General features: G+C 47.7%; 7 protein-coding genes across 10 annotated transcripts in view; 3 read left to right on the top strand and 4 right to left on the bottom strand.

Annotated features, from left to right (window-relative positions):
• The window catches only part of CLIC3 (chloride intracellular channel 3), a 27,552-nt gene extending 16,023 nt beyond the window's left edge, over positions 1–11,529 (top strand). Inside the window, exons 2-6 of the mRNA XM_069747623.1 lie at positions 7,064–7,173; positions 9,463–9,588; positions 9,760–9,866; positions 10,051–10,226; positions 10,489–11,529. Coding sequence (XP_069603724.1) covers positions 7,064–7,173; positions 9,463–9,588; positions 9,760–9,866; positions 10,051–10,226; positions 10,489–10,650 — 681 coding nt within the window. The 3' untranslated portion in view covers positions 10,651–11,529. The remainder of the gene's footprint in view (positions 1–7,063; positions 7,174–9,462; positions 9,589–9,759; positions 9,867–10,050; positions 10,227–10,488) is intronic.
• Positions 11,451–21,420, bottom strand: PAXX (PAXX non-homologous end joining factor). The gene is made up of 7 exons (XM_069747624.1): positions 21,262–21,420; positions 20,396–20,456; positions 20,206–20,252; positions 13,322–13,512; positions 12,998–13,072; positions 12,801–12,894; positions 11,451–12,382 (listed from the first exon to the last, which is right to left on the bottom strand). The coding sequence occupies exons 1-7, from the start codon at positions 21,360–21,362 to the stop codon at positions 12,343–12,345; spliced, it is 609 nt and encodes a 202-aa protein (XP_069603725.1). The 5' UTR covers positions 21,363–21,420; the 3' UTR covers positions 11,451–12,342.
• A 40-nt stretch (positions 21,421–21,460) lies between these two features.
• On the top strand, positions 21,461–44,422 carry LOC138662244 (uncharacterized). The gene is made up of 18 exons (XM_069747622.1): positions 21,461–21,566; positions 22,409–22,634; positions 24,655–24,879; positions 27,117–27,297; positions 32,723–32,954; positions 33,338–33,432; positions 33,626–33,822; positions 34,811–34,889; positions 36,527–36,705; positions 39,225–39,926; positions 41,374–41,550; positions 41,621–41,693; positions 41,868–41,993; positions 42,397–42,599; positions 42,742–42,818; positions 42,915–43,103; positions 43,379–43,490; positions 43,577–44,422. Exons 2-18 carry the CDS (start codon positions 22,426–22,428, stop codon positions 43,701–43,703), a joined length of 3,183 nt encoding a protein of 1,060 aa, XP_069603723.1. The 5' UTR covers positions 21,461–21,566; positions 22,409–22,425; the 3' UTR covers positions 43,704–44,422.
• A 1,925-nt stretch (positions 44,423–46,347) lies between these two features.
• On the bottom strand, positions 46,348–51,177 carry COQ4 (coenzyme Q4). The gene is made up of 7 exons (XM_069747621.1): positions 50,959–51,177; positions 50,428–50,610; positions 48,241–48,337; positions 47,939–48,041; positions 47,657–47,786; positions 47,374–47,467; positions 46,348–46,823 (listed from the first exon to the last, which is right to left on the bottom strand). The coding sequence occupies exons 1-7, from the start codon at positions 51,035–51,037 to the stop codon at positions 46,664–46,666; spliced, it is 846 nt and encodes a 281-aa protein (XP_069603722.1). The 5' UTR covers positions 51,038–51,177; the 3' UTR covers positions 46,348–46,663.
• Positions 51,178–51,646: 469 nt separating this feature from the next.
• EDF1 (endothelial differentiation related factor 1) lies at positions 51,647–66,743 on the top strand. The gene is made up of 5 exons (XM_069747620.1): positions 51,647–51,800; positions 61,621–61,672; positions 61,961–62,121; positions 65,980–66,073; positions 66,268–66,743. The coding sequence occupies exons 1-5, from the start codon at positions 51,723–51,725 to the stop codon at positions 66,327–66,329; spliced, it is 447 nt and encodes a 148-aa protein (XP_069603721.1). The 5' UTR covers positions 51,647–51,722; the 3' UTR covers positions 66,330–66,743.
• Positions 66,744–70,317: 3,574 nt separating this feature from the next.
• On the bottom strand, positions 70,318–105,595 carry MAMDC4 (MAM domain containing 4). 4 transcript variants are annotated; one of them, XR_011318018.1, is made up of 30 exons: positions 105,440–105,595; positions 103,618–103,716; positions 103,166–103,339; positions 102,469–102,594; positions 102,257–102,399; positions 102,096–102,180; positions 100,686–100,805; positions 100,113–100,229; positions 97,498–97,580; positions 96,956–97,123; positions 96,705–96,789; positions 94,969–95,046; positions 94,316–94,387; positions 93,899–94,027; positions 93,339–93,469; positions 78,045–78,144; positions 77,820–77,927; positions 77,608–77,742; positions 75,951–76,075; positions 75,462–75,681; positions 75,248–75,385; positions 74,969–75,102; positions 74,579–74,669; positions 74,245–74,394; positions 74,031–74,165; positions 73,719–73,846; positions 73,251–73,359; positions 72,851–73,118; positions 71,199–71,259; positions 70,318–70,429 (listed from the first exon to the last, which is right to left on the bottom strand). XR_011318018.1 is itself a non-coding variant. In XM_069747616.1 (29 exons), exons 1-28 carry the CDS (start codon positions 105,486–105,488, stop codon positions 72,859–72,861), a joined length of 3,492 nt encoding a protein of 1,163 aa, XP_069603717.1. In that variant the 5' UTR covers positions 105,489–105,595; the 3' UTR covers positions 71,126–71,259; positions 72,851–72,858. The 4 variants fall into 4 exon arrangements, 3 of the variants coding, with proteins under 3 accessions (XP_069603717.1, XP_069603716.1, XP_069603719.1); XM_069747616.1 differs by lacking the exon at positions 70,318–70,429 and having other exon boundaries at positions 71,126–71,259; XM_069747615.1 differs by lacking the exons at positions 70,318–70,429; positions 71,199–71,259 and having other exon boundaries at positions 72,825–73,118.
• A 6,133-nt stretch (positions 105,596–111,728) lies between these two features.
• On the bottom strand, positions 111,729–140,405 carry PHPT1 (phosphohistidine phosphatase 1). The gene is made up of 3 exons (XM_069747619.1): positions 140,203–140,405; positions 137,826–137,953; positions 111,729–112,217 (listed from the first exon to the last, which is right to left on the bottom strand). Exons 1-3 carry the CDS (start codon positions 140,348–140,350, stop codon positions 112,125–112,127), a joined length of 369 nt encoding a protein of 122 aa, XP_069603720.1. The 5' UTR covers positions 140,351–140,405; the 3' UTR covers positions 111,729–112,124.
• Between the last annotated feature and the right edge of the window lie 3,070 nt (positions 140,406–143,475).

Raw genomic sequence — 143,475 nt, 5'->3', positions numbered from 1 at the left:
TTCCAACCCTAACCCTAAGGCTATGTGCCCACGTTGCGGATTCGTGTGAGATTTTTCAGCATCATTTTTGAAAAATCCGCGGGTAAAAGGCACTGCGTTTTACCTGCGGATTTACCGCGGATTTCCAGTGTTTTTTGTGCGGATTTCACATGCAGATTCCTATTGAGGAACAGGTGTAAAACGCTGCGGAATCCGCACAAAGAATTGACATGCTGCGGAAAATACAATGCAGCATTTCCGCGCAGTATTTTCCGTACCATGGTCACAGCGGATTTGGTTTTCCATAGGTTTACTTGGTACTGTAAACCTGATGGAACACTGCTGCGAATCCTCAGCGGCCAATCCGCTGCGGTCCGCCAAATCCGCACCGTGTGCACATAGCTTAATTCTAAAGGTATGTGCACACGCTGTGGAAAATGTTGCGGATCCGCAGCAGTTTCCCATGAGTTAACAGTTCAATGTAAACCTATGGGGAACAAAAATCGCTGTACACATGCTGCAGAAAAACTGCACGGAAACGCAGCGGTTTACATTCCGCAGCACGTCACTTCTTTCTGCGGATTCCGCAGCGGTTTTACAACTGCTCCAATAGAAAATCGCAGTTGTAAAACTGCAGTGAAATGTGCAGAAAAACCGCGGTAAATCCGCCATAAATCCGCAGCGGTTTAGCACTGCGGATTTATGAAATCCGCAGCAGAAAAATCCGCAGAGGACCAGAATACGTGTGCACATATCGAAACCCTAACCCTATTCTAACCTTAGTGGAAAAAAAAAAAATTCTTTTTTTGTTTATTGTCCCTACCTATGGGGGTGACAAAGGGGGGAAGGGGGGGGGTCATTTACTATTTTTTTTTTATTTTGATCACTGTGATAGATTATATCTCAGTGATCAAAATGCACTTTGGAACGAATCTGCGCATGCGCCCGCCATTCTGGAAGATGGCGGCGCCCAGGGAGAAGACGGACGGACCCCGGGAGGATCGGTAAGTATGATGGGGTGGGGGGAATCACGGGGGGGGGGAATCGGAGCACAGGGGGGGTGGATCGGAGTGTGGGGGGGTGGATGGGAGCGCGGGGGGGTGGATCGCAGCACGAGGGGGTGGATCGGAGCACGGGGGGGTGGATCGGAGCGCGGAGGGGTTGGATCGGAGCGCGGGGGGGTTGGATCAGAGCACAGGGGGGTGATTGGGGCACGGGGAGAGCGGACAAGACCACGGGGGGAGCGGAGCACAGGACGGAGGGGAGCCGGAGCAGTGTATAAGGGTATGTGTCCACATTCTGGAAACTCTGTGTGTTTGACGCTGCATAGAGACGCAGCGTCAATCACGCAGCGTCCAGATGTTACAGCATAGTGGAGGGGATTTAATGAAATCCCGTCTCCACTATGCGTGGTAACACGCACCCGGCGGCCCTGCGACTCCGGACATGTGGCACGTCTTTTAAGATCGCAGCATGTCCGTATACCTTGTGGCGGCGCTGCGTCGCCACAAGGTATAACACAGGGCCCTATGTGTGGGGTGCGATGATTCCGGATGTGTGCAATAAACACATCCGGCATCATTGTGTTCCCAGAAGGGGCGGAGCTTTGGGCGGAGCTAGTTCGCTGCTCCGTCAAAACCGCCGGCCATGCTGAAGGTGGACACGTATCCTAAGGATTGGACCATAGAGGACTGGAGTAAGGTAATCTCCTCTGATGAGTCTAATTTTCAGCTTTGCCCAACACCTAGTCATCTAATGGTTAGACGGAGACCTGAAGAGGCGTACAAGCCACAGTGTCTTGCACCCACTGTGAAAGTTGTTAGGAGATCGGTGATGATCTGGGGATGCTTCAGCGAGGCTGGATTTGGGCAGGTTAATCTTTGTGAAGGACGTATGAATCAAGCCACATACAAGGTTATCCTGGAAAAAACAGTTGATTCCTTCTGCTCAGGCAATATTCCCCAAGGCTGAGGACTGTTTTTTTTCCAGCAGGACAATGCGCCATGCCACACAGCTAGGTCAATCAAGGTGTGGATGAAGGACCACCCCATCAAATCCCTGTCCATGGCCAGCCCAATCTCCAGACCTGAACCCCATTGAAAACATTTGGAATGTAATCAAGAGGAAGATGGATAGTCACAAGCCATCAAAGAAGAACTGCTTACGTTTTGGTACCAGGAGTGGCATAAGGTCACCCAAAAGCAGTGTGAAAAACTGGTGGAAAGCATGCCAAGACACATGAAAGCTGTGATTAAAAAAATCATGGTTATTCCACAAAATATTGAGTTCTGAGCTCTTCCTGAGTTAAAAACATTAGTATTGTTGTTTCTAAATGATTATGAACTTGTTTTCTTAGCATTATTTGAGGTCTGCAAGCAATGCATTCTTTTGTTATTTTGACCATTTCTCATTTTCAGAAAATAAATACATTTATTGCTTGGAAATTCAGAGACCTGTTGTCAGAAGTTTATAAAATAAAAGAACAATTTACATTTTACTCAAAAATATCCCTATAAAGAGAAAAATCAGACAAACTGAACATTTTGCAGTGGTCTCTTAATTTTTGCCAGAGCTGTAGATCTAACTCTATGGATCCGCTGCAGAGCTACATTTTTTTCTGATACAAGTCTGCGTAGATACAATTAGAGGGAGAAACGGAGGACTATCTTATCACTGAAATTATTAACTTTATGCAGGGAGCTCCCACTAGTGGTGGCTGCAGACATGATCTTATCATGTACCTCTGTATACAGCTAGCTCCCCCTAGTGGTAGCTTTAGGCAGGATCTTATCATCTAACTGTATACAGGGAGCTCCCCATCGTGGTGGCTGCAGATGGAATAACATCATGTATCTCTGTATACAGGGAGCTCCTCCTTGTGGTGGCTACAGACAGAATCTCATCGTGTATCTCTGTATACAGGGAGCTCCCCCTAGTGGAGGCTGCAGACATAATCTTATCACATATCTCTGTATACAGGAAGCTCCCCCTAGTGGTGGCTGCAGACAGGATCTTAGCATGTATCTCTGTATACAGGGAGCTCCCCCTAGTGTTAGCTTCAGGCAGGATCTTATCATGTAACTGTATGCAGGGAGCTCCCCATCGTGGTGGCTGCAGATGGAATAACATCATGTATCTCTGTATACAGGGAGCTCCTCCTTGTGGTGGCTACAGACAGAATCTCATCATGTATCTCTGTATACAGGGAGCTCCTCCTAGTGGTGGCTGCAGACAGGATCTTATCGTGTATCTCTGTATACAGGGAGCTCCCCCTAGTGGTGGCTGCAGACAGGATCTTATCGTGTATCTCTGTATACAGGGAGCTCCCCCTAGTGGTGGCTGCAGACAGGATCTTATCGTGTATCTCTGTATACAGGGAGCTCCCCCTAGTAGTGGCTGCAGACAGGATCTTATCGTGTATCTCTGTATACAGGGAGCTCCCCCTAGTGGTGGCTGCAGACAGGATCTTATCGTGTATCTCTGTATACAGGGAGCTCTCCCTAGTAGTGGCTGCAGACAGGATCTTATCAGGTATCTCTGTATACAGGGAGCTCCCCCTAGTGGTGGCTGCAGACAGAATCTTATCAGGTATCTCTGTATACAGGGAGCTCCCCCTAGTGGTGGCTGCAGACAGAATCTTATCATGTATCTTTGTATACAGGGAGCTTCCCCTAGTGGTGGCTGCAGACAGAATCTTATGTATTTCTGTATACAGGGAGCTCCCCCTAGTGGTGGCTGCAGACAGGATGTTATGATATATCTCTGTATACAGGGAGCTCCCCCTAGTGGAGGCTGCAGATAGATTCTTACCATGCATCTCTGTATGTAGTGAGTTTAATATACAGAGTTTTGGATTTTAGCTGATCCGTGAAGCTAATCTGCATTAAAATTTGTTGCAGATTTCTGCACATTTTTCTCCAGTTTGCTGAATTTGTCTAAGCAAAATTTCGGCAGTTGAGCAGGTTAGTGAATTCAAGCTGGTATTACTGTGATCTAAGGGTAAAGAAAGAAAAAAGGATCCACATGGCTGTATGGATAAAAAAAAATGTAACTATTTCACATGGTTATAAAAAAAAGTTGTCCAGACAATTTAAAAACATTGCCCATTCTAGAATACGGCCACGTGGATCCTTTTCTTCCTTTTTTTACAAATTTACTCCGATGGTCAACGGTATCGGATCCATGCTGTTTAACAAGGAGCAATGCTGCTTTTATCACATGGGGAGGCTCTTCCCAAATGTTCTTTTTGTGCTTCTTCTATGATCTACGGGTAATGTCTCAGTTTTGGGCCACCTATGCCCCTGGGGCCCAGGAAACCTGAAGATCAGCATCTTTTACTTCCAAAATTTAGTATAAAGAAAATTGGTGGCGCTTGCTACACTATTTCCTTGCAGCAGATATTGTCACAGTACCACTTTACTGCGTCGTGTACTAAAGGTAATATAGATAATAATATATCCGCACTAGGAGCAATACCCTTTCATTAAACAATGGACCAATGAATAGCCTGTCAAGTCTTAATTACCTATCAGCCCCACTTTTATCTATGGTTGTACCTTTCAAGCACCATATAGACCTTCAGTCTTTTTCATTCAGTTTTACCCACTGGGTGTATTTTAATGTAAATTGCCGTCCCAATGGTCTGGGGGCCCTGATTCATTGTCTGATTTTATTATTAATTTAAATAAAAACGAGTATTTTTTAAATTTTACGGGCACCACCAGTTCCGAACTTATTAACTTTTTAACTTTTTAACTTATTAACTTTTTAGATTTGACTATTTTTATCAAAAACGGGAAAATTCACACAAAGACCTTCCATAAACCCACAGACGCTAATAACTATATATCTCTCGACAGCTGCCACCTTCCCAGTTGGCTAACAAACGTTCCAAGAAGCCAATTCATCCGGGCCCATAGGAATTGTTCTAATATACATGATTTCAATCAGGAAGTGGTGACTTTAACATCAAAATTTATTCAAAAGGGTTACTCTCAGGATCACTTATGTAGGACAAAAAAATCAGTGGAAGGAATACCAAGGGACCAACTACTCCAAGAAAAAATAAATAATAAAAATGAGAATAAGATGTCCGAGGTGGTTCCGATAATTACACAATATAATGCCAATACTTATCTGTTCAAAAAAATAGTGAAGAAACACTGGGACATTTTAAAAGATGATAAAATCATAGGAGAAAAAATATTGGAACATCCAGTGTTTGTATACAGAAAAGCGAATAGTTTGGCGAATAATATAGCTCCCACAATCCCGAACCCGAGATCTCTGACCACGCATCCTCCATATCGTACATACCCAGGATTTTTTCCATGTCGTAAATGCAAGTCATGTAAACGACTAAATTGTAAGAAACAATTATCGCTTACAAATGGGCTGACTGAATGGATTATTAAAGACCATATAACATGCGACACGCCAGGAGTCATTTATTCCATAAAATGCCCTTGTAATAAATTGTATATAGGGAGAACCAAAAGACCATTATATAGAAGAATAAATGAACATTTGACTAACATAAAAAAGAAATTTCAAGGTCACCCATTATCAAAGCATTTTGTGGACTATCATGGAGGCGACATGAAAGATACCATTATTACAGGTTTAAAAATAGTAATTAGAAGTTGGAGGAAAGGAGATTACATCAAGCAGATGTCAAGAGAAGAAAGTAGGATGATTTTTGAACTGGACACACTGATGCCGAAAGGTCTGAACAGCGAAATCGAGCTGTTCGCCTTTAATACATGAAGGGGTTAAGCGACTGCGGCTGTGAATAAAAGGGCACACATCTTTACATGGACCATCCCTGAAGAAGGAATACGTTTATTCCGAAACGCGTCGGCTTTTGGTCTATTGTGCTATCCGTAGCCGGTCACGTGTGTGCTCACGTGACTGTGACGTCACGCTAGGTCCTGCACTGTCGGGATACCTAGCGGCTAACTTTCACAGCGCGCAGCTATTTCACGCTGCCTAAACACAAATAGCGGCCGTGTTAGAGCGCTGCTTCCGGCCGGAGCAGCGTTCACCGCCCGCCGAAGCTCCCGAACTCACTTGAAGGTCCGACCATAGGAGGAGGACTTCATTAAGCAACGCAATAGAGAGAAAGTAAACGGATCACAGGAGGTAACGTTGTTCGGGTTAGTTTCTTCGGTGTAACTTTATTGTTCCATATACAGTTCCTTGCGTTTTTCTTTTATATAGATTTCATATATCCTCTTGGTAGGATTTGTTTAGCAAGTGCGCCCTTATAATATTGAAATATTCTTTATATTATAGTATCCATATTGGGACGGCAATTTACATTAAAATACACCCAGTGGGTAAAACTGAATGAAAAAGACTGAAGGTCTATATGGTGCTTGAAAGGTACAACCATAGATAAAAGTGGGGCTGATAGGTAATTAAGACTTGACAGGCTATTCATTGGTCCATTGTTTAATGAAAGGGTATTGCTCCTAGCGCGGATATATTATTATCTATATTATCTTTTACTTCCAGGCTGCAGACTTTTGCACTTCCCTTTAAAGACATCCGTGAGGCCGCTCAGGCAGTTCCAGGACCTGCAGATACCCACCCATCTGGTTTATCCAGTAAATCCTGCCATTGCCCCCATTAGCCTCAGAACTAGGATCAGCACACCCATGGGTGGAACTTGTGGAAAGAAGGCATTCATTTTGTGGGTTAATAATTACACAATGTCTACACCCCAAATACTAAACCGCTCCCCCGGGATATTTCTAGTTCCTCCGCTCTTTGTCATGAAATCATTTGTGGAATTTCAATTTCGCTTCAAACGTGTCAACAAGTAAAAATGTCTGGAATCTGTGAGAGGCGATCTTTATGATTAAGGTTTATTGTAAAGAGCAGAGCATGAAATAAGCTTTATCCTATATCTCCTGTATGTGGGACTGGGCTATGCTATAAGAGACATTACAGGAGTGGGCACAGGATTGGCTTCTTATTCGTAAACGCTCGCATAAAAATCTATCCGACTGTGTTATGTGCGATCAGATGAGTTCCCTCCGATAATTAACATTAATGAGCTCCATGTCTGCTTGTTTTCTAGTCAAGTGAAGATGGCGAAAGTATCGGCGCAAATCCCTTCTCCCAACGTCTGGCCATGATACTGATGTTTAAAGGTTGCACTTTCACACTGAACACTGTGGACATGAAAAGGTGAGGACAGCAAGTTTTATAATCCTGCCCCCTATGTACCAGAATATAATTAGTATAATACTGCCTCCTATGTACAAGAATATAACTACTACTATAATACTGCCCCTATGTACAAGAATATAACTACTATAATGCTGCTCCCCTGTGTACAAGACTATAACTCTTATAATACTGCCCCTATGTACAAGAATATAACTACCATAATACTGACTATTATGTACAAGAATATAACTACTATAATACTGCCCTTATGTACAAGAATATAACTGCTATAATACTGCACCAATGCACAATACTATACCTACTATAATACTGCTCCCTATGTACAAGAATATAACTACTATAATACTGCTCCTATGTACAAGAATATAACTACTATAATACTGCCCCCTATGTACAAGAATATAGCTACAATACTGCCCCTATGTACAAGAATATAACTACTATAATACTGACCCCTATGTACAAGAATATAGCTACAATACTGCCCCTATGTACAAGAATATAACTACTATAATACTGACCCCTATGTACAAGAATATAACTACTATAATACTGCCATGTGTACTAGAATACATTAACTAATACAGTGGGGCAAAAAAGTATTTAGTCAGTCAGCAATAGTGCAAGTTCCACCACTTAAAAAGATGAGAGGCGTCTGTAATTTACATCATAGGTAGACCTCAACTATGGGAGACAAACTGAGAAAAAAAAATCCAGAAAATCACATTGTCTGTTTTTTTTAAACATTTTATTTGCATATTATGGTGGAAAATAAGTATTTGGTCAGAAACAAAATTTCATCTCAATACTTTGTAATATATCCTTTGTTGGCAATGACAGAGGTCAAACGTTTTCTGTAAGTCTTCACAAGGTTGCCACACACTGTTGTTGGTATGTTGGCCCATTCCTCCATGCAGATCTCCTCTAGAGCAGTGATGTTTTTGGCTTTTCGCTTGGCAACACGGACTTTCAACTCCCTCCAAAGGTTTTCTATAGGGTTGAGATCTGGAGACTGGCTAGGCCACTCCAGGACCTTGAAATGCTTCTTACGAAGCCACTCCTTCGTTGCCCTGGCAGTGTGCTTTGGATCATTGTCATGTTGAAAGACCCAGCCACGTTTCATCTTCAATGCCCTTGCTGATGGAAGGAGGTTTGCACTCAAAATCTCACGATACATGGCCCCATTCATTCTTTCATGTACCCAGATCAGTCGTCCTGGCCCCTTTGCAGAGAAACAGCCCCAAAGCATGATGTTTCCATCACCATGCTTTACAGTAGGTATGGTGTTTGATGGATGCAACTCAGTATTCTTTTTCCTCCAAACACGACAAGTTGTGTTTCTACCAAACAGTTCCAGTTTGGTTTCATCAGACCATAGGACATTCTCCCAAAACTCCTCTGGATCATCCAAATGCTCTCTAGCAAACTTCAGACGGGCCCGGACATGTACTGGCTTAAGCAGTGGGACACATCTGGCACTGCAGGATCTGAGTCCATGGTGGCGTAGTGTGTTACTTATGGTAGGCCTTGTTATATTGGTCCCAGCTCTCTGCAGTTCATTCACTAGGTCCCCCCGCATGGTTCTGGGATTTTTGCTCACCGTTCTTGTGACCATTCTGACCCCACGGGGTGGGATTTTGCGTGAAGTCCCAGATCGAGGGAGATTATCAGTGGTCTTGTATGTCTTCCATTTTCTAATTATTGCTCCCACTGTTGATTTCTTCACTCCAAGCTGGTTGACTATTGCAGATTCAGTCTTCCCAGCCTGGTGCAGGGCTACAATTTTGTTTCTGGTGTCATTTGACAGCTCTTTGGTCTTCACCATAGTGGAGTTTGGAGTCAGACTGTTTGAGGGTGTGCACAGGTGTCTTTTTATACTGATAACAAGTTTAAACAGGTGCCATTACTACAGGTAATGAGTGGAGGAAAGAGGAGACTCTTAAAGAAGAAGTTACAGGTCTGTGAGAGCCAGAAATCTTGATTGTTTGCTTCTGACCAAATACTTATTTTCCACCATAATATGCAAATAAATTGTTAAAAAAACAGACAATGTGATTTTCTGGATTTTTATTTCTCAGTTTGTCTCCCATAGTTGAGGTCTACCTATGATGTAAATTACAGACGCCTCTCATCTTTTTAAGTGGTGGAACTTGCACTATTGCTGACTGACTAAATACTTTTTTGCCCCACTGTATAATACCACCCCTATGTACCAGGCTTATAAGTGCTGCTATAATACTGCCTATATTTCACACAGTACAGTAACCCCTATTTTCTTGTTCTCAGGGCCCCAGATGTGCTGAAGGCTTTGGCTCCAGGAACACAACCTCCATTCCTTATTTACAACAATGAAGTAAAAACCGATGTTAACAAGATAGAAGAGTTCCTGGAGGAGAACCTGACACCTACCCGGTAAGATGGGTGTAATAATGGGGCTCGGACATGATGAGATTGGGCTATTATACATGGTGTGATGACCTGTGGGTCTGGGGAGATGTTGTGTATGCTATGCCTTATATCACCACTAGGTGGTGTGCAGTTTATGAAGCCTGTAGATGGCGCTAATGATCTGTCCTCTCCTAGTTATCCGAGCATGACGCCCAAATGCAAGGAGTCGAACACTGCGGGCAATGATGTCTTCCAAAAATTCTCTGGGTACATCAAGAACCAGTGTCCTGCCCACGAAGACAGTAAGTACCACAACAAACAAGAAAAATTGTTTATCCCTTCTTTAAAGGGGTGCGTCTACCGTTGGGGATCACATGCATGTTATATAGCACCTCCCTCATTTACGTGGAAGTGTACGGTGTTCAGACCTCCACTTTGTCATTGAAATATCCCTTTAAGGGTTCATCCACCATTTTTTTTTTCCAGATTTACAGAAGAGTTTGTTACGGTCGCTATTGAAGTTAGACCTGTTCTTACAGAACCCCCTACCTATCGAGCTGACCTGTGACCCTAAAATGACTGTCTCAAAGAGGAAGTACCTGGATGGGGATAACCTGACCCTGCCTGACTGCAACCTGATGCCCAAACTTCACATCATCAATGTAAGGGATCTATCCTGCCACATTTTTAGTTTAGTTTTTTACTGCCGAGATCAGGTAAAACTTGTACTTGCTCTGGGGTTGTCACGGTTACATCAACAGATCTGCTCCGAATGGACTTCCTGTCATGTGATCTCTGCTCTTTCATGTGATTGGCAGTGATATTACCGTAAGTCCATATCGTCGCCTTGGAAACGCCAGAGCAAGCACAAATAATAATAAACTACATGTTGTTTCATCATTACTGAATATGTTCTTTCTTCAGATTGTGTGCAAACACTACCGCAATTTCGAGATCCCCAGAGACCTTAAAGGCATCTCCCGCTATCTCCAAAATGCAGAGGAGCTGAAGGCTTTCAAGTACACCTGCCCCAACCCCCAGGAGATCATCCTCTTCTACCGTGATGTTGTCAAGAAAATGCCCTAAACCTGGATGGACTTCACTTCGACATACACAAAAACTTCCCCCCGGTGCTAAATCGGCACCAAGTAGAACTAGACCGCCATTGAGCCCTCATTATGAGATGAGTGAGAACATTACGACACCCTACAGGACGCAGACGTCACCTGAGGCCATTACAGGTGCTCGCCATCGTGTCATTCCTCTGTCACTCCTCCTGGAAATGTCTGACAATTCAGCGTTATTCTCCTCTTCAGTGTGAGAAGAGAAAACAGAGTATTCTTTACGTGGGAATTAGTAACACCCAGTTGTACGTTTATTCATATGTTTCCAGGTGGAAAAAATAGATGATATTGGAGATTTTTTTTTACAAAGTCAGTCATAAAATACATATTTAAATTTGTATTTCTGTACAATATTCCCGGCAGCCATTTTAGTTCTCTTGTTGTCAGACGTCAACTTCTCAAAAATGGCGGCCAACTCGCGTGTCAAAGAGCCAACTCCCTTATAGAGGGGCCATCTTGAATTTGTTGCTTATGCACAGCAACAGTGGCCTTGTTATGTTGAAGTGAAGTAACAAGATGCAGATATATGGATGGCCGCAATCTGCTGGCCCGAATTACAAAATGGCCGACGTCACTAAACCTCAGCCCCGGCCGTTACATTCCGGAGGTGGAAGTTGTTTAATGGCAGCCCAATATAAGAGAGTAAGATTTCGGGGTAGTTTACAGGAGTCGCAAATACCAAGGTGGGCAAAATTGTCCAAACTCTTCCCTGCTCCGACTGAACTATATCCTTAAAATGGTCAAAAAAAATAAAACTGTGCATTGATGTTAATGGACTTTATTTAAACTTTATGCTTGATAAATTTATCATTGTAAATAAACATTTTACAAAAAGTCACAATTGAGTTGTAAAATGACCAAATGATCAAGAGTAAAGTCCTATTTTCCAATATTGTAGTATCACTGACCCACCTGTAGGTGGTGCTGTTGGTTGTGATTCTGAGTGCACCAGTACAAACTAGGCCCCAGTAAATGTAGTTGCTACGACTGCCCATAGCAACCAATGAGAATGCAGCTAACAGTTTTAAACACGACTTATAAAATGAAAGAAGCAATGTGATTGGAAGCTCTGGGCATCTCTATTTCGTGTGACTGCAGTAGTAGTTTCCTCACAAGAAGGACGACAGCCATTTTGTAGGCCAAAACAGCATCTAACAAAACTCTGAACAAAAAACAGTCACTTGTTCCAGTTTTGTCATTTGTACACATAATTTTGAAGAAAAAAAACATGATTAAAGCCTTTTTATTGCAGCAGCCATAGGAACTGCCTTACATTTATCTGTATGTCATGACAATTATGTGATACCCTCTCAATGTCATGACCAGAAGATTTACAATAGCTGACTAAGTGTTCATACAAAACCTCCATGGCGACTTCTGGTAGCATATAAAGGAAAAAAGGGAATACCACAACCTTAATGCTTCACGACGAGTCATGGGCATCCATCTTGAAGTTCTTGCATTTGACTTGTGTCTTCTCTAATAAAACACAGGTTGCGGCAATGCCACAATTTTCCTGTGAGCCGCTAGCAATCGTCCATCGCCATGCCACATTTTCATTTCCTCGAATTACAGATTATTTGCATTATTCTGCAGCCGTTCACAAAATGGTTGCCGCCAGCCTAACATGGTGTCATCTATCTGCATGAAGTCCTCAGGATTCATCAAAGTCGACCCCCTTGGCTGCCTTTTTCCTACAAAGATATATCACAGTAGTGTTATTCAATATAAGGTGAAGCCCTAATCTGTTTTCACTGAATCCAGCCTGCAGTATAAGGGTATGTGCACACGTTGCGGATCCACAGTGGATTTGGCCCAGCGGATCCACAGCAGCTTTCCATGCGTTGTACAGTTCCATGTAAACCTATGGAAAACCAAATCTGCAGTGCACATGCTGCGGAAAATTCTGCGCGGAAACGCTGCGGTTTATTTTCCGCAGCATGTCAATTCTTTGTGTGGATTCCGCAGCGTTTTACACCTGTTCCATAATAGGAATCCGCACAAAATCTGCAGGTAAAACGCAGGGCGTTTTACCTGCGGATTCTTAAGAGAAATCCGCAATGGAATCCACAACGTGTGTACATACCCTAATGAATAATGAATGGCGGGTACCTTTTACTGCCAGGATTTATGAGCGACTCCCCAGGAAGCCTCTTCTTCACCTGTGATGAGGACCCCCCATAACCTTTCTTTCGAGCATTAAGATCTGTGAACACAAATAAAATAATAATAAAAATGAAAAAAAAAAAAAAACAACTCATCTGCCATTTATCCAACAATATATATATTTTCACCAGATATTCACCCACCTGGAATAAGGAGCTGGTTGTTCTTCTGAGATTGCTTAACTGGGCTGATTGATGTAGCTGCGCTGTCCACTCGCTCTAAATAAAAAATAAAAAAATGGAGTTTACAATTACTAAATGATGTCACAGCTTTTACTCCAGAGCAGCATTCATACTTCTGGTGTAAACAGTGCACCTTAGAGAACACACCATCAAATTAGTCTGTATACAGACTCTGGATCAGCAGGGGGCAAATGCCGACATACCTCAGCTGGGCGGTAAATAAGAACCTAGCAGAATGAGGAACACAGCTCCGGCAATGAATGACGTAGATAGAACTATCTATACCTTTAAGAAGCCCCTCCAAACTTGTCACACGATCTGACAAGTCAAATAACACCTCCTGCACCAGGGCTCGCGCCTCGGAGACCGGAGCCTTTAAGAGGTCCAGAGAAACCTTCCCAGAATCCACCTGGAAGGACATGTTTGCAATGCTGCCCTGCAGGTCCAGAACCGGAGCGCTGCTCTGGAACTTCTCCCTGCATGGAGACACCAAATGTGGGGGAAATACATTATTTTTCACAGGGCAGGATTACTCCTCTGGCAATTTCATATTTAGGGCCACATGATGGAGACCCAGGGTAGGAAATTGTCATACATAAGAAAACTACATGGATCTCTGAATTTCTTCCATATTAAATTATTCTCAGTGTCTGACAGTTAATTCAGAATCCGAATTCACAACACAAGAGATGCCAAACCCATGAAGTTCGGCTCACAAAAACACAGTGCCAGTCACAGAGATCCAAGAGAAAAAGTTACCAGCAACCGACCAAAACTCGGTCAACTACCAAGCACCAAAACAGTATTACCAGCAAATCAGTGTCAACCACCAAGCATCAATGCAGTACTACCACCAAAGCTGTGCCAACCACCAAGCATCGATGCAGTACTACCACCAAGACTGTGCCAACCACCAAGCATCAATGCAGTACTACCAGCAAGACTATGCCAACCACCAAGCATCAATGCAGTACTACCACCAAGACTGTGCCAACCACCAAGCATCAATGCAGTACTACCACCAAGACTGTGCCAACCACCAAGCATCAATGCAGTACTACCACCAAGACTGTGCCAACCACCAAGCATCAATGCAGTACTACCAGCAAGATTGTGCCAAGCATCAGTGCAGTACTACCACCAAGACTGTGCCAACCACCAAGCACCAATACAGTACTACCACCAAATCAGTGCCAACCACCAAGCATCAATGCAGTACTACCACCAAATCTGTGCCAACCACCAAGCATCAATGCAGTACTATCACCAAATCTGTGCCAACCACCAAGAATCAATGCAGTACTACCAGCAAGACTGTGCCAACCACCAAGCATCAATGCAGTACTACCACCAAGACTGTGCCAACCACCAAGCATCAATGCAGTACTACCAGCAAGATTGTGCCAAGCATCAGTGCAGTACTACCACCAAGACTGTGCCAACCACCAAGCACCAATACAGTACTACCACCAAATCAGTGCCAACCACCAAGCATCAATGCAGTACTACCACCAAATCTGTGCCAACCACCAAGCATCAATGCAGTACTATCACCAAATCTGTGCCAACCACCAAGAATCAATGCAGTACTACCAGCAAGACTGTGCCAACCACCAAGCATCAATGCAGTACTACCACCAAATCTGTGCCAAGCACCAATGCAGTTCTATCACCAAATAAGTGCCAACCACCCGCCATCAATACAGTACTACCACCAAATCAGTGCCAACCAAGCATCAATACAGTACTACCAGCAAATCAGTGCCAACCACCAAGCATCAATGCAGTACTACCACCAAGACTGTGCCAACCACCAAGCATCAATGCAGTACTACCACCAAGACAAGCACCAATACAGTACTACCACTAAATCAGTGCCAACCAAGCATCAATGCAGTGCTACCACCAAATCAGTGCAAGCATCAATGCAGTACTACCACCAAATCAGTGCCAACCACCAAGCATCAATGCAGTACTACCAGCAAGACTGTGCCAACCACCAAGCACCAATACAGTACTACCACCAAATCAGTGCCAACCACAAAGCATCAATGCAGTACTACCAGCAAGACTGTGCCAACCACCAAGCATCAATGCAGTACTACCAGCAAGACTTTGCCAAGCACTATTGCGGTTCTATCACCAAATTTGGGCCAACTACCAAGCATCAATGCAGCACTACCACCAAGACTATGCCAAGTACCAAGCATCAATACAGTAATACCACCAAATCTGTGCCAGCCACCAAGCATTAATACAGTACTACCAGCAAATTAGTGCCAACCACCAAGCATCAATACAGTACTACCAGAAAATTAGTGCCAACCACCAAGCATCAATGCAGTACTACCAGCAAATCAGTGTCAACTACCAAGCATCAATGCAGTACTGCCACCAAGCATCAATCCAGTACTATCTGTCTCCCCTTTTCCTCATAGTTTGTAAGCTTGCGAGCAGGGCCCTCATTCCTCTTGGTATCTATTTTGAACTGTGATTTCTGTTATGCTGTGCTTATCTCCGCTGAAGACTTTGCCTCATTTTTCAAGCAGAAGATTGATAGCATTAGAGACAGTTTTGGTCAACAACCCCCAGAGCCCTTCCTCCCGATTTCCCAGCCCTCCACCTCCAAAACCAACTTCTCCACCATTACAGAAGATCGACTCTCCACTCTACTCTCAAGATCGCATCTCACCACCTGTGCACTTGACCCACTCCCATCCCACCTCATCCCAAACCGCACCACAGTCTTCATCCCAACCCTAACCCATCTCTTCAACCTATCACTAACAACTGGTGTTTTCCCCTCAAGCTTTAAACATGCCTCCATCACACCTATCCTCAAAAAGCCCTCTCTTGACCCATCCTCTGTATCTAGCTATCGCCCTATATCACTTCTCCCATATGCCTCCAAACTACTGGAACAACACATTTACCTTGAACTGTCCTCCCATCTCTCTTCTTGCTCCCTCTTTGACCGCCTACAATCTGGCTTCCGGTCACACCACTCCACTGAAACTGCCCTAACTAAAGTCACCAATGACCTCTTAACCGCTAAGAGCAAGCGACACTACTCTATCCTCCTCCTCCTCGACCTGTCGGCTGCCTTTGACACAGTGGACCATTCCCTATTATTACAAACCCTCTCATCCCTTGGCATCGCAGACTTGGCCCTATCCTGGATCTCATCATACCTAACAGACAGGACATTCAGCGTCTCCCACTCACACACCACCTCCTCACCTCGCCCCTTATCTGTCGGAGTCCCACAAGGTTCAGTTCTTGGGCCCTTGCTCTTCCCCATTTACACCTTTGGCCTGGGACAGCTCATAGAATCTCATGGCTTTCAGTATCACCTCTACGCTGACGACACACAGATCTACATCTCTGGACCAGATATCACCTCCCTTCTAACCAGAATCCCTCAATGTCTGTCTGCTATTTCATCCTTCTTCTCCACTAGATTTCTAAAACTTAACATGGACAAAACAGAATTCATCATCTTTCCCCCATCTCACGCGACCCCCCCAACGAACCTATCCATTACAGTAAATGGCTGCCCACTCTCCCCAGTCCCACAAGCTCGCTGCCTCGGGGTAATCCTTGACACTGATCTCTCCTTCAAACCACATATCCAAGCCCTTTCCACTTCCTGCCGCTTTCAACTCAAAAATATTTCACGAATCCGTTCATTCCTCAACCATGAATCTGCAAAAACCCTAGTCCATGCCCTCATTATCTCTCGCCTTGACTACTGCAACCTCCTGCTCTGTGGCCTCCCCTCTAACACTCTCGCACCCCTCCAATCTATTCTAAACTTTGCTGCCCGACTAATCCACCAGTCCCCCCGCTATTCCCCGGCCTCTCCCCTCTGTCAATCCCTTCACTGGCTCCCCATTGCCCAGAGACTCCACTACAAAACCCTTACCATGACGTACAAAGCCATCCACAACCTGTGTCCTCCATACATCTGTGACCTCGTCTCCCGGTACTTACCTATCCGCAACCTCCGATCCTCACAAGATCTCCTTCTCTACTCCCCTCTTATCTCCTCTTCTCACAATCGTATACAAGATTTCTCTCGCGTATCAGCCCTACTCTGGAACCCTCTACCACAACACATCAGACTCTCGCCTACCATCGAAACCTTCAAAAAGAACCTGAAGACCCACCTCTTCAGACAAGCCTACAACCTGCAGTAACCACCGATCGACCAAACCACTGCATGACCAGCTCTACCCTCACCTACTGTATTCTCACCCATCCCTTGTAGATTGTGAGCCTTCGCGGGCAGGGTCCTCATTCCTCCTGTACCAGTTATGACTTGTATTGTTTAAGATTATTGTGCATGTTTTTATTATGTATACCCCTCCTCACATGTAAAGCGCCATGGAATAAATGGCGCTATAACAATAAATAATAATAATAATAATAATGCTGTAATGTCTATTGTCTGTACAAGTCCCCTCTATAATTTGTAAAACGCTGCGGAATATGTTGGCGCTATATAAATAAAATAATAATTATTATTATTATTATTACTACCACCAAATCTGTGCCAAGCATCAATACAGTACTACCAGCAAATCTGTGCCAAGCATCAATACAGTACTGCAAAAAAAAGGGAAGAAGCCAGCACTGCTTATGGTCAGAACGCAATAACTGAAGTGCAATTGCACATAAATTCTAACTGTATTTCAAATATGAGACATTTAGCAAACAATTGATCAATTCTTTGAGCTACCCCGCCACTTCACGGCATTCTCATAATGGGGCAGTCCTAATCTACGTATTTTATTTACGTTGTGCCATTATGGCCTCCTGAATGTATAAAGAGTATAAAAAAAATAAAAAAAAGGACCACATTACATGCGAATGTATAAAGAGTATATATATATAAAAAAAAAAAAAATGGGACCACATTACATGCGAACTGTACCTGGAGCATTTTCAGAATCACTCCCTTGGTGCCAGGAAAGGCAAGCGCAGGTAAAGGCCGATCAGGTCCAGTGCGGACATTTCAGATCTGGCTTCCACACTGCCAAACCCGCACCAAAGATGAAGGGTGAGACAGGCTGAGACACAGGTGCACAATTAACTGGAGCCTGAGGCAGGGCAGGGCTGCTCTGTGTGTGCACAGCAGCCTATCAATCACAGTGAACACAGAAAGAATGGCGCACATAACCCAGCGTGCGCGCCAACAGTGGTGGTCAGCCACATACCAATGCAAAGCAAAAAAAAGGGAAGAAGTCAGCACTGCTTATGGTCAGAACACACACAGCAGCCCTGCCTCAGGCTCCAGGTACAGTTCGCATGTAATGTGGTCCCATTTTTTTTTTTTTATATATATACTCTTTATACATTCAGGAGGCCATAATGGCACAACGTAAATAAAATACGTAGATTAGGACTGCCCCATTATGAGAATGCGGTGAAGTGGCGGGGTAGCTCAAAGAATTGATCAATTAGTGCCAACTACCCAGCATCAATATAGTACTACCACCAAGACTGTGCCAACCACCAAGCATCCATACAGTTCTTCCACCAATTCTGTGCCAACTACCAAGCATCAATATAGTACTACCAGCAAATCAGTGCCAACCACCAAGCATCAATACAGTACTACCACCAAGACTGTGCCAAGCACCAGGCATCAATGCAGTACTACCAGCAAATCAGTGTCAACCACCAAGCATCAATACAGTACTACCAGCAAATCTGTGTTAAGCACCAAGCATCAATACAGTACTGCCAGCAAATCTGTGCCAACCACCAAGCATCAATACAGTACTCCCAGCAAATCTGTGTCAAGCACTAAGCAGCAATACAGTACTGCCAGCAAATTAGTGCCAACCACCAAGCATCAATACAGTACTACCATCAAGACTGTGCCAACCCCCAAGCATCAATGCAGTACTACCACCAAGACTGTGCCAACCACCAACACAGTACTACCACCAAATCAATGCCAACCACCAAGCATCAATGCAGTACTACCACCAAATCTGTGCCAAGCACCAATGCAGGTCTATCACCAAATCTGTGCCAACTTCCAAGCATCAATGCAGCACTACCACCAAGACTATGCCTAGTACCAAGCATCAATACAGTACTACCAGCAAATCTGTACCAAGTACCAAGCATCAATAGAGTACTACCAGCAAATCAGTGCCAACCCCCAAGCATCAATAGAGTACTGCCACCAAGACTGTGCCAACCACCAAGCATCAATGCAGTACTACCAGCAAATCAGTGGCAACCAAGCATCAATACAGTACTACCAGCAAATCAGTGCCAACCACCAAGCATGAATACAGTACTGCCACCAAGACTATGCCAACCAAGCATCAATCCGGTACTACCACCAAATCTGTGCCAACCACCAAGCATCAATACAGTACTCCCAGCAAATCTGTGTCAAGCACTAAGCAGCAATACAGTACTGCCAGCAAATTAGTTCCAACCACCAAGCATCAATACAGTACTACCATCAAGACTGTGCCAACCCCCAAGCATCAATGCAGTACTGCCACCAAGACTGTGCCAACCAACACAGTACTACCACCAAATCAATGCCAACCACCAAGTATCAATGCAGTACTACCACCAAATCTGTGCCAAGCACCAATGCAGTTCTATCACCAAATCTGTGCCAACTTCCAAGCATCAATGCAGCACTACCACCAAGACTATGCCTAGTACCAAGCATCAATACAGTACTACCAGCAAATCTGTGCCAAGTACCAAGCATCAATACAGTACTACCAGCAAATCAGTGCCAACCCCCAAGCATCAATAGAGTACTGCCACCAAGACTGTGCCAACCACCAAGCATCAATGCAGTACTACCAGCAAATCAGTGCCAACCAAGCATCAATGCAGTACTGCCACCAAGACTATGCCAACCAAGCATCAATACAGTACTACCACCAAATCTGTGCCAACTACCAAGTATCAATACAGTACTACCACCAAGACTGTGCCAACCACCAAGAATTAATATAGTACTACCACCAAATCTTTGCCAACAACCAAGAATCAATACAGTACTACCATCAAGTCTGGGCCAACAAAAACCCAAGTGCCATACTACCACCAAGACTGTGCCAACCACCAAGTCTCAAGTACATCCACCATTGTGCCCCATTAGCCAATGGTTACCAAGAACTTACCTCAATTTCTCCACCAGAATGTGAGACGTTACATTACGGACCACGTCCTGGAATACAGAAGTCACATGTGAAGAAAATTGTGATAACACTTGGGTGGTCCACAATGATTTCATTACTGGAGGGCAGGGATGTCACCTCTGCCACGTGACCAACATGGGGTATCAGAATGGGTGAATGACATCCATCTTACCCAGTCCTCCAGAGCCTCCTCTAGGGGGTCCGTCCTCCACACTTCATTGGCGTTAGTCACGCTGTGGAGAGAGGACAAGACGAAATTAATAACGTCTACAGACGCACACTATACATCCAATGGGCGCCCAGCACCGCCACATGGCCATACCGTAACTATGCCCACACACTGGTCAGAGGTTGTACTCTACTATTTTCTATATTTTTTCCTCAGGCGGCACAGACTCCTCACAATAGGCGCTGTACTCCAGACCGTCACATCACAGGCTGTAGGGTCAGCACCAGCGACCAATGCCACCGGCGGGGCATCGGACAGCCTAGGTCGTACCGTACCACTCCTACGCCATCGATTCCTGGCTGTCTAACCCTATGATCAAGAGCGGCCCCTATATGATGACAGGAGACCACCTCGATCCAGTTACCCATTAACACATACACACACAGACATGATAAAGAGCTGGGGTGTCCTTATGCCGTCCATTTTTAACCCCATCATATCCACTTAATTTTCTTCCTCCTTTTCTTCAGTGAGCCATAATTGTTTTAAGTTTTTCCTATTTTTATTATTATTTTATTCTCCTAAAAAAATTTTTTCAGAACTTCGAAAAAAAAATTTTTTGTGTCGCCATTGTCTGAGATCTGTACTTTTTTTTCCATCAATGGGGCTGAGTGAGGTGTTGTTTTGGGCCCAGGACTAGGCCTTATGCACATGGTGTGTGGGTGCGAGGGTGATCCCAGACTTAACTCTTTGTGTTTGTTTTGCAGCTCGACACGGCGAGGACTTGGGTCCGCAATAGTTAACCATCTGCACACCTTCCTCCCCCATTATGGCCGCCCCCCTGCAGCCCTGGCATGGAGGTCACTCACTGGATCCTGGTGCTGGTGCCAGGCTGGATCTTGCTCAGGCACAGGTACCGCTGGCCAGCATGGCTCACACTGCACAGGCAGGACCAGGCCTCTGCGGCCATGGTGACTTACAGGATCACTTCCTGGAGTAGCAGGAGGAGGGAGGGAGGCCATGATGGGAGTGATCAGCCCTGGGAGGAGGCTGCTGCATTAACCCTTCAAACACAAGATTTCATTACAGGAGGAGGGTAGGAAAGTTTTTGTTCCAGGGGGACCCTGACCGTCTCTAGAGGATGGGAGTTGTGGTCAGTGAGGGATCATAGATGGTGAGGTTTCCTGACATTCACTTTATATATAAAGGATGTCATTGAGCTTTCCTAGATTCCTGCACAGCTATCCTGCCTAGTTTTGCTCTAATATATCCCTTGCTTTTACATCTCTAAACTAGATAGGTTTACCATTCAGGAGTCTAGAAAAGTTGTCTGACAACCAGAATAACCAACATTATTGTAATTGAGCTTCCCTGGATTTCCAGAATGGCTATCCTGCCAAGTTTTGCTCTGATAAATAGCTCATATTTATATTTTTCCTGTAACTTAGTAGCCTTGTCATTCACGACTCTGGAAAAGCTGTCTGACAACTAGAATAACTTCACATTTTGCTCCCATATGGGTTGTCATTGAGCTTTCTTAGATTCCACAATGGCTATTCTCCTTAGTTTTACATCTCTTTTTTTCTGTACCACTGTATAATTAGACAGGTTTACCATTCAGGAGTCTAGGAAAGCTGACTGACAACCAGTATAATGTTATTGCTCCCATTAGGGTTGTCAGTGAGTTTTCCTAGATTCCAGCATGGCTATCCTTCCTAATCTTGCTCTGATACTCTTGGTTGTATGTCTCTGTATAACTAGGCAGGAGTCTGGGAAAGCTGGATGTCAACTGGTATAACCTTGTAATATTCCTACCATATGGTAGTCACCCAGCTTTTCTAGATTCCTAGCGTTAGAATTTTGTCCCTACATTATTTTCTAAAATTTCTGTGCATAGTGAGCGTGGATGCAATAAAAATCCAGCCGGTACGGATTGAAGCATCTCATGGGACCATGACTTTGCGATCTTTAAAGTTTCCTAAAACTTATTTCTCTTTTCTTATATTTGTCAATCAGGAGTCTGGGAAAGCTGGATGACAACCCGTCTAGGAGCCATAATGATTGACACCCGGGGTAGTAGATGGAGGTGGCACGAGGAGGGCAGCCCCACTATTTGCTCCCTGCCTCCTGGAGGACGGGCCTCACTGCTGATTGGAGAAACTCAGGGAAAACTCATTGATCTTGGAAGGAAAAGTGCAGCAGAGCCACAAAACGTCTCAGCCCAGGGGCAAGGAGGACACAGGTAAGAAGTCCCTGCAGGCTCACCCATCACACCAGCCGCTTATTACACCTGCACCAGGTATGCGGCAAATAGCAAGAATCCTACTAATCTGGCATCTGATAATCTGCCACTGCTTCCCCATAGAGAAGTGCTATATAGTGCGGAATTTCACCAAACTCAGAAAATAAAGACATCCCTCTACCCCATAATCTGGAATATCTGATGGTCTATTACCATTAATGTCAGATTACCGGAATTCTGGAAGTGTTACTTTAGATATATGACAGCATGGTAGTGAGGACTCATCTGTTCCTGTAGGAATACTGGTAGCAGGTAAATGTACCATTCAGGAGTCTGGGAAAGCTGTCTGACAATTGGTATGACCTCCATTATTGCTCCTATAAGCGTTGCCGGTGAGCTTTCCTAGATTCCTGAACGGCCATTCTTCCTAGTTTTGCTCGGATTCATCCTTTGAATTTTTTTTATATCTTCTATTTCTGACAACCAGTATAACCTCCATGGTTGCTCCTCTATGGGTTGTCACTGAGCATTCCTAGATTCATGAACAGCTATCCTGCCTAATTTTGCAGGTTTGCCATTCAGGAGTCTGGGAAAGCTAGCTGACAACTTGTACAGCTGCCATTCTCACCTCCAGTTTGTCTAGGCGGCAAATTTGTATTAGCGACATTTTAGTTCACTTCTAAAATTGTAACTAATGAGGGGGGCGCCCAAAGACGCTGGATGAGAGGGGCGACCAAAGGCGCTGGATGAGAGGGGCGGCCAAAGATGCTGGAAGAGAGGGGCGCCCAAAGGCGCTGGGTGAGAGGGGCGCCCAAAGATGCTGGGTGAGAGGGGCGCCCAAAGATGCTGGATGAGAGGGGCGCCCAAAGAAGCTGGATGAGAGGGGCGCCCAAAGACGCTGGATGAGAGGGGCGCCCAAAGACGCTGGATGAGAGGGGCGCCCAAAGGCGTTGGATGAGAGGGGAGCCCAAAGGCGCTGGGTGAGAGGGGCGGCCAAAGGCGCTGGATGAGAGGGGCGGCCAAAGGCGCTGGGTGAGAGGGGCGCCCAAAGATGCTGGGTGAGAGGGGCGCCCAAAGATGCTGGGTGAGAGGGGCGCCCAAAGATGCTGGATGAGAGGGGTGCCCAAAGATGCTGGATGAGGGGGGCGCCCAAAGATGCTGGATGAGGGGGGCGCCCAAAGATGCTGGATGAGAGGGGCACCCACATGCCCTCAAATTTTCTTCCATTTCTACTGTCACACCTCATCATCTCTCCGCATGAGTCTGATATGGATGCAAAATGCCGCCGTGAAATCTGCAGCGGCAAAAAATGCACAATGAGAATTGAATTTTTTTTTATATACAAAAATGTGGAATTTCAGCAAATGTTCCCCAATCCACTGCAGAGGGATGACAGCAGTGACAAGTCTGAAATTTAATGTTCATATTTGTATATATATATATATATATATATATATATATATATATATATTTTTTTTTTTATTTTTTTTTAACACATTTTCCATTGCAAAGTGTGAACTCCGCACAAACAATCCGACATGCTGCATTTCAAAAACTCCAGACCACCCAAAAAAATGCCCACAATGGGCAGAATTATTGAAGTCTTATCTCCTTAGCTGCTATTGTGTTACGCTGTGGATCTTCTGCACAGATTCCGCAACGCGGGGCCGGATCCTTGCTCGATGGAAAACGGCAGCCCCTGTCAGACTCCACTGACTCATATTGGGGTCTATCCAGCTCTGCCATGGCAGACCACCATCTTCATGAAATAAATTGTGCTTCTTGCAGTAGTTTGTTTACACTGTCAGAACCAACGGAAACTGAGGGAAAGTCTTAAAGGAGATGTGAACTTGGCCCCTTAAGTGGGCAAACTTCTCAAGATGTTTCAACCCCCGACTTATAATATGTTGCCCACCGAAGTCTATGGGGCTTTAAGCAACCTTGCTGATTTTTACATGTGGGGGCATAGTTGTGGAGTTACCCTTTAAAATCCAAACATATTGTCTGCTTGTTCTGGCAGGCCCCTCATGGTGACAGAAGAGCTAGCGGTTAAGACACTAGTCATGGACAGGCTCTTGCCGCGGCTCCTCTCCCCGTTGCCGGACGAGGTGCAGGAATGCGTCGCCCTGTTGATGGGTGAAGTTCAGACTCAATGTGAAGAATTGGTGGAGGCTTTGATTAAGGATCCTCAGTGTGATCGGTACCTGGCTGCCCTGTGCCGATTCCTGCACACCGCTAATATTCGGTAAGTTTTATCCACTCCATATATTACGGGTGGAGCGTAGTAATGCCAACATACATAATGTGCACTAATAATACCGCCATGTGGTACTGACATGAATGTGCCATACAGTGATAATAATGATTGGCATGGAGCTGGACCAAAGTAAATTTACAGTTTTGGAGTACTCTGTCCAGGGTTTCCTAGATGAATGGGGGGTTCCCAGTGGATGTAACGGGCACAATAAGAGATAACATCTTCCTAACCGGAATAACCCCTTACTTAACCACCCCCTTTTATACTACACCATTGGGTCATATTAGGATAAGTGAAGGCGATCTCCTTCTATAGTGCGATCATAACAGGATGGTATTAGACTTTTCCACTCAATGTCAGTTAGCTGCCTTTCAGCCCATACATTTATGTATTATTCCAGGGTGAAGGTAACGTGACAGCACTCCGATCCCGTACACTTGGCCCCATTAGACGAGTCGTAGAGAGGACATTAGTGGCTTTAACACAGATTGTCCTCCAGATACAAACATCAAACAAGCTGCCGATGAAGTGTACTCAGGGTGGGGGTGACTCTGCTGCGGCCTGGACCTTTCGCTGGGGATCATAGCATAATAGCGAGGCTGAACATAATATATCCGCAGGGTAAACACATCCCTTAAGAAGCATGACAGATCCTCGGCAACCGAGCCTAAAATACATTGTAGATTAAATAACAATCGCGGTCGAGCAAACACGTGCGACCAATGGGGAAAATGTCAACGAGGTCGTGTTCACCCGCTGCTAACTGCTGGCCTTAGTGTTGGGAGGGAGGACGGCTCATCTCTAGCTTTCCATTACTGCAAACAACTACAATTGCAGAATTTAATAGCAAATTGGAAGAAAATCTGAACTCCAATTTCTCCTTCATTCTTATCGCTCCCTAGTGTATAACGTCCGGTTCCATCACCCCACCCCCAGTGTATAACGTCTGGCCGCTTTGACCTCTCTGGTGTGTATTGTACAGCCCCATCGCCCTGTCTGGTTTATAACATCCAGCCCCATTGCCCCCACCCCCTCCCCCCAGTGTATAACGTCTGACCCCCATTGACCCCTCCGGTGTATAATGTTCGGCCTCATCGCCCCTTCTGGTGTGTAACGTCCGGTCCCATCACCCCCCCCCATCCCCTGGGGTGTATAACGTCTGGCCACCATTGACCCCTCCGGTGTGTAACGTCTGGCCCCACCACCCCTCTGGTGTATTACGTCTGGGCCCATTGTCCCCACTGGTGTATAACGTCTGACCACTCCGGTGTGTACCGTCAGGCCCCAACGCCCCCTCCGGTGTGTACTGTCCTCCCCATCGCCCCTCCGGTGTATACTGTTTGGCCCCACCGCCCCCTCTGGTGTATACTGTCCTCCCCATCGCCCCTCCGGTGTGTAAGGTCCGGCCCCTCCGGTGTGTACTGTCCTCCCCATCGCCCCTCCGGTGTGTAAGGTCCGGCCCCTCCGGTGTGTACTGTCCTCCCCATCACCCCTCCAGTGTGTAAGGTCCTGCCCCTCCGGTGTATACTGTTTGGCCCCACCGCCGCCTCCGGTGTATACTGTCCTCTCCATCGCCCCTCCGGTGTGTAAGGTCCGGCCCCTCCGCTGTATAACATCAGGGACGGTGATTTGCAGATCGCACCCTCATTACAGTCAGGGTTACCCTGTCTCGGTCTTTTCCTGTGTGACCAGTCAGGGATTAGTGAGGGCACTCTCTACGTTCCCAGTGAATGTGCTGGAGAATCCCCCTGGTCTGCTTGTTTACATGCCCAGCCCCATGGCCGCCTGTGTGTAATCCTCCTGCCTTTCAGATCCGCTGGCACCTTTCCATTCCTGGCTCCACACGTCTCCGCTTGCTTACAAAGTGTTACCCCAGTAACTGGCGAGCAGAGCTGGCTTCATGTTGTTTACCAAGAGCCTCTCCTCCCTTCGCCCGCCGTGGATAGGTGAAAGAGGCCATCTACCTGCCTACATGCCCTAATAGTGGCACCCCTCCACTGACCATGAGGTGATATAATCGGGTGATGCCAGTATCCCAGGGCTGAGTGATCAATACACACAAGTATCTCTGTGTCCATCCCAACATTGCACCACAGAAGCAGCTCCAGTGTATGATCTGTTATGTGCTCACTGCATGGCAGTATTATACGGGCATTGTACTGCACTGTATGGGGGTTCTATTTAGTATTTCAGATTCTCATATTATATGGCTCTTATTGTTGCAGCCTCTGCAGTAATGTTGCCTACATTCTTGGCATGGTGGCAGAAGATCCCGAAGTTGCAGTCATGTTGGTGAACCTGGCAGAAATAGCGACAGACTGGGACCTGCTGGGGGGACTGGGAGCGATGCTGCTATGGGATGATGCAGAATCTGTAATGAACGCAGCTGGTGCCCTGGGAACACTGGTGAGAGATCAGCCGGTCCACTGAGAGTGGATGTCCACACTGGCCATAGGAGTGTGGGCCCATAAAGTATCATTATATATGGGGCCTCTGGTATTACACTCCAGAGCTGCACTCCCTATTCTGCTGCTGCAGTCACTGTGTACATACATTACATTACTTATCTTGCACTGATCCTGAGTTACATCCTGTATTATACCCCAGAGCTGCACTCACTATTCTGCTGCTGCAGTCACTGTGTACATACATTACTGATCCTGAGTTACACCCTGTGTTATACTCCACAGCTGCACTCACTATTCTGCTGGTGCAGTCACTGTGTACATACATTACTGATCCTGAGTTACATCCTGTATTATACCCCAGAGCTGCACTCACTATTCTGCTGGTGCAGTCACTGTGTACATACATTACTGATCCTGAGTTACATCCTGTATTATACCCCAGAGCTGCACTCACTATTCTGCAATTTCTGAGCTGACACCTTGTTGATCAACACCAGTGCCAGGTGCTCTTTGCTGCAGTGACTTTGTCAGGTTGTAGTTTTTCCGATGTCACATCAGAAAGGTGCAGTTACTGGTGCATTGTGTGTCAGCTAACTCCGATCAGTCACTGATATGTTGTGGATGCGTACATGACTTTGCGTCATATGTACAAGCGCTTCTCACCAAATTAGCATATCATCAAAACGTTAATTTATTTCAGTTCCTCAATACAAAAAGTGAAACATATACCGTATTATATAGAGTCATTACAAACAGAGTGATCTATTTCACGTGTTTATTTCTGTTAATGTTGATGATTATGGCTTACAGCCAATGAAAACCCAAAAGTAATTATCTCAGAAAATTAGAATACTTTATAACACCAGCTTGAAAACTTATTTTTAAAATCCGAAATGTTGACCTACTGAAATGTATGTTCAGTAAATGCACTCAATACTTGGTCGGGGCTCCTTTTGCATCAATTACCTCTCGCCCCAGCAACAAACGTGGTGGAGGGGTTGGCTTGCTCTTGTCCGATACCTGCTCCTTTAACCCAATTCCACTACCACCCTCTGCTACTCTTCCCTCGTTCGAGGTGCACTCCGCCCGCATCTACTCCCCCTCCAATCTCCAGCTGGCTGTCATCTACCGCCCCCCAGAACTAGCCATCTCCACCTTTCTTGACCACTTCACCACCTGGCTACTTCATTTCCTCTCAGCCGACATCCCCACTATCATCATGGGTGACTTCAATATACCCATTGACACTTCCATCACAGCCGCCTCTAAACTTTTATCGCTCACTGTCTCCTTTGGTCTCACTCAATGGTCATCTGCAGCCACCCATAAAGATGGCCACACATTGGACCTCATCTTCACCCGCCTCTGTTCCCTTACTAATCTCACTAACTCACCTCTCCCCCTGTCTGACCACAACCTACTGACATTTTCTTCTCTCCCCTCCTAGCGCGCAACCTCCACTCCACTCACTCACCCTCGCAGAAATCTCAAACACCTCAATTTACAATCACTCTCTGAGTCCCTTCTCCCTCTTACAGACATAGCTTCTTTCCATGACACAGATGCTGCTGCCTCTTTTTATAACACCACAATAACAGCAACACTCGATTCGGCCGCCGCACTCATGCATAGCAAAACTCGTAGAATCAACAGGCAGCCCTGGCTAAGCAGCCTGGCCAAAGAACTGAGACGGGCTTCCAGGATCGCTGAACGGCGATGGAAGAGATCTCGTTCTGCTGAGCACTTCACTGAATACAAGCAGTCCCTTGCCAGCTTCAAGTCCGCGCTCACTGCGGCAAAACAAACTTACTTCTCATCTCTCCTATCCTCCCTGACTCACAACCCTAAACAGCTCTTCAACACTTTCAATTCTCTACTCCGTCCCCCAGCATCTCCTCCCTCCCCTCTCATTTCAGCTGAAGAATTTGCCTTTTTCTTTAAGCAAAAGATAGATAACATCAGACAAAGCTTTGGCCCACAGCACCCAATGCCCCTCCTCTTGACTTCTCAGCCCTGTTCCAAAGCCAGCTGCTCCACCATGACAGACGATCAGCTCTCCATCCTTCTATCAAGATCACATCTCACCACTTGCACTCTTGACCCGCTCCCGTCCCACCTCATCCCTAACCTCGCAAAAGTCTTCATCCCAACCCTAACACAACTCTTCAACCTGTCACTTACAAACTATGTCTTCCCCTCATCCATCAAACACACATCAATCACACCTATCCTCAAAAAACCCTCCCTCGACCCATCCTCTGTGTCCAGCTATCGACGGATATCCCTTCTCCCTTATGCCTCAAAACTACTGGAACAGCATGTCCATCTTGAACTGTCCTCCCACCTCTCCTCCTGCTCCCTCTTTGACCGGTTACAATCTGGCTTCTGAACACATCACTCAACTGGAACTGCCCTAACTAAGGTCATCAATGACCTACTAACCGCCAAGAGCAAGCGACACTACTCTGTCCTCCTCCTCCTGGACCTGTCTTCTGCCTTCGACACTGTGGACCACTCCCTTCTGTTACAGATTCTCTCATCTCTTGGCATCACAGACTTGGCCCTATCCTGGATCTCATCATATCTAACAGACCGGACATTCAGTGTCTCCCTCTCCCACACCACCTCATCTCGCCCCCTGTTTGTCGGTGTTCCCCAAGGCTCAGTTATAGGACCCCTACTCTTCTTCATCTACACCTTCGGCCTGGGACAGCTCATAGAATCCCACGGTTTACAATATCATCTCTACGCTGATGACACGCAGATCTACCTATCTGGACCCGACCTCACTTCTTTAGGCTAGGGTCACATTGCGTTATGTGACCCCGTTTAACGGACTACGTTACACCGCGGCATAACGCGGTGTAACGTATTCCGTTCACGCCTCCAATGATTGTAATGGCGAACGCATCGCTAGCGCACGCCCACATTGCTCGTGCGCTAGCGATGTGCCGTCATCTGAGTGATGGACCGCGAACGCTGCTTGCTAGCGCAGATCGGGATCGGCTAACGCGATCCCTTTTGGGACATTGCATTAGCGCAGTCCGTAGCGCTATGCGCTAAACGGACTGCCCTAACGCAATGTGACCCTAGCCTTACTGACCAAAATCCCACAATGTCTGTCTGCTATTTCATCCTTCTTTTCTGCTCGTTTTCTAAAACTGAACATGGACAAAACAGAATTCATCATCTTTCCCCCCACCTCACTCTACCCCTCCACCCGACCTATCCATCAATGTCAATGGCTGCTCACTTTCCCCGATCCCGCACCCTCGGTGCCTCGGGGTGATCCTTGACTCTACCCTCTCTTTCAAGCCACATATCCAAGCCCTTGCCTCCTCTTGCCGATTCCAACTCAAAAACATTTCCCGGATCCGTGCATTCCTTGACCATGAAACCACAAAAACACTAGTTCATGCCCTTGTCTCCCGCCTTGACTACTGCAACCTCCTACTCTCTGGCCTCCCCTCTAGCAACACTCCAATCCATCCTAAACTCTGCTGCCCGACTAATCCACCTGTCTCCCCGTTACTCCCCAGCCTCTCCTCTCTGCCAGGCCCTTCACTGGCTTCCTATTGCCCAGAGGCTACAGTTCAAAACACTAACAATGACATACAAAACCATTCACAATCGGACTCCTCCATACATCTGGACATGGTCTCCCGCTACACGCAACCTTCGATTATCTGATGATCTCCTTCTCTACTCCTCTCTCATCTCTTCCTCCCACAACCGCATCCAAGACTTCTCCCGTGCTTCCCCTATACTCTGGAACTCTCTACCCCAACACATCAGGCTCTCACCTACCACGGAAACCTTCAAAAGGAACCTGAAGACCCACCTCTTCCGACAAGCCTACAACCTGCAGTGATCCCCAGTATACTTAACCGCCACATGACCAGCTCTAGCCTCACCTAGTGTATCCTCACCCATCCCCTGTAGACTGTGAGCCCTCGCGGGCAGGGTCCTCTCTCCTCCTGTACTTGTGTGTGCCTTGTTTTACTCATGTGTATTGTACTTGTCTATATTTGCCCCGTTCACATGTAAAGCGCCATGGAATAAGTGGGGCTATAAAAATTAATAATAATAATAATAATTACTGCATCAATGCGGCACTGCATGGAGGCGATCAGCCTGTGGCACTGCTGAAGTGTTATGGAAGCCCAGGTTGCTTTGATAACAGCCTTCAGCTCATCTGCATTGTTGGGTCTGGTGTCTCTCATCTTCCTCTTGACAATACCCCATAGATTCTCTTTGAGGTTAAGGTTAGGCGAGTTTGCTGCCAATCAAGCTCAGTGATACTGTTGTTTGTGAACCAGGTATTTGTACTTTTGGCAGTGTGGACAGGTGCCAAGTCCTGCTGGAGAATGACATTTCCATCTCCAAAAAGCTTGTCGGCAGAGGGAAGCATGAAGTGCTCTAAAATTTCCTGGTAGACGGCTGCGCTGACTTTGGTCTTGATAAAACACAGTGGACCTACACTAGCAGATGACATGGCTCCCAAACCATCACTGATTGTAGAAGCTTCACACTAGACCTCAAGCAGCTTGGATTGTGGCCTCTCCACTCTTCCGCCAGACTCTGGGACCTTGATTTCCAAATGAAATGCAAAATGTACTTTCATCTGAAAACAATACCTTGGACCTCTGAGTAACAGTCCAGTTTTTCTCATTGGCCCAGGTAAGACGCTTCTGGCGTTTGTCTATTGGTCATGAGTGGCTTGACACAAGGAATGTGACACTTGTAGCCCATGTCCTGGATACGTCTGTGTGTGGTGGCTCTTGAACCAATGACTCCAGCAGCAGTCCACTCCTTGTGAATCTCCCCCAAATTTTTGAATGGCCTTTTCTTAACAATCCTTTCAATGCTGCGGTTATCCCGCTTGCTTGTGCACCTTTTTCTGCCAAACTTTATCCTTCCACTCAACTTTCCATTAATATGCTTGGATACAGCACTGTGAACACCCGGCTTCTTTAGCAATGACCTTTTGTGGCTTACCCTCCTAGTGGAGTGTGTCAATGACTTCCTTCTGGACATGTGACAAGTCAGCAGTCTTCCCCATGATTGTGGAGCTACTGAACAGACTAAATGACCTTTTTACATGCTTAGGAACCTTTGCAGGTTTTTTTTTGTTAATTATTCTAATTTAGTTAGATAATGACTTTTGGGTTTTCATTGGCTGTAAGCCATAATCATCAACATTGACAGAAATAAATACGTGAAATAGATCACTATGTAATGACTCTATATAATATACGAGTTTCACTTTTTGTATTGAAGAACTAAATTAACTTTTTGATGATATTCTAATTTAGTGAGAAGCACTTGTATTTGTGAATACCGATCCAATCGTGAGCCATGTGGCGGATGTAGGGACGAAGTTCAGACATTGATGACTGAGCTGCTGACATTTCTTCCTACAGGCGGAGAACAGCCATGGCAGACATTGGCTCCTCTCCTCCGTAGAATCTGACTTCATCATTGAGAACATCACAAAACTCCTGGATTCTCCAAATGACTGGACAGCCAGCAACTGTGCCCTGGTGCTCGCCCGCATCTCAATGTGCCAGGAGGGGTGCACACGGCTTCTGGAGCATCCAAAATCTGACATGATATTACAGAAGATAATGGCATCCCTCCATGTGGATGAGGCAGGTAAGCAAAATCAAGAGTCCAAGCATTAATACTACCTACATCAAAGGCACCGCTGTGCCCAAAAAATGCTAACTAAGTGGCACTGTATACTCACAAAATAATACTGAAAACAATGGAAATGCTGTGACTCTACAGAAGACGATGGAAATGCTGTGACTCTACTGAAGACGATGGAAATGTTGTGACTCTGCTGAAGATAATGGAAAATGCTGTGACTCTGCAGCTTGGGCTCTTGTTTGATGTCCATTGACTTCTGTGGCATACAGGACTTGCTGCAGCTGTCACATTGGGCCACACTTGCCATCAGCTGCCACCTCTGGTGCCACGTTGTGTCAGCAATCTGTAGTTGTGGCTTCCAGTTTAATGCATCTCCTCTCTCTTAGGCTGTGGTCTGAATGCGGCTTTCACACTCGGACGTCTGTGCGACACAGACAAAGGCAGGAGAAGGGTGCTGGCTCTGCAGGAAGCCGACAACATGGTGAGTGCAATAACCACACATCCCCAAAATTGCATTTACTTTGATTGGCCACCGAGGGTCAGAGCGCCGCTCCCCGGCTGGACCCCTAGAGTCAGGGCACCACTCCCGGAGGTCTGCATGCTCTCTGTCCCATCAGAAGTAGATTGGCCGCTGTCACCTCAGGTAAAATCATGTCTTCCCCTGATAAGTCTAGATCTGCAATCTGGAGGCGATGATGTCCGGAGGAGATGCCGGTGGAAGCAGAAACGCTTGCTTTGCCCTCACGTGCCTTGTGACTAGCCCAGCCGGCCACCAGCATGTCCTAAAGAGCCCACAGTTCCCACAGGTCCTGGAGACGCTCTGCCACCTCCTGCAGTCCAGCGAGCAGGACTCCTGCTGGTTCGCTGCCATGTAAGTTCTTCAGTTTCCCTTTGTTTTGCAGGCAGCACTTGAGTTTCACTTCACAAAGACACTGACTCCCAGACGTGGCCCTGGCACCAGCGCTGCCGCCAAAGTCACGCCACCATTCTGCAAATGTTGAAACCTATAATTGCTGACCTTTAAGGTTTCCGTCAGATCAGATCATTAGATGGTTGCAATGCCACATTTATAATAGCGCACCCTCAGTATCAGGGCCACATTTATAATAGCGCACCCTCAGTATCAGCGCCACATTTATAATAGCGCACCCTCAGTATCAGCTCCACATTTATAATAGCGCACCCTCAGTATCAGGGCCACATTTATAATAGTGCACCCTCATTATCAGCTCCACATTTATAATAGCGCACCCTCAGTATCAGAGCCATATTTATAATAGCGCACCCTCAGTATCAGGGCCACATTTATAATAGCACACCCTCAGTATCAGCTCCACATTTATAATAGCGCACCCTCAGTATCAGCTCCACATTTATAATAGCGCACCCTCATTATCAGCTCCACATTTATAATAACGCACCCTCAGTATCAGCGCCACATTTATAATAGCGCACCCTCAGTATCAGCGCCACATTTATAATAGCGCACCCTCAGTATCAGCTCCACATTTATAATAGCACACCCTCAGTATCAGCTCCACATTTATAATAGCGCACCCTCAGTATCAGCTCCACATTTATAATAGCGCACCCTCAGTATCAGCTCCACATTTATAATAGCGCACCTGCAGTATCAGGGCCACATTTATAATAGCGCACCCTCAGTATCAGGGCCACATTTATAATAGCGCACCCTCAGTATCAGCTCCACATTTATAATAGCGCACCCTCAGTATCAGGGCCACATTTATAATAGCGCACCCTCAGTATCAGGGCCACATTTATAATAGCGCACCCTCAGTATCAGGGCCACATGCTCATCTTGGTGATGATGCTTACACACCACTTTTTCTTTCTAGAACTGTCAAGGGATTATCCAAGTTCCCTTCAGGAGTTGTGATACTGCGGCAGCACCCAACACTCGAAGCGATTTTAAAAGTAAGTGTCCCAGACCTGTGGTTAGGGGATGTCTGTGATCGGAGAAACATGGTGGCACCACACCTGTCCATTTATTACATGGAACACTCGCCAGCTCCCAGGGAATATCCAGGAGGCTCGTGGAAAGAGGATGAATCTTCAGGACACCACAGAAGCCTTCTGTAAATTGGCGCTTTCTGAAGGTTTCCGGTGTGTGACGCCAGACTGAGCCCCAGCATCCAGACCCACATTTACGGTTGGGAAATTGGAGTGTAGAGGGAGGGGTTCATGGCAATGAAAAAAAAGAAGTGCAAGACCACATCCTGAGATCTTCATTATGTCATATGGGAACTAACGAGGCCTCACCATTAATCTAGCACATCTGCCCCTTCCCCCTCTCACTGCGGTCTCTCCCAAGAGTCTCTGTATCTGTCGTCTCTATGGAAACCCCCCATAAATACTTTACTGGTAACGGTGCTGTCAGAAATGAGTTTAATGGTGAACTAGTTACCATGGAGACCATTGTCATGGATATTTCTGGAGAATAGACAATGATATTGGCGGAGGACGCAGAAGGCCGCTGATAGCGCTGAGGATGAATCCTACACACATCATACTTTGGTTATTGGAACGAGAATTTCCTCACTGTAGTAGAAATTTTCCATATGCCTAATAAATTGGCAGCGAGTGAGCCAGGATGGGGGTCTTGGGGTCCACATGTGTATGAGGGAATGGCATGAACATCAATCTCATAATGTAATTGTACATACTGCAATCAGCTGGAAAGCTCAGCTCAGCATCTTGTACAACGGAAAGTAGAAAACAGGCTCAGACAAATCTCAAAACGGCGGGTGTTCACAGTACATGGTGGGTCTTGCGGGGTGAATCTGGTACACAGCGGGTCTTACGGGGTGTTCCCAGTACATGGTGGGTCTTGCGGGGCGAATCTGGTACGCAGCGGGTCTTATGGGGTGTTCCCAGTACATGGCGGGTCTTGCGGGGTGAATCTGGTGCGCAGCGGGTCTTGCGGGGTGATCACAGTACACAGCAGGTCTTACGTGGTGTTTGTGGTACACTGCGGGGGCTTGTGCGGTGTTCCAAGTACATGGCAGATCTTGTGGGGTGAATCTGGTACACAGCGGGTCTTGCGGGGTGATCCCGGTACATGTCGGGTCTTGCGGGGTGATCACAGTACACAGCAGGTCTTACGTGGTGTTTGTGGTACACTGCGGGGCGATTTTGTTACACATCAGGTCTTGCCTGGTGCTCCCAGTATATGGTGCGTTTTACGTGTTGTTCATTGTGCACAGCGGGTCTTGAGGGGTGATTTTGTTAGATGTCAGGTCTTGTGGGGTGATCCCGGTACATGGCGGGTCTTGTGAGGTGATCCCGGTACATGGCGGGTCTTGCGGGGTGATCCCGGTACATGGCGGGTCTTGTGGGATGATTTTGTTACACTTCAGGTCTTGCGGGGTACATGGCGGATCTTGTGGTGTGTTCCCAGTATGCAGTGTGAGGTGGCATCATGTGGATGTGGCACACACCAGCTATGTAACATTTTATGGTCCTCCTTCGCCTCTTTCAGCAGGGTAATTTTCAGTCACTCATCTCACATTTATGTTACTTCTATGTATTTTTTTTTCTTATCTACACAATAGAAAATTGCAGCATTGCATGTGGCTGGAGAGGAGCTGCTACAAGAGGTGGAGGTCACATTAAGGAACCTCCAGCGTCTCCCCCAGCCTGGGCCTCCTACAGCAAAGATCCTGGAGTCCGGCTCCGTCGTGGTGGCCTGGAAGGAATATAGACCCCACAGTGGCCTGACTGTTACTTACAGGTCAGCAAGAAACTCATTAGTTCTACATGCTGAGAAACATTGGAAACATTTTGCTTTTCTTATCTTGATATGTTATGCTCCAATCACATCCAAAGCTGCATTCACATGTCCCTTTTTTCACATTGTGGACAGTCATGGGTTCAAACCAAGACACAAAGTCCAGACATACTGCAGACCAGAGGTGTATCTAGGTTTTGTGGCACCCAGGGCAAGAATTCAGTTTGGCGCCCCCCAAGCACATATGTGATTTGCACTTAGTCACGTACCGACGAGCTGCTTTTCCTAATTCTCTTGATGTTCAGTGAAAAACTCAGAGACTGAGAGAAGAAAAGCTCGATGTCACATATGAATGAAGTGGCCATGTGAGGTCTGCTGGAACCTGCAAGCAGAGCTGAATCCTGACAGTGAGGATATTACACACTGTTAGGATTGGCATGCTACAGTTCTTTACTTTTTAATTAAATTGCTCGTCCAGGTTTGAGATGAAAGGCGTCTGAATTCTCACAGCGCATGCACTGCACACTTTTAGGATTCTCCCATGCACAAGTATGTGATTTGTACTGTATACTCTTGGTCACCTTCCGACTAGACATGTCTGGCCTCAATTAATTTTTATTGAGTGAGGCCACGCATGTCTAGTCAGCGCATGACCACATGAAGGCAAATTGCTAGTACGAGAGATTCCTGACAACGTGCAATGCGCACTGTGAGAATTCAGAAGTCTGCAGTCACATAGAATCACTGCACACTCATCACAAACCTGCACAACCCCTTTAATGTTCCTAACATAAATAAAAACATGAGAAATAGTATCACAAAATAACGTACATCCAGGTGCCTGATAGATGACCTCATCTCTGGAGTTGTGGTCTCTCTTTTCTTCTTCATCTTGTCCAGGTGCCAAGATGACTTTTCAGGGCCACAGCTCGTCTCTGCAGACTTCCATATTCTTCTGTCTTCTGCAGCATATCCCCACACGATAACCTTAAAGATAGCATTGTCTTTAGCAGCATATCCCCACACGATAACCTTAAAGATAGCATTGTCTTTAGAATGCGCCTGAATAAAAATATCTCTAGTAAGCTGAGCTCATGAATAAATAATTGACCCTCACTCTATTCCCTGCACAAAATATGACCCCCACACTGTCCCTCTTATGGTACATGACCTCTCCTTTCAATACTGGGTCCCCGCTTCACACTGTCCTGTCACAGTGTTCCCCTTATACTGCCCAGTCTCCATACGATGCCCCCCTCACCATACTCCTCCTCCTTGGCCTACCATCTTTTCCTGGCGGCGACCTTACACTGTTACTCCATGCTACCCCCTCCCCCCCCACACACACATACTACTCAGTCTTTATTATGTGCCCATTCACACTATTTTCCACCATACTGTGTCCTTGTACAATTCCCTTCCATTATCTCCGTACACATTTACCGTTTCACTCATCCCCCTCAAATCCCCATACTGTGTCCTCACTTATCCCATCATCCTCACTCCCCATACTGTGCCCACATACATTTTCCCCTTGCTCCTCATACATTTTCCCCCTTGCTCCTCATACTGTGTCTGCACCCATCCCCTCATACTGATTCCTCATACATGCCCCCATCTCAACCCTTGCTTCTCATATTGTGTCTTCAAACTTTTCCCGCTCCCCATATTGTGTCTGCACCTGTCCCTTCCTCGCTATCCCAAACTGTGTCCTCAAATCATCTCTCACTGTTATTCTAAATCTCCCCCACCACAGTAAATCTCCCCAGATCTGTTACACTAAATCTCCCACACAGTAAATACCCCAACACACAGTAAATCTCCCCCAGCCCTGTTACACAGTAAATACCCCCATACAGAGTAAATACCCCCATACACAGTCCTGTTACACTAAATCTCCCCCCACACACATGGTAAATACCCCCACACAATCCACATACAGTACATACTCCCACATTAAATCACCTCCCCTTCCTCCAATTATTCAATCTTCAGGCCACAGATGTCGCTCTGACGCAGATGCGCGTACACTTGATCACTGGGAGCCGACACACTGCATCTTCTCTGAGCCAGCTTAAAGAATGGCCGACTCCCAGTCCTGGGGGCAGCAAAATGCAGCCGCCGGGGCACACTCTTCGGACTACTGCATTAGGCAGGCCTGCAGGCTGCGCCGGGGGTACATGCCCCGGCTGTCCCCTAGATACACCTCTGTTGCAGACTTGGTCAGGGCAGCTGCTGTCCAGATCTTTATATTTGGCTGTAGCTAGAGAACAAAATACTTAGAATCAATAACGTTGTCTCATTTTTATATCATTTTTACACTCCAGTCACATTTCCAAGACAAAGTTCAAGTTTGAATGCAGCTTTGGGTGTGACTCGAGTATATTCCAATATTAGTAAGTATAACTCTTACAAAGTTTCCTGAGCTCATAAACTATGTAGAGGGAGAGAAGAGCCCCCCTGCCCTGTCCCCCACACATGCTGCTCTTTCCCTAAATTACATGTTCCCCTTCTGTCCGCAGCCTGTATGATGGTGACCGGCTCCTTTACCGAGGACCTTCCTTCTCATATGTCATACCTCGCTGCTCCCCTGGCCACCATCCTCTGAAAGTTGTCCTGGAAACTGAAGGAGACCGTAGTCTGGCCAGCCCAGTCACCCTGGTGACAGTGGAAGAGCCGCTGCCTGGATGCCCCACAGACTTCCAAGTCGCTGGACGCACGGCCACAAAAGTGAGGTTATCCTGGAACCCGCCAGCCGGCTCTGGCCCAGGGATTAAATATGCAGTGTATAGAGAGGACCTCCTTGTGGAGACCACCTCCGATGTGACCTGTATTGTGGCCGGCCTGACCCCTGCCACCGCGTACACTTTCAGCGTATGTTCCTGCAACTCCAGGGGCCACAGCCCAAGAGTCCCTGTGGTCACCCGGACACTGGACGGGGGAGACCACGCTCCGGACAGACTCACGGTCTACGTCGTCGGGCGCAGTGAAATGTTCATCACCTGGGAGGGGCCCAAGGACCCCGTTGGCAGGTTTTTCAATTACGAACTGAGCCTGAATGGGAAGTCTGTGTATCTAGGGACGGAGCGCTCGTACACCGCCCGGCGCCTGACACCCAGCACCGAATACACCTGCACTGTATGCGCCATCACCAGCGAAGGCCGCCACGAGAGCCGCCCCGTCACCAAGAGGACCGCCAGGGATGAGTACACCAACCTAAACAAGTACGTAGCGACCACCTGCCCTGGTAAGATCCATACACTCGGCTCCGCAGCTATGTCAGCGGCATGATCAGGATGGAAAGAAAAGAAACAACAAAACTCTCCATTCACCCACAGCAAGCAGAGATATTGTAGTGTAAGGAAGTAAAGTAGAAAGTTGAAAAACATTTTTTTAGACCCAGTAACCCCTTAATGACTGGTATTAACCCTTGATATGACGGTCATTAAAAGTTGCTAATTTCCCGATTGGTGGGCTCTGAAATGCCACGTCTGAATGAAGGGGTGGCCACGTCTGCTGCACGTCTCTTTGCTCATTGATGCTCGGGGGAAAAAAAACGAGCGCTTTACTCGGCTGTCTCCGGCAATGAATGTAACACTGCTCCATTACATCGGGCATTTCAGAGCCTTGTTCTTGAGATTAGCGAGGGTCCCTGTGGTCGGACCGTCCACAGTAGCATTCTAACTTGCGAATACCCCTTTAAGGCGCCTTATTGCACAGCACCCTGTTTTTACCATGCTGCGGGAATAATCCCTGCGCGGAGCATGTGCTCGGGTCTCTGGGACAGCCGAGATTGGAGGAACTTCCAATCCCTGCTGTTTAACCCCTTCATTGCCAAGCTTGACTATGGCATGATTAAAAAGGTCTGTTTCCCTTCCCTCCCGATCACACTAATGAGGACCTAAGAAAGGACGCACAGCTGAAAAAAGCAAAACCGTAACGAGAAAAAAAAAAATAGTATCCCATCATTAAGTGGTTAATGCCCGGTCATATTTCCCCTCCCCCCATATTCTCATATCAATTAGAATTAATCCCAGTAGTGGTTTCCAATAAGAAATCTGATTGCGTATAATCCCCTCACATCCACTTTAAGAATAAGCCTCCATCCATAAAGCAGGCGAGGATTAATCCGTCATCTGGATCAGGCTGTGAAAATGATCCCGATTCTACCAGATGGACGATATTACAGGCCCGCACTCCACGTCAGGCTGCCTTTACTGGCTTCCTACAAAAATAAACTATACTCTGGAAACTGTCAGCAAGCAGGACTGTTAACAAAGAAGAAGTTTTAGGAAAGTTTACTAAGTACCAGAAATGGTATAAAACAATCCTCCGTCCTGTCTGTCTCTGTGCCAACCACGTGGCTGCACGTGTCCTAAACGAGGCCCGTCACGGCTCCACACACCCTTACATCTACCCCAGAATCGTGGCTGCACATTGAATAATAAATAAATCTTAGCTGCAAAAGAGAGCGCAAACTCAGTCCTTCCACACTTGCTGATCGTTTCCATTTCTCTCTAGTGCAAAGGTAAAAAAAAAACAACAAAAAAAACTAAACACAACATGAAAAAGACAAAAAAAGAATCATGACAGATGCATCTTTCTAATTTAGTGATTGTAGAGGCAGATTTACCAAGGAATCGACCTGATCGGATATTTTTTTCTGGATAGAAACCAAACCGGGGGCTCTCGCCACATATCCGGCTCTCCTCCTGCAGAGGCGACCGATCAGAGCGACAAACCATCCAGGAGAAGCTCTCTCACCAAAAACCATGGCGTGCGGCCGCTGACGAGCAAGCAGGCGAGCAGAACCAAACGAGACAACAAAGCCGTCTCCACCAGATCACGGTACGTGATCATCGCGGTGCAGCGCTGGGATAACGCTATTGGGGGGTGACGTATTCTCCGCTCTGTCTAGGAGAGACTCCGATGTATCCTGGACGGCAGACCCCAACAACAGCCCCACCGCCGCTCAATCGCTTGTGATCAAGGTAAAAGTGTGGAATTGTACAGATTGTATTCCTATGGGAAGAAAATAATCTGCAGCACAAGTGCTGGAGAATCCAGCCTTAAAGGGGTTGTTCTATGCCTGCCATATTCGGGTATAATATGGAAGCATAGAGGGGGTTACTATCTCGTGCCCTTTTTTTCTTTGCTTGGACCAGCCCCCTTCACCGAGTGATATAACGCCGGGACAGTCGAGCAAAAAAGAAAACAAGAAATGCCTCGAACAGACAGAAAACGGATACGACAAGTCAGAGAGGAATCCTGCTGCCATCGCCGGCCCAAAGGTACAACGTAAAGTCGTAATCATTTATACCAGGCATCTGTCATCTGCATATTATATGTGAGCAACTCTGGAAAACTTACTCTAGTCACATCCAGAGCTGCACTCAAAATTCTGCTCGCATGGTCACAGTCTGTGGACTGGGAGGTGCTGTCAATGACATCTCACAAAATGCTCTGCCCTGCTTCAAAGGAACTTTGCTCAGCTGTTTTGGATGCAGCTTTGGAAGTGACTGGAGGTGAAAACCTTTTATTATATGAAATAAGTACATTTCTAGAAGGAAATATGTAGATTAAAACTGGATATTTGCAATTTTAGGACTGGAATAAAACAGGATTGACACATATTTTTGAAGTGGACATTGTTGGATTTTGGTCATCACCATTACAATTTTTACTGTTTTGCAGCCTTCAAAGCAGAAGACCCCGGACATCAGCCAAGTCCAGACCACCACAGCCGACACCAAAAAGCCACAAAGCGCGTTTGGCTTTAGACTGACGCCTGTCGCCTCTCTCTGCAGCCTGGAGCCCCAATATTTACTGAGCAGCAGGGCCAAGACCGAGAGTGATCTGATCAGGCCGGACCACCAGGACGGGCCCGTCCCACCTAAGTGGGTCTGCAGTATACATATATAAAATGTATCCACTCCAGGGTCTGGAGGGGGGACTACTCCTGAGTGTGGCCCTGGAGTGGGCTTCATCGAGCACCCAGCATGCACTGATGAGTTGTACTACTATTTTTTTCTTCTCCAGCCTCTCCCAGGATTGTTCCAGGGCGTCAGATAAAGACAGATGTATCACACAGAAGAAGGCGCTGCAGCCGGTGCGAGGTGAGGCGTCCGCACTTAACCCCCTAAAATCTGTCCAAAATATTCCGCAAAACTGGTTGAATTAATAGTCGTCTCTCTGGCTGCGATTCCCGGCAGATCCCATCGTGCGGTACAGACACCGGAGCCTGAAAGTCAACGCCTGGGACTTCGCGGACGCTTTAACCAGCGCAGAGAAAAAACTGTGCAAGTTTTCTGCCACTTGTCCCCTGACTCCTACCGAGGAAGCCATAGCCAACGTGTCCAAGGGCCTGGTGCACAGAGGCAGCCTCTTATCACGCGGTGTCGGTGAGACACCATGTTTGTTTTGTGCGCACAGCAAAAAATGTTTTCCATCTGTTATGATGGCGCCCTGCGAGAGGTGTATGTCTGGAGTTCTTCCCACCGAGGTCCGATCACATAATGTTATAGGCCCGAGGCTGCACTACCGGGGGATTCTGGTAACATTTTGCCTTTCCGTCCACTACAGTGTTGTCATCGAGACCCCAAATCAACACTGTCTTCAGAGATCAGTAGGGGATGCGTTCTGAATCGTTCTAACGTCTCCATGTTTTCCTCCCCAGGTCTCAGTGACGGCAGACGTCATTCCTGGTCTCATCTCCGTTCAGAGCTGTCGTCTCTCCGCGGTCTGAAGAGCAATGAAGCTAAATCAGTGGAAACGCTGCGAGGCCTGAGGTAGGAGAAATGAGCTCCGCTGGCACCTGCAAAAAAGTCACCAGACCCCCAATTTAAAAAAAAAAACTTTTATTTTTGTTTCCCAGGAGCAATCCATCTGTATCCGGAACTTTCCAAAAGGATATTCATGTCCTAATTGCAGACTCAGGAGTGACCTTCCGCCTACCACCTGCACCAGTCCGCCTGCCTCAGAGGGTCCGTCCCCACCACTGACTGCAGCAGCGACGTCACTAACCTCCCCTTTAATTTTACGATAATGCAACACCTATACCTCCCATGATCAGGGATCCATGCACTCCGCTGTTGCCAGCTGCTGTAACCTGTCATTACAGTAACAAAGCGACTCACAGGCGGCGGCAGGTGACAGCTGCAATAGCATGAACCATAGCTGGAGCGATGCCAAAAGCAAGAAGGGGCTTCTAAAGGAACCTGCACAACTTAATGTCCCTCTGCCACCCCAATATAAATCCTGGGTAACAACATGGCTGTCACCCAACTTTCCCAGGCTCCTGAAATGTTTATATGATTGAACGTATCTCAAATAATTCCGGGCACCCTGCACTACCATAATATGGCATCCGCTCAGCTTGACCGAATATAAGGTTCCCCATCCAGCACCTGAACGCTTGTCAGGGTGGAGGGACAATGGGACATTTGGCCGAGGAGCCCAGGATTACACCACAGCAACTTTGACCTCCGGCTGAGAAGACAGAAGGTGCTGTGCTCTGGTGCTGCCACCAGACGGCGCTGCGGAGGCACAATCCCCCGATAACGGCCTCTTATCCGCGGGCGGCATCATTACGGTCATATTGGACGTTCCCGCTTTGGAGACGATTATATTACAAATGCACCAAAGTAAAAGGAACTTTAATACCAAAAATATTTATTTTCTTTAATGTAGAAACTTCAATAAAAATCACAGATTATCTATTAACAGATTATCTATAAATGTGAGGACTCCTCACATTATCAGGAGGCTGAGGTCTCCGAGTCCGCTGTGTGAACGGAAAGGTAGTGAGCATGTGCGACCACGGTGTATTGGAGTGGTGGTCACACAGATTACTCTGGGGGTCGCAGCGATCGGACCTCCATACAATCATTCTATGCAGCAATAGGACCCCCCACATTATATATGTGACGCCCCAGGGTCCTGGTTGTCACAGTGGCATTGCTTTCCTCACGGAGAGAGTGATGTCACGCTTGGAAGCGATGGAAGATTCCTTTTAACATGTAATTAGCACATACAACACCGTTCTGACTCCAGGCCAGAAGGGGGAACTCTACACCCGACGTCAGGGGAGCTGCTCTCTCTGGTCAGGAGGAGTTAGTTGCTAGGCAGTTGGTGAGAGTTAGACAGTTGGTGTCAGACAGCAGACTGGAGCAGTCTGAGGCAGAAGGATGGGTGAGGGGCCGTACAGCCTTAAGGCCCCTTCACATTAAGCGACGCTGCAGCGATACCGACAACGATCCAGATCACTGCAGCGTCGCTGTTTGGTCGCTGGAGAGCTGTCACACAGACAGCTCTCCAGCGACCAACGATGCCGGTAACCAGGGTAAACATCGGGTAACTAAGCGCAGGGCCGCGCTTAGTAACCTGATGTTTACCCTGGTTACCATCCTAAAAGTAAAAAAAAACAAACACTACATACTTACCTACAGCCGTCTGTCCTCCAGCGCTGTGCTCTGCTCTCCTCCTGTACTGTCTGTGTGAGCACAGCGGCCGGAAAGCAGAGCGGTGACGTCACCGCTCTGCTTTCCGGCTGACCGACGCTCACAGCCAGAGCAGGAGGAGAGCAGAGCACAGCGCTGGAGGACAGACGGCTGTAGGTAAGTATGTAGTGTTTGTTTTTTTTACTTTTAGCATGGTAACCAGGGTAAACATCGGGTTACTAAGCGCGGCCCTGCACTTAGTTACCCGATGTTTACCCTGGTTACCAGTGAAGACATCGCTGGATCGGTGTCACACACGCCGATCCAGCGATGTCAGCAGGAGTCCAGCGACGAAATAAAGTTCTGGACTTTATTCAGCGACCAACGATCTCCCAGCAGGGGCCTGATCGTTGGTCGCTGTCACACATAACGATTTCATTAACGATATCGTTGCTACGTCACAAAAAGCAACGATATCGTTAACAATATCGTTATGTGTGAAGGTACCTCTAGGTTCTGTAGCTCCTAGATAGCGAGATACAGAAGGAAGAACAGCCTTTAGTTAACGTGCCGGAGAGCAAAGCACAGGAGAGAGACAACAAGGGAGAATAGCTGCGACTGGGCTACCTCCCTGATAGAGCGCAGATACCAGTAACCGGAAGACCGAGGTTGTGTCATACTCTAGGAGGCACAGCAGAAACCGGTAGGACAGCTAGACTACATGTAACCTGTCCGCCCTAATTCCCAGGAGACACAGTGACATATAGAGCCCGGGTCATGATAGAGACCCTGTAAAAAGGCTCGAGTCACCTGTTATACGGGTCTGTGTTCCACTTCAATAAAGGACAGAGATAACAGAGGACCTTGCTAAGAAGCCATAGGCAGTAAGGGACTATAACAACACAGCGCTAGGAGGAAGGTTTTTAACTCCACCTGATAAAGCTGGACTCTGAACTCGCTTCCAAGCCGGCCGGACCCTGCCTGTACCTGTGATCTGGTGCCCTGGACTGTGGCTGCCTGCTACCATCAGTAAACCAGGTAAAAAGACTGCACAACTGCATCCTTCACTGCACCACTCACCATCTATTCATTAGGAGCCCTAGGGACCTACTTCACCTGTGGGAAGCCATACCATCTGGCTGCCATAACATCACCCCAGAGGACCCCTTTAAGCAGCGTTGGTCATCCCTGACCGAATACCACAGGTGGCGTCACGAAATTCTTTATTTCAAAAACCCCTTTAAAGACCTTCACTTTTACTTGGGCGCCCAGGGCCATGGACCGGGTCGCCACCGCCGTGACACATCCCCTTAAGTACCGGAACCGGTACCGAGTACCCGGCGGGCGTTTCATATAGGCACCATATTGGGAGAAATCTGCAGTGAAAAAAGTCAGTAGACTGCCGCGGCTCGATCTGCGTTATCTCTTGGCAGCGTGTGGATGACATCTTTGCTCTCGTCATTTTCCATTGCAAATTCTTGATAGAATATCTAGGTGAGGACGAGCCTGAGCGATGGGCATGGTCAGACCCTGATCGGGGGAGGGGGCAGGATCCCGATCTCTTCTCTCAAGGAGGCCACCGTCTGCTCCCATCGATTCTCATAGTAAAAGCTAAGAAAGCAGCGCGCGTCGCGGCCACTCTGCACGGCCCAGGGGACCAGCTCAAGCAATTTCTTCTTCCTCCTGAAAAGAAAAAAGTCATACAGAAGGAGCACCAGATACCATTAAAGCTGAGCACTACTGGTGTGAATAAAGCCCGACCCACACATGTATGATTGTGGGGGGCCCTGGATCCCACTACCCCATTCATCATCTTTGAGAGTGGTGGTACAGACCTCCTGCTTCTCACAGCTGAAGGTTTGCTACAGTTGCATCCAGTCTAGACAATCTTCCCAGTAGTATCAGAGGACTCTAGTGAGAAGTGATTAACCATTTACAGGGCAGGTGATAACCACTAGATGAGTGTGGGTCCGACCACCCAAACCCCCACTGATGACAGACTTCATTCCCCTGGGTGAAGGGACCCACTGCCTGATGATCTTCTGTATGGAATCAAGACTATTCCCATCCACTGACAGCAAGCAGAGTCTATTAGAAAGATGCAAAACTTTTTTTCATAATTAGCCCCCAAAAAACCATCGTGATTGGGCATCGAGATAAGGAACAAGTTACACGAGGGTTTGGGTACAAGAGCTGTGCCCATGTGGTGGGCGACATGCCACTGTGCCCCTACCTGGTGCTGAGGCGTAGAGGTCCAAACACAGCTCCCAGCATGCACATGGGCAGCCCAGTCTGCACGGCTTCAAACCACTTCACTACGACTTCCCCTGAAGAGAGAACAGAACGTGATCAGCGACGCCACGTCTTTTTTTTCCCCTCAGGACTGCTCAGGGCGCCCCCCGGGACTGTTCAGGGTGCCCCCTCCCCCCAGGGACTGCTCAGGGTGCCCCCCCCAGGGACTGCTCAGGGTGCCCCCCCAGGGACTGCTCAGGGTGCCCCCCCCCGGGACTGCTCACCAAGCATGTTGGTGGGCATCCCCAGCAGGGTGTGCAGGAGGTCGTGGACTTCTCGGTATCGCTGAGCCACATACGCCAGCTCCTCGTCATCCACAAACTTCACTGGCATGCGGGTGTCGGGGGTGACACGCTGCAGCGAGACGCGACATTTATTCATTAGAGGTGGCACAAATAAAGGAATCTGCAGGCTGCACACTCTGTGGATATGACTGGAGTAGAAGACATGACAAGTCGATCGTCATCATCCTCTACATCACATTGTTAACGTGACGGCGCACTTACATTGACATCCAGGAATCTGGCGTATTCTCTGCCGAACGTCCCATCAGGCAGCGCTCTGAACCGCTCCATATCCAGGTTAGACATGCGGATACGGGGGCGCTCCCTGAGGGGAAAAGGTACAGTCAGCGGAAAAAGAATCTAGGCGGCTGACTTCTAATTCTCCTGTCACATCCAGAGCTGCAATCACAATGCTGCTGAACAACTCCTAGGGAACAAGCAGCAGAGCAGCACTTTGCACGCAGCTCTGGATGTAATTGGTGCACAAGATGAAATGTGACTCTTCAGACGATGGGATAACGCACTGTAAGATCTGCATCCCCTCTGGGTCTTTGCTCATTTTTTCGTACAGGTTCTGCAGAGCCAGGGTGCCGGTGGTTTCTCCGAGAACGGCGATCATATCTGCAGATTTCAGAGAGAACGGTAAGAATTATTGTCAGCGATGTGTGAAAGCAGAAGTGAAGCAGCAACTATGGATCAAACAGCTCTGTACTCCGCTATATACTGTGCGATGCCGTGCTCCTGTCTACGCTGTACGATGCCGTGCTCCTGTCTACGCTGTGCGATGCCGTGCTCCTGTCTACGCTGTGCGATGCCGTGCTCCTGTCTACGCTGTGCGATGCCGTGCTCCTGTCTACGCTGTGCGATGCCGTGCTCCTGTCTACGCTGTGCGATGCCGTGCTCCTGTCTACGCTGTGCGATGCCGTGCTCCTCTCTACGCTGTGCGATGCCGTGCTCCTCTCTACGCTGTGCGATGCCGTGCTCCTCTCTACGCTGTGCGATGCCGTGCTCCTCTCTACGCTGTGCGATGCCGTGCTCCTCTCTACGCTGTGCGATGCCGTGCTCCTCTCTACGCTGTGCGATGCCGTGCTCCTCTCTACGCTGTGCGATGCCGTGCTCCTCTCTACGCTGTGCGATGCCGTGCTCCTCTCTACGCTGTGCGATGCCGTGCTCCTCTCTACGCTGTGCGATGCCGTGCTCCTCTCTACGCTGTGCGATGCCGTGCTCCTCTCTACGCTGTGCGATGCCGTGCTCCTCTCTACGCTGTGCGATGCCGTGCTCCTCTCTACGCTGTGCGATGCCGTGCTCCTCTCTACGCTGTGCGATGCCGTGCTCCTCTCTACGCTGTGCGATGCCGTGCTCCTCTCTACGCTGTGCGATGCCGTGCTCCTCTCTACACTGCGGGGCGCCGTGCTCCTCTCTACACTGCGGGGCGCCGTGCTTTTCTCTACACTGCGGGGTGCCGTGCTCCTCTCTACACTGTGGGGCGCCATGCTCCGCTCCATACTGTACAGAGCCATTCTTCTCTCTACACTGTGCGGCGGGCGCCGTGCTCCTCTCTACACCACGTGGTGCCATGCTCCTCTTTACACTGTGGGGTGCTGTACTCCTCTCTACACTGCGGGGCGCCGTGCTCCTCTCTACACTGTGCGACGCCGTGCTCCTCTCTACACTGTGCGGCTCCATGCTCCTCTCTACACTGTGCGACGCCGTGCTCCTCTCTACACTGTGTGACGCCGTGCTCCTCTCTACACTCCGTGGAGCCGTACTCTTCTCTACATTGTGTGGTGCCATGCTCCTCTCTACACTCCATGGAGCCGTACTCCTCTCTACACTGCGGGGCGCCGTGCTCCTCTCTACACCGTGTGGTGCCGTGCTCCTCTCTACACCGCGTGGTGCCGTACTTCTCTCTACATTGTGTGGTGCCGTGCTCCTCTCTACACTGTGCGGCGCTGTGCTCCTCTCTACACCGTGTGGTGCCGTGCTCCTCTCTACACCGCGTGGTGCCGTACTTCTCTCTACATTGTGTGGTGCCGTGCTCCTCTCTACATTGTGTGGTGCCGTGCTCCTCTCTACACTCCGTGGAGCCGTACTCTTCTCTACATTGTGTGGTGCCATGCTCCTCTCTACACTCCATGGAGCCGTACTCCTCTCTACACTGCGGGGCGCCGTGCTCCTCTCTACACCGTGTGGTGCCGTGCTCCTCTCTACACCGTGTGGTGCCGTGCTCCTCTCTACACCGCGTGGTGCCGTACTTCTCTCTACATTGTGTGGTGCCGTGCTCCTCTCTACACTGTGCGGCGCTGTGCTCCTCTCTACATTGTGTGGTGCCGTGCTCCTCTCTACACCACAGGGCGCAGTGCTCCTCTCTACACCGCGCGGTGCCGTACTCCACCTGCCTCCTTGGGCCAATAGCTGCACAATTATAGAAATGAAACAAATTATGCAAATAGTGCTAATTAAGAATCCTACCATTTCGTGTCTGCAGCTCCTTTGCAGATCTATGTATCTCCCTGGTTACAGACAAACCTTGTAGTCTGACCCTGCAGTCCTTCTCCCTGACCAAATAAGTTATTAACATGAAATAAGTGGCAGATGTAAGAAGAGTCAGACTACACAGGGCTCGTCTGTAGTCTGTAACCATGGAGCTGCATGGATGCGTAAAGGAGCTGCGGACACAAAACGGTAGGAGCTGTTGGGCAGGTTATTACCGTGTCTGTAGGGGTCGTATAAAGACATAACGGCGGAGCCGGCGGACAGCAGCAGCTTCTGCAGTGCTGAGGTGGGTATGTGGTGCGGGTACAGGCCTCGAGGTTCCTGGATCGGTGAGACAGATTCATGGTCTCCGGGGGGATCCTCTGTTGCAATGTGATGCGCCGGGGCACAGCGGATGCCTGTGAGAGGAGACAGATTAGGAACAGACTGAACCTGGGGGTCCCCACACATGTAGGCCCTGTGCTGCATCCCTGAGCTGCTGACATGGCCGGGATCGGAGATGCCTCTGATCCCGGCATTTAACACCTTAGGTGCTGCAGCCACTAGTGACCGTGATGGGTGCCCGCTCCTTGGCATCAGCTCCACAATAAATCCCCTTCTAGACTTCAAGAAAAAAACGTTTAAAGAAAAAATATAGAAAACAGATTAAAATAATTGAAACTCATTGGAATCTCTGCTGTCTGTGGCCCCTGTGCAGATCAATCACAGGGGCCCCAGGGTCAGGCTGAAGGGTATAGGGACGTCACCTTGGAGGAGAGAAGGGAAACCTGCTGCAGCTCTCAGGGTCCTCCACACAGGAGATGGCAGCAGCCCCCTCACCAACATCCCTGCCACTCCACAGAGCACGCTGGGATTTGTAGTTCAGCCCTAAGGGGTAATGTTTTCCCTGTGGAGAGTGACAAGCCGAGACTGGCTGTTAAAGGGTCGATAGTGACTTGTAGGATCGCTGCTTCCTATAGGTGGCGCTGGAGTGCTAGTCCTCTTCCTCTCCGAAGAGACACTTTGCATAGTTCAGCCCTAGAATGAAGTACACAGCAGCTCATTTACGGCTACCACAAAAGGTCAAAACAAAAAAGCGAAGTTTCCAGCCCCGTGTGTAAGTCCCCTGATCATGGGCTGCAGGCCTTGCTGGCAAGGGTTAATGTTTACAAGCTTCTTACATCAGCCAGTAGGGTTGTCGTGTGGCAGTACTCCTAACCAATCAGAATTCAGCTGGTCATTATTTGTAATCCAATCAGCAGCAGAGAACGAACAGCCCAATCAGCACAGAGCGTTTTCCTATCGCAGCCAATGAGCGTCTTGGTTAGTACTAAGCCTCAGCCTTCCAGATCTTTCCTCAGGAATTAGCCAATATGGAGAGCCTGAAGGCATTGCACCAATCAGCGCTTGGTTCTACACTGATTGATGGCTGTTTGACTAACCAGATGACAGGGTAGGCGGGGTTGCAGGTTTGTCGCTCCGTGTTGGGGTTTGTTTGTTAGTGAAACGTCTGCTGAGGTAAAGACGAGACATGGCGGAGAGCGACTGGGACACCGTGACCGTGCTGCGGAAGAAGGGCCCGACCGCGGCCCAGGCCAAGTCTAAGCAGGTACAGTGGGGACTACGGCTCCCAGGAGGGGACGGCACGTGTTGCCGCTGTCCGGTTCACACTGTGCGGCCCTGTACCTGCGGCTCTGCCCATCCAACGTGACGGCTCCGTGCAGCTAAGTTCTGTGTGTGTCAGTGTTCATCTCTGCTTCCTGTAATCCGTGTCACAGCCGCCCCCAGGCTGGAGCAACCCCGGAGGGTCAGGAATCAAACCCGCAGCGGTGACAGCATGGTGGGTTTCTAGACATCCCATGTCCACTGTGTGTGTATGTGCGCCTGCGGATCACCCGCGGACATGGGGAGAGTGTGTGTGTGCCTGCGGATCACCCGCGGATATGGGGAGAGTGTGTGTGTGCCTGACGATCACCCGCGGATATGGGGAGAGTGTGTGTGTGCCTGACGATCACCCGCGGATATGGGGAGAGTGTGTGTGTGTGCCTGACGATCACCCGCGGACATGGGGAGAGTGTGTGTGTGCCTGCCGATCACCCGCGGATATGGGGAGAGTGTGTGTGTGTGCCTGCGTACCACCCGCGGACATGGGGAGAGTGTATGTGTGCCTGCCGATCACCCGCGGACATGGGGAGAGTGTGTGTGTGCCTGCGGATCACCCGCGGACATGGGGAGAGTGTGTGTGTGCCTGCGGATCACCCGCGGACATGGGGAGAGTGTGTGTGTGTGCCTGCGTACCACCCGCGGACATGGGGAGAGTGTGTGTGTGCCTGCGGATCACCCGCGGACATGGGGAGAGTGTGTGTGTGCCTGCGGATCACCCGCGGACATGGGGAGAGTGTGTGTGTGCCTGCGGATCACCCGCGGACATGGGGAGAGTGTGTGTGTGCCTGCGGATCACCCGCGGACATGGGGAGAGTGTGTGTGTGCCTGCGGATCACCCGCGGACATGGGGAGAGTGTGTGTGTGCCTGCGGATCACCCGCGGACATGGGGAGAGTGTGTGTGTGCCTGCGGATCACCCGCGGACATGGGGAGAGTGTGTGTGTGCCTGCGGATCACCCGCGGACATGGGGAGAGTGTGTGTGTGCCTGCGGATCACCCGCGGACATGGGGAGAGTGTGTGTGTGCCTGCGGATCACCCGCGGACATGGGGAGAGTGTGTGTGTGCCTGCGGATCACCCGCGGACATGGGGAGAGTGTGTGTGTGCCTGCGGATCACCCGCGGACATGGGGAGAGTGTGTGTGTGCCTGCGGATCACCCGCGGACATGGGGAGAGTGTGTGTGTGCCTGCGGATCACCCGCGGACATGGGGAGAGTGTGTGTGTGCCTGCGGATCACCCGCGGACATGGGGAGAGTGTGTGTGTGCCTGCGGATCACCCGCGGACATGGGGAGAGTGTGTGTGTGCCTGCGGATCACCCGCGGACATGGGGAGAGTGTGTGTGTGCCTGCGGATCACCCGCGGACATGGGGAGAGTGTGTGTGTGCCTGCGGATCACCCGCGGACATGGGGAGAGTGTGTGTGTGCCTGCGGATCACCCGCGGACATGGGGAGAGTGTGTGTGTGCCTGCGGATCACCCGCGGACATGGGGAGAGTGTGTGTGTGCCTGCGGATCACCCGCGGACATGGGGAGAGTGTGTGTGTGCCTGCGGATCACCCGCGGACATGGGGAGAGTGTGTGTGTGCCTGCGGATCACCCGCGGACATGGGGAGAGTGTGTGTGTGCCTGCGGATCACCCGCGGACATGGGGAGAGTGTGTGTGTGCCTGCGGATCACCCGCGGACATGGGGAGAGTGTGTGTGTGCCTGCGGATCACCCGCGGACATGGGGAGAGTGTGTGTGTGCCTGCGGATCACCCGCGGACATGGGGAGAGTGTGTGTGTGCCTGCGGATCACCCGCGGACATGGGGAGAGTGTGTGTGTGCCTGCGGATCACCCGCGGACATGGGGAGAGTGTGTGTGTGCCTGCGGATCACCCGCGGACATGGGGAGAGTGTGTGTGTGTGCCTGCGGATCACCCGCGGACATGGGGAGAGTGTGTGTGTGCCTGCGGATCACCCGCGGACATGGGGAGAGTGTGTGTGTGCCTGCGGATCACCCGCGGACATGGGGAGAGTGTGTGTGTGCCTGCGGATCACCCGCGGACATGGGGAGAGTGTGTGTGTGCCTGCGGATCACCCGCGGACATGGGGAGAGTGTGTGTGTGCCTGCGGATCACCCGCGGACATGGGGAGAGTGTGTGTGTGCCTGCGGATCACCCGCGGACATGGGGAGAGTGTGTGTGTGCCTGCGGATCACCCGCGGACATGGGGAGAGTGTGTGTGTGCCTGCGGATCACCCGCGGACATGGGGAGAGTGTGTGTGTGCCTGCGGATCACCCGCGGACATGGGGAGAGTGTGTGTGTGCCTGCGGATCACCCGCGGACATGGGGAGAGTGTGTGTGTGCCTGCGGATCACCCGCGGACATGGGGAGAGTGTGTGTGTGCCTGCGGATCACCCGCGGACATGGGGAGAGTGTGTGTGTGCCTGCGGATCACCCGCGGACATGGGGAGAGTGTGTGTGTGCCTGCGGATCACCCGCGGACATGGGGAGAGTGTGTGTGTGCCTGCGGATCACCCGCGGACATGGGGAGAGTGTGTGTGTGCCTGCGGATCACCCGCGGACATGGGGAGAGTGTGTGTGTGCCTGCGGATCACCCGCGGACATGGGGAGAGTGTGTGTGTGCCTGCGGATCACCCGCGGACATGGGGAGAGTGTGTGTGTGCCTGCGGATCACCCGCGGACATGGGGAGAGTGTGTGTGTGCCTGCGGATCACCCGCGGACATGGGGAGAGTGTGTGTGTGCCTGCGGATCACCCGCGGACATGGGGAGAGTGTGTGTGTGCCTGCGGATCACCCGCGGACATGGGGAGAGTGTGTGTGTGCCTGCGGATCACCCGCGGACATGGGGAGAGTGTGTGTGTGCCTGCGGATCACCCGCGGACATGGGGAGAGTGTGTGTGTGTGCCTGCGGATCACCCGCGGACATGGGGAGAGTGTGTGTGTGTGCCTGCGGATCACCCGCGGACATGGGGAGAGTGTGTGTGTGTGCCTGCGGATCACCCGCGGACATGGGGAGAGTGTGTGTGTGTGCCTGCGGATCACCCGCGGACATGGGGAGAGTGTGTGTGTGTGCCTGCGGATCACCCGCGGACATGGGGAGAGTGTGTGTGTGTGCCTGCGGATCACCCGCGGACATGGGGAGAGTGTGTGTGTGTGCCTGCGGATCACCCGCGGACATGGGGAGAGTGTGTGTGTGTGCCTGCGGATCACCCGCGGACATGGGGAGAGTGTGTGTGTGTGCCTGCGGATCACCCGCGGACATGGGGAGAGTGTGTGTGTGTGCCTGCGGATCACCCGCGGACATGGGGAGAGTGTGTGTGTGTGCCTGCGGATCACCCGCGGACATGGGGAGAGTGTGTGTGTGTGCCTGCGGATCACCCGCGGACATGGGGAGAGTGTGTGTGTGTGCCTGCGGATCACCCGCGGACATGGGGAGAGTGTGTGTGTGTGCCTGCGGATCACCCGCGGACATGGGGAGAGTGTGTGTGTGTGCCTGCGGATCACCCGCGGACATGGGGAGAGTGTGTGTGTGTGCCTGCGGATCACCCGCGGACATGGGGAGAGTGTGTGTGTGTGCCTGCGGATCACCCGCGGACATGGGGAGAGTGTGTGTGTGTGCCTGCGGATCACCCGCGGACATGGGGAGAGTGTGTGTGTGTGCCTGCGGATCACCCGCGGACATGGGGAGAGTGTGTGTGTGTGCCTGCGGATCACCCGCGGACATGGGGAGAGTGTGTGTGTGTGCCTGCGGATCACCCGCGGACATGGGGAGAGTGTGTGTGTGTGCCTGCGGATCACCCGCGGACATGGGGAGAGTGTGTGTGTGTGCCTGCGGATCACCCGCGGACATGGGGAGAGTGTGTGTGTGTGCCTGCGGATCACCCGCGGACATGGGGAGAGTGTGTGTGTGTGCCTGCGGATCACCCGCGGACATGGGGAGAGTGTGTGTGTGTGCCTGCGGATCACCCGCGGACATGGGGAGAGTGTGTGTGTGTGCCTGCGGATCACCCGCGGACATGGGGAGAGTGTGTGTGTGTGCCTGCGGATCACCCGCGGACATGGGGAGAGTGTGTGTGTGTGCCTGCGGATCACCCGCGGACATGGGGAGAGTGTGTGTGTGTGCCTGCGGATCACCCGCGGACATGGGGAGAGTGTGTGTGTGTGCCTGCGGATCACCCGCGGACATGGGGAGAGTGTGTGTGTGTGCCTGCGGATCACCCGCGGACATGGGGAGAGTGTGTGTGTGTGCCTGCGGATCACCCGCGGACATGGGGAGAGTGTGTGTGTGTGCCTGCGGATCACCCGCGGACATGGGGAGAGTGTGTGTGTGTGCCTGCGGATCACCCGCGGACATGGGGAGAGTGTGTGTGTGTGCCTGCGGATCACCCGCGGACATGGGGAGAGTGTGTGTGTGTGCCTGCGGATCACCCGCGGACATGGGGAGAGTGTGTGTGTGTGCCTGCGGATCACCCGCGGACATGGGGAGAGTGTGTGTGTGTGCCTGCGGATCACCCGCGGACATGGGGAGAGTGTGTGTGTGTGCCTGCGGATCACCCGCGGACATGGGGAGAGTGTGTGTGTGTGCCTTCGGATCACCCGCGGACATGGGGAGAGTGTGTGTGTGTGCCTGCGGATCACCCGCGGACATGGGGAGAGTGTGTGTGTGTGCCTGCGGATCACCCGCGGACATGGGGAGAGTGTGTGTGTGTGCCTGCGGATCACCCGCGGACATGGGGAGAGTGTGTGTGTGTGCCTGCGGATCACCCGCGGACATGGGGAGAGTGTGTGTGTGTGCCTGCGGATCACCCGCGGACATGGGGAGAGTGTGTGTGTGTGCCTGCGGATCACCCGCGGACATGGGGAGAGTGTGTGTGTGTGCCTGCGGATCACCCGCGGACATGGGGAGAGTGTGTGTGTGTGCCTGCGGATCACCCGCGGACATGGGGAGAGTGTGTGTGTGTGCCTGCGGATCACCCGCGGACATGGGGAGAGTGTGTGTGTGTGCCTGCGGATCACCCGCGGACATGGGGAGAGTGTGTGTGTGTGCCTGCGGATCACCCGCGGACATGAGGCACATCTTTCAGGACCGCAGCATGGCAGCTTCTCTTGCGGAGACTCATGCGCATTTCCCCATAGACTTGCATTAATGAGAAAAATCTGCAGGTGCACATTGTGCAGTGTCAAAACAGGTCCTGGCGGTGAGAACGTACCCGAGTCTGTGTCCACGATCAGGAATAGCAGCGGTTTAGATGCTGCATATTTTTACTGCGCTGTACAGTACAAGCACAGTGGGTGGAAGGGACTTATAGAAATCCAGTGCCCACTGTGCTTCCATGTACCGCTGGATGATGTCATCTGCAGCGCGGGTTTACGAGCTCTCGCCACTGTGGATTTTGATAATAGAATGCCATTAGATGCAGTGAACACATGCATTTTAATAGAAAGCAGCAAAAACGCACTGCGTCCAAACTGCAACTAATCCTGATCGTGGGCACACAGCTTAATGGAGTCAGTACCGAATGTTATAATTCCCCATGTGATCCAGAGGGATCTGCCGCAAGTTACTTCCATCAGTCTGCGGCGGAGCTGCGTACCCAGCGCCGATCATGAACTGTTTAGATGCCACCGTCATTAGATGCCATTCTGTAATGCTGTAGATAAGCCCCCGATGTATCCTGAAAGATGAGAAAAAGAGGTTAGATTATACTCATCTGGGCGGGCAGTCCGGTTCAATGGGCGTCACGATCAGGGGCCTCCTATCTTCATAGGATGACGTCCTCTTCTGGTCTTCACGCTGTGGCTCCGGCGCAGGCGTACTTTATATGTCCTGTTGAGGGCAGAGCAAAGTACAGCAGTGCGCAGGTGCCGGGAAAGGTCAGAGAGGCCTAGCGCCTGCGCACTGAAGTACTTTGCTCTGTTCTCAACAGGGCAGACAAAGTACGCCTGCGCTAGAACCGCAGCATGAAGACAAGAAGAGGACGTCATCGTAAGAAGATGGGAGACCCCGGACTGCGACGCCCATCGGACCAGACCGCAGTGGGACCGCCCCTGGGTGAGTATAATCTAACCTCTCTTTCTCATCTTTCAGGACACATCGGGTGACAGGTTCCCTTTAAATGGGTCACAGCAGTCGGGGTGTTGCCATTTCTGCCATTTACTTTTTTCACAACTTCACACACAGAATATAAAGTGTTTCCTCAGTGAGAGCTGACTGTCAGAGATGGGGCTGAGTGAACATTGCAGGATGGACCCGCCTCTGTGAGATCTGACAGGGATGGGGCTGAGTGAACATTGCAGGATGGGACCCGCCTCTGTGAGATCTGACAGGGATGGGGCTGAGCGAGCATTGCAGGATGGGACCCGCCTCTGTGAGATCTGACAGGGATGGGGCTGAGCGAGCATTGCAGGATGGGACCTGCCTCTGTGAGATCTGACAGGGATGGGGCTGAGCGAGCATTGCAGGATGGGACCTGCCTCTGTGAGATCTGACAGGGATGGGGCTGAGCGAGCATTGCAGGATGGGACCCGCCTCTGTGAGATCTGACAGGGATGGGGCTGAGCGAGCATTGCAGGATGGGACCCGCCTCTGTGAGATCTGACAGGGATGGGGCTGAGCGAGCATTGCAGGATGGGACCCGCCTCTGTGAGATCTGACAGGGATGGGGCTGAGCGAGCATTGCAGGATGGGACCCGCCTCTGTGAGATCTGACAGGGATGGGGCTGAGCGAGCATTGCAGGATGGGACCCGCCTCTGTGAGATCTGACAGGGATGGGGCTGAGCGAGCATTGCAGGATGGGACCTGCCTCTGTGAAGTCTGACAGGGATGGGGGTGCCCCTATAGTGGTGGGAGCCTTATTTTTGTGGTGTTTACTGGTTTGGAGACGAGCGATGTGTGTACCTGATGCTCCAGATACCCGACCTGGGGCATGCTGGGAGTTGTAGTTTTGAAGCAGTTGTGGAGCCACAGAACTGTGCTACTTCCTGATTACTTTGCAGAATAAATAAGGAAGTTGTCCGTAAGTTTATCAGATGTGGCACAAACCCTGGAATTCCCCCGAAAAGGCAGTGACCAGGAGGGGACGTAGGCCAGGGGTGTGGATGGCACTTTGACTTTGACCAGGAGGGGACGTAGGCCAGGGCTGTGGATGGCACTTTGACCAGGAGGGGACGTAGGCCAGGGGTGTGGATGGCACTTTGACTTTGACCAGGAGGGGACGTAGGCCAGGGCTGTGGATGGCACTTTGACCAGGAGGGGACGTAGGCCAGGGCTGTGGATGGCACTTTCTGCTGTTTATTAACTTTGGGCGACAGCTATAATCAGGCTCCTGCTTTGTCCTTCATGCTGTACACTGCAGCTCTGTTTGTTCTGATTGACTCTTGTGTAAGCAGAAGCTTAGGGCCAGCTAGTCACAGGGCTCAGGTGTAGTATGAGCCTCCAGTGTATTCACTGCTGGGGAATTCTGAGCTTTCGTCACTTTGTTGCAGTTTCTATTTCTGTGCAATAGCAAGAGCAGAAGTCGCTCCCATAACAAAGTGCAATCCCGTCTGCTGTCACGAGTGTACTTTGTATACCTGGGTGTGTGTCCTGTGCGCCTCATACAGGGCCGTTCCCACACTCTCTATAGACTCTGGATAAGCCAGGTCATGCTACAATCCCCATAGGTAAATGCTGGACTGCATGCTGCACTTCTGATTGCTCATCCTGACCAGCTCTGTGTATCATTGCTCTACAGAGACAGTCACTGAGTTACATCCTGTATTCTCCATAGCTGCACTCACTATTCTGCTGGTGCAATCAAATGACACACAGTTATTGCACCATTAGAATAGCTAGTCAAGCCCTGTAGAATGTAGGATGTAAGTCAGAATCTGTACAGGATAAGTAAAGTATGTACACAGTGACTGCACCAGCAGAATAGTGAGTGCAGCTCTGGGGTATAATACAGGATGTAACTCAGGATCAGTAATGTATGTACACAGTGACTGCACCAGCAGAATAGTGAGTGCAGCTCTGGGGTATAATACAGGATGTAACTCAGGATCAGTAATGTATGTACCAGTGACTGCACCAGCAGAATAGTGAGCGCAGCTCTGGGGTATAATACAGGATGTAACTCAGGATCAGTACAGTATCAGTAATGTAATGTATGTACACAGTGACTGCACCAGCAGAATAGTGAGTGCAGCTCTGGGGTATAATACAGGATGTAACTTGGGATCAGTACAGTATCAGTAATGTATGTACACAGTGACTGCACCAGCAGAATAGTGAGTGCAGCTCTGGGGTATAATCTATATATATAATTGCCTAAGGTCCACTTCCGTCTGTTTGTCTGTAACTTCCGTCTGTCTGTCACGTAAATCTCGGCCGCGACCAATCAGCGATATTGGGGCGGGATGTAAACACCGCTTCACTTTTTACTATTGATGCTGCCTATGCAGCATCAATAGTAAAAACATATAATGTTAAAAATAATAATAATAAAAAAAATCATTATATTCTCACCTTCCGGCATCCGCGGCAGCCTTTCCTACTCCTCGCAATACTCTGGTCCCACAAATGAATTGCGGCAATGAGCGGAGATGACATAGCGGTCTCGCGAGACCGCTACATCATCACGTGTTATTGCCGCAAGGCATTACTTGGAGCGGAGCGAGGAGCATTACTAAAGGCCTTGGATGGATCCGGGGGCCGCCAGAAGGTGAGTATATAACAATTTTTTATTTTAATAGTTTTTTTAACAAAAATATGGTGCCCACATTGCTACATACTGCATGGCCTGTGCTACATTCTACGTGGGCTGTGCTACATGCACGGCCGGGCGCGACCAATCAGCGACAGACGTAGTCCTGCCACGAATTGACGCGGGATTTGAACCACGCTTCGCTGATTGCTCGTGCCCAGCCGGCCGAATCCTGTGTATAAATTGCATTATTCTGAAATCTTCAAATATAAACTACATACATATTCTAGAATACCCGATGTGTTAGAATTGGGCCACCATCTAGTCCATGATATAACTCGGGATCAGTACAAGATAAGTAATGTATGTACACAGTGACTGCACCAGCAGAATAGTGAGTGCAGCTCTGGAGTATAATACAGTGTGTAACTCGGGATCAGTACAGGATAAGTAATGTATGTACACAGTGACTGCACCAGCACAATAGTGAGTGCAGCTCTGGGGTATAGTACAGTGTGTAACTCGGGATCAGTAATGTATGTACACAGTAATTCTCTCTGGAGGTTTACTCTCTGTGATATTGTGATGGAAGGCCAACCCCTCTAACTTGTCAGGGCATCTTTCTAAGCTGTTGAGCTCCACCATACACTGAAGTGTGAGTTCTGCTCTGACTGTGACCAGCGTGTCAAATGTTCAAAATAACTTGACACTCAGAGTTTTGTGGGAAAAACAAAACAAAACGGTGTTTTCATTTATTATGCATCCAGATAATGAGTTGAACGTCTTCAGTCCAACAAGGATCTTCGTCAGAACAATCTTTATCCTGGTGCTCGGAGTCCGTTTCTAATCAAGACTGTGTGTCCATAGGTTACGACTGATAGTCGCCAGGGACCTGCGCTGTTAGCTGGTCAGGAGAATCTGCGCCTCTGCTGCTTGCGAGCTATGTCACCGGGGGTATTCGCATACGCAATGTATTATATCTTTTCGGAGTCGGTGCACTTTATACCAACATCACAGCCCTGCTTGGTACTAATAATATGAGCTGCTTGTACTGAAGGCTCTTTGTCTCTTACAGGCCGTTATTGCAGCTCAGAGACGAGGAGATACACTGGAGACTTCAAAGAAATGTAAGCTTCATTGGGGGGTGCATGTCAAAAAGTTTCATCCCATTACCAAAGATGATACAGCAGAGAGGTGTACTTACAGCCAGCATGGTCTCCGTAGCCAGTCGGCCTGTATAGAAGTTTATAATAGATTTATTAATTTGGATCTATGGTTTCTGCAGCCAGATCCATAGGGTGAGCACGATGGAAGTCAGTGAGGTGGTCCCCAGTCTGAGCTCCACGTCTTCCCCTGCTATGATATTATAGTGCCGCAGTTTCTTCTCTATATGTATGTGACATTATCACTCCCAGGGTCCGCAGGACAGAACAAACAGCACGTCATAACCAAGAACACAGCCAAGCTGGACAGAGAGACGGAGGAGCTGCACCATGACAGAGTGACTCTGGAAGTGGGCAAGGTCATCCAGCAGGGCCGCCAGAGCAAGGGCCTAACACAGAAGGACCTGGCCACGGTAAGGACTTGGGATACTAAGGGAAGGTTGTATTTTGTATTAAAAGTAAAATAGCCTGGTAGATCATTTAGGAGAAGAGAGAAAAGTGTCACAGGCACAAGCTTTCATTGCACCCACTGGCTGATCACTGGTGGCTTATTCTGTAGCCTGTGCTGTTATACACAGGATGTAGAAGTCAAACGCCACAAGATGTTTAATGAAACTGCAAGAATTTTAGAGGGGTTGTCCACCACTGGACACACACACACACACACACACACACACACACACACACACACACACACACACACACACACACACACACACACACACACACACACACACACACACACACACACACATTACAGACCTCTCCATTATCGTAGGTACACTTCAACCGTGAGAGACAGAAGCTAAAAAAAAAAAGCCAAAAATAACATTGTATGATTTTTACATAATTGTATTTTATTTCATGAAATAAGTATTTGATACAATATAAAAACAGAACTTAATATTTGGTACAGAATCGATTGTTTGCAATTACAGTGGTCAGATGTTTCCTGTAGTTCTTGACCAAGTTTGCACACACTGCTGCAGGGAAATTGGCCCACTCCTCCATTCAGATATTCTCCAGCTCTTAGGCTTCGGGGCTGTCCCTGGGCAACATTGAGTTTCAGCTCCCTCCAAAGAATTTTTATTGGGCTCAGGTCTCTCCAGGACCTTGAAATGCTTCTTACGGAACCACTCCTTAGTTGCCCTGGCTGTGTTTCGAGTCATTGTCGTGCTGGAAGGCTCAGATATGACCCATCTTCAATGCTTTACTGAGGGAAGGAGGTGTTGGACAAATATATAGTATATACCTGTGTGATCTCCTGTATTAGACCTCGTTAACACGTTATTTGCTCAGTATTTTTACCTCAGTATTTGTAAGATAAATTGGCAGCCTGATAAATCCCCAGCCAACAGGAAGCCCTCCCCCTGGCAGTATATATTAGCTCACACATACACATAATAGACAGGTCATGTGAGTGACAGCTGCCGTAATTCCTATATGGTACATTTGTTGCTCTTGTAGTTTGTCTGCTTATTAATCAGATTTTTATTTTTGAAGGCTAATACCAGACTTGTGTGTGTTTTAGGGCGAGTTTCGTTTGTCAAGTTGTGTGTGTTGAGTTGTGTGTGGCGACATGCATGTAGCGACTTTTGTGAGATGAGTTTTGTGTGGCAACATGCGTGTAGCAACTTTTTGTGTGTCGAGTTGCATGTAACAGGTTAGTGTAGCAAGTTGTGTGCAGCAAGTTTTGCGCATGGCGAGTTTTGCGCATGGTGAGTTTTATGTCTGGTGCCTTTTGAGTATGTGCAAGTTTTGTGTGAGGCAACTTTTGCATGTGTTGCAAATTTTGTGCATGTGGCAATTTTTCCGCGTGTGCAAGTTTTGCGTGTGGCGAGTTTTCCATGAGGTGAGTTTTGCACTTGTGGCGAGTTTTGCGTGAGCCTAGTTTTTGCATGTGGCGAGTTTTGAGCGGCGACTTTTGTGTTTCGACTTTTATGTGGCGAGGTTGGTGTATGTGTGGTGAAATGTGTGCTGAGGGTGGTATATGTGTTCAAGCACGTGGTAGTGTGTGGCGCATTTTGTGTGTGTGTTCATATCCCCGTGTGTGGTGAGTATCTCATGTCGGGGCCCCACCTTAGCAACTGATCGGTATATACTCTTTTGCGCCATCGCTCTCATTCTTTAAGTCCCCCTTGTTCACATCTGGCAGCTGTCAATTTGCCTCCAACACTTTTCCTTTCACTTTTCCCCATTATGTAGATAGGGGAAAATTAGTTTGGTGAATTGGAAAGCGCGGAGTTAAAATTTCACCTCACAACGTAGCCTATGACGCTCTCAGGGTCCAGACGTGTGACTGTGCAAAATATTGTTTCTGTAGCTGCGACGCCTCCAACACTTTTCCTTTCACTTTTTTCCCCATTATGTAGATAGGGGCAAAATTGTTTGGTGAACTGGAAAGCGCGGGGTTAAAATTTCGCCTCACATTATAGCCTATGACGCTCTCGGGGTCCAGACGTGTGACTGTGCAGATGCCAATCCCGGACACACACACACACACACACACACACACACACACACACACACACACACACACACACACACACACACACACACACACACACACACACACACATTCATCTTTATATAGTAGATAATAATAATAATACATGTACAGCACCATGGAATCAATGGTGCTATATAAATAAATAATAATAATACGTGTACAGCACCATGGAATCAATGGTGCTATATAAATAATACATGTACAGCACCATGGAATCAATGGTGCTATATAAATAAATAATAATAATAATAATACAGGTAACAAGTTCAAACAGGTGCAATGAATACAGGTAATGAGTGCAGAGTAGGAGAACTTCTTAAAGAAGAGCCTAAGGCTATGTGCACACGTAGGAAAAGAGGTGCAGAATTTTCTGCACAAAATCCGCATCTCCAGGCAGAATCCGCAGCCGGGGATTTGCCGCAGATTTTGTGCGGTTTTTATGCGGAATTGATTTTCTGCGGTTTTTGCCACTGCAGATTTTTAACATGGAGGAGTGCAGAAATGCTGCAGATCCGCAAAAAAGAAGTGACATGCACTTCTTTGAAATCTGCAGCAATTCCGCACTGATTTTTCCGCACCATCTGCACAGCTTTTTTTTTATCCCATTGAATAACATTGTACTGTACATCACAGTGCGGATCTGCAGCGTTTCTGCGCGGAAAAATCCGCTGCGGATCCGCAGCAAATCCGCATCGTGTGCACATAGCCTAAGGGTATGTGCACACGTTGCGGATTTGGCCCTGCGGATCCGCAGCAGTTTTCCATGCTGTGTACAGTACCATGTAAACCTATGGAAAACCAAATCCGCAGTGCACATACTGCAGAAAATTCCGCACGGAAACGCTGCAGTTTATTTTCCGCAACATGTTAATTCTTAGTGCCGATTCCGCAGCGTTTTATACCTATTCCATAATAGGAATCTGCAGGTGTTAAAACACAGGCAAAATCTGCATATAATCCGCAGGGAAACACCCTGTGTTTTTACCTGCCGATTCTGCAGAATCCGTGTGGAAAAATCCGCAATGAAATCCGCAACGTGCGCATATACCCTTACAGGTCTGTGAGAGCAAGAATTCTTGCTGGTTGGTAGGTGATTATTTCATGGAATTTCAATATTTAAAAATCTGGTTTTCATTTTTAGATGTTGTCTCTCACAGTTGAAGTGTACCCACAATACAAATTACAGACCTCTTCATTCTTCGTAGGTGAAAAAGCTTGCAAAATCAGCAGTGTATCAAATACTTATTTTCCACACTGTATCATTAAATAGCAACCCCATGCGGCACAAGGAAATATTAGACATAATACATAAGTGGATAATAAGTCTAAACCGACAGTGATCAGTCTTTATCAAGACTGTATACAACACAAAGCTGTCCCATCAAGGAGTGGTTAATCACTCTTATTAACATAGATCTGATCTCTGCTGTTGTGTTGGTGACCAGCGCTTGCTCTGATTTCTGCTGTGGTGGTGATGGCGGCCGGCGCTTTCTCTAATCTCTGCTGTGGTGGCGGCCGGCGCTTGTTGTATAAGACACATGTAAAGAGATGAGCAGTGGGTACTAATAAGTAGAAGCTACCAGCTGGTAGGAAGCCACTTGCAGGCACACACGCACGCACGCCTTTCCACGTAGTATATTTGCTGGCAAGAGATACCCAAGGCGTTTGCCATAAGTTTATGTTGTGAATACTCCAATAAGGGGAATCCATTTTGGTAATTGTCCATTCCCTCTAATATCTTCTGGTCTCTTTTCATTTACAGAGAATCAATGAGAAACCGCAAGTGATTGCAGACTACGAAAGTGGAAAAGCGATTCCAAGCAACCAAGTAATGGGGAAGATTGAGCGAGCCATCGGTAAGTGTCGGGTAGGCGCAGGAATTGGCTCCAATATTGTCGCATTTGCCTTTATTTGAAACTGTCCCTAGAGCCTGGGACAAGTCAGGGGTACGAGCTCCTCCACCATGAACGCCTCGGCTGTATTAACTTGTCTGATACCTTGGAGGTGTTTGCATTATTACAAGTCCCACTCTCTGATTCTTGTCTTTCAGGTCTCAAGCTGCGGGGGAAGGAAATTGGAACACCGCTTGAAGTGGCTCCTAAAAAGAAATGAAAATAAAGCCTCGAAATCAGTGTCCCCCGCTGATCTCACCCAGTCCCTCTCCGGAGCAGACTGGCTCCTTACATTGCCAAGCTGAACACCTGGGGGTTATTGGATAATAAACCAGATGGGACAATGAACGCAGTCTCTTAACTGCCTGAAAATGAGAATTAGTGCATTTCTTCCAGATTAAAAAATTAACCGCAAGGTTCTTGCCCAAGAGCGGCACTTAACCAGCTCCGGGCAGGAACAGGCTGACTAGCCGTGAGCTTCGGGGGTTCTCTTTTGTTTTTCTCCCAGAGGAAGGTGGGTTTGCTTTTTTTTTTTTCTCCCTTCTTCAGCAGCAAGGAGGCTCCGTCTCTCCGGTTATAAGTTCACACTTTTTCTTGTATGTAATTGTAAAATAAAACTATCTTCCTTCACTGATGATGCCTTACCTCCTTCCTGTCACTGCAGAGCATTACAGCAATGTGTCCGACACTCCAGTATCCGCTGGGATCAGTTGCGAGGTACCATCTTGATGACCGCTGTATGGCTGCCTAAGGCCCATGTGGATGGGCCATTCATGGAAAGAACTGTGAGGGCTACACAGTCTGTGACTCCCCTTGTAGTGGATGGGAGCTGACTGTGTAGCTTGTTGTGCTATCACCTGTATGTATATATGTACCTAGTACCCCGGTGACCTGTAGGTATACGCGTGGGCCAGCTGCCCAGTAACATGTTTATTCGAGCATCCATGACAGCACCACCTGAGAGAGGGGATCCGCCCTTCAGGAACAAGAAAACTACAGATACAAAAGGGCGGCACCTCTCCCATACATCAGTTGGTTTCCTGTTCCTGGAGGACAGGATGCCCTACAGATCATCCGTTTTTCTGTTGGGAATTCCCTGGCCGGCTGACCGACCCAAGTAGCGAGGGGGTCTCCTGCCTCGGCCAGTGTGGGGTCCCTGGAAGCGCCATGGTGGGCCCAGGCAGGGCTCCATGACAGTGTGCGGAGCAGGTGGAGCGGAGTCTGGAGGATGCCCGTCTCCAGAGCCGGCGCCAGTAGGTGAGTATTCTCCCCCGAATAGTATTCCCCCTGCTGGTCGTCCTGCGGTCCAGTCTGATGCCGGCCGGCGTGGCATGGTTATGTGCGCGGGGCTGGGGTCGTGCCGCTCCGGGCCTTGGCGCCGCTGTCCTCCTGCGCGTCCGCGTGCGTTCATTTTGACCGCCGGAAGTGGCAGGGCCAGGCCGGAAGTCGGATGCCGGCCGGCTTCTCTCTGTGGGTGGGGGCGGGCGTGGCAGCTGGAACAGCGGGAGAGGCAGTGGGGGAGGACATGGGGTGTCCTGAACGGGGAGGGGGCGGAACCCCTGGCCATGACCCTGCTGACCCGGAGGAGGACTACAAAAAAGCCACAGAGATGCTGCAGGGCTGCTTTTGGCCCATTGCAGCAGTGAATGAGCCGGAAGCTCCCTCGGTTCAGCTGGAGCAGGATCGTACCTCAGAGAGGTCCCATGCAAACCCCCAGCTAAAAAACCGAGGACAAAGTGGGCAGCCCAGCTGCAAGAGTTCCTCCAGACTAAAGGATTCGGCTTGCTCCCCCCGTGATCCGGTACCTACTGCTACTGCTTGGGTAAGAGATGTCTGAATGTACCCTGATGCAGTATTTTCCTTATTTTCTTTCTCTAGCCGAAGAAATGGTCTGGTAAAACAAAATGTGCCCTTTGTAGTTGTCCCTTGCCAGACGCCTGCCCTAAAAAGTTATGTCAGCCATGTGTGGGACAGACGGTAGGAAGAAAAAAAAAAGGGGGGGGAGCAGTAGTCCATAGTTAAATGCATAGTCCCTTACGCTTTTCCCCACTTCTACAGGTGGCGGAAGAAACCTCTGACTTCACCGCAAACCTAAGGGAAATTATTAGGATGGAAGTTAAGGATTCCCTAAAGTCCCTATCTCAAGGGGAATCTTCTAAAAGGAAAAGAGAAACAAGTTTCTCAGGGTCAGACTCTTCAGCTGCCCCTAGGAAAGGCGAATGTTATTCAGGAGCCTCTGCCTCCTCCGCATCGTCTTCAGAAGAGGACTCCAACCGGTTTTGCTTTCCCCTAGATCAAATGGACAAACTGGTCAACTCAGTAAGTGTATGGGGTAGCTGACACAAAACTGGAACTTTCTGCACAGGACCTGATGTTCGACGGCTTGGACCCAAGGAAGCGCAAATCTTTTCCACTAAATGATAAAGTTCAGAACCTGATAAATAGAGATATCCCTTTGAGGACCCCTTGGTGAACAGATGGGATAAAGCGCCAAAGCTAGAGGCAGCTGTGGCTAAAGCTTCCAAAAAATCCTCCATTCCCTTTGATTATATGGTCTCCTTAAAAGATCCGCTGGGTAAGAAAGCGGACTCCTTTCTAAAAGGGACATGGGAAATGTCGGCTGATGCTCTTAAGACCAGTGGTGGCTGCTACATGCACAGCCAGATCTATGATGGTCTGGCTGTATCAGCTTGAATCCCAGCTAGAAGACAGCTTCAAGGGAATCCATCCTGAAGTCCCTGCCAATAATCCAGAATGCCGCAGCCTTTCTAGCCGATGCTTTGGCAGACTCAGCGATGATGGCGGCAAGGGCCTCAGGACTATTAAATGTGGCTCGTAGGGCTCTGTGGCTGAAGAGTTGACCAGAGGACGTCCAGGCCAGATCCCGTCTCTGCTCTAGCCTGTGTGAGGGAGAATATCTGTCCGGCCTGGTTCTGGACGAACTTTTAGAAAAAAGCTGGGGACGAGAAAAAGAAATTCCCCAGTCTGCCGACCCCCTTCTTATAGACGTCCTTTCACCGGGAAGAGATTTTTTTCGTAGAAGGTCATCCAGAGATCGAGGCAGATGGGATGAAAAAAGGAGAGGTACTGGATTTATGTTTGGAGGTGGAGGGCGCCAGGAACCATCTCGTGAAGTCAAGAAGCCACCCCAATGACTAGCTGCTCTTGTAGAGGTAGGCTAACTGCCTTCTACCTGGCCTGGTCCCTGATTTCCAATAGCTGGATCCTGGGGTTGATGGCCACAGGACTGCGGTTAGAATTTTCCTGTGTCCCCCAAAACAGGTTTAGGATTACGCCACTCAGGTCTTCCCCCAACAAAACAAGCGGCCCTGGAGGCCGAAATTTGTGACCTACGCAAAAAGGTTCTGACAGAAATGCCGGAGGAAGAAAGGGCCAGAGATTTCTACTCCCCTCTGTTCCAAGTCCGTAGGCTGGACGACTCTTTTAGGACTATAATAAATCTTAAAGCCCTCAATGAATTTTTGATCATCCGGCCATTCAAAATGTGAACCATTAATTCCGCAATCAAATTTTTGTTTGAAAACTGCTTTATGGTGGTGCTAGATCTAAAAGATGCCTACTATCATTGTTGAGGGAGGATCTGGAGTGACCCTTCATGGTTGACGCAGTGATTTTCAAATTGATCCACAGAGTGTTGCCAGCAACTGAAAATTGACCAGACGAAGACGTGTGTCTGTTTGGGGGGATCGAGCAGATCTCTGACCCCCCGTTTGTGTTGCACTTTTCATAATCTTAGAAGTTATACTTCAACCAATCAACATAAAAACACGCTCACATTTCTTAACCTATAAGAATGCAGGAACAACCTGCTCGTCTAGGTCTCGTAGAACAATACACCTTCAGTCTCATGTCTTGTTCAGGTTGAAACAATCAAGGTCTCATAACAACTATGAACTTTTACCTAGTAACAGAATTTCTCAAAACAGCAAGATGGAGTCGAAAAGCACAAAATGAAGCCTGCTTTAATTTTTCTTAGTTTAACCCTTAACATTCCCCCCTAGATAAATTTTGTTAACTAGTATGCAACATCAGAGGTACTATTCCGAGCTATAAGCGCGAGGGGTACAGTCTTCACATGACTTGTGCCATGTTACCAGTCCAGGCTTTTGCGGCACACCCGTCCTCCTTGTATGCTGCAATTTACGGATAACAATTTTTGATGACGGTGGAGGAGATCTTTTGAAGGTAGCCATGTGTTTGGCTTCAACATCTTCATCAGGTTTCTTTGTGAAATCGTTGTAGAGCAGGGCAAGGGTGGCAACGCTTTTGGTATCATTAGTCGTCCTAGTGCAGAATTTCCTAATACATACAGAAATACACCAAAGAACAAGTTTTAGTATTACATACATGACAAGGATAAAGGCAGCGATCTGTAACAAACTTTGCAAGATTCCAGCTATCCAGCCCCCAAGTCCCTTAAACCAATTGGCTGGATTAAGAAAGGAGAAGGTGTCTGCCCACCAACTGTCCTTATTATGATCATTGTCTTTATTATATTGATCTGAGTCTTTGAATGTCCTCTAACTTTAACTTCATAGTGCTATTGGGATCTATATAATGACAGCAAGCTGGTCCAATAACGTGACATACCACCCTGTTCTGCTGTTAAGTAATCCAGTACTACAGTATGTTGATTAGTGACTATGATAAATTGGTTTTGGACATCAACAGTAGTATTAGGTGTATCCAATATTCCCAGATCCCAAATTTTATCATCTAGACAGTCTGTGGCCCTAACCAATTTATCCTACATTTGTGTGATCATAGGGTAAATGAAAACTGACAATTTTATTAGCTATACCCATCTGTACTACTAATCTTTCATGATGTTGTACAAACTTGTTATTCAAGGATGTTGGGGAATTTAGGCTGTCCCATGCGGTTACCAATGTTATTTAAAATACAAAACAAAAATGTTCCCTTATTTGCTACTAGTCTGTTTGACCAGCTTGCAGTGCGATACGTGGATCTACGTCGGCCTTCCTTCCAGCTTCACTGACGTAGGGTGATAAGGAGGACCTGATAGGGACCGTCATACAAGAGTTCTAGTCCGTGTTTTCTGACATGCCTTTTCACGACCACAGAATCACCAGGCTTGAAGTTGTGACAAGTATCGGTCTCTGTTGAATCTGGAAGGGAAGAAGAAACTAAAGCATGGGTTTTAGCAAGATTTTTACTAAGCTGAATCATATATCGAACAGCACGGTCACGGTCTGACAACTGCTGAGGCTGGAAATTTGCAAGTGGGGGCCTAGCACCAAACAATATCTCATATGGGGACAGGTCATGTTTTGCAATAGGGGTAGTACGAATGTGGTACAGGGAGGGTACTAAGGAAGTCTGGCTAGCCAGGTCAGTGGATGCTGACACAGGTCAGGTGCCATGACTCTGCCACTCTGCGCCAGCCACCGTAGCCAGGTCCCTACACTTTCAACAGTTTCTCTTTTCTTAAATGTTCCTTATCATTAGAAATGGTTCACAGCAAAGAGACGTGTATTTTACATGTTTTGAGATATTTATCCCTATATTGGTGGGAGGCCCCCGCTTGGTGGGTGGGCCCAAGGCCCACCCCAAAATCCGGGCCTGCTCACGGTCATGACAGAAGCTCCATTTGAACCTATTTCAACGACCTCCATAAAAAAACCCTGTCCCTCAAGGTAGCCTCCCTGGTAGCACTAACGTTAGCTCGTAGAGTAAGTGACATCCAGGCGTCATCCAGGCTTCCTCCTTATACGCAATTTAGAGATGATAGGGTAATTCTTTCATCTGATCCAGCATACCTGCCTAGAGTACTTTTCAGATTTCATAGGACGCAGGAAATAGTTCTTCCATCCTTCCTCCCTAATCCTAGTAAAGAAAAGGAAAAGAAACTCCACACCCTAGATGTTAGGAGATGTCTCCTAGAATACCTAGCAGTTACTGATCCCTGGAAAAAAAGATAACACCTTGTTTGTCTCCTATCAGGGCACTAAGAAGGGCCTTGGGGCATTAAAAAGCACGCTAGCTACAGTAGGTGGATTAGGGAGGCTATTTCGGTAGCATACATCTCAAAGGGTAAGTCGGCACCTGGAGAACTGAGGGCGCATTCCACTAGAGCCACGGCAGCCTCGTGGGCAGAGAGATCGGAGGTTTTGATTGACCAAATATGTAAGGCTGCTACCTGGTCCTCTCCAAGCACATTTTTCAATCGCTACAGACTAGATCCGGGTGCGTCCTCAGACCTCTCCTTTGGTGTAAGGGTGCTGCAGGCTGTAGTCCCTCCCTAAATAGTTATTACTCTCTGTAATTCTCTCAGGTGGTGCTGTCATGGACGCTCGAATAAAGTCTTAGTTACTCACCGGTTAACGGTATTTTTTGGAGTCCATGACAGCACCCGTATATTCCCTCCCTTTCTTTGGTTCTGGGTGTGCACTTCTTTTTCTTATGATCCACATGTGGTAAATAGCTATTAGTAATATTATTATTGTACATAAATCATGTCATTAACGTTGGTGGTCCTCTTGTGCTCTGTAAACCAACTGATGTGTGGGAGAGGTGCCGCCCTTTTGTATCTGTAGGATTCCTGTTCCTGAAGGGCGGATCCCCTCTCTCAGGAGGTGCTGTCATAAACTCCGAAAAATACAGTTAACCGGTGAGTAACTAAGACTTTCCATAGGTTTTATTTCTGATAAGTGGACAGTAAAGCATGGACATATTTTGCAGCACATGGTAGATATTTACTACTTTATTCAGCTGTTTGAAGAATCTATGTCGTAAGTCACGTTATCGAAACCATCAATGTCGTCGACTTGTTCAGGAAATGACGGGGCGCTCTGCACACTCCTCCTCCATCTGCGGTACAGGAGGAAGATCAGCAGCAGGCAAAGCGCAACGATAATCACTCCGATGACAATGGCCCAGGTCTGTCCCGAATTGTCTGTACCTGGAACAACATGTGCACAGTCTGATAGGAGTGATAGTGAAGGTGAATGAGCATCACTAGGAAAATCTATAATTATAAAGAAAAGGGAAATGGAAAAAAATGCAAATCAGCCACTGTTTTGCCCAAATCTGTGAGTTAAGGATCCTTGTTCTAGATATGTGCTATCAGGAACTGTGCATCCTAAGACTTGGCGCTTACCTTTCTGTATCTGTACAGTGTTGCATAGCCTGTCTGGGGTGTACGTCAGATTGTCCAGTGCGATGATAGCGGTGTGTGGACGAGTGCCCTTCATTACTTCAAATATAATCTGTAAAGAGACAGAACGTGAGATGACCTCGCACAACCGCGGCCTCACTACCCACAGACAGGTCCAGAACGTGAGATGACCTCGCACGACCGCGGCCTCACTACCCACAGACAGGTCCAGAACGTGAGATGACCGCGGCCTCGCTACCCACAGACAGCAGTCCAGAACGTGAGACAACCGCGGCCTCGCTACCCACAGACAGCAGTCCAGAACGTGAGACGACCGCGGCCTCGCTACCCACAGACAGCGGTCCAGAACATGAGACGACCGCGGCCTCGCTACCCACAGACAGCGGTCCAGAATGTGAGACGACCTCGCACGACCGTGGCCTTGCTACACACAGACAACGGTCTCCACACCTGAAACTCCCCAGTGCTGTTGAGCTGCAGCTTTTCTTCCTGCCAGTCCCCGCTGTGAAACCCGTGTAGTGCCCAGACATGCAGCAGGCCCTCAGCTCCAGCCACGTACAGGACCAGCTCCCCTAGATCTGCAGACAAGAGCTTGAAAGAGAAAACTGATAGATAGATCTGGTATAGGGCCTGCAGTGGGGCAGAGCAATTACTAGGATGTCAGTATAGGAATCGCTGCCTGGTAATGGCCAGTGGATGGGTATAGTGAGTAATGATGGCCGCCTGCTGTGTACGCGGGACACCGATTATCTGGGGACTTACGGAAATGGGCCGAGTTGTCTGTGCAATAAGAGAAGGTGAAGCAGGATCCAGCAGTCGCTGACAGATGTTCACTGAGCAGCCAGGCGGAGGCCCCCTCCATGTGCAGCGCCCCCGTATCCACAAAGGCGTAGTGTCCTGTGGGGTCATAGTTAAAGGGGCTTTCTAGATTTATGCCACTTGGGTGGGATGCTCTGATTAGATATGTGGATATTACCCTCTGCAGAGCCCAGGCTGCGGTCCTTCTCCGGGGCAGCACTCGGTCTGTTTACAGCAGCTCCATTTGTCCAGTCCCAATCATATGTATCCATGAGGGGAATGCGGACATTGGACCAAGAACACGACCCCCATTCAAAGTCACATGATGCTGCGAAAATGAACACTTTATTGCAATACTGTCAATTCACTAGCAACTAGTTATGTCTTCACTGAGTGCGGCTCCCCTGCCTCGGCACTGTGAGTACCCATGATGGATGGCAGACGACCAGACTGGTTACATGTATGGGGGAAAGCAATATGCTACCTCTGAGTTATACAGTTGGATGCGGTACCTGATTCATGACAACGGTGATGGCCGATGTGAATGTCATCGATGGCGATGTAAGCGTGCTCCCCCCCAGCACCGACCGCTTCCAAGAGTAACTGCAAGGAGGATGGAGAGAGTGAGCTCACAACTAGGGAGAGGATGCAGAGCGCCCCGTACTCCAGTGGGAGATACACACTGTTCACACGGGTGAACGTGTGGCTTCCGGGTCATTATGTCAAGGCACTGTCCAGGATTAAGCCGTGCCATGACCGGTGTGCAGATGGTTTCTGCTACTGCAGCCTGGCCTTATTACAAATCCTGGAGCGGAGCTGCACCTTCCAGAAGCAGCTTATAGCCGGGGTGGGGCTGGTTCTGCCATACGAACGCTCTGCTCCATGAGCTGTATCTGCGTTACCTTCCACTCCACCTCCACCTGCAGAGCCGCGCTGCCGTAGCGCCAGCTACCAGGTTTTGCATCTGAGATCCGAAGAATTTCTCTCTTCACTTTCTTCTTTCCGATGTCATCCTCAATAGATACGATCAATGTTCCTAACGATTTAAAGAAAAAAAAAAAATGTACAAAATTATTTAAGTTCTGTTTAACTGCTGGCTATCCACTCATTGCTCCGGACCATTAGGGGCCTGCCATGATGCCAGGCTGCTGTAATCATGTGGCTGCAGCTCATTTACTGACCTGGGCTGGTGCCCCCCATCTGGTACCAGAAGCTCAGGCAGCCATGGTCCAGGTGAGCATTGTACATGCTCGACGTTAGAAGTGCGATCGACTTCCTGGGCAGGGTACTAGAGCTGGTGTCCACCGCCATGTAATGCCCTGTGGATGCCAACATACATATAGCAGTGTCTGTACCGGCCCCATCGGCTGCTGTCTGCGCCAGAACAGTCCTTACCTGAAAAACTCTGCAGGGTGTGATCACGGACCGGGCCCGGCTGGTGGCTGAAGGGGACGGTCTCGTGTAACCGCCAAATATATGTCCCGTGGGAGGAAAAGCCACAGGTCCCAGCCTCAAATGAGCAGCGGGTGGGCGCTGCACAGGGTCCGCTCATCACCGCGATGTCGTCGATAGCAATGTGGCCTATGGAACCGTCACGCACCGCTTCGAAGATCAGCTGAGACAATAAGGATCAGTTGCCATTTATCAGCGCACAGGGCGATGTGTAATAACATGGCGCCTATGTGCACTGAGCCATCTATCACCAGCACAGGACAATGCACTGCTGGGAATGAGGAGGTCACGTTACTGCTTGGGCGATTGGCAGATTATTAGGAAGCGTATATGGCCCTTGACTATATGCACGCTGGGGCCGTCAGACTATGCCCCTTCACCTGTACAGTGGCCCCCAGGATTCATGAAGGAAAGTGCCACCCGGTCACCTACCTGGTACTTGTTAGTGGTGTTGAGTGTGACAATTTCCCGGTGCCACAGATTCCCGCGGGTTCCTGTGCTGGTCCAGATTAACATCTCTTCTCCCCCATTGTATTTACTGTATAGGTTTAAGGTACCTGGATTCCCCCAGAAATAAAGATTTATTAGTGATCGGCTGGAGCTCCCTCCTTTGAGGGGGCGGCCATTGTATCTTCATTGCGAACTGTCATTTAACAAGATGGCCACGAGGTACTGAACATGTCGCTGTGGTCAGACTGTCCACCACTCAGGGTGCCGCTGCACACCAACACCCTCCAAGCTCGGCGGGCACTGCTGTACCCATGCAGATGAATGGCACATGTCTGTTCAGCAATGCTCCAGCTGTATGATGCAGGAGTATCGATATCTGACAGCCAAATTGCCCGACAACACCCAACACACGGACATGTTCCCTCCTGTGGAGAGAAAGGATGGGCCTCTGCCAGAAAACTCCTGGTGCCGCATATGGCAGCAAAGGATCAGACTGGTAACAAATTAAAAATTGCCAATTATTGCCAAAAACAGTTTCACATTTGTCTATGGGTTGTGCCTTATGATAGGACTGAGCTGCAGTACCAAACATGACCTGTAGACAGAGGGGGAGCTGTTTTTGGAAATAAGCAGCCATGTTTTACCACCCGTAGATCTACCAGCAGAACAATGCATGTAGATGCAACCGCCATAATTCATGATAGAAACAGGTGACCCTAAGCCCGACAAAGAATTCAAGGCTCTGTCCTCTACTGATGTGCAGCCATGGCAGGGAAGCAGAAGGCTCCTGTTATGGCTGGCAATCAGGCAACACAGCGTGCAGTAATCAGCGCACATACAGAGATCTGGCAATAACCCAAAACAATAGGACGAGCTCTGAGACGTGGAATCTCTGTAGACTGCAGTACCTGATCTATCCTCACACAACTGGAAGCAGCAGTGGATTGCGCCTATCCACTACCTATGCAACTCGGCACTGCCTGAGGAGCTGACTAGCCTGAAGATAGAAATACAAGCCTGACTTACCTCAGAGAAATACCCCAAAGGAATAGGCAGCCCCCCACATATAATGACTGTTAGCAAGATGAAAAGACAAACGTAGGAATGAAATAGATTCAGCAAAGTGAGGCCCGATATTCTAGACAGAGCGAGGATAGCAAAGAGAACTATGCAGTCTACAAAAAACCCTAAAACGAAAACCACGCAAAGGGGCAAAAAGACCCACCGTGCCGAACTAACAGCACGGCGGTGCACCCCTTTGCTTCTCAGAGCTTCCAGCAAAAGATAATAACAAGCTGGACAGAAAAAACAGAAAACAAACTAGAAGCACTTATCTAGCAGAGCAGCAGGCCCAAGGAAAGATGCAGTAGCTCAGATCCAACACTGGAACATTGACAAGGAGCAAGGAAGACAGACTCAGGTGGAGCTAAATAGCAAGGCAGCCAACGAGCTCACCAAAACACCTGAGGGAGGAAGCCCAGAGACTGCAATACCACTTGTGACCACAGAAGTGAACTCAGCCACAGAATTCACAACAGGCTCCATGCCCAGGTCTGCCAACCACACGCATAACAATACATTCTGCAGACACAGGCAAAAGTTTGTGCACCCCGCATGAGATGGGGTGTGATGTCCTCACCTGTGTCAGGGCCAAACATTCTGTGGTGGAAGGATAAGCAGGAGGTCTCAGATTCTACAGATTGCAGGTAGGACAAGAGACGAGCCTTAGTACCACGCTCCGAGCGAGAAGCCCCCGCCACAAACATATAGCGACCTGCGACAGGAAGAAAGTTAGTGTGGTCACAACTAGCCAGGAGGGTCCTAGATGTGCCGGACATCGGAGACGCTCACCATGTCCTGTTGTGTGGTCAGATGAAGTGCCCCACTCCCAGTCAATCTCAGCTGTGACATCTTGATACCAACCGCATGGTCCGTTCTCGAAATTACAAGTCACATGCACTGAAAATCCCCAAAACACATAAGGTTAATGTCTTACAAATCTGCTTCCCTTGATGGCAACCGTACTCAGCAATGACCACCTACAAGTACAACCGCCCAGTGCTTCACGTTTCTTACCATCTTCAGTCGACTCCTCACAGCTGACAAACTTTATTTCACTCACAGCAGCGCTCCAGTTCTCAACAGGTCCGGGGTCCACGGCTCCCGACAGCACCAACTACGAGCGGCACAGAAACTACATGATCAATACTGCTCACAATTACAAATTATACATATATCTAATATATAAAGCTGAATGTGTGTGTGTATGTCTGGGATTGGCATCTGCACCGTCGCAGCTACAAACACAAAATTTTGCACAGTCACACGTCTGGACCCCGAGAGTGTCATAGGTGTTATGCTGTGCTATCAGGCAACACAGTGTGCAGTAATCAGCGCACATACAGTGATATGGCAATAACCCAAAAACAATAGAACAAGCTCTGAGACGTGGAATCTCTGCAGACTGCAATACCTGAACCTATCCTCACACAACTAAAAGCAGCAGTGGATTGCGCCTAACACTACCTATGCAACTCGGCACTGCCTGAGGAGCTGACTAGCCTGAAGATAGAAATACAAGCCTGACTTGCCTCAGAGAAATACCCCAAAGGAATAGGCAGCCCCCCACATATAATGACTGTTAGCAAGATGAAAAGACAAAACGTAGGAATGAAATAGATTCAGCAAAGTGAGGCCCGATATTCTAGACAGAGCGAGGATAGCAAAGAGAACTATGCAGTCTACAAAAAACCCTAAAGCAGAACCACGCAAAAGGGGGGCAAAAAGACCCACCGTGCCGAACTAACGGCACGGCGGTGCACCCTTTGCGTCTCAGAGCTTCCAGCAAAAGAGAATAGCACAGCTGGAAAGAAAAAACGGAAACAAAAACAAAGTAACACTTATCTAGCAGAGCAGCAGGCCACAGGAAATATGCAGTAGCTCAGATCCAACACTGGAACATTGACAAGGAGCAAGGAAAACAGACTCAGGTGGAGTTAAATAGCAAGGCAGCCAACGAGCTCACCAAAACACCTGAGGGAGGAAGCCCAGAGGCTGCAATACCACTTGTGACCACAGGAGTGAATTCAGCCACAGAATTCACAACAGTACCCCCCCCTTGAGGAGGGGTCACTGAACCCTCACCAGAACCCCCAGGCCGACCAGGATGAGCCACGTGAAAGGCACGAACAAGATCTGGGGCATGGACATCAGAGGCAAAAACCCAGGAATTATCCTCCTGAGCATAACCCTTCCATTTGACCAGATACTGGAGTTTCCGTCTAGAGACACGAGAATCCAAAATTTTCTCCACAATATACTCCAATTCCCCCTCCACCAAAACAGGGGCAGGAGGCTCCACAGATGGAACCATAGGTGCCACGTATCTTCTCAACAACGACCTATGGAATACATTATGTATGGAAAAGGAGTCTGGGAGGGTCAGACGAAAAGACACCGGATTGAGAATCTCAGAAATCCTATACGGACCAATAAAACGAGGTTTAAATTTAGGAGAGGAAACCTTCATAGGAATATGACGAGAAGATAACCAAACCAGATCCCCAACACGAAGTCGGGGACCCACACGGCGTCTACGATTAGCGAAAAGCTGAGCCTTCTCCTGGGACAAGGTCAAATTGTCCACTACCTGAGTCCAGATCTGCTGCAACCTGTCCACCACAGAATCCACACCAGGACAGTCCGAAGACTCAACCTGTCCTGAAGAGAAACGAGGATGGAACCCAGAATTGCAGAAAAATGGAGAGACCAAGGTAGCCGAGCTGGCCCGATTATTAAGGGCGAACTCAGCCAACGGCAAAAATGACACCCAATCATCCTGGTCAACAGAAACAAAACATCTCAGATATGTTTCCAAGGTCTGATTGGTTCGTTCGGTCTGGCCATTAGTCTGAGGATGGAAGGCCGAGGAAAAAGATAGGTCAATGCCCATCCTACCACAAAAGGCTCGCCAGAACCTCGAGACAAACTGGGAACCTCTGTCAGAAACAATATTCTCAGGAATGCCATGCAAACGAACCACATGCTGGAAGAACAAAGGCACCAAATCAGAGGAGGAAGGCAATTTAACCAAGGGCACCAGATGGACCATTTTAGAAAAGCGATCACAGACCACCAAAATGACCGACATCTTTTGAGAAACGGGAAGGTCAGAAATGAAATCCATCGAAATATGTGTCCAAGGCCTCTTCGGGACCGGCAAGGGCAAAAGCAACCCACTGACACGTGAACAGCAGGGCTTAGCCCTAGCACAAATCCCACAGGACTGCACAAAAGCACGCACATCCCGTGACAGAGATGGCCACCAGAAGGATCTAGCCACTAACTCTCTGGTACCAAAGATTCCTGGATGACCAGCCAGCACCGAACAATGAAGTTCAGAGATAACTTTACTAGTCCACCTATCAGGGACGAACAGTTTCTCGGCCGGACAACGATCAGGTTTATTAGCCTGAAATTTCTGCAACACTCTCCGCAAATCAGGAGAGATGGCAGACACAATGACTCCTTCCTTGAGGATACTCGCCGGCTCAGATAACCCCGGAGAGTCGGGCACAAAACTCCTAGACAGAGCATCCGCCTTCACATTTTTAGAGCCCGGAAGGTACGAAATCACAAAATCAAAACGAGCAAAAAATAACGACCAACGGGCCTGTCTAGGATTCAAGCGCTTGGCAGACTCGAGATAAGTAAGATTCTTATGATCAGTCAATACCACCACGCGATGCTTAGCTCCCTCAAGCCAATGACGCCACTCCTCGAATGCCCACTTCATGGCCAGCAACTCTCGGTTGCCCACATCATAATTACGCTCAGCAGCAGAAAATTTCCTGGAAAAGAAAGCACATGGTTTCAACACTGAGCAACCAGAACCTCTCTGTGACAAAACCGCCCCTGCTCCAATCTCAGAAGCATCAACCTCGACCTGGAACGGAAGAGAAACATCTGGTTGACACAACACAGGGGCACAGCAAAAACGACGCTTCAACTCCTGAAAAGCTTCCACGGCAGCAGAAGACCAATTAACCAAATCAGCACCCTTCTTGGTCAAATCGGTCAATGGTCTGGCAATGCTAGAAAAATTACAGATGAAGCGACGATAAAAATTAGCAAAGCCCAGGAATTTCTGCAGACTTTTCAGAGATGTCGGCTGAGTCCAATCCTGGATGGCCTGGACCTTAACCGGATCCATCTCGATAGTAGAAGGGGAAAAGATGAACCCCAAAAATGAAACTTTCTGCACACCGAAGAGACACTTTGATCCCTTCACGAACAAGGAATTAGCACGCAGTACCTGGAAAACCATTCTGACTTCCTTCACATGAGACTCCCAATCATCAGAGAAGATCAAAATGTCATCCAAGTAAACAATCAGGAATTTATCCAGATACTCACGGAAAATGTCATGCATAAAAGACTGAAAAACAGATGGAGCATTGGCAAGTCCGAACGGCATCAACAGATACTCAAAATGACCCTCGGGCGTATTAAATGCCGTTTTCCATTCATCTCCCTGCCTGATTCTCACCAGATTATACGCACCACGAAGATCAATCTTAGTAAACCAACTAGCCCCCTTAATCCGAGCAAACAAGTCAGATATCAATGGCAAGGGATACTGAAACTTAACAGTGATCTTATTAAGAAGGCGGTAATCAATACACGGTCTTAGCGAACCATCCTTTTTGGCTACAAAAAAGAACCCTGCTCCCAATGGTGATGACGATGGGCGAATATGTCCCTTCTCCAGGGATTCTTTCACATAACTGCGCATAGCGGCGTGTTCAGGCACGGACAAATTAAATAAACGACCCTTAGGGAATTTACTACCAGGAATCAAATTGATAGCACAATCACAATTCCTATGCGGAGGTAGGGCATCAGACTTGGGCTCTTCAAATACATCCTGAAAGTCAGACAAGAACTCTGGGATGTCAGAAGGAATGGATGACGAAATAGACAAAAATGGAACATCACCATGTACTCCCTGACAACCCCAGCTGGTTACCGACATAGAGTTCCAATCTAATACTGGATTATGGGTTTGTAGCCATGGCAACCCCAACACGACCACATCATGCAGATTATGCAGTACCAGAAAGCGAATAACTTCCTGATGTGCAGGAGCCATGCACATGGTCAGCTGGGCCCAGTACTGAGGCTTATTCTTGGCCAAAGGTGTAGCATCAATTCCTCTCAACGGAATAGGACACCGCAAAGGCTCCAAGAAAAATCCACAACGTTTAGCATAATCCAAATCCATCAGATTCAGGGCAGCGCCTGAATCCACAAACGCCATGACAGAATACGATGACAAAGAGCATATCAAGGTAATGGACAGAAGGAATTTGGACTGTACAGTACCAATGACGGCAGAGCTATCGAACCGCCTAGTGCGCTTAGGACAATTAGAAATAGCATGAGTGGAATCACCACAGTAGAAACACAGCCTGTTCAGACGTCTGTGTTCTTGACGTTCAACTTTAGTCATAGTCCTGTCGCACTGCATAGGCTCAGGTTTACTCTCAGACAATACCGCCAGATGGTGCACAGATTTACGCTCGCGCAAGCGACGACCGATCTGAATGGCCAAGGACATAGACTCATTCAAACCAGCAGGCATAGGAAATCCCACCATGACATCCTTAAGAGCTTCAGAGAGACCCTTTCTGAACCAAGCCGCCAGTGCAGATTCATTCCACAGAGTGAGTACTGACCACTTCCTAAATTTCTGACAATATACTTCTACATCATCCTGACCCTGGCATAAAGCCAGCAAATTTTTCTCAGCCTGATCCACTGAATTAGGCTCATCGTAAAGCAATCCAAGCGCCTGGAAAAACGCATCAACATTACTCAATGCAGGGTCTCCTGGCGCAAGAGAAAATGCCCAGTCCTGTGGGTCGCCGCGCAAAAAAGAAATAATAATCAAAACCTGTTGAATAGGATTACCAGAAGAATGAGGTTTCAAGGCCAGAAATAGCTTACAAATATTTTTGAAGCTCAGGAACTTAGTTCTGTCACCAAAAAAACAAATCAGGAATAGGAATTCTTGGTTCTAACATAGATTTCTGATCAATTGTATCTTGAATCTTTTGTACATTTATAACGAGATTATCCATTGAGGAGCACAGAGCCTGAATATCCATGTCCACAGCTGTGTCCTGAAGCACTCTAATGTCTAGGGGAAAAAAAAACAAAAACTGAAGACAGAGCTGAGGAAAAAAAATGATGTCAGGACTTCTTTTTTCCCTCTATTGAGAATCATTGGTTTGGCTCCTTGTACTGTTATGCTGTGCTATCAGGCAACACAGTGTGCAGTAATCAGCGCACATACAGTGATATGGCAATAACCCAAAAACAATAGAACAAGCTCTGAGACGTGGAATCTCTGCAGACTGCAATACCTGAACCTATCCTCACACAACTAAAAGCAGCAGTGGATTGCGCCTAACACTACCTATGCAACTCGGCACTGCCTGAGGAGCTGACTAGCCTGAAGATAGAAATACAAGCCTGACTTGCCTCAGAGAAATACCCCAAAGGAATAGGCAGCCCCCCACATATAATGACTGTTAGCAAGATGAAAAGACAAAACGTAGGAATGAAATAGATTCAGCAAAGTGAGGCCCGATATTCTAGACAGAGCGAGGATAGCAAAGAGAACTATGCAGTCTACAAAAAACCCTAAAGCAGAACCACGCAAAAGGGGGGCAAAAAGACCCACCGTGCCGAACTAACGGCACGGCGGTGCACCCTTTGCGTCTCAGAGCTTCCAGCAAAAGAGAATAGCACAGCTGGAAAGAAAAAACGGAAACAAAAACAAAGTAACACTTATCTAGCAGAGCAGCAGGCCACAGGAAAGATGCAGTAGCTCAGATCCAACACTGGAACATTAACAAGGAGCAAGGAAAACAGACTCAGGTGGAGTTAAATAGCAAGGCAGCCAACGAGCTCACCAAAACACCTGAGGGAGGAAGCCCAGAGGCTGCAATACCACTTGTGACCACAGGAGTGAATTCAGCCACAGAATTCACAACACATAGGCTATGTTGTGAGGCGAAATTTTAACCCCTCGCATTCCAATTCACCAAACAATTTTGCCCCTATCTACTTAACCCCTTCCCGACCTTTGACGCATACGCTGCGTCATGAAAGTCGGTGCCATTCCGACCCATGACGCAGCATATGCGTCATGGAAAGATCGCGTCCCTGCAGGCCGGGTGAAAGGGTTAACTCCCATTTCACCCGATCTGCAGGGACAGGGGGAGTGGTAGTTTAGCCCAGGGGGGGTGGCTTCACCCCCTCGTGGCTACGATCGCTCTGATTGGCTGTTGAAAGTGAAACTGCCAATCAGAGCGATTTGTAATATTTCACCTAAAAAACTGGTGAAATATTACAATCCAGCCATGGCCGATGCTGCAATATCATCGGCCATGGCTGGAAACACTTATGTGCACCCACCCCACCCCTCCGATCGCCCCCCCAGCCCCCCGATCTGTGGTCCGCTCCCCTCCGTCCTGTGCTCCGCTCCCCCGTCCTCCTGTCCGCTTCCCCGTGCACCAATCACACCCCCCGCGCTCCAATCAAACCCCCCCGCACTCCGATCCCCCCCCCCGCACACAGCGACCCCCCCGTGCTCCGATCCACCCCCCCCGCACAGCGATCCCTCACCCCGTGCTCCAATCCTTCCCCGTGCTCCAATCCTCCCTCCCGTGTTCCGATCCACCCCCCCCATGCTCCGATCCACCCCCCCGTGCTCCGACGCCCCCCCGTGCCCTGATCTCCCCCCCCTTATACTTACCTGGCCGCCCGAGGTCCGTCCGTCTTCTTTCCTGGGCGCCGCCATCTTCCAAAATGGCGGGCGCATGTGCAGTGCGCCCGCCGAATCTGCCGGCCGGCAGATTCGTTCCAGAGTGAATTTTGATCACTGAGATATAACCTATCTCAGTGATCAAAATAAAAAAAATAGTAAATGACCCCCCCCCCCTTTGTCACCCCCATAGATAGGGACAATAAAAAAAATAAAGAATTTTTTTTTTTTTCACTAAGGTTGGGGTAAGAACTAGGGTTAGGGTTAGGGTTAGGGGTAGGGTTAGGGTTAGGGGTAGGGTTAGGGCTAGGGTTAGGGTTAGGGGTAGGGTTAGGGTTAGGGCTAGGGTTAGGGCTAGGGTTAGGGCTTCGGTATGTGCACACGTATTCTGGTCCTATGCGGATTTTTCCGCAGCGGATTTGAAAAATCCACAGTGCTAAACCGCTGCCGATTTATCGTGGATTTACCGCGGTTTTTCTGCGCATTTCACTGCGGTTTTACAACTGCGATTTTCTATTGGAGCAGTTGTAAAACCGCTGCGGAATCCGCAGAAAGAAGTGACATGCTGCGGAATGTAAACCGCTGCGTTTCCGTGCAGTTTTTCCGCAGCATGTGTACAGCGATTTTTGGTTCCCATAGGTTCACATTGAACTGTAAACTCATGGGAAACTGCTGCGGATCCGCAGCGTTTTCCGCAGCGTGTGCACATACCTTTAGAATTAGGCTATGTGCACACGGTGCGGATTGGCCGCTGCGGATCCGCAGCAGTGTTCCATCAGGTTTACAGTACCATGTAAACATATGGAAAACCAAATCCGCTGTGCCCATGGTGCAGAAAATACCGCGCGGGAACGCTGCGTTGTATTTTCCGCAGCATGCCAATTCTTTGTGCGGATTCCGCAGCGTTTTACACCTGTTCCTCAATAGGAATCCACAGGTGAAATCCGCACAAAAAACACTGGAAATCCACGGTAAATCCACAGGTAAAACGCAGTGCCTTTTACCCGCGGATTTTTCAAAAATGATGCTGAAAAATCTCATACGAATCCGCAACGTTGGCACATAGCCTTAGAGTTGGGTTGGAATTAGGGTTGTGGTTAGGGTTAGGGGTGTGTTGGGGTTAGGGTTGTGGTTAGGGGTGTGTTGGGGTTAGGGTTGTGATTAGGGTTACGGCTACAGTTGGGATAAGGGTTAGGGGTGTGTTGGAGGTAGAATTGAGGGGTTTCCACTGTTTAGGCACTTCAGGGGGTCTCCAAACGCAACATGGCGCCACCATTGATTCCAGCCAATCTTGTATTCAAAAATTCAAATGGTGCTCCCTCACTTCCGAACCCCGACGTGTGCCCAAACAGTGGTTTACCCCCACATATGGGGTACCAGCATACTCAGGACAAACTGCGCAACAATTACTGGGGTCCAATTTCTCCTGTTACCCTTGAGAAAATAAAAAATTGCTTGCTAAAACATCATTTTTGAGGAAAGAAAAATGATTTTTTATTTTCACGGCTCTGCGTTGTAAACGTCTGTGAAGCACTTGGGGGTTCAAAGTGCTCACCACATATCTAGATAAGTTCCTTGGGGGGTCTAGTTTCCAAAATGGGGTCACTTGTGGGGGGTTTCTACTGTTTAGGCACACCAGGGGCTCTGCAAACGCAACGTGACGCCCGCAGACCATTCCATCAAAGTCTGCATTTCAAAAGTCACTACTTCCCTTCTGAGCCCCCACGTGTGCCCAAACAGTGGTTTACCCCCACACATGGGGCATCAGCGTACTCAGGAGAAACTGGACAACAACTTTTGTGGTCCAATTTCTCCTGTAATCCTTGGGAAAATAAAAAATTCTGGGCTAAAAAATTATTTTTGAGGAAAGAAAACGTATTTATTATTTTCACGGCTCTGCGTTATAAACTTCTGTAAAGCACTTGGGGGTTGAAAGTGCTCACCACACATCTAGATAAGTTCCTTTGGGGGTCTAGTTTCCAAAATGGGGTCACTTGTGGGGGGTTTCTACTGTTTAGGCACACCAGGGTCTCTGCAAACGCAATGTGACGCCCGCAGACCATTCCATCAAAGTCTGCATTTCAAAAGTCACTACTTCCCTTCTGAGCCCCCACGTGTGCCCAAACAGTGGTTTACCCCCACACATGGGGTATCAGCATACTCAGGAGAAACTGGACAACAACTTTTGTGGTCCAATTTCTCCTGTAACCCTTGGGAAAATAAAAAATTCTGGGCTAAAAAATTATTTTTGAGGAAAGAAAACGTATTTATTATTTTCACTGCTCTGTGTTATGAACTTCTGTGAAGCACTTGGGGGTTCAAAGTGCTCACCTCACATCTAGATAAGTTCCTTTCGGGGTCTAGTTTCCAAAATGGGGTCACTTGTGGGGGGTTTCTACTGTTTAGCCACATCAGGGGCTCTGCAAACGCAACGTGACGCCCACAGAGCATTCCATCAAAGTCTGCATTTCAAAACGTCACTACTTCACTTCCGAGCCCCAGCATGTGCCTAAACAGTGGTTTACCCCCACATATGGGGTATCAGCGTACTCAGGAGAAACTGGACAACAACTTTTGTGGTCAAATTTCTCCTGTTACCCTTGGGAAAATAAAAAATTGCGGGCTAAAATTCATTTTTGAGAAAATAATTTTTTTTTTTTATTTTCATGGCTCTGCGTTATAAACTTCTGTGAAGCACTTGAGGGTTCAAAGTGCTCACTACACATCTAGATTAGTTCCTTTGGGGGTCTAGTTTCCAAAATGGGGTAATTTGTGGGGGATCTCCAATGTTTAGGCACACAGGGGCTCTCCAAACGCGACATGGTGTCCGCTAATGATTGGAGATAATTTTCCATTTAAAAAGCCAAATGGCGTGCCTTCCCTTCTGAGCCCTGCCGTGCGCCCAAACAGTGGTTTACCCCCACATATGGGGTATCTGCACACTCAGGACAAACTGGACAACAACATTTGTGGTCCAATTTCTCCTATTACCATTGGCAAAATAGGAAATTCCAGGCTAAAAAATCATTTTTGAGAAAAGAAAAATTATTTTTTATTTTCATGGCTCTGCATTATAAACTTCTGTGAAGCACCTGGGGGTTTAAAGTGCTCAGTATGCATCTAGATAAGTTCCTTGGGGGGTCTAGTTTCCAAAATGGGGTCACTTGTGGGGGAGCTCCATTGCATAGGCACACAGGGGCTCTCCAAATGCGACATGGTGTCCGCTAACAATTGGAGCTAATTTTCCATTCAAAAAGTTAAAAGGCGCGCCTTCCCTTCCGAGCCCTGCCGTGTGCCCAAACAGTGGTTTACCCCCACATATGAGGTATCGGCGTACTCGGGAGAAATTGCTCAACAAATTTTAGGATCCATTTTATCCTATTGCCCATGTGAAAATTAAAAAATTGAGGTGAAAATAAATTTTTTGTGAAAAAAAAGTACTTTTTCATTTTTACGGATCAATTTGTGAAGCACCTGAGGGTTTAAAGTGCTCACTAGGCATCTAGATAAGTTCCTTGGGGGGTCCAGTTTCCAAAATGGGGTCACTTGTGGGGGAGCTCCAATGTTTAAGCACACAGGGTCTCTCCAAACGCGACATGGTGTCCGCTAACGATGGAGATAATTTTTCATTCAAAAAGTCAAATGGCGCTCCTTCCCTTCCGAGCATTACCATGTGCCCAAACAGTGGTTTACCCCCACATGTGAAGTATCGGTGTACTCAGGAGAAATTGCCAAACAAATTTTAGGATCCATTTTATCCTGTTGTCCATGTGAAAATGAAAAAATTGAGGCTAAAAGAATTTTTTTGTGAAAAAAAAGTACTTTTTCATTTTTACGGATCAATTTGTGAAGCACCTGGGGGTTTAAAGGGCTCACTATGCATCTAGATAAGTTCCTTGGGGCGTCTAGCTTCCAAAATGGGGTCACTTGTGGGGGAGCTCCAATTTTTAGGCACACGGGGGCTCTCCAAATGTGACATGGTGTCCGCTAAAGAGTGCAGCCAATTTTTCATTCAAAAAGTCAAATGGCGCTCCTTCCCTTCCAAGCCCTGCCGTGCGCCCAAACAGTGGTTTACCCCCACATATGAGGTATCAGCGTACTCAGGACAAATTGGACAACAACTTACATGGTTCAGTTTCTCCTTTTACCATTGGGAAAATAAAAAAATTGTTGCTGAAAAATCATTTTTGTGACTAAAAAGTTAAATGTTCATTTTTTCCTTCCATGTTGCTTCTGCTGCTGTGAAGCACCTGAAGGGTTAATAAACTTCTTGAATGTGGTTTTGTGCACCTTGAGGGGTGCAGTTTTTAGAATGGTGTCACTTTTGGGTATTTTCAGCCATATAGACCCCTCAAACTGACTTCAAATGTGAGGTGGTCCCTAAAAAAATGGTTTTGTAAATTTCGTTGTAAAAATGAGAAATCGCTGGTCAAATTTTAACCCTTATAACTTCCTAGCAAAAAAAAATTTTGTTTCCAAAATTGTGCTGATGTAAAGTAGACGTGTGGGAAATGTTATTTATTAACTATTTTGTGTCACATAACTCTCTGGTTTAACAGAATAAACATTCAAAATGTGAAAATTGCGAAATTTTCAAAATTTTCGCCAAATTTCCGTTTTTATCACAAATAAACACAGAATTTATTGACCTAAATTTACCACTAACATGAAGCCCAATATGTCACGAAAAAACAATCTCAGAACCGCTAGGATCCATTGAAGCGTTCCTGAGTTATTACCTCATGAAGGGACACTGGTCAGAATTGCAAAAAACAGCAAGGTCTTTAAGGTCAAAATAGGCTGGGTCATGAAGGGGTTAATGGGGAAAAAGTGAAAGGAAAAGTGTTGGAGGCAAATTGACAGCTGCCAAATGTGAACAAGGGGGACTTAAAGAGTGAGAGCGATGGCGCCAAAGAGTATATACCGTACAGTTGCTAAGGTGGGGCCCCAACATGGGATACTCACCACACACACACAAAATGCGCCACACACTACCACGTGCTTGAACACATACCACCCTCAGCACACATTTCACCACACATACACCAACCTCGCCACATAAAAGTCGAAACACAAAAGTCGCCGCTCAAAACTCGCCACGCGCAAAACTCGCCACATGCAAAACTAGGCTCACGCAAAACTCGCCACACGTGCAAAACTCACCTCATGGAAAACTCGCCACACGCAAAACTTGCACACGCGGAAAAATTGCCACATGCACAAAAGTTGCAACACATGCAAAAGTAGCCTCACACAAAACTTGCACGTACTCAAAACACACCACACATAAAACTCGCCACGCGCAAAACTCGCCATGCGCAAAACTTGCTGCACACAACTTGCTACACTAACCTGTCACATGCAACTCGACACACATAAAGTTGCTACACGCATGTCGCCACACAAAACTCCTCTCACAAAAGTCGCTACATGCATGTAGCCACATGCAACTCAACACACACAACTTGACACATGAAACTCGCCCTAAAACACACACAAGTCTGGTATTATCCTTCAAAAATAAAAATCTGATTAATAAGCAGACAAACTACAAGAGCAACAAATGCACCATATAGGAAATACGGCAGCTGTCAGTCACATGACCTGTCTATTATGTGTATGTGTGAGCTAATATATACTGCCAGGGGGAGGGCTTCCTGTTGGCTGGGGATTTATCAGGCTGCCAATTTAGCTTACAAATACTGAGGTAAAAATACTGACCAAGTAACGTGTGAACGCGGTCTAATACAGGAGGAGATGACATACAGATATATACTATATACAGGGGAGATGACACACAGATATATACTATATACAGGAGAGATGACACACAGGTATATACTATATACAGGAGGAGATGACATACAGGTATATATATACAGGAGGAGGTGACACACTGGTATATACTATATACAGGAGGAGATGATATACAGGGGAGATGACATACAGGTATATACTATATACAGGGGAGATGACATACAGGTATATACTATATACAGGAGGAGATGACACACAGGTATATACTATATACAGGAGGAGATGACACAGGTATATACCATATACAGAGGAGATGACACACATATATACTATATACAGGGGAGATGACACAGGTATATACTATATACAGGAGATGACATACAGGTATATACTATATACAGGGGAGATGACACACAGGTATATACTATATACAGGAGGAGATGACACACTGGTATATACTATATACAGGGGAGATGACACAGGTACATACTATATACAGGGGAGATGACACACAGGTACATACTATATACAGGGAAGATGACACACAGGTATCTACTATATACAGGGGAGAGGACACACAGGTATATACTATATACAGGAGGAGATGACATACAGGTATATACTATAAACAGGAGGAGATGACACACACATATATTATATACAGAGGAAATGACACAGGTATATACTATATACAGGAGGAGATGACACACTGGTATATACTATATACAGGGGAGATGACACACAGGTATATACTATATACAGGAGGAGATGACACAGGTATACACTATATACAGGAGATGACACACAGGTGCATACTATATACAGGAGGAGATGACACACATATATTCTATATACAGGAGGAGATGACACAGGTATATACTACTGTATATACAGGGGCGATGACACACGTATATACTATATACAGGAGGAGATAACACACAGGTATATACTATATACAGGAGGAGACGACACACAGGTATATACTATATACAGGAGGAGACGACACACAGGTACATACTATATACAGGAGGAGATGACACACAGGTATATACTATATACAGGAGCAGATGACACACAGGTATATACTATATACAGGAGGAGATGACATACAGGTATATACTATATAAAAGAGGAGATGACACATAGGTATATAGAGGAGGAGATGACAGCAGGTATATACTATATACAGGGGAGATGAGATACAGGTATATACTATATACAGAAGATGACATACAGGTATATACTATATATAGGAGGAGATGACATACAGGTATATAGTATATACAAAAGAGATGACCTACAGGAGGAGATGACTTACAGGTATATACTATATACAGGAGGAGATGACACACGTCTATACTATATACAAGAGGAGATGACATACAGCAGGTATATACTATTTACAGGGGAGATGACATACAGGTATATACTATATACAGGAGATGACATACAGGTGTATATTATATATAAGGGAGATGACAAACATACTGAGGGAAAAATGAGAGGTGTGAGGTGAAAATGAAAAGGTGTGAGGGAAAATAGTGGAGTGATCGGAAAATGACAGATGTGAGGTCGAAATGACAAGTGTTAAGGGGGAATGAGAGGAGTGAGGGGGAAAATGAGAGGTGTGAGTGGGAAAATGAGAGGCGTGATAGGAAAATAAGAGAAGTGAGGTGCTATAACTAACCACAGATATTTACTATGCCCAGGCAACGCCGGGCTCTTCAGCTAGTTTATTTATATAGCACCATTGATTCCATGGTGCTGTATACTCCATCCCCCTCTTGGACCTTTCCTTGGCAATCCCCCTATACACCTCAGTTGTGCTAAGGGGCACACGCTTGTGTGTGTATGCTATTCTGACACCCCTCCAGAGGGTATACCTTTATACCTCCACCATTAGGATATCAGCTCTCAAGTGGCTAGGATTTTACCTCGCATTTGGTGATGTATGGTATGGGGTGCTAGCACTAAGGAGGGATACAGACATACCATTTATTTGTATGGTTCAGTATTTGACTTATTGTTGGGATACATATATATATATATATATATATATCTGTTTTATGTCTGTTTGATTGTTAGGGATTGCCGGGCATATTTGGATCTGTGCATTAGGGGTTTGGTCAGCTGGCAGCACGGGGCATTAGGTACTCTTACTGTTATTGTCTGCATTTGCTGTCTGATTTGATGCCCTTTATATCATCTGTGCATATTATATGTACTGCCATATTGATCCCTATTAATGTGTCCTGGGGGATGCGGGTTGGTCCGTCTAGTTTTTAAATGTTTTTAACCATTTGTTTCCTTTATTGCCTCTGCTTGTAGCGATTTGTTAAATAAAATGTATTATGTATGGTTGATCCCATTGTGTGCACATCTTTTTCTAGCTACACACATAGGCATATACACGCACGCCTGCCTAGCTACACACAGGCATACCCAATCACATCTGTTTGGCTACACACAAGTATATACACACACACCTGCCTAGCTACACACATAGGTATACTGTATATTTGTGTGTGTCAGTAGGTAGGTGTATGTTAGTATACTGTATACACAGGTACACCTCCTGCCTACACAGATATAGGTATACAGAGGCACAGCAATGTACATGCATCGTAATATATACACATAGCACCTACATCACCTGCTTCCTCCTACACAGAGGACTACTGCTTTAAAGGGCTGTTGTCTGTTCTCAGAATAAAAAGTCTATAGTCCTCTACCACCGCAGACTTTGCGACGTGAGAACAAAGAAGCTTCTCCTCCGCTACCTGGAAATTATTTGCTTGTTCTCCAAGAGGAATCAGAAGAGATTTCCACGCATTACTCTGTTCTCCACGGCTGTGCCAGACATGCGAGTGTGTATCGAGCTGCGGATCCCACGCACTGAGAGAGATGAAGCCTGAAACAGACCATGCAGGTCTCTTAGGACTTGTTCATACACAGCATTTTGATGCTTTTTTTTTCCATGTGTTTTATTGTGCAAATTGTCTTACAGTAACAGCAAAATGATCACGGTTTCTAAAATATTTATATTTTTTTTTTATTGCAATTTATCCTCTATAAGATCTATATTTGCCATGGTTAAATTAAAAAAAAAACTCAAGGAAAAAAAATGTTATTAATTTTGCTGTTGCTGTAAAACGCTGCATTTTATTTCTGCATGAAATAAAACAACAAATGAAAAACGCAAGGTGTGAACAAGCCCTGAGGCCGTGTGCCTTCCTGAGATATCAGGCTGCGGCGTATGGGGTGAGTGCTAATCTCCTACTGTGTGCCACGACGGCAGACACTGAACCAGCAGGGAGGATGGTGCACATTAATGGCGAACCTGCAGGTCCGGTGTGAAGGTAGTATGTCATGTTAATGCAGGATGGGCCCGTGGGGCACAGGAGGGAGCTGCGAGATTCGGCCTCGGTCTTCAAATTCCCTTCAGCGTTCAGCACGGTCAGGGGGGAGCCTGAAAAGAGAATAAAAAATAATCATCAGTCTAGATGGTGGTTCTGTGTAGATGCGTCATGACCTGTGTAGCTGCAATGTCTGCTCCATGCTGTGCAGGGGTCTTGGAAAGCTGGGGAAATACCGATTTCCATTTGCTGGACTTCCTATAACCAATTATTATTCTGCCAATTAAGATAACAGGGGTGAAAATACGGATCCTTAAAAGATGGCGTCAGCAGAGAAAAAGCAGAATGACGCAGGCGTAGAAGGAGAAGGGTGCAGCAGATGTTTATAGTTTGGCCCTTACCTGTCGTAGACCGTCCCCACTTGTACGCCCCAATACTGACGTCCGTCCAACCGACAACACTACTGTCAGTTGCTGCAGAAAAAAAAAATTCATAGCCGAAAAGTAAAAGATATGACTGTTAAAACAATCCCCACCCATTGCCCTCATCCATTTATTAACTCTTACTCTGGGGCCCCCATTAACCATTAACCACAATCACTGTATGGGGTCCCCACAAAACCAGCCCAGTGTAAGTCGCGGAATGGAAGTTTTTGTAGGATGGGTGGAGGTCCCAGAGGTCGGACAGTGACGGACCCTTCATTCACAGACTCTGTCCATATATCAATAGCAATAAGCCATCACTTTCCGATATGTGAATACCAGTATAACACTCAAGTTATATGAAGAGCTGCAATCACAATTCAGCCTGAAACTTGTCGGAATCCAACAAGCCAAATAAAAACACAAAACAATCTCTTGTACAGACACAGAAACAGCAGGAGGCAAAAGGCAGATGGAGGAATGGAAGCCGGAGAGCTTATAGGAAGCCACCACTTTCCATGCAGCTCTTGCTGTGACTGGAGAATATGGAATTATACAATGAAATATGAATACAAGATAATGAAGAAAACCACCCTGTGCAATAATGTAGGCACCCCAGAGGCTCGTCCTACCTGGCGTACAAGCTTCTCTGACACTCCAGACCGCGCCGTCCTGTCCAGCCGAGGAGATCACTGATCCAGCGGATTCATCTGAAATATGGAGAAAGGTCATTACAGGGTGAAAGTACAGTGGGGACTCTGCTCCACCTGCACAAATACAGATGGCTCCCCTGCACAAACTGAGGGTGTAAGGCTACTTTCACACATCAGGTTTTTGCCGCTAGGCAGGATCCGGCAAATTTGTAAAAAAACATCCGTTGCAAATTGTGAAAAACTGATGCAACGGATCCGTTTTTTTGCTGGATCTGTTTTTTTTAAATGAACCCGGGATAGAGTTTGGACTTCTTGTTCCGGGGAAAGAAGAGGGGGAGAGAGAGGGAAAGAGAAAGAAAGAAAGAGAGAGGGAAAGAGAAAGAAAAAAAGAGAAAGAAATAAAAAGAGAGAAAGAAAGAGAAAGGGAAAGAGAGAGGGAAAGAGAAAGAAAGAAAGAAAGAGAGAAAGAAAGAAAGAGAAAGAAAGAGAAAGAAAGAGAAAGAAAGAGAAAAGAGAGAAAGAAAGAAAGAAAAAGAGAGATAGAGAAAGAAAGAAAGAAAAAGAGAGAGAGAGAAAGAAAGAAAGAAAAAGAGAGAGAAAGAAAGAAAGAAAGAGAGAGAGAAAGAAAGAAAGAAAGAAAGAAAGAAAGAAAGAAAGAAAGAAAGAAAGAAAGAAAGAAAGAAAGAAAGAAAGAAAGAGAGAGCGGAAACTTTGCATGATTGTATGGAGAATGCATAGAAAACCAGATTCGGAGGCCGGATTCATAATTTCACATGTCAGCTTTATCAGTTATCGCTGGAACCGTCCCTTGGCGTTTTTTCGCCGGACAGAAAAAAACGTTCCTGCGAACGTTTTCTCCGGCCGCAGGAAAACATTTTTTCAGACAGATCCGGCAAAAAACAAATGAAACGTGTGGCCATTAGGCGCAATCCGGCCCTAATACAACTCTATGGGAAAAAAAAACTCGCCGGATTGTGTCTGACTGCAAAAACCCGATGTGTGAAAGTAACCTAACACCAAAACCTGGAGAATTTGGGGCTTTGTTTACCCTCTTTTTCTCATGATACTTTGGAAAGATTGGCATCGTCAGGTGATCACATGGGGTGACAATATTCAGGTGGGACCATGAAGGGGACCATCATAGACGGGTGCAGATGCAGGGTGTGAGGAGTAGGTCAGTAGAGATTTCTGAATCCATGGGCTGAGGGCCCTAAGGGTCGTATAGGACAACAGGAGATGTCAGGGGGTGAAAACTGGACGGAGAAAAGGGAAGAGGGCGTAAAGCGGAGCTCCAGTAATTGCACTAGGTCCCCCGCTTGCTTGAGATTTAGTTTTTGACATTGGAGACCCCCTCATGCACAACACAAGTGGTTTACAGGCAAACCACAGGTTTCCAAAACAATGTGGTGGCCATCTTGGGGGGCAAGCAGGGTGCAGTCCTCAGCTCCTGGCTGCCAACACCCACCATATTGGAATATTTGCATGCTTATTGGGGGTCCCAGAGGGTTTCTAAGTGTCCCCCTGTAATAAGGCTGCTCCGCAATCATATCATATGGCTCAGAGTCTGAGAACAAACCCAGATCCCGCCCTATGTGATCAGGAACATAGATCCCATCCGTGGCACTAAACGTGGCCATGGGACAGGTAAAAAATTAGATCCGGTGCTGCACCCGTCATCAGGGCAAAACTCACACATCGTAATAATCTGCACCTACTCTGTACTGCGCATCCGGGGGAAAAGATCAGGTCGTCCACTGCCAAGACCCCCGACGAGCCGTTACCGGAGCCCTCTATGAAGACCTGGGAAGCAGATGAACAAGAAGCGTCAGTGAGAGCCGCCATCACCGCATTTACTGCCCCGACAGGGGGGCATGAGATCATTATCCGTGCCCATGTATCCCTGGTGGGTGCCAGATACACATCATACAGGTGCCCGCGGCGTCACCGTCCGGTCTCAGAGGCTTACCTGGAATGGCTGGTTTAACTGATTAAAGGAGACTTTCTCCCGGATCCACAGGGCGCCCCTCCGTCCCTGCAGCTTTAACTCTACGTTGTCCTGGTCAGACCCCGCAAGGCGATAACCCACAGACAAGGAAGCCGCGTCAGATCCATCCATGTAATAATAAAACACGAGCTGTAGGGGAAAAGCCACAATCAGGGGCAAGCAGTCACTATCAGTCCGCTTCCCCTGCAGACCCATCAGAGGGTCCTATCTGTGTGTAGACCGCCACAGCCTGTAACACATGGTATAAAGCCCCATGGAGGCCTGGGACGCAGATACCGAGGACGTCTGTGGTCAGGGACTGTTCACATCCATTAGGATCCACCATGGCCCCTCATTATTTCATTCAGATCATGGTGGGGTCAGCAGAGTATGGTATATAGGGGGCAGCATGAGACAGATCGGGCCCGTGAGATAAGGTCTGGGCTACCGATATCACTGCAGTATTCACATCTCCGGGCACAACTACATCGGGGAGAATGGGGCAGAACAGGAAGGTGACGTACGTAGCAGGGCAGAGCACCGTCCGCCCGCACCGGGGGGCTCTGCAGTCTGTGCGCGCCGCTCTGCGGAGCTCGCAGGAAAAAACCTGAAATAAAGGGAAAAACACTAAATAATGGAACTTATTAATGTGACGTCATCTGCACCCCGAGGCCACCGACCCCTGCAAAGACCAAGCAGTCAGAGTCAATCACAAGGACTATAACTCCCACCATGTAATAATAATGACTATGGAGTGCTGCCCCGCTGTGTGTCTAATCCTGTGATACTGTCTGATAAACCGTGTATCTAATCCTAACGGTGTGATACTGTCTGCTGAGCCGTGTATCTAATTCTATCCTGTGTGATACTGTCTGCTGAGCCGTGTATCTAATTCTATCCTGTGTGATACTGTCTGCTGAGCTGTGTATCTAATCCTATCCTGTGTGATAAGGTCTGCTGAGCTGTGTATCTAATCCTATCCTGTGTGATAAGGTCTGCTGAGCTGTGTATCTAATCCTATCCTGTGTGTGATACTGTCTGCTGAGCTGTGTATCTAATCTTATCCTGTGTGATACTGTCTGCTGAGCTGTGTATCTAATCCTATCCTGTGTGATAAGGTCTGCTGAGCTGTGTATCTAATCCTATCCTGTGTGTGATACTGTCTGCTGGGCTGTGTATCTAATCTTATCCTGTGTGTGATACTGTCTGCTGAGATGTGTATCTAATCCCATCCTGTGTGATACTGTCTGCTGAGCTGTGTATCTAATCCTATCCTGTGTGTGATACTGTCTGCTGAGCTGTGTATCTAATCCAATCCTGTGTGATACTGTCTGCTGAGCTGTGTATCTAATCTTATCCTGTGTGTGATACTGCCTGCTGAGATGTGTATCTAATCCTATCCTGTGTGATACTGTCTGCTGAGCCGTGTATCTAATCCTATTCTGTGTGATACTGTCTGCTGAGCCGTGTATCTAATCCTGTCCTGTGTGATACTGTCTGCTGAGCTGTGTATCTAGTAACATAGTAACATAGTTAGTAAGGCCGAAAAAAGACATTTGTCCATCCAGTTCAGCCTATATCCCGTCAGAATAAATCCCCAGATCTACGTCCTTCTACAGAGCCTAATAATTGTATGATACAATATTGTTCTGCTCCAGGAAGACATCCAGGCCTCTCTTGAACCCCTCGACTGAGTTCACCATCACCACCTCCTCAGGCAAGCAATTCCAGATTCTCACTGCTCTAACAGTAAAGAATCCTCTTCTATGTTGGTGGAAAAACCTTCTCTCCTCCAGATGCAAAGAATGCCCCCTTGTGCCCGTCACCTTCCTTGGTATAAACAGATCCTCAGCGAGATATTTGTATTGTCCCCTTATATACTTATACATGGTTATTAGATCGCCCCTCAGTCGTCTTTTTTCTAGACTAAATAATCCTAATTTCGCTAATCTATCTGGGTATTGTAGTTCTCCCATCCCCTTTATTAATTTTGTTGCCCTCCTTTGTACTCTCTCTAGTTCCATTATATCCTTCCTGAGCACCGGTGCCTAAAACTGGATACAGTACTCCATGTGCGGTCTAACTAGGGATTTGTACAGAGGCAGTATAATGCTCTCATCATGTGTATCCAGACCTCTTTTAATGCACCCCATCATCCTGTTTGCCTTGGCAGCTGCTGCCTGGCACTGGCTGCTCCAGGTAAGTTTATCATTAACTAGGATCCCCAAGTCCTTCTCCCTGTCAGATTTACCCAGTGGTTTCCCGTTCAGTGTGTAATGGTGATATTGATTCCTTCTTCCTATGTGTATAACCTTATATTTATCATTGTTAAACCTCATCTGCCACCTTTCAGCCCAACTTTCCAACTTATCCAGATCCATCTGTAGCAGAATACTATCTTCTCTTGTATTAACTGCTTTACATAGTTTTGTATCATCTGCAAATATCGATATTTTACTGTGTAAACCTTCTACCAGATCATTAATGAATATGTTGAAGAGAACAGGTCCCAATACCGACCCCTGCGGTACCCCACAGGTCACAGCGACCCAGTTAGAGACTATACCATTTATAACCACCCTCTGCTTTCTATCACTAAGCCAGTTACTAACCCATTTACACACATTTTCCCCCAGACCAAGCATTCTCATTTTGTGTACCAACCTCTTGTGCGGCACGGTATCAAACGCTTTGGAAAAATCGAGATATACCACGTCCAATGACTCACCGTGGTCCAGCCTATAGCTTACCTCTTCATAAAAACTGATTAGATTGGTTTGACAGGAGCGATTTCTCATAAACCCATGCTGATATGGAGTTAAACAGTTATTCTCATTGAGATAATCCAGAATAACATCCCTCAGAAACCCTTCAAATATTTTACCAACAATAGAGGTTAGACTTACTGGCCTATAATTTCCAGGTTCACTTTTAGAGCCCTTTTTGAATATTGGCACCACATTTGCTATGCGCCAGTCCTGCGGAACACACCCCGCAGGGTGTCCTGTGTGATACTGTCTGCTGAGCCGTGTATCTAATCCTGTCCTGTGTGATACTGTCTGCTGAGCTGTGTATCTAATCCTATCCTGTGTGATACTATCTGCTGATCAGACCCCCAGCACCCCCTGATGTGGGTCACCTGCCCGGCTGTTGGTGGTGTGGTCTCGCTCTGGCTCGCCGTTATATCCATCCACTCTCTCCCATGTAGACTTCCATGTACACACATCTTTTTCAAAGCTGCAGGACTGGAACAAGCCTGAAAGGAGAATGATAGAAGGAGCTACAGAGGAACACAGGACACCAGGAGCAAAGATGCCAAAAAGAATGCCGCATCTCTTCTGGTGGTGGCCCTCCATCCGCTGTCGGCGGGGGCTTTGCACCAGTTCTGACCCTGAGACAGGAGGATACGGCGCGCTCTAAACTGGTCACTCTACATCTGGACCATGTATACAAGTCACTGGCTGCAAAACCACAGAACGGAGCGCTCCACCGGACAGAGGACCACCAGACATAAATGGAGCCCTATCAGCTCCCACTTTCCAGCCATGACATCATCTACAGAAAGTGGAGGAACCTGCGGCCTGGAGCATCCAATGTCAGCAATCCATAATGATAAAGGCGACCATCAGCCCCCAATCCAGAATATCAATCCCAGACAACAGCCGACGCTCTGCACGACCCCTATATATAATGTACAGGAGGAGGAACTCACCACAGTCGCTCTCATCAGATTTATCACCACAGTCATCGGTACCGTCACACCTAGCACCGTCATCTACACAACTACCACGAAGACAGCGGTGCTGCTCGAGCCCACACACTGCCTGCAGACCTGGGGAGACCGGGAAGGACACCACAGGGGCAGTATTATAGGACTTATACTCTCCTACATAGGTGGCAGTATTATAGTAGTTATATACTTATATATAGGAGCACTATTATAGTAGTTATATTCTTGTACATAGGAGCACTATTATAGTAGTTATATTCTTGTACATAGGGGGCAGTATTATAGTAGTTATATTCTTGTACATAGGGGCAGTATTATAGTAGTTATATTCTTGTACATAGGAGCAGTATTATAGTAGTTATATTCTTGTACACAGGGGCAGTATTATAGTAGTTATATTCTTGTACATAGGGGCAGTATTATAGCAGTTATATTCTTGTACATAGGGGCAGTATTATAGTAGTTATATTCTTGTACATAGGAGCAGTATTATAGTAGTTATATTCTTGTACACAGGGGCAGTATTATAGTAGTTATATTCTTGTACATAGGGGCAGTATTATAGCAGTTATATTCTTGTACATAGGGGCAGTATTATAGTAGTTATATTCTTGTACATAGGGGGCAGTATTATAGTAGTTATATTCTTGTACATAGGGGCAGTATTATGGCATTTATATTCTTGTACATAGCGGCAGTATTATAGTAGTTATATCCTTGTACATAGGGGGCATTATTATAGTAGTTATATCCTTGTACATAGGGGGCAGTATTATAGTAGTTATATTTTTGTACATAGGGTCAGTATTATAGGATTTATACTCTCCTACATAGGTGGCAGTATTATAGTAGTTATATACTTATATATAGGAGCAGTATTATAGTAGTTATATACATATATAGGAGCGGTATTATAGTACGGTAGTTATATTCTTGTACATAGGAGCAGTATTATAGTAGTTATATACTTATGTACAGGAGTAGTATTATAGTAGTTATATTCTTGTACATAGGGGCAGTATTATAGTAGTTATATCCTTGTACATAGGGGCAGTATTATAGTAGTTATATCCTTGTACATAGGGGCAGTATTATAGTAGTTATATTCTTGTACATATGGGCAGTATTATAGTAGTTATATTCTTGTACATATGGGCAGTATTATAGTAGTTATAGTCTTGTACATAGGAGCAGTATTATAGTAGTTATACGCTTGTACATGGGGGCAGTATTATAGTAGTTATATTCTTGTACATAGGGGCAGTATTATAGCAGTTAGACTCTTGTATATAGGGGGCAGTATTATAGTAGATATATTATTGTATATAGGGGCAGTATTATAGTAGTTATATTGTTATATATTGGGGCAGTATTATTGTAGTTGTATAATACCTTGAAGACTGCAATGACGGAATTCCAGGTCATCCACAGAAAAATCCCCCTGGCTGAGAGCGTCCCGAGAGGCAGTCACAATGATCTACAGGACAGACATGTTACCACACATCACACATTAGCTGGGGGTCTGTCAGGGATGGTGCGGGTATAAATTGTACCTGGAAGTCTCCTGGGATTCTGCCAGTGTACACGACCACTCGCCTCCATGACATGGCGCTGCTCTGGGTGCTCTCCCACATTGTGTACGTCTGGGTCTGATCCGCCAGATGTATGGAGAGACTTCCGTTCATCTGTGGAGAATCTGCACAAGACAATATCCTTTTATACAAAGTCGTTGGTGGTTAAGGTTCATTTTTGGGTGCAAACCTACCTGCAGAATACATGTGGTAGTGGATGTGGACTTCACAAGTGGCGGCAGCATCTCTCATGACCGGAGACTGCAGTCGTGCAGATACAGCAGATTTACCACTCTGACCCTCTGCCATCATCGACCATCCTATGAAAAGAATAGCCGGCAGCCCAGTTAGTGCCCAGAGGGCAACTCTGCCCAGCCATACAGTATGGAGAGGGTGACTTTGCCCGGCCATACAGTACTGAGAGAGATTTACCCCAGAGGCGGCTCTGCCCGGCCATACAGTACGGAGAGGGTGACTTTGCCCGGCCATACAGTACTGAGAGAGATTTACCCCAAAGGCGGCTCTGCCCGGCCATACAGTACTGAGACTTACCCCAGAGGGCGGCTCTGCCCGGCCATACAGTACTGAGAGAGACTTACCCAGAGGGTGGCTCTGCACGGCCATACAGTACTGAGAGAGACTTACCCCAGAGGGCGGCTCTGACCGGCCATACAGTACTGAGAGAGACTTACCCCAGTGACTCACCCCAGAGGGCGACTTTGCCCGGCCATACAGTACTGAGAGAGACTTACCCCAGAGGGCGACTTTGCCCGGCCATACAGTACTGAGAGAGATTTACCCCAGAGGGCGGCTCTGCCCGGCCATACAGTACTGAGAGAGACTTACCCCAGAGGGCGGCTCTGACCGGCCATACAGTACTGAGATACTTACCCCATCGGTTCCCGAGGGTGTGATCGCTGTGGGGTCGTGACCTCCAGATGGGAGATATCCGCTGGTCTCTCACCCATCGATAGTCAGAGGTGCTTATGTCTTTCCAACCACAATCATCATATTCAAAGTCACAGCTGAAAGGTCTCCCCCAAACCGGAGAATCTCTGTGATAACCTGGAAAGATAAGACACAGTCCAACATCACACAGAGGAATAGTCGCTCTCCCATCCCACAAAAATAATGGATAGGGGGGCCAGGAAAATGCAAGAAAGGTGTCATGAAAGGGGTGACGTCAGCCAGATTCCAGAACGGGAGCCGAGCTGCAGTGATAGGATACATGGTGCACGCTGCTCTGTACTGACAGCAAGCAGAGGACCGAGACTAGTTAATCAATAGGGCCCCAATACATGCAGAGAGTGTGTGTCTATGTACAGTCTCCTCCGATGTCTCACCGCAGTCCCGTTCATCCGCGCAGTCCCAGCAGTCACATATAAAGTTACAGCGGCCCTGTGTGCGACCATCACAGGAGGATGAGGAAGAGGAAGGAGCCGCTGGGGAGAAAAAGGATGCCGGTCAGTCAAAGCAGGAAGGTCTACAATGTCTTGTGCTGAAGTGCTAAGATTTCCTCTCACTGGAAATAAGGGGCCGACCCCTGATAACAAGGCCATGGCATTATCCTCCTCCTCCAATCTACAGTGGGCACAATGCAGTCAGGTGGGTAACGTTCTCCTGGCATTCACCAAACCCAGACTCCTCAATCAGAGGCAGATAGACAGGTGCGATCCATCACTGCACAGAACACGTCTCCTCCAGAGTCCAGTGGTGGCGGCTTTACAACACTCCATCCAATGCTCGGCATTGTGCTTGGTGATGTACGGCTGCATGCAGCTGCTCGGCCATAAAGCTCCCAGAGGAGTTATATCAGAGGAGATCTGGGTTCTGTAGTTATGAATTCGGCAGAGCGGTGGTGACTTTTCTGCCCTCTGCTGCTCAGCGCCGCAAAAGTTAGACAACCAAAGTTTTTGGAAAAATCGCTCAGCTCCCCTCCTTAGGCTATGTGCACACGTTGCGGATTCGCAGCAGTTTTCCATGCGTTGTACAGTACCATGTAAATGTATGGAACACAAAATCCGCAGTGCACATGCTGTGGGAAAAAACGCTCGGAAACGCTGCGTTGTTTATTCCGTAGCATGTCTATTCTTTGTGCGGATTCCGCAGCGGTTTACACCTGCTCCATAATAGGAATCCGCAGGTGTAAAACCGCAGGTGGAATCCGCACAAAATCTGCGGTAATTCTGCAGTGCGGATTTACCAAAATCAGTGCGGAAAAATCCGCACACCTTTCTGCAACGTGTGCATATACCCATAAAGTGTAAAGACTGACTGTCCTGGCAGAGGATTAACCTCCTTCAAGCGTCATCGTGTAATTATATAAGCCATAGTTAACAAAGCAGGAACTAAAAGTCCCAGCACAACTTCCTTAGAAGAAGCGCTCTCCATGTCCAGCGTGGCTGTAGATTTACATCCATTAAGACCAGCAAGTTCTTTACTGGGAACTATAAGACTCAGTACATCAAGGCAATGAGGCTTTCTGTTACAACAGAGCCGAGCAGACTGGGACTTGTAGTCCTACAGCAGAGAATGAGTGTCTATGATATGCAAAGTAGATGAGTGCTGATGGGGAGAGCGGCCCTCGTCCACAGCGGTGGAAGTAGCTATATGCACCGGGGCTCGATTAGAGGCCCGTTCACATGTCCTGGTATACACCGTACAGGGGGGCATCGCTTGTAGGATTATTCAGCCCCCAGTTTGCACAATGCCAGCGACACATGTGCTGCCGGCAGCGATCTACAGGCCCACAGACACCACCTATATTTCTGTAGGATCAGCCACACTTGTGAGGATCGGGAACAAGCCTTCTTATAGGGTTTTTTTCCAGCACCACTATCCTTGATATCGGAGCGGTGCCAGTGAGGCTATGACCACACACCTGCCACGACGCGTGCACGCTCAGACTATGTCTTCGAAGGTGTGTGGGCTCGTCCCACCGCTGACCTCCCATGTGGTGGCAGATAACCCCCTTTAAACCGCCACCAGTGAAGAAAAGGATCTGACATGCCTATTAACTCCTGCGTCCCAGACCCCTCATTGTCCATCTTCCACACACACCGTCCATCTCTGCCGTTTCCCCAATTTGTGAATAATGCGATCAATTGACATAATTAACCCTTCATTGCCGGGTAGCCCTGTCCAGACCACCATGCCGAGACTTACCTAAGCTGGACAGAGCGATTAAGAGCAGAGATAGGTGTGCGCTCCGCATGATAAAATCCCAGGAGGACTTTAGAGAGCACAGGGAATCTCTCAGAAATAGGGAAGTGGACTTTCACCCCGACGTGTGACACCCAGGATCTGCAGGAAAGGCAGAAAGCGTCAGAAAAGTGTCAAGAAAGAGCAGGCAGAAGAAAAATGCTGACCGTGCACACTGCAGGCACCCACAGGCAGTGACAAGAGCGCCACCTAGCTGCCAAAAACTAGGTAAAATAACTGCAGCCGTTTCCAAGTGCCGGGCCTCTCGCTGTAGAAAGTTTACTAACTCTTAGAAAGTCACAGCGGCTGAGGCCACTGCACTGTGACTTGTGTCATCTCCTACTGATCGCTTCCATCACTCTGCTTGCTGTCAGAGAATGGGAAACTATGCCCACTTAGTCACCAGAGAGTTAACTTGTTTGTGAAGGAAAAAAAATCTGCACACGCAGCACGCCATGACCCACCCGTGAAAACCAGGGCGCCGCGGCACCTCGCAGCTGACCTTAGCACCAAACTATGGTGATTGTGGCTGTTAAACCATAAAATTTGGTTGCAAGAATTTATGATCCGGGTGCCGAGTGTGACAGGAGCAGCATCAGGAGGGGTAAAACACTGTCCCCCAGCAGCACAGAGTATGTCAGGACATGAATAAGGGGATCTACTGGGATGTGAAAGGCCGTTCAGATAACATGTGCCAATCTAGTGAGTCAGGCTGTTACCAGTGGAAGGGTCCTGCCAGCAGCACAGGGTATGTCAGATAACACGTGCCAATCTAGTGGGTCAGCCTGTTACCAATGGAAGGGTCCTGCCAGCAGCAGAGTATGTCAGATAACACGTGCCAATCTAGTGAGTCAGGCTGTTACCAGTGGAAGGGTCCTGCCAGCAGCACAGGGTATGTCAGATAACACGTGCCAATCTAGTGGGTCAGCCTGTTACCAATGGAAGGGTCCTGCCAGCAGCAGAGTATGTCAGATAACATGTGCCAATCTAGTGGGTCAGCCTGTTACCAGTGGAAGGGTCCTGCCAGCAGCAGGGTATGTCAGATAACACGTGCCAATCTAGTGGGTCAGCCTGTTACCAGTGGAAGGGTCCTGCCAGCAGCACAGGGTATGTCAGATAACACGTGCCAATCTAGTGGGTCAGCCTGTTACCAATGGAAGGGTCCTGCCAGCAGCAGAGTATGTCAGATAACATGTGCCAATCTAGTGGGTCAGCATGTTACCAGTGGAAGGGTCCTGCCAGCAGCAGAGTATGTCAGATAACATGTGCCAATCTAGTGGGTCAGCATGTTACCAGTGGAAGGGTCCTGCCAGCAGCAGAGTATGTCAGATAACATGTGCCAATCTAGTGGGTCAGCCTGTTACCAGTGGGAGGGTCCTGCCAGCAGCACAGAGTATTATAGGAGGCCGTGGCCCGTCTCCCTATATATCAGTGAGGGGCTGCATCTGCATGTGACATCATGAAGTAAAGAGGGGAGTGGAGACTCATAGCAAAGAGAAGCACAGAGTATTTCAGGAGAACTTAGCAGATCCTGACTGCTGAGGTGCCATTAGTGTGTATGTAATAGAGGCACGACGTGAGGAAGGGAAGAGTGACAGATAAATCTTGGGTTACCGAGCAGCCCAGAGTATAAGGAGCGGAGTGTTGGCTGAACGAACCATCTCAGGACTGGGCTTAATCATGAACTGAGCCCATGGGCAGCCAAAGGTGACAGGTAACCCCAGCAGCACAGAGTATTTGTAGGATACAGGTGTGATGGGATGTCTGTAACTCAGAACATGTACATATGGTATACACCGTGGAGCTAAAGGGTAACAATGTTTTGAACTTTTGACTCTCAGGCTCCATATCTCACCATCTACTACGGCTTTCATTGTGAGACTACCATCCTTTTATAGACAATCACCTGGGATCTCTCATACTTAAGTTTGACTTACAGCTATTTAGCATATGATTAGTTATGCAGATTCTTGTCATCTCACTGCATTGTTACTGTTTTGCAACTAAAAATCTAATATTTCATTTTTATTATTTTGTTAGTATTTCGGAAATCCACCTTTTGGCCTCAACACTGCCTGAATCCTTTTGCTCATGCTCTCCATCAGATTCAAGCAGGTCTCAACCAGAATCTGATCCCTGGATTCCTTCCACACGTTCCCAAAGTTGGCGTTTCCCTTGTTTCTTCTAGACCCATTTGCACCCATCAGAGAGTAGTCTATGGACTTTCATCTCATCGCTCCCAGTCACCCGTTTCCATTCTTCTACGGTCCAGTTTTCATACTTTTTTGCAAACTTGAGCCAATGCTTCTTATGACAATATTGTAGTCGAGGTTTCTTCATCTTTTTTGGGCCACCATTCCAGACTTGCGTAACTGTGTTGCACGGCACTTGCATGGACGTCTGTGATCTCACTATTACGAAGCTCACGAGTCACCTCCACTGCCGTGTGCCAGAACTGATCGGCTCATCACAAGGACTACTTATCGACGCTGATATTTTGCCTGGACGTCCACCTCTTGGCTTCTGAATGGACTTCATTTCAAATTCTTCCAACTGTCATGGCGCTCACATGATTCAGTTTGGCAATTTTCTTGGCCAACAGACCCCAATCGATGAGCGGGATGATATTGTTTCTCTTTTCTCGGGAAATCGTCTTCACGGCTGCTCCTTGATTCGGACCCGTGACCTTTCACTTGGGAATCAACCTAATAACACACTGAGCTATTAGGCTACAGTTGTGGTCAAAAGTATTGACACCCCTGCAATTCTGCCATGGGCTTTAGGCTAAGTTCACACTTTGAGGATTCCACTGCGGATTTTTCTGCAGCTGAATTCCAAAATCCGCAGTGAAAACCCGTTGCGGTTTTTACTGCTGATTCTTATGCAGATTTTCATCTGCAGTTTCCTATTGGAGCAGGTGAAAACCCGCAGATAAGAAGTGACATGCTGCGGAATGTAATCGGCAGCGTATCCGCGCGTTTTTTTTCCGCAGCATGTGCACAGCGTTTTTTGTTTCCCATAGGTTTACATTGTACTGTAAACTTATGGGAAACTGCTGCAGATCCGCAGTGGTCAAATCCGCTGCGGATCCGCAGCAAAATCCGCAAAGTGTGAACATAGCCTTAAACTTCTTGATGACTCTGCGCACGGTAGACACAGGAACATTCAGGTCTTTGGAGATGGACTTGTAGCCTTGAGATTGCTCATGCTTCCTCACAATTTGGTTTCTCAAGTCCTCAGACAGTTCTTTGCTCTTCTTTCTTTTCTCCATGCTCAATGCGGTACACACAAGGACACAGGTTGAGTCAACTTTAATCCATGTCAACTTTATTGCCAACACCTGTTAGGGGCCACAGGTAAGTTACAGGTGCTGTTAATTACACAAATTAGAGAAGCATCACATGATTTTTCGAACAATGCCAATACTTTTGTCCACCCCCTTTTTTATGTTTGGTGTGGAATTATATCCAATTTGGCTTTAGGACATTTCTTTTTGTGTTTTTCATTTAAGACAAATTAAATGAAGATAATACCAAAGAATTTGTGTTTGCAATCATTTTCAGGAAGAAACTGAGTACTATCTGACAGAATTGCAGGGGTGTCAATACTGTTGGCCACAACTGTATGTGCCCACGTTGCAGAAATGCTCTGGAAATGTCCGCAGCATTTCCATAACTCCCTGCCGCAGGTAAAACACATGTGGAATTCGCATGCGTTTTCCCACAAAACAAGTGTTTTTAGCTTACAGAATGCTTGCGCTTTACAAGCGATTTGAAGCATCGCTGGGAAAAGTGATTGACAGGTTGGTCACACAAGCATAGTGCTTGATAAGTGTGACCGACTTTTTACTATTGATGCTGCCTATGCAGCATCAAAGATAAAATGTTAAAAATAAAAAATATGGTTACTCTCAACTTCCAACGGCCCCCGATCTCCTCAGCGGCACTCCCAGTCCGTTCCGTACCCAGGGATGCTTTGCGCGAAGGACCTTTGAGACGTCATCTCAAGTGATTTGCGCAATGCATCCCTGGGAACGGAAGCCGCTGCGTGCACCGCTGAGAGGCGGGAGGACTCCGGGGGCCATAGGAAGGTAAGTATATCCCTATTTTTTATTTTAATTCTTTTTTTTTTTTTTTTTTTTTTTTACAGGAATATTGTACCCAGGGCCTGAAGGAGAATCTCCTCTCCTCCAGACCCTGGGTTCCATCCGCACATGAAGCGCTCACTTTACGCATGGTGGGCATAGCCACATGCGTAAAGTGAGCGTTTCAATGCAATCCTATGGCGGCGGAATCCGCAGAAATAATGAACATGCTGCGGATTTTACTGCTATGCGATTCCGCAGCGGGAAAATCCGCAGCATGGGCACAGCAACTGCGGAATCCCATAGGATTGCATGGGAATGCGGTTTAAGCTGCGGCAAAAAAATGCGGCAGAAACGCATAAAAAACAACGTGGGCACACAGCCTTAGGGAATGAGAACAGGTTGTATTTTACAGTATACAGGAAGAAAAAGATTTTTACACCACGAGGAGCAGAACAGTAACAATGCAGTAACATAAGGATCTGCATAACTAATCATATGCTAAATAGCAGCAAGTCATATTTATGTGTGACATAGCCAAGATGATTGTCTATAAAATGATGGTCTCACAATCAAAGCAGTGGATGGTGAGCTATGGAGCCTGAAGGTCAAAAGTTCAAAACATTGTTAGGGTACGTGCAGAAGCTCCGGAAGTGACAGAACATGTTCACATCCAAAGCGCTGCCGTCTATTGAACACAGGTGAAGCCTCATGTGTATGTTCACTGAATCGTGCGGATTCACCGCGTCCAATACATTCTATGGGTGAAATTTCTCTTGCGGAGACTGGCGACATGTTGCAGTCTGGAGAGACGCGCCGCATGTCCGTCTCTGCAGGTGAGTCACGAGCGTCTCTGGACACATAGTGGCCATGGGATTTCTTGAGATCCCATCCACTTTACTATAACATCTGGACGCTGTGGGTTAGACGCTGCACAAGTACACAGCGTCCAATCCGCAGTGTTGACTGATTGTCTGCACATACTCTTATAAGCAAAAGGGTTAGGGTAAGGGTACCGTCACACATAACGATATTGTTGCATTTTGTGACGTAGCAACGATATCGTTAACTAAATCGTTATGTGTGACAGCGACCAACGATCAGGCCCCAGCTGGGAGAAAGTCCAGCACTTTATTTTGTCGCTGGATCTCCCGCTGACATCGCTGAATCGGCGTGTGTGACGCCGATTCAGCGATGTAGTCACTGGTAACCAGGGTAAATATCGGGTTACTAAGCGCAGGGCCGCGCTTAGTAACCCGATGTTTACCCAGGTTACCGTTGTAAATGTAAAAAAAACAAACACTACATACTTACATTCCCGATGTCTGGTCATGTCCCCCGCCGTCAGCTTCCTGCACTGACTGGTGAGCACGGGCCAGCCGTAAAGCAGAGCACAGCGGTGACGTCACCGCTGTATTTTACGGCCGGCGTTCAGTCATTGCGGGAAGCTGAAGGCGAGGGACATGACCAGACACCGAGAATGTAAGTATGTAGTGTTTGTTTTTTTACATTTACAACGGTAACCAGGGTAAACATCGGGTTACTAAGCGCAGCCCTGCGCTTAGTAACCCGATATTTACCCTGGTTACCCGGGGACTTCGGGATAGTTGGTCGCTGGAGAGCTGTCTGTGTGACAGCTCTCCAGCGACCAAACAGCGACGCTGCAGCGATCGAAATCGTTGTCGGTATCGCTGCAGCGTCGCTTAGTGTGACGGTACCTTAAGTGCTACAACCTGACATCTGCATTTACATACACAGATAATTATATAGTAATGATGACACATAATTTTGCTTCCCCGTAGCATCTAACATTTAGTTATTTCCCTTTAGGTTGGCAAAGCTTTACCCCCAGATAGACAGCGGGAGGTTTCCTACCAGGTTGCCTAAAGCCACCATAGGAATAATGCTGGAGAGCTGGAATTACTCACCAACATAATACAGACTGATGACAACACAGCGGCGGCATGGTGTGTAACACCTAGAGCGAAACGAGGCACCGCTCCTATATTGATGGGTAAAGAGCTGCCGTAATGGAGCACAGGTCAACCCCTGATGTATTCACACCTTCTCCAGTCACATCCAAAGCTGCTGATAATATTAGAAATAGGAGAGTTTCCAAAGTTACACATTTAATCCCTGTGGCACATAGTAATGAAAAGGAGCCAGCTATTACACCACCAGAACAGGCATTTATTTACATAAGATCCAGCAATGGGAAAAATTAGACATGAAGGTACCAGGAACAAGGGACTTGGTGCAATATACACAAGGCAACAGTCATTACTGGTGTGAGGGGTTGTGACAACCCTCTGTTGGCAGCGAAGCAATAAAAGAAAAGTACAAGCCGGGTCTGATGTATTTTGTGATAAATGACACCACCCAGTACACTGGCACCTGCGATCTCACACCAGACCTGGGCTCGGTCCTGGGGACAATGAATCTAGCCTTCTGGTTACATACTACAACGCTGCTGCCTCCTAGTGAGCAAAGGTTGTAAAGACAGCTCCTCAGTACACGTGTGACAACTGGTAAGGGCACTGGACAAGTCGCTGTGAGCTCCTGGATTCAGTATCCTTCATCTGACCAGGTCACTTCATAGTCTGGATATTTCAACTTTATCAATTCCATGGTCGATGCATGTCTGGCCCGGCCAAAACCCTGCAGAGGCAACAGAAAGAAAAGCGAGCACTGAGCTGTGGATGATAAAAGGTGAAAGTGCAATAGTCCAGAGTTACATCTTGTATTATTCTCCAGAGCTGTACTCACTATTCTGCTGGTGCAGTCACTGTATACATACATTACTGATCCTGAGTTACATCCTGTATTATACTCCAGAGCTGCACTCACTATTCTGCTGGTGCAGTCACTGTATACATACATTACTGATCCTGAGTTACATCCTGTATTATACTCCAGAGCTGCACTCACTATTCTGCTGGTGCAGTCACTGTGTACATACATTACATTACTGATCCTGAGTTACATCCTGCATTATACCCCAGAGCTGCACTCACTATTCTGCTGCTGCAGTCACTGTGTACATACATTACATTACTGATCCTGAGTTACATCCTGTATTATACTCCAGAGCTGCACTCACTATTCTGCTGGTGCAGTCACTGTGTACATACATTACTGATCCGGAGTTACATCCTGTATTATACCCCTAGAGCTGCACTCACTATTCTGCTGGTGCAGTCTGTGTACTGTATATCCCTTCTCCTTCAAACACGCCAGCATACACCCACTACACATTATATATATATATATATATATATATATATATATATATATATATATATATATATATATATATATATATATATATATATATAAAAACAAACAAAAAAAAAACACAAGCATCCCTTGACCAGAACTGTGCTGTTAACTACAGACCTGTCTCATCTTCCTTTCATCACTAAACTCCTGGTCCGCTCCCATCTAATCCGCTTTCTCTCAGATCACTCTTCTTCCCCTTGGACTATGTGCACACGTTGAAGATTTTGCTGCGGATTTGACGCTGCGGATCTGCAGCTGTTTTCCATGCGTTGTACAGTACCATGTAAACCAAAATCCGCAGTGCACATGCTGCAGAAAAAAACGAGTGGAAACGCAGCAGTGTTTTTTCCGCAGCATGTCAATTGTTTGTGCGGATTGTCAATTGTTTACACCTGCTCCTCAATAGGAATCAATGGTGACCGCTCCTCCACGGTATCTTTGGCTGGCTCCTCTTCCTTTCCTCTCCCCTTACCATCAGGATTCAGTCCTTGGCCCCGTTGTTTTCTCCTTACACACTGCCCCTATTGGACAAACCATCAGTAGATTTGGTTTCCAGTACCATCTCTGTGCTGATGACACCCAATATACACCTCCTCTACTGACATCACCCCACCTTAATACGGGATACCAGGGATTGTCTGTCCGCTGTCTCTAGCATCATGTCCTCCCTTTATCTAAAACTGAACTCCTTGTGTTCCTCCCTTTGCTCACCTTCCCAAACCCAATATTACCATTTCCATGTGTGGTTCTACCATAACTCAGCAGCACCCCGCTGTCTTGGGGCTATATTTGACTCAGATCTTTCCTTCACTCATTACAGCTTATCACTCGCTCATGTCACTTGCACCTTAAAAATATTTCTAGAATCCGACCTTTTCTTATCTTTGACTTTGCAATAACTCTTATCGTTGCTCTTATTCATTCTTGTCTGGACTATTGTAACTCTCTACTAATCGTTCTCCTTCTTACCAAACTCTTCCCTCTCCAATCCGTCCTGCATGCAGAACCCAGGATCATATTCCTCTCTACCCCTACACCAAAGCCCGAGTGTGACAGCTGCACAGAGATACAGGATGTCAGGCTCAGGTCAAGAGGCAACGGCCAGTCCGAGGATTGCGATGTGATCCCTGTCTCAGTTATACGGCAGTCTGACTGCGCCCTAGGTGTGGGAGATACATGGATCAGTAACGAGGAGGAGGGAACAATATGACAACCGATAAGTGCACATCATGGACTTTAAAGGAAACCTGTCAACAGAAAATGGGTATTATACCTACCGATAATTCGGTTTCCAGGAGTCCATCCTGACAGCACACTAGAGGACGTCCTCCTCCTCCTTGCAGGGACAGGAAAAACAACACGAGAGGTTAAAAGGTCCCACTCCACTCCCTTTCCTTTAGTGTTTTGACAAGTACCACACCATGGATAGATATACTCTGAAATCTTTATTAACCAAACATATTACAGCATATGAAATAGTATACATAGGGGGGGAAGTAACGGTGCTGTCAGGATGGACTCCTGGAAACCGAATTATCGGTAGGTATAATATCCATTTTCCAGGACGTCCCCCTGACAGCACACTGGAGAATACCAAAGAAAACCTCCTTTAGGGTGGGACAACTGCTTGGAGAACTTTTCTCCCAAATGACGTTTGCTGGGCTGCTAATACATCAAGTTTATAATGCTTACAGAATGTGTTTACCCTGGCCCAAGTTGCGGCCTTGCAAATCTGATCTAGGGATGCCCCTGCTCGCTCAGCCCATGATGCTGAAACAGCCCTAGTAGAATGCGCTTTCATTCCTGTTGGGCAATCTATCCCCTCTGATGAGTAGGCTTTTGAAATTATAGTCATGATCCATCTAGCTATTGAAACCTTGGAAGCTTTATTTACCTTTATTCTTACCCCCAAACAGAATAAAAAGATTAGCATCCTTCCTCCAGGAGCTAGTGGCCTCTAGATAGTTTAATACTGCCTGTCTGACATCAAGGGAGTGTAATGCCTGTTCTTTTTCATTAGAAGGGTTCTCACAAAAGGAAGGTAAAATTATCTCCTGGTTTCGATTTTTAACTGAGGCTATTTTAGGGATAAATGTTGGATCTAATTTTAGTATTATATGGTCCTCTCGGACCTGAAGGTATGGATCCTTAATTGATAGAGCCTGAATTTCCCCTACGCGTTTAGCTGTTGTAATCGCTACTAAAAAGGCAGTCTTCCAGGTACGTATTGAAATAGGCATGTCCTGCTCAAGAGTATAAGGATTTTTACATAGAGCCCTGAGGACCAGATTTAAGTCCCATGTAGGAGCTAGCTGTCTTAAGGTAGGCCGTAATCTCTGGATAACCTTCACAAATCTAATTATCCAGGGGTGGGAGGCCAATGGATAATCCAAGAAAGTACTGAGGGCCGAGATCAGAACTTTAAGAGTACTTGGCCTTAGCCCCAAGTTAAAGCCAGATTGTAGAAAATTCAAAACTCTAGGAACATCCAAGGCTCCCGGTATCACGGCCGACCTGCCACTCTCCATACAAAATTTCTTCCAGATTTTGTGGTAGATGGCTGCAGTCACAGGCTTCCTACTAGCCTGGATGGTTGTAATCACTTCATCCGAAAGACCTCTGGCTTTCAAGATGTCCCTCTCAGGATCCATGCTGATAGATGTAATCTCTCCGGGTCTTGGTGTAATGCAGGCCCTTGATGAATGATATCCTTCCATAACGGGAGTTTGATAGGGTTTTCCGTTGTCATGGCTCCCAACAATGGGAACCAGCTTCTCTTTGGCCAAAATGGTACAATTGTCAGTACTGTTGCCTGGTCCTCTTGAATTTTCCTGAGCACTACTGGAATAAGTGCTATTGGGGGAAAGGCATAAGACAGAGGTTCGTTCCATGGTTGACTTAAGGCGTCGACTGCTTCTGGCATGTCTGAAGGGTTGAGGGAATAAAATCTGGGCACCTTCGAATTTTTTCTTGTGGGGAGTTCCCCAACGGTGGCATAGTATTTGAAAAATTTTCTGATTCAATTCCCATTCTGTTGGATAAACCTTTCTTCTGCTTAGGTAGTCGGCTAGAATATTTTGAGATCCTTCTAGATGCACTGCTGTTATTGACAGGACCGTGTTTTCTGACCAAGCAAATATTCTTTGCGCTAGATCTTGAAGAGCCCAGTGTCTGGAACCTCATTGGTGTCTCAAAAAGGATACTGCTGTCACGTTGTCTGATAGGATTTTTACGTGTCTGTTCTTTAGACAGTAATGGTTTCTTCTGAGAGCTTCCCAGACTGCGTAAAGTTCTCTGTAGTTTGATGACATATGACTGATCTCTTCAGGCCACTTGCCCTGAAAGAATCTTCCTCCCAAGTGTGCTCCCCATCTCCACTGACTTGCGTCCGTTGTGATTACCACACAAAGGGTTGAGATCCAAGGAACCCCCATTCCTAGGTTGCAGTCTTGAGTCCACCATCGTAGCGACCTTCTTACATTTGTTGATAGCTGTAGCTTTCTGTCTAGTGATGAACGACAACGATCCCTTACCGCGAGGACTTGTTTTTGTAATGGCCTTGAGTGAGCCTGAGCCCATCTCACACAAGGGATGCAAGCTGTCATCTTCCCCAAAATTTTCATGGCTGATCTTATAGTAACTGGACTCTTTAGGAACTCTAAAATCATCTTTATCGAGATCCGTTTGTCTTTCGGCAAAAAGGATTGTCTGGCTGTAGAATCCAAGAGTACTCCCAGGAATATTTTTTTGGGATTCGGCCCTTAGATGCGACTTTTTTCGGTTTACCACCCATCCTAGATGTTCCAATACTGCTATGACCCGATCTCTGTGTTGCAGCAGAATGTCCTCTTTTCGTGCTACTACGAGAAAATCGTCCAAGTATGGAATTATTGTTATTCCTTGGTTTCTTAGGTAAGCCACCACCTCTGCTACCAATTTCTTGAATATTCTTGGAGCCGATGCTAGACCAAATGGGAGGCATTGAAATTGGAAGTGGCAGGTTTGGTCCGGGAATCTCACCGAGAACCTCAGCAGCTCCTGAGATGAGGAATGGATTGGAACCTGATAATACGCACTCTTCAGATCGAGAGTGCACATTACCAAGTCCTTGCTTATAAGGTGAATGGTTGACCTTATCGATTCCATTCTGAATGTTTTGTACTTGACGTACACATTCAGAGGTTTTAAATTTATTATTGTACGGGTTTCCCCTGACGATTTCGGGATCGAAAATAGAGCGGAATAGTGACCTGCGCCTATTTCTGGAGAGGGAACCCGAACTATGACCTGGGAGCTGAAGTTTTTGCAGGTCTGCGAACATTGGGGAGTTTGTAGCTACCACTGTTGAGCGATACACCTTTGTGGTACGCGAGATATCAGCTCTATTTTGTAACCCTCTGATATTGAGGACATAACTGTTGTCTGAGATCCGACTCCAGTTGTTTAGAAAGAGGCTTAAGGTACCTTCACACTGAGCAACTTTACGAGGACAACGATCCGTGACGTTGCAGCGTCCTGGATAGCGATCTCGTTGTGTTTGACACGCAGCAGCGATCAGGATCCCGCTGTGACATCGCTGGTCGGAGCTAGAAGTCCAGAACTTTATTTGGTTGTCAGGTCGGCGTGATTCGTCATGTTTGACAGCAAAAGCAACGATGCTAGCAATGTTTTACATGGAGCGAACAACCAGCGAGAACGATAAGTACGTCACTGGATCGCTCCTGCATCGTTCTGGTGTTGCAGTGTTTGACGTCTCTACAGCGACCTAAACAGCGACGCTGCAGTGATTGGCTCGTTGTCTATATCGCTGCAGCGTCGCTGAGTGTGACGGTACCTTAAAGGTACCTTCACACATAACGATATTGTTAACGATATCGTTGCTATTTGTGACGTAGCAACGATATCGTTAATGAAATCGTTATGTGTGACAGCGACCAACGATCAGGCCCCTGCTGGGAGATCGTTGGTCGCTGAATAAAGTCCAGAACTTTATTTCGTCGCTGGACTCCTGCTGACATCGCTGGATCGGCGTGTGTGACACCGATCCAGCGATGTCTTCACTGGTAACCAGGGTAAACATCGGGTAACTAAGCGCAGGGCCGCGCTTAGTAACCCGATGTTTACCCTGGTTACCATGCTAAAAGTAAAAAAAAAAAAAAAACAGTACATACTTACCTACCGCTGTCTGTCCTCCAGCGCTGTGCTCTGCACTCCTCCTGTACTGTCTGTGAGCCGGAAAACAGAGCGGTGACGTCACCGCTCTGCTTTCCGGCTCACAGACAGTACAGGAGGAGAGCAGAGAAGCAGAGCGCAGCGCTGGAGGACAGACAGCGGTAGGTAAGTATCTAGTGTTTGTTTTTTTTTACTTTTAGCATGGTAACCAGTGTAAACATCGGGTTACTAAGCGCGGCTCTGCGCTTAGTTACCCGATGTTTACCCTGGTTACCGGCATCGTTGGTCGCTGGAGAGCGGTCTGTGTGACAGCTCTCCAGCGACCAAACAGCGACGCTGCAGCGATCCGGATCGTTGTCGGTATCGCTGCAGCGACGCTTAATGTGAAGGGGCCTTTAGTCTCCCGCCTATACCTATGGCGTCATAGTCTTCTTGGTCTATAGCTTGAACCAAAAAGGGAACTTCTTCCCCTTCTGTTCTGAGTGTAGGAACCTTAGAAGGTCCCCCTGCTGGATCCCCATTGTTCTCTATACTCAGGTTGTCTGTGTGGGGTGTGGAGGGGGAGGAAGTGGTCTTTTCAGAAAGGGCTGGAATTTCCTAGGTTTATCCTCAGGGAACCCTTTTTTACTATCTGATGCAGATTCTAAAATGTCATCTAGAGCCTGACCGAATATCCTGGAGCCTGTGAATGGAATGGCACACTGATTATTTTTAGATGCGTTTTCCCCTGACCAAGATCTAAGGGTACCGTCACACTATACGATTTACCTACGATCACGACCAGCGATTTGACCTGGCCGTGATCGTAGGTAAATCGTAGTGTGGTCGCTGGGAGCTGTCACACAGACAGCTCTCCAGCGACCAAGATGCCGGGGTCCCTGGGTAACCAGGGTAAACATCGGGTAACTAAGCGCAGGACCGCGCTTAGTTACCCGATGTTTACCCTGGTTACAAGCGTTAAACTAAAAAAAAAACAAACAGCACATACTTACATCTGGTGTCCGTCAGGTCCCTTGCAGTCTGCTTCCCGCACTCAGTGACTGCCGGCCGTAAAGTGAAAGCACAGCCGCTGTGCTCTGCTTTCACTTTACGGCCGGCAGTCACAGTGCTGGAAGCAGACTGCAAGGGACCTGACGGACACCAGAATGTAAGTATGTGCTGTTTGTTTTTTTTTAGTTTAACGCTTGTAACCAGGGTAAACATCGGGTAACTAAGCGCGGTCCTGCGCTTAGTTACCCGATGTTTACCCTGGTTACAAGCGAACGCATCGCTGGATCGCATCGCTAGATCGCTAGATCGGTGTCACACACACCGATCTAGCGATGACAGCGGGAGATCCAGCGATGAAAGAAAGTTCTAAACGATCTGCTACGACGTACGATTCTCAGCAGGATCCCTGATCGCTGCTGCGTGTCAGACACAGCGATATCGTAACGATATCGCTGGAACGTCACGAATCGTACCGTCGTAGCGATCGAAATGTTATAGTGTGACGGTACCCTAAGCCAAATAGCCCTGCGGGTTGCATTAGATAAGGAGCTATTTCTAGCTGCAAATCTAACGGACTCAGCTGAAGTGTCCGCCATGAAGTCCGTGGCTGACTTTATGATAGGTAGGGAAGCAATTATATCTGCCCGCGGGCTTTTATTAATTAAATGTTCTTCCAATTGTCCCAACCACGGGAACATGGACCTTGCTACCGATGTGGCTGCAATGATAGTCTTTATTAGAGCCGCTGAGGTTTCCCAGGCTCGACGTAAAAGGATATCCGCCTTGCGGTCCACTGCATCCTTGAGGCTGGATGAATCCTCAAAAGGAATGGATGTCTTCTTTGCAACCTTGGCTATGGGAACATCTACTTTAGGAATTTCTTTCCAAGTCTTGATCTCTTCTGGATCAAATGGTAGACGGTTTTTAAACTCTCGGGACATCACCAATCTACGTTCCGCATCTTTCCATTCCTGTGATATCATCCGACGAATGTGTTCGCTCACTGGGAACACTGTCTGTTCCTGATATGCGAGACCTCCAAACATCTGATCTTGTCTAGATCTTGGACGTGGTTCTTCCTTTATCTGCTTACTGCTTAAACCAGCTCTTCTGTTTCTTCCACTGGAAAGTAATACTTTCTTCCTTGCTCCTGCTCTTCCAGTGGCAACTCTCCTTCTTCCTGGTCTGAACCTCTAAATTCCGATTCTTCTTCCGAGGAACCATCCCGATCCTCTTGGTCTGGATCACTTCTTGGTCTCTTACGAGCTGGAACCGGACTGGACAGATCCCATTGAGACATTGAGGCCAAAGAATTTTGGACCTCCTCCCGGATTAGACTCCTCATCTCAGATACCATCGCCGGTTCAATCTTAGTAATACAAGAGCTGCAGAGAGCTTTCATGTATGCTTCTGGAAGCTTCACATTACATATGGAGCACCTCTTAGACTTCGACAATACCTTGCCAGGCTTTTTGTCTGAGGGAGGGGTGGCCTCCTTATCCTAAACATAAGAATAGGAATTGCTCAGTGTGTGTGCGGGCGTATGTACATACTCTGCGCACTTACCCCTGTCTCCTCACTTCTGGCCTCCATATCTTATGTTGAGAGATACACAGGATAAATGTGTGATCTCTTTAATCAAATAAAGGATATAGCAGCTTCTGCTGCACTTAGTTTCCGGCATTCGTAACAGCTTGGCTAGCACAGACCCCACGATAATACAGTGTCCGGCAGCAGAGATACCTCCAAAGTATTCAAATTTGGCGCCTTCTCCTTCCCTCACACAGAGGAATGCTGGGCGGAATATCTGCGGCAACTCCGGGTCTGCACCTTTAAAAAAACAAAAACGCGCACTTCTGCGTTCCACGAGGTGGAACGCACGCCGAGATGCCGCCCACCCCGGATATGACGTCACCTTACCCTGATATGTCACCGGAAGCGCTTTAGGTATATGAATCCTTACTTACGCGTTCCACCTTGTGGAGCGCACGCTGAGCCTGCTGCTGCCGCCGGATTCTCCTCTCCATGTGGCGCCTCTTGCTCACCTGGCGCCTGAACCGAGAGCCCCCCACCGGGAGGAAGCAGCTCTACCCAGGAGCTCGTCCGCTAGACTGGTCTCTGGGCAGAGGGACTCCCCACCGGGAAGTTTTTGCCTCGGGCTATTGTCACGGGGGAAGGATATTGGCCCAGCTGCACGATCCCCCGAGCCCTCCGGACTGGTAAGCTTTTGCGCTGCTCTCTCGTGTGTCCCTCCATGCAGGGACAGGAAAAACACTAAAGGAAAGGGGGCGGAGTGGCACCTTTTAACCTCTCATGTTGTTTTTCCTGTCCCTGCAAGGAGGAGGAGGACGTCCTCCAGTGTGCTGTCAGGGGGACGTCTTGGAAAAATTGCTATTAACCTGCATATATGGGGTTAATCTGCAGGCTAATAGTGTTATTAACATGCCCGATGCCCGCAGTTAGCCGACCGCTGCTGGGAGAAAATTAATTTCAAGGTGGCAACCCTGGGGGGGGAAAAAAAAGTGTATCACCCTAGAAAAAATGTATGTCACCCTGGCTTGCCGAGGAGGTTGGCACCCTAAAGAATTGCACAATTTGCGCCCCTGCTCGATGATGGTGGCTATCCTTCCTGACCCTGTACTGTTAGCAGCTAGACTCTCAATGGTATAAGAACCAAATATTTCCTTAGCAAAACAGCGGGTTCCTATGTTTATGATAAAACTTAACTTTTATTGAATACTCATAAAAGAGAAAGTGCCAAACACAGTTGTGCCAAAAAGTGCTAGGTGCAAACAAACAAACACAAAGTACGCTGAAAAGATATCACCGCCAGGGAATTATAACCGCTATAATATTGTTCTTCGGTTATTCCAATACCACACTTCTTGATAAATCACTACACAATTAGCAGGGTCCACAGCCCTTAATTTTCATAGGGATAATGTATCTAATGTGTATTCATGTAAGCACAAACAGGTCAAACAACCTTAATATCATAACAGGTATGACCAAATCAAGTGGGAGTAAATCCTCAACTAACACTTCTAAACAATGGTCATGATCCTTTTGTTGACCTTAGTGGTTTATCCTTAGAAACTATATGCGCATTCTTTCTTACAGGTCCATCTCAATGAATAGTGCCTCCCAATGCGTTTCATGCTATTCCGAATCCGCTAAGAAGGTCCACTTTCTGACTCAGGCCACACCGGTTCAGGCAGATGATCGGTAGAAGGCAGATGAGTATAATATGATGGATTGTTTATTTCTAAATGTGCACGTGACAGCAGGTATTAAGATATGTACCCTTTAGGATCTGAGGACAAAAGGAGTACCAAAATTTTACTTCAGTCTGCACGGTTGCCATATGTTTATTTTTTCGCTGTATGAGCATGCTGCTATTGATTAATATTACCGCCGCCACTAAGGTCAACAAAAGGATCATGACCATTGTTTAGAAGTGTTAGTTGAGGATTTACTCCCACTTGATTTGGTCATACCTGTTATGATATTAACCCCTATCTGACCTCGGACGGGATAGTACGTCCGAGGTCAGAAGTCCCGCTTTGATGCAGGGCTCCGCGGTGAGCCCGCATCAAAGCCGGGACATGTCAGCTGTTTTGTGCCCGTAATAGGCGCGGGCAGAATCGCGATCTGCCCGCACCTATTAACTAGTTAAATGCCGCTGTCAATCGCAGACAGCGGCATTTAACTACCGCATCCGGCCGGGCGGCCGGAAATGACGTCATCGCCGACCCCCGTCACATGATCGGGGGTCGGCGATGTGTCTCCATTGTAACCATAGAGGTCTCAAGGACCTTGAGACCTCTATGGTTACTGATCACCAGTGGCTGTGAGCGCCACCCTGTGGTCGGCGCTCACAGCACACCTCCATTTCTGCTACATAGCAGCGATCAGCAGATCGCTGCTATGTAGCAGAGCCGATCACGTTGTGCCTGCTTCTAGCCTCCCATGGAGGCTATTGAAGCATGGCAAAAGTAAAAGTAAAAAAAAATGTGAAAAAAATAAAAAAAATATAAAAGTTTAACCCCTTTATCCCATATGACGTACTATCCCGTCGAGGTGACCTGGGACTTAATTCCCAGTGACGGGATAGTACGTCATAGTGTTTAATGCGACATCGCGACTTAAGTCGCGGTGATCGCATTAAATTTCCGGCGCCATCTTACCTGGAGGAAGATGGCGCCGACATCCCCGGCCATGGCTTCGCCCCCCAGGCCTCTGGATCGCTGTGATTGGCTGTTCAATTCTGAACAGCCAATCACAGCGTTCCTCATTGTTTCAGCCAATCGGAGCGGCTGAAACAATGAGGTCGCAGGCTAGGATCGAGTACCGATGTACTCGATCCTAGAACCGGTGCCTGGCAACGCCAGGCACCGGCAAAAACCCCCCGGATTGGCGCGATCGCCGATCGTATCGATCGCGCCAATCGCAGGGCACAGCGGCGGTATTACCGCCGCTGTGCCCTGCTGTACTGGCCTGGATCGGTGCTGCAATAGCACCGATCGTAGGCCAGAGCCTAGTGCAGGCCCAGCAGGGCCTGCAGGATCTGATTGGCGCGATCGACGATCGCGCCAATCACCGGGCACAGCGGCGGTATTACCGCGCTGTGCCCGGCTGTTCCCTGCCCCGTGCCCGGCTGTTCCCTGCCCCCATACCCCCTGACCCTGTTGTAGCGGCCTGGATCGGTGCTGCAGTGGCACCGATCACAGGCCAGAGCCTAGTGCAGGCCCAGCAGGGCCTGCAGGATCTGATTGGCGCGATCGATGCGATCGACGATCGCGCCAATCACCGGGCACAGCGGCGGTATTACCGCGCTGTGCCCGGCTGTTCCCTGCCCCGTGCCTGGCTGTTCCCTGCCCTCATACCCCCTGACCCTGTTGTAGCGGCCTGGATCGGTGCTGCAGTGGCACCGATCACAGGCCAGTGACTAGTGCAGGCCCAGCAGGGCCTGCAGGAGCTGATTGGCGCGATCGACGATCGCGCCAATCACAGGGCACAGCGGCGGTCACGTTGTGACCGCTGTGTGCCCTGCTGGTGACCTGGCAGTGACCTGCCTAGGATCGGAGGGATCCTAGGCAGTTGCCATGGTCACCAAGCCCTGCAGGGATTGGTGGGATCGATGTTATCATTCGATCCCACCAATGACAGCTCACAGCAGTGGTGTGACCGCTCTGTGACCTGTCTGTCACCTGCAGGTGACCTGTGTGACCGCTCTGCAGGGGTCCTCACTCTAGCTGAGGGACTCCTGCTGAGCGGTCACACAGCCAGATCCTGTCTTGCTGGGCCTTGTGGTGCTACAGAAGCCTGTAACACCACAATCCCCTGCGATAAAAAAAGCGAAAGAAAGAAGAAAGAAAACCAAAGAAAGAAAACCAAAGAAAGAAGAAAGACTACAAAAGGTAAGTGCTAACAGCCCCTACCCGGTCTTCATTTCACCCCCCCATCCCCCTCTTCCCCCCCCTTTTTACCCCCTCCGTCCCTCTTTGCGCCGCCTCCGTGCGCACGTTTAGCAGCCGCCGAGCGTTGATTGGTGACGCAGTTCACCGATCAACACTCGTGCTCGCTTTTTTTTCAGCAGCCCCCTTTGCCCAATTCCGTATACCCATCCCGCAGCCGCCAAACTTTGATAAGTCACGCGGTTCATTTATCAGAGCTCTCGTGCCTGCGGGTTTTTTTTTCACATCCCCGTTCACACACCCAGCAGCCGCCAAACTTTGGTAAGTGACGCGGTTCACTTATCAGAGCTAAGGCCTGCTGTTTTATACTTTTCTTTCACAGGTATTTTTTTTTCCTTTAGCTTTTTCTTTTCAGAGTAGTTTGCACCAAGCACTATCCCCCCACACTTACACATAGTTACCAATAAAGTACACTCAAGCACCATACTTACAAAAAAAATGTCCCGCTCGTCCCAACAGCGCTATTCAGTGGAGGAGGCATATGCTTTCCTTGCCTCCGACACTGATAGCGAGGGAGAGGATCCCACTTTTCTTTATTTTTCGGATTCTTCCTCATCCTCTTCCCACTCCTCATCTTCCTCCTCCGGCCCTGCGGAACCGCCACGCAGACGCCGCAGGACAGAAGATGAGGCTAGGCCCTCCATTGCTGAAGACGAACCAGCACACCCCACTGCGGATCCCATATGGACCAGGCCCCCCGAAAATTACGAGCCACTGATTCCTGATTTTGTGGCAGAATCAGGAATCAAGTTTGACACCACCGGCCTCACAGAACTAGACTTTTTCAAAGTCTTTTTCTCTGAGGCTTTCGTCAACCTCATGGTGGAGCAAACTAATCTGTATGCTCGGCAATTTTTGGACCAAAACTCGGGTTCATCATATTCTAACTGGTCTCCTGTAGACGCAGTTGAAATGATGCAGTTTTGGGGCCTGGTTCTCCATATGGGGATTCTGAAAAAGCCTGAACTTCGGCAATATTGGAGTGTGGATATTTTATATAACACTCCAGTATTCAGAATGGTCATGACCCGCACGCGTTTTGAGGCCATCCATAAGTTCCTGCATTACAACGATAATGCACGGTGTCCCGCACGAGATGACCCCAACTTTGACCGTCTGTTCAAAGTTCGGCCGGTCATCGAACACTTCAACAAAAAGTTTGGTGAAGTGTACGTGCCTCAAAGGGACATATGCGTGGATGAGTCCTTAATTCATTTTAAGGGGCGGCTCGGATTCCGTCAATACCTGCCCAGCAAGAGGGCCAGGTACGGAATCAAACTCTACAAGCTGTGTGAGAGTACCTCAGGGTACACCTACAGCTTTAGGCCGGCTTCACACTTGCGAGTTTTACGGACGTAAGAGCGCAGAAACTACGTCCGTAAAACTCGCAAAAAATACGGCACAATTATTCTCTATGCCCCTGCTCCTATCTGCCGTATTTTACTGATCAGTATTATACGGCTTTCTACGGCCGTACAAAAATCGCAGCATGCTGCGTTTGTCACCGTACTGCGCAAAAAATACGCCAATGAAAGTCTATGGAAGCGTGAAAAATACGGATTTCACACGGACAAGCAGTGTGACTTGCGAGAAATACGCAGCGCTGTTAGAGAGAAAAGCCGGTAATTCAGTGCGGTGTACAGTAAAATCACACTGACAGCTTACAGTCCAATAGGTAGAATAAATGTGTACACATAGAATGTAAGCCTGGGAGCTTTCTAGGAAATTTCCCACGATCTATGAACATCCAGCAGAGGGCGCCTCACCGCAAATGAAGCTAAATATAGCTCATTGATCTATATTTAGACTCATTCCCCGGGGTTTTGCAGCGAGGAGCAGCCTGCATTAGCAAAGCTCCTTGCTGCAAAATGTTTTAACCCCTTCAGAAGGATTTACATCGTTGGACGTTACAGATCTGCGGAGGGTAAGTATATTGTTGGTTTATTATGTTTTTTCTTTCACAGAACGAGGGTCTTCAGTGATTGGATTGGGCGTAGAATAAAATACTCCAACAACCATTGTTTTTATTTCATTAAAATAATTTTAAATAATGTGTTTGTGTTTTATTTAACCCTTTCATTCAATTGGATTAATAATGGATAGGTGTCATAATTGACGCCTCTCCATTATTAATTAGGCTTAATGTCACCTTACAATAGCAAGGTGGCATTAACCCTTCATTACCCCATATCCCACCGCTACACGGGAATGGGAAGAGAGTGGCCAAGTGCCAGAATAGGCGCATCTTCCAGATGTGCCTTTTCTGGGGTGGCTGGGGGCAGATATTTTTAGCCAGGGGGGGGCCAATAACCATGGACCCTCTCCAGGCTATTAATATCTGCCCTCAGTCACTGGCTTTACTACTCTGGCGGAGAAAATTGCGCGGGAGCCCACGCCAATTTTTTCCGCCATTTAACCCTTTATTTTAAGAGCTAGAACGGCCAAATTTTGCAGATACACACTACTGACATTAGTAGTGTGGAATCTGCAAAAAAAAATGGAGAGAAGACATTGTTTACTGTATGTAAACCATGTCTCAAATCATGTCGGGTTTTAAGAAGGAGAAAGAAAAAGCCGGTAATTGAATTACCGGCTTTCAAGCTGTATAGCGCTGGAATAAATATTAATATATATACATATATGTGTCTAATGACATATATATATATATATATATATATTTTTCTTTTTTTTTCTTTTTGGGACACATGGATCATTTCTATAGCGGTATGTTGGTTTTGCAAGCCTGCGAGAAAACCACGCAGTACGGATGCCATACGGATTACATACGGAGGATGCCATGCGCAAAAAACGCTGACACACCCTGCCTACGGAGGAGCTACGGACCACTATTTTCGGGACATTTCAGCGTATTACGGCCGTAATATACGGACCGTATTTTCATACGCTGAGTGTGAAGCCGGCCTTAGAGTGTACGAAGGGAAGGACAGCAGGATTGAACCGCCTGAGTGTCCTTCTATCCTGGGAGTGAGTGGGAAAAGTGTGTGGGATTTGGTGCACCCACTGCTGGATAAAGGTTATCACCTCTATACCGATAACTTTTATTCCAGCATCCCACTCTACAAATCTCTCTTTGCGCGAGGTACCGCAGCCTGCGGTACTGTCCGCAAAAATCAGAGAGGCCTCCCAAAGACGTTACTTGGGCAGATTCTCAGAAAAGGTGAGAGCAAAGCCCAATGTAGCGACCACCTGCTGGTTGTCAAGTACAAGGACAAAAGGGATGTCCTTCTGTTGACCACCATACATGGTGATGGCAGCGCCCTCAGCACTGTTCGGGGTACCTCTGCACAGGTCTTCAAACCGGACTGTGTACTTGGGTACAACAAAAACATGGGGGGCGTTGATCTCTCCGATCAACTCCTCCAACCGTACAGTGCTTTGAGAAAGGCCAGGGTGTGGTACAAAAAGCTGTCTGTGCACATCGTACAAATGGCAATGCTCAACGCTTTCCTGCTGTCACGATGTGCACGCAACACCGATACGTCGTACCTTCATTTCCAGGAGGTAGTGGTTAAGGCCCTGATGTTTGGCACGAGGGAAGGAGCGGGCCCCAGTACTTCTGGAACTGAAGGTGCACGTATCGTACCAGGCCAGCATTTTCCTGGGGTGGTCCCGCCAACTGATAGAAAAGGTAAGCCACAAAAAAGGTGCCGAGTGTGCTACAAAAGAGGAATTCGAAGGGATACCACCTATCAATGCGACACCTGCCCCGACAAACCTGGCCTGTGTATGAAGGATTGCTTTAAATTGTACCACACCTCTATGCACTACTAATTTACTTTCCAGGAAATAGAATAATTCCAAAGTTGGCACATCTACGTATCTTCTCTGGGGGTCTACTTTCCAAAATGTTGTCACTTGTGGGTTTTTTTCCTGTTTAGGCACATCAGGGGCTCTGCAAACGGAACATGACGCCCGCAGACGATTCCATCAAAGTCTGCATTCAAAAACGTCAGTACTTCCCTTTCGAGCCCCAACGTGTGCCCAAACAGTTTTTTCCCACATGTGGGGTACCAGCGTACTCAGGGCAAATTGGACAACAACTTTTGTGGTCCAATTTCTCCTGTTACCCTTGGGAAATTAAAAAATTGGGGACTAAAAGATCATTTTTGTGGGCAAAAAAATCTGATTTTTTATTTTCACGCCCTGGCGTTATAAACTTTAGTGAAATACTTGGGGGTTCAAAGTTGTCACCACACATCTAGACAAGTTCCTTAGGGGGTCTAGTTTCTAAATTGGGGTCACTTGTGGGGGGTTTCCACTGTTTAGGCACATCAGGGGCTCGTCAAACGGAACGTGACGGCCGCAGACGATTCCATCAAAGCCTGCATTCCAAAACGTCACTACTTCCCTTCCGAGCCCTGACGTGTGCCAAAACAGTAGTTTTCTCCCACATATGGGGTACCAGCCTACTCAGGACAAATTGGACAACAACTTTTGTGGTCCAATTTCTCCTGTTACCCTTGGGAAATTAAAAAATTGGGGACTAAAAGATCATTTTTGTGGGCAAAAAATAGGTTTTTTTATTTTTACGCACGGGCGGTATAAACTTCTGTGAAGCACTTGGGGGATAAAAGTGCTCACCACACATCTAGATAAGTTCCTTAGGGGGTCTAGTTTCCAAAATGGGGTCACTTGTGGGGGGTTTCCACTGTTTAGGCACATCAGGGGCTCACCAAACACGACATGGCGTCCGATCTCAATTCCAGCTAATTTTAGCTTGAAAAAGTCTTATGGCGCTCCTTCCCTTCTGAGCCCTGCCATGCGCCCAAACAGTGGTTCCCCCCCACATATGGGGTATTGTCTTACTCAGGACAAATTGGACTACAACTTTTATGATCCAATTTCTTCAGTTACCCTTGAGAAAATAAAAAATTGGGGACTAAACGATCATGTTTGTGGAAAAAGTACGTTTTTTTATTTTCACGCACGGGCGGTATAAACTTCTGTGAAGCACTTGGGGGATAAAAGTGCTCAACACACATCTAGATAAGTTCCTTAGGGGGTCTAGTTTCCAAAATGGGGTCACTTGTGGGGGGTTTCCACTGTTTAGGCACATCAGGGGCTCACCAAACACGACATGGCGTCCGATCTCAATTCCAGCTAATTTTAGCTTGAAAAAGTCTTATGGCGCTCCTTCCCTTCTGAGCCCTGCCATGCACCCAAACAGTGGTTCCCCCCCACATATGGGGTATTGTCTTACTCAGGACAAATTGGACTACAACTTTTGCAGTCCAATTTCTCCTGTTACCTTTGGGAAAATAAAAAAATTGTTGCTAAAAGATCGTTTTCATGACTAAAAAGTAAAATATTCATTTTTTCTTTCAACATTGCTTTAGCTCTCATGAAGCACCAGAGGGGTTAATAAACTTCTTGAATGTGGTTTTGATCAGCTTGAGGGGTGCAGTTTTTAGAATGGTGTCACTTTTGGGTATTTTTTGCTATATAGACCCCTAAATGTGACTTCAAATGTGAGGTGGTCCCTAAAAAAAATGGTTTTGTAAATTTTGTTGTAAAAATGAGAAATTACTGGTCAACTTTTAACCCTTATAACTCCATAACAAAAAAAAAAATTTGTTTCCAAAATTGTGCTGATGTAAAGTAGACATGTGGGAAATGTTAATTATTAAGTATTTTGCATGACATATCTCTGTGATTTAAGGGCATAAAAATTCAAAGTTGGAAAATTGCGAAATTTTCTAAATTTTCGCCAAATTTCCATTTTTTTCACAAATAAACACAAGTTATATCAAAGAAATTTTAGCACTATCATGAAGTACAATATGTCACGAGAAAACAATGTCAGAATCGCCAAGATCCGTTGAAGCGTTCCAGAGTTATAACCTCAAAGGGACAGTGGTCAGAATTGTAAAAATTGGCCCGGTCATTAACGTGCAAACCACCCCCGGGGCTTAAGGGGTTAAATCACCCCCCTTTCGCCCCAATCAAAATAAATCAATTAAAAAAAAAAAAAATCAAATCTACACATATTTGGTATCGCCGCGCTCAGAATCGCCCGATCAATTTAAAAAAAGCATTAACCTGATCACTAAACGGCGTAGCGAGAAAAAAATTCGAAACGCCAGAATTACGTTTTTTAGGTCGCCGCGACATTGCATTAAAATGCAATAACGGGCGATCGAAAGAACGTATCTGCACCAAAATGCTATCATTAAAAACGTCATCTCGGCACGCAAAATATCGTAGTTACTCACCGATAACGGTATTTCTCTGATCCCATGACGGCACCACGGAGAGAGGGATCCGCCCTCAGGGACAGGAAACCCACAGGTTAAAAAGGCGGGACCTCTCCTCCACCTCAGTTTGTTTTATAGATCCTTGACAGGACTTCATCTGTAACTTAAGTAGTTATTTACACACACAGAAAGTCTTTCAAGTCATCGTTTATCATCATTATATTGTTATTAAAATTATTATTATTTTTTTTTTTTTTTCTTTTCCCCACCGCGTGGCTAAGCATTAATGGCTAACTAGAAGTGTGCACACCCATATGTGAAGGGAGGGAATATACGGGTGCCGTCATGGGATCAGAGAAATACCGTTATCGGTGAGTAACTACGATATTCTCTTACTCCCATGACGGCACCACGGAGAGAATTTCATAGGATGTGAGTTTTAGGGTGGGATTACTGCCTCCAGAACCCTTCCCCCGAAGGTTAAGTCTGAAGAGGAAGATAGGTCAAGCTGGTAGTGCTTAAAGAAAGTAGAGGAAGAGGACCAAGTGGCTGCTCTACATATCTGGTCAAGTGATGCTCCAGCTCGCTCTGCCCAAGAGGTCGCCACCAATCTTGTTGAATGAGCCTTAATTCCTTCTGGAGTGGCTTCCTTGGATGAGGCGTATGACAGGGCAATGGCGTCCCATATCCATCTTGCCAATGTGGCTGTTGATGCTTTGTGTCCTTTGTTTGGCCCCTGAAAATAGACAAACAGAGACCTCCCTTTCCTACACTCCCTCATGGCTGATATATATATTGGGTGAGACATCTCTTCACATCCAGTGTGTGCAAGGTTTTTCCCCTTTTTATTTTTTGGGGTTTGGACAAAACCATGGTAAGGATATCTCCTGGGATCTATGGAAGCGTGATGCCACTTTAGGAAGGGAGGATGGATCAGTTTTAAAGACTACACGGTCCTTTTATATCTGGTTTAGAGGCAGATAAGCTGATAGAGCCTGTAAGTCACTGATCCTGCAAGCCGAGGTTAGTGCTACCAGAAGGAAGGTTTTCAGGGAAACTATTTTTAAGGAAGCCTGATAAGGGTTCAAAAGGCGCTTTGGTTAGTGCAGAAGGTACTACGTTCAGATCCCAGGAAGTGTAGTATGATGTACCACTGGCCTAGATCTAGTTAAAGCTTTATCGAACCTTTTAATCTAGTGTTCCCTTCCCAGTCACAATTATAAAGGGCGCCTAATGCTGCGACTTGAACTTTTAGAGTTCTCGTTGCCAAGCCTTTCTCTAATCCTTTTTGGAGGAATTCTAGTATTTCCTGAACTGGGGTCTCTCCCGATAAGCTGATACCTGAATTAGAGAGGAATCTTTTCCAGACTTTGCCATACGCACTGGTAGTTACTCGGTTCCTACTGGTTAACAGAGTTCAGACTAAATTTGGAGAAAACCCTTCCTGGTCAAAAGTTCCCTCTCAAATTCCAGGCTGCCATATGCAAGTTTTTTTTTTTTTTTTTTTTTACTTGTGGATGGTTTATTGGCCCCTGGCGCAGAAGATTCAGGGAGGACCCAAGGGTCTGTTACCGACATTAGGCGTAGCCTTGGGAACCGCGTTCTTTTTGGCCAAAAAAGGGGCTATCATGATCATCTTTGCTCTGTCGTCCTGGAATTTCCCCAGGACTAATGGAATCAATGCTATCGGGGGAAAGGCGTATGTTATTTGGAAATTACAGGGAATTAGAAAGGCGTCTACGGTCTCTGGATTCCCCCGTGGATTTATTAGACAGAATTTCTCTGTTTTCTGGTGTTGACTGCTCTCGAATAGATCTATATCCGGGGTCCCCCAACGGTCCACTATGTGATTGAATATTTGCTGGTTTCATTCCCTGTTTTAGCTGTGTTCTGCTAAGAAATCTGCTGTCTGATTTTCTGACCCTTTGATAAGTAGGGCTGTTAGGGAGGATAGGTTGGATTCTGCTTGAAAAAGAATGGATTTCGTTACTTCCATCAGGGATTGGGACCTCGTACCCCCCTGGTGATTCAAATACGCCACTACCGTCCTGTTGTCTGTCAGTACCCTTACGTGATGGGAACGGAGGGGAACTAAGAAATGGTCTAGCGCGTATTTACTGCCAAAAAACTCTTTCATGTTTGAAGTGAAGAGCTTTCCCCCTCTGACCATGGCCCCTGGGCAATTTGATCTTTTAAGTGAGCTCCCCAACCCCATGGAATTGCATCCGTGGTGAGGGTTACTGAGACCGGCCATATCCATGGAACCCCCCTGGCGAGATTGGTCGAGTCTATCCACCAGGCTAGGGAAGTCATTGTCTGCGAGGAGTTTTCCAAGCGCTTTCCTAAATCTCCCTCTAGGTGGGATTTCCCACTGGAGATCTCTGGAATGATACTGAGCCCCCTGGATCGCCGGGATGCAGGCTGTCATCGATCCTAATATAGACATTACTTTCCTTAAAGAAAAGACTGGAGAATGTTATAAGTGCTCCACCAATTGTGTCATGTTGGAAATTTTTAACTCTGTTAGACGACTTTTTTTTTTTTTTTTTTTTTTAGTCCATTATTGTCCCTCAGTACTGCTGTACTTGTGTTGGGATAATTTTGGATATCTCTAGGTTCAAAACCCAACCCAGATTTGATAGGGCTGTCATCACTTTGTCCGACTGCTAACTGCAATGGAGAGAGGATCTGCCCATCACTGGGAGGTCGTCCAGATAAGGAACAATTAACCCCTCTTGTTCCCTTATGTGAGTCATCACTTCTGCCATTAATTTTTTAAACACCCTCGGGGCTATGGCAAGACCAAAGGGGAGAGCTTTGAACTGATAATGCCTCAATTCCCCTTGCATCACTACCGCCACTCAGATATTTTCGGTGATCCGGATGGATCGGCACATGGTAGTATGCGTCCTTTAGGTCTATTACAGTCATAAAGCAAGACGGATGAAGGGTTCTGACACATGATTTTATTGTTTCCATCTTGAAGCTGTCTATCACAAGGTATTTGTTTAAGTTCTTCAGGTTTATTATTGTCCTGAAAATTCCATCTGGCTTTGTCCATAGAAAAAGAGGGGAGTAGAAACCTGTTGTCCCCTCCTGCTGTAGGACCTCCTGTAGGACGTTCTTCAAAAAGGAGACTGTAGACTTACTTTTGAATGGCCAGCTATTTGATCTCTGATTCCCTCTGTGGTGTTGCGACAAATTGATGATGTGGCATCGTATGGAAATTCAACTTCAGACCCGTCTTGATTATGTTTACTGACTTTTTTTTTTTTTTTTCGACTTGGAGAAAGTATGTCGGTCTCCCTCCTACCTGAGGCGCACCTTCATTGGGGCCGCTTATTATCCTGTTTGTTAAACATGAAGCCTCTGCCTTTAAATCTCGTCCTCCCATCCTCAACCTTGAAAAGGGCCGTCTATGAGACTGATTGGGAAAACCTAGGAAGGTTTTTTTTTTTTTACTTTGTCCACAGCTTTCCCAAGAATATCATCCAGGGAGGCCTGAATAAAAATTCGCCCTGACATGGTATGGAGCAAAGCTTGGCCTTAGTTTGTAGATCATCTGGCCAGCACTTCAGTCATAGCGCTCTTTTTGCTGCGTTTGAGAATGAGGCTGATCTTGCTGTCAGTCTCACTGAATTTATGGAGGAGTTCGCTATACATGCTGCGGCCCCCTCATTACTGACACCGAGACTAGTATAGATTCTCTTGAAGTCTTATCTTTTAATTGGGTCTCCAGGTGATCTAGTCATGCTCTGGCAGTACATGTAGCAGCTATCCCGGGATTTAAACCCCCGCTAGCTGCTTCCCAGGAGCCTTTTCTAAGAAGATGTCGGCCCTTTTATTCATGGGGTCTTTGAGAGTTCCTATGCTTTCAAAGGGCAATGCAAAAAAATTTTTTTTTTTTTTAGAGGTCTTTGCAATTGCGACATCTAATTTTGGTAGAATGGGTATTTTTTCTTAGGTGTTAACATACTTTTTTATCTGGTCTTTACCACTCCTTTTTTATTAGGGCCCGAATTTTTTATTTAACAGGAACGCCCTGCGATTCCTTTGTTCTAGTCCGTCAAACATAAGATTCCACCCTTTGAGGATGCAAAGGAGGACGTAGAGCTATCTGAATTATAGTTAACGCTAGACTCCTGGGATTTATGTCTGGCCTTGCGTTTCTTTTACGGTTTTTTACGCTTTTCAGCGCATCTTTCACTTGAGACTTAATTAAGTCCTTAAGATCAGAAGTGAATCTTGGGGTTTCTTCACTTATGGTGTTCTCTAAGCATGTCGCATAGAGTTTCTTTACCCAGGTAGCGGGTAAATTTGTGGAGCAAAGTGGGCACACTTTATGTTTAATTTTCGATGTGCCTTTCCACAATGAATCCCTATTTGGAATATATACATTCACGGAGGTCACTTACCCTCCTAATGTGGGGGAGATACCGGTTCTGGTGTTTGGGGAAGCCTCCTCCATTTGAACCGTTGATTTTCTCCCGGATCCGCTGGAGCCTCTGCTGCATTGGGATCCCGAGTTGTGGCATTGCACAGGTCCGCCCTGCTGTTGCGGTCTCCGCTGCGGGTGATGGCGCTGCTGCGGGCGTTTCTCTCTGCGGGGATTGCAGTTTCCTCTGCTAGCTGTTTTTTTTTTTTTTTTTTTTTGAAACTTGTTGATCAGCGGCTTCGCCCCTAGCGTTCTTTTTCTTCCGCTTTCATATTGTAGCATACGGCGCAAAGCAGCATCCAGATTCCCAGAGGTGCCCTGCGCCGACCCGGAAATGACCACCGCACATGCGCCGCCAGCCCAACGCGCGCGCGTGCTCCTGCCGGCTCCCAGGAGGGACGGAAGCCTTGCAGCAGCCGCCGCTGCTGTCTCCTGTTGGCGCTTCCTGCTGGTGACCGCCGCCACCTCCTCCCGGGGCCCTAAGCCGGCGGTAACATACCAGGTAGCCGCCGCTACCTATTACCAGCTGCTGCTGCTGAAGGAAAGAGGCAGACTGGTGTCCTCTTCACTGCCTCTTCCCTGCACATTCGTACAAGGCCCGCCGACCCCGGATTGTGCCTTCAGGGAGAACCTCCACCTACGACCGTGGCAGGGCCCCCCGCTGCCTGAATTCGGCCAGATGGTCCCCGGTATCCCGCGACGTCAGGTAACTGTGGGTTCCCCGTCAGGGACAGGAAACCGAACTGAGGTGGAGGAGAGGTCCCGCCTTTTTAACCTGTGGGTTTCCTGTCCCTGAGGGCGGATCCCTCTCTCCGTGGTGCCGTCATGGGAGTAAGAGAAAATAAGCCCTCAACTGACCCCAGATCACGAAAAATGGAGACGCTACGAGTATCGGAAAATGGCGCAATTTTTATATATATTTTTTTAGCAAAGTTTGGAATTTTTTTTCACCACTTAGATAAAAAATAACCTAGTCATGTTAGGTGTCTATGAACTCGTACTGACCTGGAGAATCATAATGGCAGGTCAGTTTTAGCATTTAGTGAACCTAGCAAAAAAGCCAAACAAAAAACAAGTGTGGGATTGCACTTTTTTTGCAATTTCACCGCACTTGGAATTTTTTTCCCGTTTTCTAGTACACAACATGCTAAAACCAATGATGTCGTTCAAAGGTACAACTCGTCCCGCAAAAAATAAGCCCTCACATGGCCAAATTCACGGAAAAATAAGAAAGTTATGGCTCTGGGAAGTAGGGGAGTGAAAAACGAACACGGAAAAACGAAAAATCCCAAGGTCATGAAGGGGTTAAGGTTGTTTGACCTGTTTGTGCTTACATGAATACACAATAGATACATTATCCCTATGAAAATTAAGGGCTGTGGACCCTGCTAATTGTGTAGTGAGTTATCAAGAAGTGTGGTATTGGAATAACCGAAGAACAATATTATAGCGGTTATAATTCCCTGGCGGTGATATCTTTTCAGCGTACTTTGTGTTTGTTTGTTTGCACCTAGCACTTTTTGGCACAACTGTGTTTGGCACTTTCTCTTTTATGAGTATTCAATAAAAGTTTTATCATAAACATAGGAACCCGCTGTTTTGCTGACCCTGTACTGCCCTAATTATTAGAGAGGGACACAACCTATATACAAAACACCACCAATGCTATCATTACCATGATAATAGATACAATGTAAAACCCCAATAGGCTGCCATCTGAAACTTTAGTGATGCTCGCTCAAATAGAAATGTTCTCGTTAATGTCAGACATGAATATGAAGCTAGACTATCAGGGGATTATGTCTCACCCTAATACGGTGCTGCTGTACAATTATAGGTATGCTCATTCTCTTAAGAATTCATTTTAATGAATAATAAAAGGTCAGATTTTAGTATAATTTTTAAGTACAGTTTTTTGGGGTGAAATATTCTCAATCTGTCTGTACAATAGTTAATAATTATGGTGAATTCCCGGCCCTGACTGACAGCGAGCACTAATGTAGAGCCAGTGTCAGTCAGGGCCGGGGGCGCGCTTACAGCCAAAGTTCTGTATACTCATCTATACTCAGAGCGGTGACTAAAACAAACTGCTGCCAGGGAGAATAAAGCTCATCCCCCACAGCGTTCGGCTAAGTGCAGGCGCTGGGCAGGATAGGCTACTTTCACACTAGCGTTTTCTGCAATCCGTCACAATGCGTCGTTTTGCAGAAAAAACGCATCCTGCAAGAGTGCTTGCAGGATGCGTTTTTTCCCCATAGACTTGTATTGACGACGGATTGCCACACGTCGCATCCGTTGCGCGACGGATGTGTCGTGCTTTGGCGGACCGTCGGCACACAAAAAACGCTACATGTAACGTTTTTTGCTGCCGACGGACCGCTTTTTCCGACCGCGCATGCGCGGCCGGAACTCCTCCCCCACCTCCCCGCACCTTACAATGGGGCAGCGGATGCGATGAAAATCTGCATCCGCTGCACGGCGCTTACAACGCTAGCGTCGGTAACCTCGGCCCGACGCACTGCGACGGGCCGAGCCCGATGCTAGTGTGAAAGAAGCCTTAGTAACGATATTAACAGCTTTTTTTCCTGGTGACAGGTTCCATTTAAGCACTCCCCGGCTGTGCTGTTCCACTGGGAATTGTACGGCTCACAGGCCGCCTTGTGTAGGACGCAGTATAAGAGCAGGAGATGGGGATTACCAATGAGTGGCCATAAATGTGGATCTTCCTGCTGCTGCTGTTGTGGTTAATTCTGCCTCCTCCCAGACACTCGCAGTCATAGACCCGATCCTTCTCGATCTCTGAAGCTGCCTTGTCATAGATATCAGCTGCAAAGAGAACAAACATCAAACATGTAAATCTCACACTTCCGGGGGGTCAGGGAGAAGGACCCTCTCTCTCCCCCTCTCATTCCCCCGGGGAGAAGGACCCTCTCTCTCTCTCTCATTCCCCCGGGGAGAAGGACCCTCTCTCTCTCTCATTCCCCCGGGGAGAAGGACCCTCTCTCTCTCTCATTCCCCCGGGGAGAAGGACCCTCTCTCATTCCCCCGGGGAGAAGGACCCTCTCTCTCTCTCTCATTCCCCCGGGGAGAAGGACCCTCTCTCTCTCTCTCTCATTCCCCCGGGGAGAAGGAACCTCTCTCTCCCTCTCATTCCCCCGGGGAGAAGGACCCCCTCTCTCTCATTCCCCCGGGGAGAAGGACCCTCTCTCACATTCCCCCGGGGAGAAGGACCCTCTCTCACATTCCCCCGGGGAGAAGGACCCTCTCTCACATTCCCCCGGGGAGAAGGACCCTCTCTCACATTCCCCCGGGGAGAAGGACCCTCTCTCACATTCCCCCAGGGAGAAGGACCCTCTGTCTCTCTCACACATTCCCCCGGGGAGAAGGACCCTCTCACATTCCCCCGGGGAGAAGGACCCTCTGTCTCTCTCACACATTCCCCCGGGGAGAAGGACCCTCTGTCTCTCTCACACATTCCCCCGAGGAGAAGGACCCTCTCTCTCATTCCCCCGGGGAGAAGGACCCTCTCTCTCTCATTCCCCCGGGGAGAAGGACCCTCTCTCTCTCTCTCTCATTCCCCCGGGGAGAAGGACCCTCTCTCTCTCTCTCTCATTCCCCCGGGGAGAAGGACCCTCTGTCTCTCTCTCATTCCCCCGGGGAGAAGGACCCTCTCTCTCTCTCTCTCATTCCCCCGGGGAGAAGGACCCTCTCTCTCTCTCTCTCATTCCCCCGGGGAGAAGGACCTTCTCTCTCTCTCTCATTCCCCCGGGGAGAAGGACCCCCTCTCTCTCTCTCATTCCCCCGGGGAGAAGGACCCCCTCTCTCTCATTCCCCCGGGGAGAAGGACCCTCTCTCACATTCCCCCGGGGAGAAGGACCCTCTCTCACATTCCCCCGGGGAGAAGGACCCTCTCTCACATTCCCCCGGGGAGAAGGACCCTCTCTCACATTCCCCCGGGGAGAAGGACCCTCTCTCACATTCCCCCGGGGAGAAGGACCCTCTCTCACATTCCCCCGGGGAGAAGGACCCTCTGTCTCTCTCACACATTCCCCCGGGGAGAAGGACCCTCTCACATTCCCCCGGGGAGAAGGACCCTCTGTCTCTCTCACACATTCCCCCGGGGAGAAGGACCCTCTGTCTCTCTCACACATTCCCCCGGGGAGAAGGACCCTCTCTCTCATTCCCCCGGGGAGAAGGACCCTCTCTCTCTCTCTCTCATTCCCCCGGGGAGAAGGACCCTCTCTCTCTCTCTCTCATTCCCCCGGGGAGAAGGACCCTCTCTCTCTCTCTCTCATTCCCCCGGGGAGAAGGACCCTCTCTCTCTCTCTCTCATTCCCCCGGGGAGAAGGACCCTCTCTCTCTCTCTCATTCCCCCGGGGAGAAGGACCCTCTCTCTCTCTCTCTCATTCCCCCGGGGAGAAGGACCCTCTGTCTCTCTCTCTCATTCCCCCGGGGAGAAGGACCCTCTGTCTCTCTCTCTCATTCCCCCGGGGAGAAGGACCCTCTGTCTCTCTCTCATTCCCCCGGGGAGAAGGACCCTCTGTCTCTCTCTCATTCCCCCGGGGAGAAGGACCCTCTGTCTCTCTCTCATTCCCCCGGGGAGAAGGACCCTCTGTCTCTCTCTCATTCCCCCGGGGAGAAGGACCCTCTGTCTCTCTCTCATTCCCCCGGGGAGAAGGACCCTCTGTCTCTCTCTCATTCCCCCGGGGAGAAGGACCCTCTGTCTCTCTCTCATTCCCCCGGGGAGAAGGACCCTCTGTCTCTCTCTCATTCCCCCGGGGAGAAGGACCCTCTGTCTCTCTCTCATTCCCCCGGGGAGAAGGACCCTCTCTCTCTCATTCCCCCGGGGAGAAGGACCCTCTGTCTCTCTCTCATTCCCCCGGGGAGAAGGACCCTCTCTCTCTCTCATTCCCCCGGGGAGAAGGACCCTCTCTCTCTCTCATTCCCCCGGGGAGAAGGACCCTCTCTCTCCCCTCGTTCCTCCTGTATTCGGTCACTTTTTCCCCGGTGCTCCTGCTCTGCCGGCTCCTGACAGCTATGGGCGGGGAGTCCAGTCACACATGGCGGCCGCTCACCGTGATACTCCGCCCAGCCGTATCCCCGCACGATGTCCTTCTGCTCGTCCGATCCTTCCTTCACGCTGACCCGGATCAGTACGTACTTGAACACCCCGTCCGCGTCTATATCCACCGCCGGTATCCGCTCCAGCCCGCGATCCGCCATGGTCGCTCCGGGACAGAACAGCAGCCAATCCTCTATCAGCCCGCCTCCACATTCTCTTTGACCAATCAAAACCCAGAAACCTCGCCATGCGCCAAGCACTGTGCCTTACGTCACTTCCTCTGACCAGTTGCCATGGACACGGGCTCCCCCTGATGGCGTCTGCTTGTAACACATTATATATGAGGTGAGGTAGTAAACTACTATAATAGCTTATTAACTAGTGTGAACTAATTCTGAACCCTTAATCCAACCCCAGCGCACAAATGAATACAGACCCAAATCAACGATGCTGAAGTTGGTTTCTTATTCGTTCAGTTTCTTATTCGGGCTGAAGTTGGTTTCTTATTCAGCAGTTTCTTATTCGGCTATTTTTTATTTTCTGTTTTTTTCAGGTTTTGGTATAAAAATAAACCATTCTGAGTATATAATAATATGCGGTCATGTGTCCTTTTGTGAATACACTTAAAAACAGATACAAAATTTAGAAGGCTGGCACAAAAATGGGCATCAAAGTGGGCACTGAGGTATGGTATTTAAGGGGTTAAATGCCTTTGTGCCACTGATTTAACACCTGATTTACATATTTACTGATGCCCCACATGAAATGCATGTCACTCCAGCCTGGCACAAATGGGTTCTGGGCATCAAAACTGGCATCAAAGTGGGCAGAGAACCAATTTTCACACATGCGAATAAGTAACAGCTATTTTTAAGTGGTTAAATGCCTTTGTGCCACTGATATAACACCTGATTTACATACCTACTGATGCCCCACATCAAAGTCAAATCACTTCAGCCTGGCACAAATGGGTTCTGGGCATCAAAACTGGCATCAAAGTACTCAAATCACCCATTTTCACAGATTTGAAAAAGTAACAGCTATTTTTAAGGGGTTAAATAGCTTTGTGCCACTAATCTAACACCTGATTTACATACCTACTGATGCCCCACATGAAATCCATGTCACTCCAGCCTGGCACAAATGGGTTCTGGGCATCAGAACTGGCATCAAAATGGTCAAATTGCCCATTTTCACAGATTTGAATAAGTAACAGCTATTTTTAAGGGGTTAAATAGCTTTGTGCCACTGATCTAACACCTGATTTACATACCTAGTGATGCCCCACATCAAAGTCAAATCACTTCAGCCTGGCACAAATGGGTTCTGGGCATCAAAACTGGCATCAAAGTACTCAAATCACCAATTTTCATAGATTTGAATAAGTAACAGCTATTTTTGAGGGGTTAAATGCCTTTGTGCCACTGATATAACACCTGATTTACATACCTACTGATGCCCCACATGAAATCCATGTCACTGCAGCCTGGCACAAATGGGTTCTGGGCATCAAAACTGGCATCAAAGGGGGCAAATCGCCCCTTTTCACAGATTTGAATAAGTAACAGCTATTTTTAAGAGGTTAAATAGCTTTGTGCCACTGATCTAACACCTGATTTGCATACCTACTGATGCCCCACATGAAATCCATGTCACTGCAGCCTGGCACAAATGGGTTCTGGGCATCAAAACTGGCATCAAAGGGGGCAAATCGCCCATTTTCACAGATTTGAATAAGTAACAGCTATTTTTAAGAGGTTAAATAGCTTTGTGCCACTGATATAACACCTGATTTACATACCTACTGATGCCCCACATGAAATCCATGTCACTGCAGCCTGGCACAAATGGGTTCTGGGCATCAAAACTGGCATCAAAGGGGGCAAATCGCCCATTTTCACAGATTTGAATAAGTAACAGCTATTTTTAAGGGGTTAAATAGCTTTGTGCCACTGATCTAACACCTGATTTACATACCTACTGATGCCCCTCATTAAATGCATGTCAATCCAGCCTGGCACAAATGGGGTTTGGGCATGAAAACTGGCATCAAAGTACTCAAATCACCCATTTTCATAGATTTGAATAAGTAACAGCTATTTTTAAGGGGTTAAATGCCTTTGTGCCACTGATATAACACCTGATTTACATACCTATTGATGCCCCACATGAAATCCATGTCACTCGAGCCTGGCACAAATGGGTTCTGGGCATCAGAACTGGCATCAAAGTGGGCAAATCGCACATTTTCACAGATTTGAATAAGTAACTGATGTTTTTAAGGGGTTAAATGCTTTTGGGCCACTGATAAGACACATAAAATACACAGATATTGATGTCCTGCATCAAACCCAGGTCCTTTCAGCCTGGCAGAAATGGGTTCTGGGCACCAGAACTGGCATCAAAGTGGGCAAACAGCCCATTTTCACAGATTTGAATAAGTAACTGATGTTTTTAAGGGGTTAAATGCCTTTGGGCCACTGATATGACACTTACAATACACATAAAGTGATGCCCTGCATCAAACCCAGGTCCAATCAGCCTGGCCCAAATGGGTTCTGGGCACCAGACCTGGCATCAAAGTGGGCAAACAGCCCATTTTCACAGATTTGAATAAGTAACTGATGTTTTTAAGGGGTTAAATGCCTTTGGGCCACTGATACGACACTTAAAATACATAGACAGTGATGCCCTGCATCAAACCCAGGTCCCTTCAGCCTGGCCCAAATGGGTTCTGGGCACCAGAACTGGCATCAAAGTGGGCAAACAGCCCATTGTCACAGATTTGAATAAGTAACTGATGTTTTTATGGGGTTAAATGCCTTTGGGCCACTGATATGACACTTACAATACACAGAAAGTGATGCCCTGCATCAAACCCAGATCCCTTTAGCCTGGCCCAAATGGGTTCTGGGCACCAGAACTGGCATCAAAGTGGGCAAACAGCCAATTTTCACAGATTTGAATAAGTAACTGATGTTTTTAAGGGGTTAAATGCCTTTGGGCCACTGATACGACACTTAAAATACACAGATAGTGATGCCCTGCATCAAACCCAGGTCCTTTCAGCCTGGCCCAAATGAGTTCTGGGCACCAGAACTGTCATCAAAGTGGGCAAACAGCCCATTTTCACAGATTTGAATAAGTAACTGATATTTTTAAGGGGGTTAAATGCCTTTGAGCCACTGATACCACAGTGCATATGTCAGGAAACAGGAAGAAGTCCTGATTACTTCAATTACACATACAGCGCTCTGAGCTGCAATTTCCTCTGCCTGCCCACACA

Source organism: Ranitomeya imitator, chromosome 2 (assembly GCF_032444005.1).
Source record: "Ranitomeya imitator isolate aRanImi1 chromosome 2, aRanImi1.pri, whole genome shotgun sequence".
In the NCBI taxonomy this organism is placed as follows: domain Eukaryota; kingdom Metazoa; phylum Chordata; class Amphibia; order Anura; family Dendrobatidae; genus Ranitomeya; species Ranitomeya imitator.
Note: the sequence above shows the minus strand (reverse complement) of the source record. Positions and strands in the feature narration are given on the sequence as shown.

Bases quoted from the DNA above. Each gene is read 5' to 3' on its own strand.
- PAXX (XM_069747624.1), bottom strand. From the start codon at position 21,362: ATGGCCGCAGAGGCCTGGTCCTGCCTGTGCAGTGTGAGCCATGCTGGC. The intron at 13,513-20,205 runs GTAAGTTCTTGG...GTCTCCATGCAG, and splicing joins ATTCTGGTGGAGAAATTGAG to GGAGAAGTTCCAGAGCAGCG. The intron at 12,383-12,800 runs GTACCCGCCATT...ATATCTTTGTAG, and splicing joins ATAAATCCTGGCAGTAAAAG to GAAAAAGGCAGCCAAGGGGG.
- LOC138662244 (XM_069747622.1), top strand. From the start codon at position 22,426: ATGACAACCCGTCTAGGAGCCATAATGATTGACACCCGGGGTAGTAGA. The intron at 39,927-41,373 runs GTACGTAGCGAC...TTTTCTGGATAG, and splicing joins GAGTACACCAACCTAAACAA to AAACCAAACCGGGGGCTCTC. The intron at 41,551-41,620 runs GTACGTGATCAT...CGCTCTGTCTAG, and splicing joins GCCGTCTCCACCAGATCACG to GAGAGACTCCGATGTATCCT.
- COQ4 (XM_069747621.1), bottom strand. From the start codon at position 51,037: ATGTTGGTGAGGGGGCTGCTGCCATCTCCTGTGTGGAGGACCCTGAGA. The intron at 50,611-50,958 runs GTGACGTCCCTA...CTCCTCTCACAG, and splicing joins TTTCCCTTCTCTCCTCCAAG to GCATCCGCTGTGCCCCGGCG. The intron at 46,824-47,373 runs GTAGGGGCACAG...TTTTCTTTTCAG, and splicing joins CCTCTACGCCTCAGCACCAG to GAGGAAGAAGAAATTGCTTG.
- EDF1 (XM_069747620.1), top strand. From the start codon at position 51,723: ATGGCGGAGAGCGACTGGGACACCGTGACCGTGCTGCGGAAGAAGGGC. The intron at 51,801-61,620 runs GTACAGTGGGGA...TGTCTCTTACAG, and splicing joins CCCAGGCCAAGTCTAAGCAG to GCCGTTATTGCAGCTCAGAG. The intron at 66,074-66,267 runs GTAAGTGTCGGG...CTTGTCTTTCAG, and splicing joins GAAGATTGAGCGAGCCATCG to GTCTCAAGCTGCGGGGGAAG.
- MAMDC4 (XM_069747616.1), bottom strand. From the start codon at position 105,488: ATGCGGAGCGCACACCTATCTCTGCTCTTAATCGCTCTGTCCAGCTTA. The intron at 97,581-100,112 runs GTGACCCACATC...CCTTTATTTCAG, and splicing joins CACCACCAACAGCCGGGCAG to GTTTTTTCCTGCGAGCTCCG. The intron at 77,928-78,044 runs GTAAGAAACGTG...GGGGATTTTCAG, and splicing joins TGAGGAGTCGACTGAAGATG to TGCATGTGACTTGTAATTTC.
- PHPT1 (XM_069747619.1), bottom strand. From the start codon at position 140,350: ATGGCGGATCGCGGGCTGGAGCGGATACCGGCGGTGGATATAGACGCG. The intron at 137,954-140,202 runs GTGAGCGGCCGC...TTCTCTTTGCAG, and splicing joins CGGCTGGGCGGAGTATCACG to CTGATATCTATGACAAGGCA. The intron at 112,218-137,825 runs GTAATCCCCATC...TTGCCTCTGCAG, and splicing joins ACATTTATGGCCACTCATTG to GGTTTTGGCCGGGCCAGACA.